The sequence below is a fragment of the Colossoma macropomum genome, unplaced genomic scaffold, assembly GCF_904425465.1.
Source record: "Colossoma macropomum unplaced genomic scaffold, Colossoma_macropomum, whole genome shotgun sequence".
NCBI classification, from domain to species: domain Eukaryota; kingdom Metazoa; phylum Chordata; class Actinopteri; order Characiformes; family Serrasalmidae; genus Colossoma; species Colossoma macropomum.
In genome coordinates, this window is record NW_023494799.1 from 14,692,522 (window position 1) to 14,836,700 (window position 144,179).

Here is a 144,179-nt window from a genome sequence, read left to right on the forward strand (position 1 = left end):
CGAGGGTGTCTGAGAGATGGAGTTCCACACTGTCGCTTGGGACAAGCCAGGTCTGGTGGGTGAAAGTGGAGGGTGGAGAGGGGTAAGAAGGAGGCTTGGAAAGTCAGTTGGTGCCTTTCCCAAGAATTTGGATATGTAAGGTGGGCAACTGCATTCAACATGAAACAAGAATGTACCTTCTTGCTGTCTACCACTATGAGGAACAAATTTATTGGGGAAAAAAAATTCTGTTATATACAGTGTATATAAACAATAAAGGTTTATTCCATGGCCTTGTAAAACTAAAGCATTAAGACGCTGTTTTTCCACCAGCCAGTGTGGTATAGCAGGGTTAACAATGCAAAATCATATATTTTGTTATCATTTCCAATGCCAAGTGTACCACACCATACCTGAGCACCCATGCTGAATTTGGTTACTAAGAAATCATACGACCACCACACAACCTCCAGAGACCCTGGCCTACTTTCATTGTTCTGTTGTGCAATGGGACATGGACACAGACAGGTACACAATCAAATCAGAGATGGGTTCTGGGTTCAGATTAGCAGCCACACTGTGCCGTACCTCACTTCCAGGTGCAAAGACATGTTAAAAGTGCTTACAATGTTGAAAACCTTGACAAGAGTGTTTCAATGACATTGTACTGTTAAAATAAGGCTAGGTACAACAGTTACTACAGCAAAATATGACAGGTATACAGTTTGATGTTTGTTAAAGCAAGTAGGCCAGTGTTAGCTTATCACTACCTAGTGACTGACCACTGTTAAAAGAAGATTTGTGCTGATTGAATTACATTAACATTTGGGCATTTTGGCAAACACTCTTACCCAGACAACTTAGCCATTTAAGAGAGGTATGGTGATGTAGCATTGGGAGTATTGCCCAAGGACTCTTACTGGTATGGTAGGTTTGCCTTTGACTACAGTGTTGATGACTACAAACATGAAATCCACTAACCAAACGTCCATGAACTAAATGTTGTTGACATTCCAGACCATCTTTCTTGTATTATTGTAACAAATCTAAAAAGCCCAATCACCGATTACAGAAAACTGCAGGAAGCATTTTCTGTTTCCAGCAGGAATTTTGATTATATGGACAGACGACTCTTTTTGGGTAGGCTATGCCCCCAACAGACAGACCCCTACATGCAAACACAGCAGGCACACCAATCCATCCTCAATGTCCAACCTCTCAGCATGTGTGTGGTCTGCTAGCAACGGGATGTCCCGGCCTAGATGTTGCTTGCCAGGCCCTTAGGGTGAAGGAGCCATTCAGCCTCTATACTTATAGCTTCTCCATTACTGTCTCCCAGAGCCCTGCGTGGCAGGACCTCCACACAGACACACACACACACACACACACACACACACACACACACACACACACACACACACACTCACACAGTGCCCTAGCCATGTCTCTGCTGTCCAGACGGCCCACTGCGAGAAGGATTGCGAGTTATAAGTGAGGTGCGGCGGGAGGCTTTCCTCGCTCATGCAGCTCCAGCGAGAGAGAGAGAGAGAAGTCCACCCAGGAGCTCTCTCTCAAACACACTGTGATGTCTGCTCTGAAAGCCACTCGGACAATTTCACACACTGAGCCGTGGCTGCCGAGGGCTACGTGTGGCCAAGCACCCTTTTCTCAGGTTAGCAATGTGTGAGTGAATGTGTTTGAGAGAGATTGTGGAAGAGAAAGAAGGAGAAACAGCTTCAGTGTGAAGAAAGCAGTTAAGTTCGTACACTAAATAAGCCATGGCTGATTGACTACATTTGGGGTTGAGAGGAAAATTGTGTACATTTATTTTTTCAACAAACCATAATTAAATATTTAAAATGTAAACATCTAGTTTTTCAGAATGGTCTCAAGATTTGTTCACAGTGGTGGTGATATGAACCAGACATCCAACGCATTTAATGCCTCAAAGAGCTTCACCACAGAAAGCAATTACATGAAATGGCTACAAATACATTTCCTGATGCCTGAGATACTGCTTCATGACAGCTTAGAGGTAAAGTTTTAGCATTAAATGCATTTTTAAAGTACATCCATGTAGGTGTATGCAAATAATACCAAAAAAACACTTATATTTGCAGATTTTACACTATTTTACAATTATCCACGTTACACATAAAAACTGTATCATTATTCTGGTCATTTTAGGTAGTAAATAAAATGGCTCTATTTATGTTGTAGACATTGTGACAGCGAGTTCATATCACCTCCACTGTAAGGAAATCTGAGACAAAGTTTCTCTGCATTGCATCATTTCACATCAAAACACTCTGAATGACTTTGTTAACATCTCAGCGATTTAATTGCGCAGAAAAAGTCTTTAATTCCCATCTCAATTATACCTGTTTGTTACAACTAACTATTTCAAAAGTATTACAACTGGATGGAAAACATACACATTAGCGGTAAACCATCAGAAAACATAGTTTGATTGATATACATATGTATATAGCAATTGTAGCAAAGGCCTGATATATCATTAATATGCACAAAATATAAAGAACAGGGTAATTTTTTTTTGCTATAAGCAGTGTAGTAACCGGTTTTTTACTCTACATACAACATCCATACAAAGTAGGATGGCACTTTGGGTCAACAAATGTTCAGGAACTGCTCCGACAAAGGAGCTTTTAAAGTTCTCTTAAGATCTTATTTTTAAAACTTCGCCACATTCAGCAGGCTGATAAGTTTTCAAAAAGGGAAATGGAAACAAAACCAAACAGGAATGGTGCTCCTACTTCTTTTCATTGTCATTCTAAAACTGTCTGAAAAAGTTCTAATCATATGTAATTGTGGAAATCATATAAAGCAATGTGCCACTATAGTGTTCTTTGTTTTATATTATTCTTCTCTTCTTCTTCTCACAGAACTCGTCCCATAGTTTTCGAGATATCACCACCGTTCCAACTGCAGATTGTCCAGTCTGATTGTGTGATCCGGGGTTGTATACAGCTTTTTGATTGGATGCATGGTTTTCCTACAATCTTCGTTAAATTCCGAATTTTTCAATAGGAATGAACGGGGTGAAAAATTGCATGACCATCTACTGTACTTCTGCTCGACCAAAAGACAATGTTTCACGTATACTATCTCAGGGCAGGCCCCCAGGCACTAATTCTATGTTGTTCTGACCCACACTCATCTGTTTGTCTTTTTTTTCCCATCCCTCGTTTCTCCTACAAAGTCCTATTCATTTTCACCCAAACCCCAGCCCTGTCTTTTCCTTTGCCCAACAGACACCAAAATGCATGTACTTACTCAAGGCAGGTCCCCAAGCTCTAATCCACAGTCATACTGAAGTGCACTCCTCTATGTGTTGTTTTTTCATTCCTCATTCCTCTCATAGACTCCCATTCATTTTGAACAACACATAGTTACCACTTGGAAACTCCCTACAAACAACTAAATAAACACTCCATACACCATAGCAACTGCCTAGCAACACCTTAGCAACCACCTGAGATACCAAAGTAACTGACTAGCAACACCCTAGCAGAAAGTGGGAACTATTTAAGCTGCACAAACATTCTGCGTTTCCTTCAGGAAATGCCTGTTTCTAGTTTTGTTCTGTTATTGTAATTTTTTAAATTTTTGTTTTTGTTTGTTTTTTTAAATTGTTGTTTTGTAATTTTCTATTTCTAAATGTGTACTAAGTTTGTTTTGTCTAGTTATTTTACATGCATATTAGCTGGCCACTAATGATGTCTTTAGATGTCTTTGTGCTGTCTAAGCGTCCCATATATGGACCCACACTTCAATTCCTTACTTTCGTAACTACATTAACTATTATTACTTTTATAATACTTACTGAACAGTCTTAGGAGAAATAACTGAATAATAAGCCTGCTGTTTTATGAAAAGGCAATGAGAGATAGACAGAGAGAATCTGAAAAGGCTATATGGCTAGAGTGAGAGAGCAGGGGGATGCAGAGCTCGAAAGAGAGATGTTATGTAAGTCATGTCTTTGAGTGGACCACCTGAATGCACTGCAGCATAATGAATGCAGCCGTGGTATTTAGCGTGAATGTGCGGAGAAACCTAAAGGGTTGTCTATCAGCCAGTGTGTCCTTTTGTTGTCCAGGGGTTGCACCAATGTCATCATGCTAGCCTTGTCCACTACCCAGACAGTGGGTAGAACGGTTTTAGTCTTTAATCCTGGACATAATCGAACCAGTTCAGAATAGTTCAGAGAAGGCAGTGCTCGTAAAGGTGCTTTAGTGAAGGTGTTTTAGTAATGAATTTTCTAGTGATTAAAAAGCCTTTATTGTCACAAGGCTGTTGACAAAAGACTTCATTTCAGTGTAGGCTGCCAAGGTCTCATCAGTCTTTCTTGACCTTGTGGCTTCAAGCTACAAAGTGGGAAAAAACATGGGCATCTCCAACAAAGTGAGTATTGTTAGCGACAAGCTAACCAGCTAATGTTAGGGATATGAGTGATAACCTTTAACTTTCATGATGGCTTTAGCTTCTCATAACAGTGAACTTGATAGTCAATGGTACAGATTTAACCAACCACTGTATCTGTTTGTTGATCTAAAGTAAATACAGCTATAATCTCAAGTAGAGAAGTGCTACTTTATTACAGTTGACGATGTTGATATGAATTCATGAGCTAAACAAGGAGTTGTGGACACCATTTTTTAAACCACTGTCTTGTCTTGTCTATAGCTATTCTACAGCAAAGGCTTTTTACATTCCTGAAGACTGACATTTAAATTATAGTAATTAATCAATTGATTAGAAAGAATCACACAAATGTCATTTAGAAATGACAGGTCTTGAACTTGCCTCTATCACAAACCTCACTGTAGTCATCTAACAGGTATAACACACCTCACACTATCGCTAGAACGTCTTCATTAATCATTTTCCAAGCTCAGTCTGCCAGCTGTATTACTTTCACCAAACTATTGTGTTGCATCTCTCATGTTCAATGTCACACCTTACTCTAATAAGGCTACCTTTACTAATGCACTGGAACACATGTGTCAGGCTCCAGTCCTCAAGGGCTAAAACACTGCAGACTTCAGACTCACACTGCCTCAATAATCGCACCTGATTCAGCTCATCAGCTAATTAGCAGGGTCTTCATGAACTGAAATCAGAGAGTTAGTTGAAGGTAAATGCTAATATCTGCAGCACTTTGGCTCAGAAGTTACCTAGTTTGACATGCCTACCCTAATTTGAATTTTTCACCAACTACAGAGTTTTTCCCCTGACCGAAAGTTTGCAATCATTGTTCATGGACTCTCCCTGGCTCCGCCCACTCTCCTCCTCTCTCACACACCTGTAGCTCAGTTCTAAGACATTAAGACTCCTATATATTCCCCTTTGTTTGTTTCAGTGGTTGTGAAGTCTCTACGTTTCCTAACTCAACACTAAGCCTTTTTCTTTGTGTTGGTTTTCCTTGTTTTTGACGCCTGATACTCTCTCTGCTTTTTCGAGTATGGACCTGCCTATTTCCCTTTCCTGTGTTTTGACCCCTGCCTGCTGTTACTATTGGACTCCCTAGTAAAGCTCCTTTGCATTTACAGCCTGCCTTCACCCCTACGTTACAAATTGAAAGAATTTTAGGGACAATGAGATTTGATAACATGGCAAAAGAAATCTGCATGTTATTACATAATAAACTGTTTAGAGGTTTAATGGTGAATGCAGTAGCTACACCACACAACACTGTGTACTTTGTCAGAGGCCGAGACTAATGTTAGTTAACAATACGCCAATAGCTGAAATTAAAATTTCTTTAAATCTAGCTGACCTGACTGTCTGTAATATATTTTTACTTATGTCATTCAAAGCATGGCAAGATCTTAGACTCTGTTTTGAGGGGACAGTAAGTATTTGCCTGATGGTTAACTGTCTAAGTTACTTAATACTATTGTTAGCTTACCTATATAACAGTGCTCCTATGGTCCACTTGCCAATAACTAACCTGATACACTTCTAGGTATTAAACCTTCAGGAAGCAATCTGTGTTCTTCAAAAAAGGCTGACAGACATGAGGTGAGAATAGCTATACTACAGGCAAGGAGTAAGACAAGAAGTGAAGCAGGGGTGCTTAGAAACACGCTGTATATATTTTTCATTAATTGCGCTTTTTACCATCGTTTCACTTGTTATGCAGAGTTCACATACACGGGGAGTTCCATAATCTTTTATAAATAAGTAAACAAACACTACCTCCCCCAAGACGTTCAACCCCACCAATGTTGAACCCAAGGTTAACCCCTTGTCATAATCATTTTTGATGATATATAGCTTTCTCAGTTATAATGGGATCATCTAAAGCTATCTTTATCTTGTATCTGCAACAAAACTGATTTCATACTATGCACTACAGTGATTCCAAACTTTTGAACTACAATGCAAATAACAATTTCTCTAATGTGAATGCAAAAGTCCTGCTGATACTATGATTGAATCTATGCTAACATCACCTTTTGTAAATTCTTTCATATTAAAACATGTACAAACGATTTACAACAATCATACTACAATGTAATCAGCAGTAATATAATGACTTTAATCAGTTTATTGCATAAATGTTCATTTTTATCCTTATTGCCACATAAATTAGTGCAAGTTAAAATATATGGAAAGCAATGTCAACGATACCAGTGTTACACACGTGACAGTAAGGGTCTTTATATAGCATTATTTCATACAAGCATTGTAGGACCGGCAGAAAATGTACACAGTAGGTAACCTATCAAAGGCCTCCAGGGAATATAAGGTGAAGTGCCTTATACGCTAGGGCATAGTGTAAATAAATAAATAAATAAATAAATAAACTCTCTGTGCCTTATGATTGTCAAGGGCCATTCAAAATAGATTGGAAGGGACAAGACTAAAGAGGGACCAGGACTGATTCTCCAGTATATTCAGCATCACAGATCAATTGAGGACAGAAAGAGAGAGAGAGAGAGAGGGAGAAAAAGAGGAAGAAGAAAAGAAGAAAAGCAGATGAAAATGTTACTGGAAAGGGCAGCTGCACTGAAAACGTCTTCTGAGAACCGGCCTTGACAAAAACAAATAAATATATAAGGTTTTTGTACAATATAAAGCATAAAAGAGACACAGGAAGAGAGAGATCGAGGAAGAGAGGGACAAAAAAAGAGCGAGTTTTTAAATAGCCTGTCCAGAGCGCAGCCGCTTGCTCAGTCTCATTACCTGAAGAAAGACTGTCGCCATTAAATTGAAATTTAATTTACGAAATTGCGTTTTAATGTGGCTATTCGCTTCCATCCGTCCAAATGTGGTTCCCGTCGCTGGTGTGTCCTAAGGATATTTAATTGGGCTAATAGAGAAACTTGTTAATAGCAGGGCTTATGGTGTGGCTTCGGCGCTATTTCATCACAACCGGACCTCCTGCAACACGTTGATGGAGCCCGAGATTCAGAGAAGAATAAAAACAGATGGTACTTCGTGGCGGGTTGTGGAAGAGAGGTCGACAGCTCTCGATCTTTACTGCATTCTTCCTCTGCCTCTCTCTGGCTTTGTCTCTAATCTTGGCCTGCTAAACATGAGCTCCATCTAAGTGTGATGACACATGTGGTGTCACTGAGGCGCAAAGACCTTTTAATTGATTAAATGATTGGTGAGAACTTGGGGTGTCTGTCACAAGGAAGTGAAGACACTGTGGCTTTATTTAATCATCATTTAGGTGTTCATTATTCAGACGCACATTTATTTAAAAAAAAAAAAATCTAAAAAACAAAGCCAAATGAAGGTTCAGTTAAAAAGCCCATGTCTTATGTTTTTCTTGAATTTTATTGCTTCCTATTAAGTCAGCTTTACATGTTTGTGCAGCTTTATTTACTAAACTAACTTCTCTTTATCCCTTTTGGGACTATTTTGCCCTACAATGCCCTGCATGTCCTTTTCTACTATGAACAGACGTTTTAAAATGTATGTTTCTGATAAGGCAGTGTATTTGTAATATCATTCCTTAAGAGAAGGCTTTTAGATGCATTAAATGAGAATTCCACAGATTTTTCTAAATTTCTCTATGATTCAGTGGTTGAGATGTAAACAAAGTCATTCAGATTGGGCTGAGGTAAAATTGGAGCATTTATGATGGTAAAATTCATTTTTCATTCTGAAAAAATAAGTTTTCTTAGGAGACTATTTTGCCTTAAAACACCCTTCATGGATCCCCCACCATGAATGGATTAAAGTAAATGGATTAAAATACATTTCAGGCCAAAACTTTACCACAAAACTACTGTAAAACAAAGTCACAGACATCAGACAGTGGATTCATAACCACTTCACGTAATAACTTTCTGTGAGGAAGCCTTTAGAGGCATTAAACTCCTCAGACGTCTGGTTCCTATCGCCACCATTGTGAACAATTCTGACTCAGTAAGTTTCTCTAGAACAGAGCATTTCACACCAAACCACCCTAAATGACCTAATTGACATTTTAACCATTTAACTATGTGGAAATTCTGAAAAATCTGTTCCCCTTTAAATGCTTTGGAAGTCTGGTTCCTATCATCACCACTGTGAACAATTCTGACTCAGTAAGTTTCTCCAGAGTGGCAAATCAAACCACTCTGAATGACTTATGAATCTTATGCAGAAATTTAGAAAAATCACTGGAATTTCCCTTGTTCTGTACTATGCCTACTTCAAAAGACTGAAGCACTCTTAGCTTAGTTCCAAAAGCTACACTCCTAAAAAAGATGGTTCTTCAAGGGTTCTTTAGTAAAGATAATGGTTCTATGAAGAACCATGAACAATCAAACGACTCTTTGCATGATTAAAGGGTTCTTTGCATCATGGAAGCGTTCTTCAGAATGTGCTGTAGATGGCTTCTTCAAAAAGGTTCTATATGGCACTTAAAAGGTTCTTCTGTTGTTACAATGTCAAGCTTACAACAAAAGAAGAACCCTTTTGGGTGTTATATAGAACCTTTTCCACAAGGTTCTATACAGAACCATCTAGAGCACATTCTTCATCAATCTGAAGATTTCATGATGCAAATGCAGCCAGAATTTTTTTGTTCTAAAATCTTCTAAAATCTTTGTTCTGAAAATATTACACACATGTTCTATTAATGTTTTCAGCAGGAAGTTTGTTTATTGTTCCCAGGATGTTCTTTTGGGAATGTTCTCTAAAATCTGTGGCCCCGATAACATCTTCAAAACATCCTCTGAAAGTTGCAGTTAAAACTCTATGTCTTAGGTAACATGTTACCATATAGGAACATTATTTGAAATGATAAACTTCCTTATAACATTCTTTAAACATTAGATTTAAAGGTTTTCTTTAAACATTATTAGAACTTGTAGGTAACGTTAGCCAAAGTTAGGGGAACGTTCCCTGCTAGCTGGGAAGAACCCTTTAATTATGCAAAGGGTTCTTTGAGTGTTTGTGGTTCTTTATAGAACCATTTTCTTTGCTAAAGAACCACTGAAGCATCTTTAAGTGAGTAGGCTGCAGCTGAGAAAGGTAGGTCTTTGGTTGCACTGTCCTATGAAGACTCCTCGTTTGTATTAAACTCGTATGACTGGTGTACCAAGGCTGCATTGTAATGTCATCAGAAAGGAGTCATCTCACAAACTTTGATGGAGAAAAAACTGCTGTTGATGTCATCATACATTAGAAATTTTAGAAAGCTGACATATATTCAACAAGTATAAGACACAGCTTACATGAACAACTCAGATTTATACATGAATTCTACAGACGCTGTAGTTTCATCTGCCAGCATTTCTCTTGAACTTTCTTCGGGTCAGACATGCGTGCAGGGGATTATAAAGGATTATAAAACTGTGAAGGATACCCCAGTAGCTTCCTAGAAAACTGTCAGAACGTAGGCTGCATTTCGCAGCTGTATTGAAAGGATCCTACTGATTGGAACATTGTATGATGACACAGTGACCAAGAAATTGCAGCCAACCTAGGCTAGAGGCCGGTTTTTGGAATGCAACTCTTACAAATCCAGCATGATAAACTGCTGAAGGCTGAATCGGCAGATATATGTAAACACAAAAATATTTGTGCCATCACAAAAACAGCTAACTAAAAACAAGCTATTGTTGCAGCTGTTTTTAAAGGAAGCTGTCAAAGCATCTAATCATGCTATTACAAAACTGATGGATAAAGAGTCCCAACCTTACATAAACAGGCCAGACAGATTTTCATTCAGGAACAGCTCTGTAGGTTTTACATTTTATTCATATTTTCAAGATTTAACTTTCAGACTGTACTGGCTAGTTTCTGGGTTTTCAATAGCATAATTGTAATTATATAAGCATAACTGGCTCTGTGTTCAGAGTAAAGCCAGGCATAGTGTCAGGCCTTTGAAAAATGTTTACTGTGAGTGGCTATCTCTTTCTAAAATGAAGTACAGAAACCCCCAACAGGGGGACCCTCAAGGCCTTCTAGGACTTCAGAGAAGCACTATTGCTTTCTGCAAGCTTAAAATGACTGTAATTTTTAGTTAATTTTTATACAATAGACGCATGCGTGTATTTAAACTCTGTATTACAGTATTACCGTACTACTCTTGTTTCATTGTTAAGGTGTGGATGGAAACAAAAGAGTTAAATTCTTGAAATGCCCAGCTAAAAACTGGCCAATAAGGAATTGTTTTTCTCTCTGCTACTTAGGTAGATCACGCTAAGCAAGATTTCTTATTGGTTAGGACTTTAAGAGCTGAACAGCAGTCCTCACCAGAACATGTGAGTAGAGTGGAGTGGCAGACATTTCCGCTCCTCACTCAAAGTGTTTCAGTAATCACTCCGCTTTGGATTTTCTATTTCTCACTCCTCAGTAGCCACGTTTACATGCAGCCTAATAATCTATTAATAATCCGACTAATAGCTCAGTCGGAATAGAACACGTCCATGTAAACACCTCAATCGGAATAGACTAGTCCGATTGAGGCCATTCGGAATACAATTTCTATCCAATTGAACGAGGTGGGTAATCCTGTAAATAATCTGTTAAATAGAAAAATAATAGCCATGTAAACACTTGTATCCGATTACGTTCCCAATCGGAACGAGTAAGTACATTCTGCGCATGTGCATTCATGTCATAACGAAATTTTAGAACGTTCAACATGGCGGGAGCAGAAACTGGTCTGCAGAGGAGACGAAGTTTATGCTTTGAGCTTTAAAAAATGGCAGTGGGACTGAAGTCCAGCTTATGTGTCTCAGAACATGCTTCCTTAATATGTGTGAAGTACATTTTACTGCCATAATTTTAAAGCAATAAAAAACACAAGCGCCAGCTGAAAACTCCTCTCACTCTGACTGGACCTCACATGATGCTCGCTGTCATGGTAATGTCTACACTAAGTGGTTCTCTATGCATGCACGTTATTTTGGATCTGATTACTTGAAGCGTGCATGTAAGTGGAAATTTTCATCAGAATGTTGAGGAGAGTGTACATATAAACACCTCAGTCTAGATCTGTAATCGGAATGTATTCAATCGGTTTGGCAAAAATCTTTGCATGTAAACACAGCTACACACGTCTGAGCAACCCCCGCTCCACGTCCGCTCCCATATGATTCATTCTTATGAAATTTATTTTGTCTTGAATGTATAGACAAGAACTGCACACTTTTTTCATTGACTATATAATTTTTAGCCATTGTTAAATTAAAAACTAGTTAAACATTCTGTGCTGCACAGGTTTTTTTCAGAATACACAGGCTAGAAGTGACGCCCCAATCAGAGGCTGGAAAATTGCTGAGCGTAAACAAATGCACATGCCTTCAACACCATTGTCTGTATCATTCATGCAGCAAAATGGGCGACACAAGACTACCTTTGCTGCAGTTGGTGAGGATTTCCAGTATGTAGGTCTGCTGAACAGCTCCGCAGCGCCAGATGCTGTGTATGAATGGCCATGTGTAAGCTGTAGCAGGACTCATGTCATGCGGATGTAGTCAGTGTAGAAAAAAAGGACTGTGTGGCTGGCAGAATGGAGTGATACTGGAACGATTTAGGAGTGAGAGAGAACATTAACGCTCCAACTTTCTGAAAAGCCGCTCGACGCTCCAAGCAAAATCACATCGCTCTGCTCCCACTCTGCACTGCTCACATGCTTTGGATCCTAACTCGTTAGATAAACTATCAGCATAATTACGAAGTGACAGAAGAATCAACCAACCACATTTTGATTTCCAAAAGGTGGGACCGATTTTGGGAGAAAAACCATCACTCTAAGCCTTTTGTAAATCCTAGTTACACCACTGACTGAAAACGCAGCTTAATCAGTGGGTTGTTACGAACGGAGAACAACAGCAGCAGCAGCTCTACACCTGGCCTCGCTACTGAGAGAGTCACTGTGACACTGCTACAAGGTAAACTAAAACTAACATGTCTGTCACAAGGTTTAAGGAAAACATATGGTGTCTTTTACAGACATTGAACGTGTTTAATATTTTCATCCCACCTTAAACGGTGCAGCAGTTATAACCTGGTGCCAACGAGTTTTCCTTTCCACCTTAAATGATGCAAAAGTTACATTCTGTTAGATTCGATACATTTAGATGAATAGGCTTCACATTTACAGGTCATGCCATGCTTTCACTTCTTCATTCACACTGTAATCCCACATTTTAAAACAAATAAGTTAAGTCTGTTGTACATAAAACCAAATACATCCCACTTGTATTACTCAACTATATTAAGTTAAGGGAATGTTTTTGATGATTTCATACACTGAAAATACATTTTTGAGTGGAATCAACTTATTACAATTTAGTTCAGTCTGTCGCCATTTCAGCTTTGAAACCACCACATTCAAAAAAAATTCCACCAAGTCTACCTTTCAAGCATACGCAGCCGCCTGACCTTGTGTCGCTGGCTAAAAGGGCGAGTTATTGCTCTCTTTGCTGCTGAGTGTGGGTCAGTGCTGATGGGTGACCATGTTCACACTAAGGCTTAACCTTTCAGTGATTGGCAAAGTGGTCAATATCACTTAATCAGAAAATGTGTCTTTATTACCTAATGAAACATAATTAAACTGGGATTTTATTTAAATGAAAATAATTAGAATTACGAGTTGCACAAACCTGCGTTTATGTTAATCTAACACAAAAATTTAAGTTAGTTTGTATCTTAAGTACATTGAACTTAAACTTGCTGTTCCGTTCACCAATGCTTAATTTTTTAGGGCAAGGGGTGACCTTAAATTTTTTTTTAAGTCTGTGAACTTATTTGGGCTTACAGTGTGTCTATTTTCCATTAATATTTCGATAAATCGATATTTAAGTTAAACTGAACAAAAAAGAAAACTTTATTTACTTCTAAATAATAAATAAACTGTATTTACTTAGTACAATTATTGGGCAGTTGCCAATTGGTCTAACAAAAAAAGTGCCTTTTAGGCATAATAACTTTACATTTTAAGTTACGTGAACTCAAGTTTTCATTACGAATTGCTTAACTTTTTGGAGGCAACCGGTTTCCTCCATCTTTTAAGTAAATTCAACCTATCCAGGCTTACAGTGCACAGCCCAAAACATCTCATACCTCGCACTCTTATACATTCTTATCAATTAATTCATTTATTTGGTGATCTGGAGCAAATGACACAACACAGTCACCTCTGTCATTCCTGCTCGTCCAGCAGAGGTCAAAGGTCAATCCACGCGTCAAGGACGCATAAGTTAAGCCCTAGCGGTAAGCATTACTGGTGAGGCACTATCAAATACGCCTCCATCTCCGCATAATCAAAGGGCATTAGAGACTAAGGAGCTTCAAACGGCCCGCATTAAAGAGACAGCCTTGTAATGATATGACAAAGGCAAAAGCGGCTGAGGAATATTAAAACGTGGTGCACAGGAATACACAATGAGCTCCGGCGCTCTTGTCCAATTCCTCCGCTGCCTGATGACTCCTCCGGTCCTCCGCTTCTTCTTCTTCAGCTACCAGGCTTGTACTGGTTCATTAGAACACAGCCGGCATCAGCGTTGTAGAGCGCTTTACTGAGACGGGCCGCAGGACCGCAGAACGGCGGCTGACAACAGATCAGCGGGGGAGGATATGATGTGTCTTTAACTGATCTCTTTGGGGTTCGAGCTTGTTTTCGCACCAGCTCGTTCAGGCTGGGGCGCTCCCCGGAGTGCTTATTCAGCAAAGACTCCACGATGAAAGAAGAAGAAGAGCGGGATCTGTGGAGAGTGTCGTTTTTAGACCACAGTTTCTCTGAGTCCAGAAGAGATATGTAATCTTACGGGTGAACGGATATATACACTTATTATTACACCTGCTAGTCTACAGCACTTTCAACACAACAGCTCCCACAGCTCGAGAGGAGCATGGCGAGTGCTGCAGACTGGGGACTGGAAAAAGTGTCCACTAGAGGGCAATGATGAGCTGAATGGATTACGCTGCCTTTGACTACTACTGCTCCAGGTCCTGGTCCATCCAGCTCAGAGGCAACAGTTGGAGCCCTTGTGCCTTCATTCAGGCTTGGACATATTTGGCCAAATGAGTGCTTGAGCACATGGACTCACATCCTGAAATGTCACATTCACCATGCACAAACTAACATGGTAGTCTTGTTTATGAATGTATGTATTTATTAGGATAAATTCATGAGATATGACATGAAAAAAGATGGGGTAATACTTAAGGGGCGTGAAGGTGTTCTGTTATGATATAATAGCAATAATATATGGCCAATAAATAAATTAATAATTCAGCCAACATTTTTTTTTACTTTATAACGCGTATAGGTGAACTACATACAACACATGCTGCTAGCAAGCTAAGTTGTAAGCTATCACTCATATTAGCAGAAAGTGTTCTGTATAGTACTGGAAAAATGTTTTATGACTTGTACCAATAGCAGAACTCTTTTTTGGTGCTATATAGAACCATTGTTTTATACGACAGGTTTTCCATCACAGAGAAGAACCATTTAACCATGCGAAGAACAATTTATTTAACTTGTCACGGTTTAAGAACCCTTGAAAATCCACTTTTTAAGAGCGTGCTGATCCCTGGACCTAATAAAAGCTGTAATTGACGTTTTCATGCAGGCTTCCATCTTGTCGTGGAAACTGCTGGAAATAAACCAAGCCTCGTTTGACTGTAATAATGAGCTACTCTCACTGAAACCCACAGACTCCAGTCTCACTCACTCGCTGGACACCACAGCAGCGGCGGTTAATACAGCGGGTGGATTCCTCTCACAGGTAAACACGCTCAGCGTCGTCCTGCCCATTTTAGGAGGCATTTTTCTGTGACATTTTTCAGAAAGCGGTCGCTGTAACGGAAACCGACGTTAGGATTTCAAACCACGCCGCGAGTTTTCGAAACTCAGATTACGTTCTGCAAACTACGCCTTTAAACGGCCGAGCGGAGGAGCCTATTGGTGGAAAACTCGCAGGCCGCGCCCCCCTCCGTCTCTCATTGGCTGGCGGCAGATCGGTAACAATGTTTAATGCACTATGAAAGAGTGAGTTAGTCAGAGAGAGACGTTGGAGAGATGGAGTGGGCAAAGGCGAGCGAGAAGGCGTGAGCGCGCGCGGTTGTCAACGGTGACTGACAAGAGAGAGAGAAGAGTGCAGTCCTTTCAGAGGCAACACTTTGTGACGGTGTCCACGAGCACAACCGGTGGCTTCCCCTTGTTTCTTCTTCATATGTTCATTTAAACATATTTCGTGTGGACGTAGCCTGTTGGGGGAGCGAGGACGCGAGTGACACGGGGATGTCTCCCCCGACATCAGCGCAGCAAGCCAGAGGACTGCTATCCTCCGTGGATCTATATTCCGTGCGCGGGGCTACGCGGCGCTCGTAAAAAAGGAGGAAGAGAGAGAGAGTGAGAGAGAGCGAGAGGGAGAGAGAGATTCGTCCAGAGGAGCCCGGTGACTCCTCGCTCTCGCTGCATGCCGCACCGAGCGGAGGCGAGTCCCCGCATTTTGATCAGCGCGACGCGGGGAAGGGCTCGTCTCCTTCGCTTCTCCGGCGGACTTTCTTTGCGGAGCACTTTACTTCCACACGCCGTGGGGCGCACCGGGGCTCGCGCCTCTCGCGCAAAGGATGTAAACCGGCTTTGACGCGGCTCTCGGCGTTTTTGGAGCGGACGGCAGGCTGCGGGGTAAGTGCCGTCTTTTTCTCATCCACCCGTCGTTCAGGCAAACGTGAGAGACGGAATGTCACAGAGAGGGGACTTGGCTGTTGAATTTTCCCCCAGCTTTCCAGCCGTTTGGCGCTGGTAGGGGTGACAGAAACATGAGTGGATTTTTTTTGGTGACTGTTTTTCGGACTCTACGTGTTGAATAGCCTAGCTGCCCGTTAATTTTTTTTTGAACTGAGGTGATTTGTTAGCCTAGCTCGTTTGAGGGACTCATTTTGTAACGCATTTGTATTCATAGTGTTACCTCAGCACGGCTAGCTATGGACGTAGCACCAGTTTAGCTGCTGTTTTAACAGGGAAAAAGGCATAATTACTCGTTACTGCTAATAAACCACTTATATCTGTAAGTAGTTGAATTATTTACGGCTGTATTGCTGTAGTTAAGTCATGCCACATGTTTTAGTCTTGACACGTTAGCTTTTTCCCCCTACATGAGAAACAGCTCTATGAAGCTGGATTTCGCCTTTCAAGGTTAGATTATTGACATGCTGTCCACGTCGTACGTCCAAGAATGAGGAATCACGGATTTGATGTGCGTTTTATTATAGAAAAAAAATCACATACGTGAAGATAGAAGGTGTCTTCTCTTATTCCATTTGGGTTCAGAAAGGTTAAAATACTCTAATTTAGATAACGCATACAGGTACTCTGTGCTTTGCTGCTAAAACGATATTTTGTCTATTTCTTTTTGTGTGTGTTTCAGACGAAAGGCCACAGAAAGGCTGTTTGGTCGTGGTTGTGTGTCCAATGCGCCCAGGCATTCAGCAGAATAGCAATTAGATGCTGAGCCGCAGCGTGTGTTGTCAAAACTCAGGATAAAAAAAGAGGAGCATCGTGGAGAGAAAAGACTGCTCGAGGGAACAGACCTCACGATGACTTTAGCCGTGTTTTCACCATGATTGGGACTGGAATTGAATGCATAAATTTTGAGATTGCTGGGCTGATCAACAGGTCTGAAGCGTAAGACGCATTGGAGACCGAGGCACCCTCACTGAAAGGGATGTATCACTCCATTTTCCCTTTCCTGCTCTTATGGGCGCAAGCCCTGACGTTGAAAAACCTGAACTACTCCATACCGGAGGAGAAGATCCAGGGCGTGATTGGGAACATTGCCAAGGATGCGGGGCTTGAGCTCGGGGAGCAGGGCAAAAAGTCCAACTTCAGGGTGCTGGAGAACTCGGCGCCGCACCTCATTGACGTGGACCCTGAGAGCGGGCTGCTTTACACCAAGCAGAGGATTGACAGGGAAACACTTTGCAAGCGGAACCCCAGGTGCCAGCTCTCGATGGAGGTGTTCGCCAATGACAAGGAAATCTGCATGATTAAGGTGGAGATACAGGACATCAATGACAACGCACCCAGCTTCCCTTCGGACCAGATTGATATTGACATTTCCGAGAATGCGGCCCCAGGCACCCGTTTCCCCCTTGCTGCCGCGTACGATCCCGACACTCGGGAAAACGGCCTTAAAACATATCAAATCACACGAGATGACTACAGCATATTTTCTTTGGATGTGAAATCCAGAGGAGATGGTACTAAATTCCCTGAGTTAGTTGTTCAGAGGTCCTTAGACAGAGAGGAACGCAGCCACCATACCCTTATCATCACTGCCACAGATGGAGGAGAATATCCCAAGTCAGGCACAATGCAGATTAATGTGAAGGTAACTGATTCAAATGACAATAGCCCCGTGTTTGAACAGCCCTCTTATGTCGTGGAGATCCCAGAGAACTCTCCACCTGGTACAGTATTGATAGATTTAAATGCGACTGACCCTGATGAGGGAAGCAATGGGCAGGTTACCTATGCTTTCAGCTGCTATGTCCCAGACAGGATCAAAGAGTTGTTCTCAATAGACCCCAGAACGGGTGTCATAAAAATTCAGGGAAAAATCGACTACGAGGAAAACCCAATTATAGAGATTGATGTGCAGGCAAAGGATCAAGGTCCAAACCCAATTCCTGGCCATTGTAAAGTCACTGTTAAGGTGCTTGATAGGAATGACAACTGGCCATCAATAGGCTTTGTGGCGGTGCGGCAGGGGGCAGTTAGTGAAGCAGCAACCCCAGGGACTGTTATTGCTCTGGTGCGAGTCACAGACAAGGACTCGGGCCGCAATGGGCAGCTTCAGTGTAGGATCTTAGGCAACGTCCCTTTCAGGCTGGAGGAGAATTCTGATAACTTTTACACAGTGGTCACAGACAGACCGCTAGATAGAGAGGTAAAGGATGAATACAACATTACCATTGTGGCCAAAGACAATGGTAACCCTCCACTAAACTCTACCAAGTCTTTCACAGTCAAGATTTTAGACGAGAATGATAACGCGCCCCGCTTCACAAAAATGGTGTACCTCCTTCAGGTGCCAGAGAACAACATCCCAGGGGAATACTTAGGATCAGTTTTGGCCCATGACCCAGATTTGGGCCAAAATGGCACTGTCTCCTATTCGCTGCTTCCTTCTAATGTGAGTGAGGAGTCCATAACCACGTACGTCAACATTAAACCAACTGACGGAGCCATTTATGCCCTGAGAAGTTTCAACTATGAGCAGACCAAATATTTTGATTTTAAAGTCCAAGCAAAGGATTCAGGTAACCCTCACCTGGAGAGCAACACCACAGTGCGTGTGAGTGTGCTGGATGTCAACGACAACATCCCTGTCATCGTCCTGCCACTGCTGCAGAATGACACGGCAGAGATCCATGTCCCACGGAACGTGGGTGTGGGCCACATCATCACCACGGTGAGAGCCGTGGACAATGACTTTGGCGAAAGCGGCCGTCTCACCTACGAGATCTCGGATGGCAATGAGGAACACCTGTTTGAGATAGACTCGGTGACCGGCGAGGTGCGGACGGCTCAGCCGCTGTGGGAGGAAGTGTCGCCTGTGGTGGAACTCATCATCAAAGTGACAGACCACGGCAAGCCCACGCTCTCTGCCATGGCCAAGCTTGTGGTGAAGGCCTACTCGGGCCCTCTGCCGGAGGGCGAGCCACGGATCAACGCTGAGCAGCGCAGCTGGGACATGTCTCTGCCGCTGATCGTCACACTCAGCATCATCTCAGTCATGCTGCTTGCCGCCATGATCGCCATTGCTGTGAAGTGCAAGAGGGAGAACAAGGAGATCCGCACCTACAACTGCCGCATTGCTGAGTATTCGCACCCACAGCTGGGCAAGAGCAAGAAGAAGAAGATCAACAAGAACGACATCATGCTGGTGCAGAGCGAGGTGGAGGAGCGCGACACCATGAACGTGATGAATGTGGTCAGCAGCCCCTCGTTGGCCACCTCGCCCATGTACTTTGACTACCAGACACGCCTTCCCCTCAGCTCACCCAGGTCTGAGGTCATGTACCTCAAACCCAGCGCCAACAACCTCAGCGTCCCTCAAGGACATGTTGGCTGTCACACCAGCTTCACGGGGCCTGTGACTAGCACTACGGAGACGCCGGTTAACAGGATGTCGATAATTCAGGTAGGGAAGACAGTTTGTGTTCCTTGTTCATGTGACCACATTTTCTTTCTCTCCTTTTTCTCTCTCTCGGTCTGTCTATTGCTCCTGGAATGTTGCTCTCTCTAGGTGAATGAGTGTGTGTATGCAGAGCAGCTGGTGTGAGAAGAAGGGAGGGTAGGGGGAGGGAGGAAGGGGTAGCACAGGCTGTGGTGATATGTAACACGAGTCACCCCCCTTCATGTATTGAAGAGCACACCTCTGTCAGTCTTTGACATCTGACTTTGCCCATATTATTTCTAGAAATGCATTTTGTGTAAATCGAGCATGGAACATTACCCTGTTATGGGGTATTGTTTGAAGGCACTCGGTGGTGGAAGTGAGGCAGTTCTGATACACAAACAGGCCTTAATCCCATACTGCCTTTGTTCATGAAGTGTGCTCCATCAGTCATGGCAAATGAATAGGGGTTGGATCAGTATTAACGTCCTGTGTTTTGTCTTTCCATAACTTGGTGGCTGATTTGACATTTTCTTTTAATACTTTAAAGTTTTGTGTTATTTTTAGCGCCGAATAGAAGTCAAACAGCTGCATGTTTACATTTTATTTTGCACCTCAAGACATTTTTTTTATTACAGTAACTGACAGCGTTCATGGATTTCTCAGAACTCGGCAGCTTAGAAGCTCGTGCCACTATTGCTGTAGTCAACAACGGCACCACAATAGTCTTCCGATTTATGCCTTTCATGGAGGCAAAGAAAGAGCTTTGCTGGATTTCTTCATTCCTTGCTAATGCGTCTTTGTGTGCAGCGATTTGGCTAAGCCACTGACAACTCCTGTGTCTCTGCTGCTGCTAAGCCAGTTTAAAGGCATTTGAAATCTGTCGTGTCAGACAAGGCTAAAGTCCCCATTTTAAACACAGCTACACCAGGTGTAGGTATGCAGCCTTGTGAGATTACAGCTAGCTAAAAGTAATTTAGCTGTCGCTCTCTGCTTTCTCTTCATTATTAATGCATGCTTCTCTGTAGCATTTGTGAGAGGTCTCACCTGAGAATCCGTTTTCTAGTGTCTTTTGTGGTGTATGAGGTTTCGTTACTGCATGTCGATGTAGCTACAGTTCATAGACACTGTATATGCAGGATATGTGTTGAGGTTTTGTTTGTGGTGGAAATATTTAAAGTTAGGCTTATTCTTCTTACACAGGCGTGCAAGTCTACATGTGTGCCTGTCTGTGGAGGAGTTATTAATGGGAGTGTGTGTTCATGAGTGTGACTGAATGGGTGATTACTGGAGTAATTCAGTGCCTTTTAATGTATGTGGGTGTTTTACCATGTCTGTTTAGAATGCTGGAAAACAGCCAAGCACACTTTAATATGTGTTGACCTTACGGCTTGCACAGTACTGTGCAAAAGCCTGAGACCACTCTTCATTTATTTAATTTACAGTCAAAATGGCCATTAAGTAGAGGTTACTCATTTTTCAGTAGCAAAAAACTTCTGCATTTTTCAACAGAGAAGTACACAGAAGCCTTAACAGCTTACCTTCAGTCTTAGAAGTTGAATTTTCTGCTTCTCCCAGTCCAAACACATCCAGTGATGTTGAGGTCTGGGCTCTGGGGTGGCCTATTCTCAGTAATGGTTCCTTGATAGCTACACATCCTTTCAGACCTATAAGGTCATCTCACAGTCTGAAGGATGGACAGAAAAGCCTGTGGATTTTTTACTCAGAAAATACTGTGTATTTTACTTCCTTTTTTAACTCCAGATTTTGTCACTTATGAAACTGATTATCTTGTGTCTAGTCTTCTAACAAAAATCTGAATATCTGAAAAATGAATAGCTTGCACTTAATGGCCGTTCTGACTAGAATTTAAATAAATAAAGGGTGGTTTCTGATTTTGCACAGTGCTGTATGTTTTTGTGTATGTGTAGTGAAAGAGGGGTGCTGTGTGTGTGTGTGTGTGTTCCACTCTATCATTGTGTTCAGTCTGCAGGTCATGGGTCAGTGTGTGAGCCGTTATGATGGGACCTATAATAAGCCAGCAGAATAAATGTGAATGCCTGAGTGAGCTTCAATACAACACTGATGAAATACCACCAACCCCCTGCATATCATCTCTCGCTCTCTCACTCTGCAAAAAACAAACAAGCTTGAAAGGTCTCTCTCTCATGCACACATACCACACTCACACACCTTCACTGTGCTGCAGAAAACAATCAACAGTCATACATGCATGCACACTTGTCATATTTGTGTGTGTGTGTGTGTGTGTGTGTGCGCACTGTACCATGGTAGAGCTTCCTCCATACATCAAACTGCCTGCCTTCTATTATTTACACCAAAATGGTGGCGAGAGGCAGAGCAAGGGATACTGTTACTGAAGCCGTAAAACAATCAGACCCTGGCAGAAAGAGAGAGAGGGTGATATGAATCCGAGCAGTGGAGTTATGGGAAAAATGTCAGAAAACAAAACCTGAACCACCCCTCCTCCTACCTGAATCGATCCGTGAGGGGGGTGCCCTCCACGCTTCTGTCATTAGTGCTGGGGGCAGAGGGAACAACTGAAATAAATAAATAAACCAAACAAATAAATAAATAAAACCCTACACACATAGTCCCTTAGCTCGCAACACAGCTGCACAAGGGCACCTTAAGCAGTTCCCATCAGCCTTGGCGGCGGCAGCGACAGCATGCCAGCAAGGGCCTGGAGGCTCTTTAATGATATTTTATAGCAGGAGGTTCAGGGTTTCGTAACAGCTGGCCATAGATAGTGGAACTCGTGTGGAATAAGTGACGTGGGAAGGGTTGTGGGGGGGACAGCAACGGTGGCAGTGGCTTTAGCTCTCAGAGGAGCCAAAATAGCATGTAATTCGTCCAGCTGAGGAGGAGCTCCAGGATAACGGGATGGAAGAGGAGTAATGATGCTTAATTGCGCCGTGGGCATCCAGGCGTATTACTTACCAGCGAATCAAGGTTAAAGAGAATCAGCCGTGCTATCCCTCCACGCCGAGAACGAGGGATTTCTCTAATTCATTCGAAAGCGTTTCGCCTTCCCCCCCTTTTCTTTTCTTCTCTTCGCCTTGAAAGTGATTGGCGATCCTCTCCCATGTGCTATTCACAGTCTGAGATGGCTCTAAAGCCTGAATTAAAGCCGAGAGGGGATTATCTATTGGGAGTTTGTTTTTTTTTTGCCATCCATTTTAAAACCACGGGTTATGAAAATGAATTACATAGTCCCACTTGGTCTTAATGGGTTGCTGTGTGTTACGTGACAAATGTAATAAACCATAGACCATGTTCTTATCATGTGCCAGCTTCCGAGCGTGGAAATGTGTCTGAGATGAGTGGAGGCAGGCCTGGGTGCTGTTGATGCAGTGGTTAGGAGAACGCGGCAATAAAAGTCTCCTCTAGGTGGCGACAGTCTGCCTTGAGTCTGAGAGAGGGTGAAGAAACAAACTAGTCTGGTTTTCTTCTGAATGCGTTTTTTTTTCCATAACTGCTTCATTTTCATCTTACGCAAAGGAAGAACAAGCACTCCTTTTTAGTCACGTTCTGGAATTGCATTAATCTGGCTATGGATGGATCTAATCCTGTTGTACTATAAGCAGACAACATTTACTTCTTATCCTGACAAAATCTGCTTTCTCTACCCCGTCTCTAATGTTTATTGGTTTGTCCGGTCAGGAGAGGTCAGTGGCCACGCTGAAGGTCAAAACAAGCGGACAAGACCAGTAATTCACTTAGTTGGGTGTGTGGGGGGGGTGAAGTGGGGAGGGGGTGTCAGGAATATGGGGGGAAGGGAAGAGTCTGAATGCAGTGGGTTTTTTTATTATAAAGGTCAGCTGCAGGAGTGAGTTAGGCAGGGTCCCCTAAGGACACCCGTGATTCAGCTCGGTCTTTTTTTTTTAACTCATGGAGTATTTCTCTCAATTCAGCCTTCCTTGAAGAGAGAGAAAATAAAAGGGGAGATGAAACTGAGCTGTGTGATATATCATCTTTTCTGGTATACTGGTACTGGTGTCACAAAACAATATTGATTTTTAGCTTAGGGCGGAGTTAACAGATAAAAAACAAACTGAAATGTATGTCATTTGAACAGAATGTAAATGAACAGAAATGATGTCAGATTTTAAGACATTTTAGCATAGAAAAGGAAGCATGATAGGGATGATGATACTGATACTGTGATACTATAAAATATTTTGAAAATACCATGATACTGTCTTTAATCAGTACCAGCCAGCACTGCGATTGAAAGCGAAAGATGACAACTGAAGACAGCGTTTGGTCGCTTTTTCCATGGAAATGAAGTGGCTCTCAGTGAGAGCACCTTTGATTTTGTTTGTAGGCTAATGTTATTTTGGCGTAAGGCATGGCAGCACTGTGTTTCATAGAGATTGGGTTCCTGTCACCTTGTTTTTGCAGCATTGAGCAATAAAACGCGTTGTCAGGTAATCAGAGTGGCGCGTGGGCTCTCAGTGCATTGCTTTGGGAACTGAAGCGAAATACTGACAAACGGCTAGTGCTTGGAGAGTCAATATGTGACAGTCCTCTTAGTGCCTGCCCACCTCTCTCTCTCTCTGTCCCCCCTTGCCATCTCTCTCTCCCTGTCTGTGTGTTAGTGTGTTCTCTATATAATCCTGTGAGCAAGAGAAGGAGCGTGAGTGCAGCCATGCATGTTAATAGATACGTCCTTGCATAGGGACTGGAGGCAGAGGGAAGGCTGCAGAACGGGGATGCTGAAGGGGTGGGGTGCGGGGGGGGCTTATTTTCTGATGGAAGAGGCTGTTGTGTATTCAAAGCATGCTGGCAGATTTAGTCACAGCACTTCCTTTATGTGTGTACTACAGCCAACTATTTGTCCTTAGTATTCGGAGTCTTCTCTGCTTCTCTCTCCCCTCTCCTCTACTTTGCTGCATGCCCCTCATTTTTTAGAAACGTTTTCTATACCCAGGCCTGGAAATTTATCAGCGACTTGAAATAATATTGAAATTGCTGCTGAACTCCGGGGGGGGCAGTCACTGTTAAAAGGGCCCTATGTGTTTTTCATGCAAGAGGCCTAATCTGAGTAACGGAGCCTTGTGTTTGGAGTTTGGAAGAAAGAAAGAATGATGGGGAAGTATTGAAAGTTAGAGTACAGAAGGTAAAAGTGTGTTGTGTGCTTGCTATCTCTCTTTCTGTTGCTATCTCTCTTTCTGTCTCTCTCTCTCACTCACTCTCTTTGCTTTTCGTCCTCCCATTTGTCTGTGTATTAAACCAGCTCGTTGTTCTGCCCTTGGTGCATTGTTCTTATTTTCAGACGCTGTGTTGCAGTGAATTATTGATGCTAGGTTTTTGATACATATGTGCGAGATCAATGCATTTTGCAGGGTACAAGAGAAATATATCTGGAGCTGTAAGTATCTGCATGGGTTACAGCGTGTGCCTGGGCTTTGTTTATTTGGTTCTTTCTGGATTTTCATCCTGCTGAACCACTGTTTTATTCTCCGTCTGGTTAGCACTGTGTTGGTTACAAGTATATATGTGACTATGGCATGCATGAAAAACTTATATGATCTCAGGCCATATTTACTTGTTCATCAGTTAATCATCAGGTTTTGCAAACCAGACGCAAGCACAGAATGTCACAATAAACATCTGAAATCCCTCTTTACGTGATGTGTGAGCGGAGGAGGAAAAGGTGTGCGGGGGGAGGCGAAAACCACAAAACCTGTAATTTTCATTTTGTTGGCTAGAACAGTGAATAAGCATTTCTAATTCCATTTTAGATTGAATTTTCCTTATATCAATGTCCTCACTCTCCACCCACCCTAGACACGCATACACACAGTTTCATACTCTTCCCCCAACTTCCGTAGGCCTTTTATTTATGCTGAAAGAGCCAGAGTGACTCAAGTGATGATTTAGTTACAAATTAGAGATGGATTGAGATTAGCCCAGTTTTTGCAAAGATGAAAATCAATCCTGGATAACGGGGAGAATATAAAAAGAAAAATCCCCCCTTCCCTCCCTCCATTTCTCTTCCATGGATGCACTGAAGTGTGTCAAAAGCTCAGCATGAAAAATGTTGCACGGAGGCTGGAAAGAAAAAAAAATCTCAGCACTTTTGGAGCACATTTAGACGATTAATTAGCGCACTGCAGAAGTGTATGGCTCTGTGTTTAATACAGAGGACATTTGTTGAACTGCATGTATTATGTATGGCGATTCTGGAAATCCAAGTCACTCTGATGAATTATTTAGTGAGTTGTATAGCACCATAATCCAACTCACCCCAGTCTGCTGGAGTTTGAGCTTTGGTGGAAATCGGCAGGCTGGAGGTCATTAATAACTCATAACCTGATTCATAAATTCACTCCTCTCTGTATCTCGGCTCAAACGATAGAATCAATCTTGAGCCGTCCGTTGTGCCTGAGGGTTTGCAGCAGACAGTAGACAATGTTCTTTGAATGAATGAGTGGACGAAACAATGCATGAATGAATGATCACGTTACTGGGCTAATAGGCAAGTCTGTGTGGTGTGTGATTTTATGTTGGTTACAGTATTGCTCTTTTTTATTTCCATTATTAATAAGAGCATGTAGCTCTCAGTGACCTCCTACAATAAGGGGAGATTCTAAAACTACACTGAACTGTATGTGGAGGACTATATCATGGTGTTTGGGTGTGTTTTTCTGTGTGTGGGTGTTTAAGGTCGAAAGTCACACTTCTTGAAAAGCAGCAAATATTGCTTACATAGTGTTATGTGGTCAAGATATTTAATTACTTAAGCAACAAAAGCCATTAGTATAGGCTGTGAAAATGAGAAAGAGATGTTCCAGCAAGCAAAAGAGATACAGGACCACAACACCTGACTCTGCAAGTAGAAAAAGAAAACCACTCAATTTGCCTGGCCAGTAGAAGTCAAGCCAGAGGAAGACGTTGTAGGCTTCTGCAGATTCTGTTTTAGGGATCTAGGTTTTTCATGTGGTTTCACTGGGGCTTTTAAAGCTTCTTGGATACATCAAATAGTCAGGATGCAGGATTTAGGATGTGGAGCTTGGTGTTTTGCTTTTTCATCTCATGGCTTAAAATTGGTCTCCAGCAACCTCGTTGTTTTTCACTGGTTTTCAAGACGTGCTCTTCCATCGATCTTACAGTAAACAGTGAGCTTCTTCTCTTCTCGAACAAGAGGGACAGCGAACAGGGGGGTGTTTGGGGAAACAAGTCACAGTTAGTCCCCGTCAATATTTGCTCGGGCTCCTCCGCTTAGCGCGCTACAACATTAACAGCTAACACTAGCCTTGGCCAGTGCTGGAAGGCTCTGTCATTGGAGTTGTTGTAGATTGCATGCTATTTTGTGTTGATGTTTTACATGGAGAGAGAAGCCTACTATGATGATTCTGGTTCTGGCCTTGTGACAATTATAAGAACTTTAAAGAACCTACTCCTTATATGGCTTCTCGTATAGGGCTCCTTTTTCTGTAATGCATCACTGGAGGAGTGTGTCCTCATGCATTCTTACATCCAGATGGAAACCAGCTTCAAGTAATTGTCCTTGTACTGCATGCTCACTGGCAATGAAAAATTCACTCAGCTATCATGCTGTGATCTGACTTTATTTACATGTTTTAAAGATTCATGTACACTGGCCTTTGCTAGGTCACACATCTCAAATGGTGACCCTCTGCCCTTGTTACAAGAGTAGATACTCAATAATTACACAGTTTTTAGTCGCTGGACCAATATGCTGGACAGATGTGAGCAGTCAAGTCAGATTAGTGTGTTTTGCATTTAGTTAAAGACTTAGTAGCCTCAGTAGCCTAGTAAGTGAACAACTGTGAGTGAAATGTAAGTTTGTCTGTAGCTTAATGAATGAATGAACTAGCACTATGATTGCTAAGCTTGCAAACAGTAGAACAGCCCCTGGAAGTATGTTCTCAGCCAGAGGTGAACAACTTGTTCACTCCATGCTGTGACCCTGTAATGCACACAAAGGCATGTATTGTGGTGCACTTGGCCCTGAGGGAATGAATAGTGGCAGGATGTTGCTAAGCCTGGGTGGGAACTTGCAAGATCGTCCAACCACCAGCTGCGTTTTCAAGCACAGTCTCGCTTTTTTATTATCTCCAAATTATGTTGGCAACCCAGCAGGGCCACTATGAACCCCCTAGGGCTCTTGGAAGGACTCCCATGGGCCTGCTTGTGTTTAATTGTCTAAGTGGCAGGATTCACTCAAGGGCTCATTTTGTTTGGTTGTGTTTTAGTTACCCCTTCCTAACTCTCCATAAACTCCTTGAAACTGAAAGATTAACATTGTGGGCATTCAGTAAGAGACATATCACTTAAATAAAGGTAGCCGGGGCATCTTAATGTAGATTTTGAGGAAAGTTAGAAAAAAAAACATAAAGGGCAAAAAACACTGTCGTGTTCCAATGTTAAACCAAGTGGAACTCGTTTTGTTGAGGGCTGGCAGTCACCCAACCAGCAAGTCCCTCCTCCCCTCTTCGAGTGCCCTCAGGTAAGTTCCCATGCCAGGGAATGAGGGTCTTTCTTGTGGAAAACCTAGAGAGAGATCCACTTTTCACCCTGAGCTCATTTGCATTGCAGAACTGTCCTGTCCTCCTCTTTGTCTCTCCTTTAACTGTAATGAAACGTTTATTTGAGGAACTGTCATTGCCCATCATTTCCTAACAAACAGGTTGAGGTCTGCAGTTGTGAGCATCTCTCTCGACATGTAAAATGCTAAAAAGGTGAATAAATAATCAGAACTTGGCAATTGTGCCAGCCTGTTGAGCTGTTCTGTTAAAATAGATGCTTTATGTAATTTCTAGATGCCTTGGGGTAACAGTCTGTCACGCTCTTCGTGGCTATCCTGACATTGGTTTGTGTGGGGATATCAGCAGTCAGCGGGAATTTTCAACCAAACCATTTGACCTCCCCAATCAGCTGTGATCACTCATCAGGATTATAGTGAGAAGTTCCTTGTGTAGTTGTGGTTGAATTGGTGGCTGGTGTGAATATGGAACGTGGTGTGATTTTTCCACTGAGGTGCAGTGTGCAATAATTTCTCTCTGTGTTCTCAGGTTGCTGAGTGGCAGGGCATGAAGTAATATGAACCTTGCGACTGTGGCCTTGTCAGTTCTACTGACTAGACTTGTCAGCATCTGTGTTTTGTACACACTCTTATCTGTTTATGATAAACCCCATTCCCACTCCACCCTCCCCACTACTGATTGCTCCAAATCTCACCATAAATAAAAGGAGCTCAGTTGTCAAAAAACCCCAGAGTGACAGAAGTGTAGTTATAACTGTTGTTGCTATACTTCTTAAATGTATATATTAAACTGCTATAATATTTAAATATTTAGAAACATATTTATGCAGAATTTTTACATTTACATTTGATTTCCCATCCCTTGTTTCAATGGTGTATGTTTATTTTGATGTCCTGAAAAAATAAATCACAAAAGGATGGTTTATCTTTTCACAAAACAAGACCGATCACACTACCAATTTTTCATCAAATTCTAATCATAATAAAACACTTATGAACAAAAATTCTGAAATCTAATTTAAAAAAAAAGTTAAAAACTGCACTTTTGATAGACTTTCTCCACTTTTTCAATAAGCTACATACAAAAAATAATTCATAGGAAATAACAATGTGCTTTTGTTAGCACCGGTTGTTATTGTGAGGTTAAAGCAAAACCTAGCAGTTAGGAAGTGGGACCTGGTACTGGGATTTAAGTTTGATTTCCAGCAGTGCCATGTGCTACCAGTTGGGTTTGGTTATGAGGAAGCTATGAGAAATATGGCCATAGATAAATGGGAAACCATTGAAAAAAAAAATCTTTCTGTGCTTGACACATTTTCTCTTTCTCTCTCTCTTTAGAAGTGCTGTCCATACTGGCACAATGGTAACAGACTCCCATCCTCTGACTTCACGTCTTTGAGTGAGGGATCACTGGCGCCCTTTTAGAGTTAGATTCATCCGTAGTGTCTTACGATTGACCCAGAGAAGGAGAGGTTCATAACTTGCTTGATGTAGTTAAGGATGTTGTTTTTTTTTAAATACTGCTAACACGCTTCTACCTGATAATTGCAGTCTGTCTGTCTCTCTCCTCTCCTGTCTATTTATGTGCTCTTTTCATTTTAGATAAGCTGTGCAATGGCTCATGTGACAGACGACCCAAGCCAGATTCCTGATGATGAGATTATCTTGTCACCAGTGTGAGCATTGTGCCTTTTCTCCAATCGATCCACATATGCTGTTAATAAATGAAGTGCCGTAGCCCTTACAACAATGGAGAACAAGCTGGGGCATCTGAATATAAATATGATCGTTCTTTGTTTGAATAATCACAACAGCAGTGACCGTTACACAAGTGTATATGTTCATAACAAACACACTATGCAACGTTGAGCACATAGAGGCCAGATTCCGCCCTACTGCTGCTTTTTTATTCGCCTCTGTTAACCAGACAGGCAAGAGGACGAGTCCGTCACTGATCTGCCATTGAAAAAATGGAGGGAGGGAAAGAGAGAGAGCTTCTGAGGCTCAGCCCTGCTTGTTCTGTGGGTTTTCTCGTTTGAAGAGGAACTCAGTGGCGCATTTGGAGGGAAGGTCAAGCGGGTTTATAGCTGTAGATTATGCGCAATTGTTTCTTCTGGGGTTTGCTGATTAATTCTATAGCCCGGCTGACAGTTTCTTAATGCGCAGCCGACAGACTTAAAAGAGTTCGCAGGGTGTTGCTGTGGCACGTTTTGACAATGCAGTATTAAGCAAAGCACTCCTCCTCTGGAGTGTAAGAACGCTTTCTCTCTCACACACACTAACATGCACACATCCTCCGAACGGGAGACAGCAGAGCTGACCCCGAGAGAGATGGAAATAGAAAAAGACAGAGAGAGAAAGATAGAGAGAGTCACCTTGGAATAAAACACAATTGTCCTGAATTCTTCTGTGTCTCTGCAGCGCGTTTACTGCATGTGTGGCTTCGTGTGCTTGCGCGCGTGGCATTTCTTCCCATTGCTGTTATGGGAATAGACCAAAAGCTTCGATTATTTTTTTCCCCCCAACATTGTGCTCTTTCATAACTAAATTGAATCGTATTATTTATTTAATTTTCTACTTTGCTTATGAATTGTTTATCCCCTTACTGTGACCCAAATAAGAGGCACTGTTGCACAGTCAGTTTGCTGTATTCTAATTCTCATCAAAGGCAAGTGCAGCTCAAACTGGAGGGTATTGGTGCCTGAGTGATGCACAGCTTTATTCTAAGCTGTACGCTTTCTCACAGCTGTGTTTTGCGCTCAGCTCTTGGGAACTGGACCGTGATTCACTGCTTAATGTAACTTATGTCACTCATGGAGCCAAAAAAAGCCTGTTTGTCACACTGAAGTGGGAAGCCACTGGCTAATTTAGAAAGTGGAAGTCTGAAATTAAGAACAAACCATAATTGTTTTGCTAAATAGCCTATGGGCTTCTTTAACCACTGACCCGACTTTGTCCAAGAGTGCTGGTGTCAAGTTGTGTCTTTCTGAACAGTGTACGAATAAATCATTGATTATTTTAGCCATGTGGCCAACATGGTGGTACAGCCTATACTGACTACAGTAAAACAGCAGGAACCGGTGCCTCTATGCTTTCTTAAGGCTTTGTAAATTTTCATAGAGAGTGAAGTCTTTGTGTTTGCTACAGATACCGGAACAACAGCTGACGCAGCAGTTCTGTGCAGACTTCATATTCTGGGACACTGCAATCTGTTGCTGCGTACGTGGGTGGTAAGGGTGAGATTGGGATGCAGGGGGGCCAATCTCAGATTCACACCTCACAGCTTCCTGTACACTGTAGCTGAAATAATATTATTATCCAGTTTATTTCTTAGCATTTTCCTTTGGGGCTGTCATATTCATTCAGTTTTAAAAAAAGATTAAAATTGACATTCTTGCTGAATGTGCAGTAATTGTTTGGTAGTTTGCAGGATGATAATGCTGAGGTTTAAATTATAGGGATGCACAATGGTGTCAGAATCATGTATCAGCATCGGACAGATGTTTAGATTTGACTGATGTTTCAAACCAATATTAATGGTGCATTTACAGTACCCTGAAAGAGCAGAATATGTAAGTGACACTGGGCTACTGTGCTAAAACATCTGCATTTTAGTCAATTTACTATATAAGGAAATGGTAAAATTAAGGAAGCTTCTTTAAGGCTTACTAGTTTATCTTTTTTCAGGGCTATACATAGTTTGTTGTTCTTCAGTCACATCCAGTTTTATTGTTTGCCCATTTTTTAAAAGGTTTTGATTACTCAAATAATCATGAAAATAAATAGCAGATTTTGTTGTCACTAAAATGATGTATAGTGACAGCTTCTGTTATATTTCTCTTTTGCTTTGGAAATGCATGCATGATTTGTCTTTTACACTAATAGTCTATAGTGTCTGAGTACCTGCTTGATGCCCCCCTCCCTTAAAGTGGTTGGGTAGGTCATTGTGTGATGGAAAAAAGTGGTTTGGTGTAAACACAAAGTAAACACTTCAACACACACTTCACACACTTCAACAAAGCATGTGAAATGCAGAGTTAAGCATTTCTTGGAGAAGGTGGAGTAAAAAAGAAGTGACAGATTTGTTGCTTTTTTGCCATTCTAAGTCCTCAAGGAGGGCTATGTGGTAGATTTATTGGGGCCATACCACTAGTATCGTTACTGAATGTTGCCCTTTTGTTTTCTTTGTTTGAGGGAACTGTCCAGCAATTTATCAGATATATTATCTGTCCATTTTTCTATGTCCAATGCCCAGACAAAGTCTCTCTCTCTCTTTCTCTCTGCTTGGGTTAGAATTTTGGCTGAAGGGTCTAAAGGTGCTTCCTCAGGTAATTGCTGTTAAATAGGCATCCTGTCTTCTGCACCATCCTATTCACTCATGTATGTTAAGCCTGCCAAGGCAGTGACACTCTGGGGGGGCTTTCACAGATCTACCAAGCCCCCAAATCTCCACCAGGTGGTCCAGGGCTACATCCGACACCATCTCTGTGGTCTCACACGCGTTTTGGTGGATGTTAAACATAAGGGAGGATTGTGGAGTCTTTGACCTGTTGCACACTCATGTAACACCCTGTAAGTACAGTAACCCTCTTGGCAGAAGCTCTAATGCCATTGGCAGCAGGGTTAACACGCTTAAGTAGAGTTAAACTGGATGGAATATTTCTAAACCCCCATACTTAAAGAAGGCCTGAGTGTCATTACCTTAACTGAACTCTCATTCCAAACTCTTACACTCTAGTGAAATACTCAGTTCTTCAGTTTGGTTTGGCTTAAGTTTCCAAACCAGATTGTTTTGCTGAATAGAATATGAACCAAGAAAAAACTACACCTTGGACCTTTTTGTCTTCTGTTGCATAGCATGTGTTGAATGGTTCATGTAGTTTAAATGCCACAAAATAGAGACTTTGAACAGTTTGTTAACACAATGCAAATACTATATTTCAAACAATTATGGTTTTGCATTCCAATACTTACATCCACTTGAGGACATTATAGTCCTCTATCCCCTCTCTTTCTCTCTCTCTCTCTCTCTCTCTCTCTCATTCTTTCTTTCAGCAGCAAGCTAAATTCTCATCTCTCATTCTCTGTAATGAAAAGGTATGTTGGCGATGAGTCACGTTGCTGTAGCTGGCTGTTAAGAGTCCAGGCCAGAGTCAGGAGTATTGATTTTGTGTTCTTGCCATGTCATCTCCACCTCACATTCACAAAGCCTCTCTCTCTCTCTCTCTCTCTCTCTCTCTCTCCCTTCCATGTCAATAAACCTACCTCTCCGTAGCAATGCATGCTAACCAGATAAGCCCTTTCCGGGCTAGCCCACCACATGGAGGGCGTAAGACGGATTATTGGACCATTTCCAATCTTCTCCCCTCTAATTTTCACTCCCTCACAGTTGTGTCCATCTACAGTGGAGGAGATGATGGATCATGTAGAGACTGTGGCCCCATTACTGGCTAAGCTGAAGTGTGCGGTTATGTGTGTGGAGGGTACATTGTATTTACACAGAAACTAAACTTTAATATGTTAATATGTAATATTAATAGAATATATATATATATATTCTAATAAGCTGTAGACAAAGCTTCTGTCCAACTGCATGTCATTGTCTGTTAGCAGTGATCGCGTTCGAAGGACAGCATATGAGTAATAATAGGCAAGGCCTTTTAGACCGGCTCAGTTCTTTATTTGCATGTGTATGTGTGTGAAGTGGTTTAAAAGCATTATTTGTGCTCATTGTGCAAGTCCTCCTCAGGGAGCTCTGGCCTGCTACCAGAAAGGATGCATAGGGAATCCAGCAGCTGCACTAGAGTCAGGGCCCTCAATAGAAACCTCAGCCCATTTATAAATCAATTACATACTGCAGAGTTTTACAGGCACAAATACAGAAGCGTGTGCTGGGGCTAGAGTAACAGTGCCAGGAGCTTTCACTCGTCTGTTTGTTTAAGTCCCACTGCTCGCTGGTCTGCTTTGTACTGCAGACTGGGAGCTCAATGAACAGCTGAACGTATTCGGTAGAAAGCAGGGATATTATTGTGTGTTTAAGTATTCAATAAGCTTATAAGCTTGACTTCCTTCTACTCTGTCCCATCTAGGTTATACCCTCATGTCCTCCTAGATAATCAAGAGTAGCCCTTTGCTACCACAGACTGTGATAATATCAGAAATATTTCCTGTTAGATTTCTAGAGTCTTATTTTCTGCTTTATTAGAGCAAACTGTACATGAATTATCCAGGGGCCCCGGTAAAAAAAAACAGACCACTGTCATGTTGCACCATGCAGTCTTCTTCATCTGCTTTTTCACAATTTTTTATGTTGTTGTTTTTAAATTATAATTAGTCCTGCTCTTTCCCCAGCAAAAACCTAAACATCCCAAATCTAAACTAAAGCATGCAGCGTAGCACAGATGTCAAGTTGTCTGTGAAAAAAGGATCACGTTCAGGCTCAAGCGTGATGTTCGCTACTTGAAAAAGAATTATACTGGAATGAGAATTGCACGTTTTAAGCAAATTAAAACAGCCTCTTCCTTTCTTCCTCTCTTTCATTCACATCTTATGAGTTTTCTTACTTCCATTCTTTCTCTCTGGGTTTTGTCATCCCAATTTGTGCCTCTTCTGCTCTCTGTCTCTGCCCTCAGATGCCTTTTATCACGAACAACTTCTGTTTCACTTTGTTGAAATATAAGGCCGACACATTTACGTATATCTGGCTATTCAGCCTAGAGATGTTTAGCCTCTCCCATTAATGTTGAAGTTACAAGGAGCGTTTCTGCCTAGGCTGCTTTTTAAGGCAGTCCTTTTTTTTGAGGCACGATACAAAGTAATCAATCAGAGGTTATCAGGCTTAGTTATTTGCCACTTTTAATTATAAGAGACAAAGCAAGGTCAGAAAACAGTCATATAAAAATGAATTATGGCTGTTTTTGTTATATGAAACCTTACAAATATCATGAGCAGCTTTCAGGAAAAATAAAGTACAAGGAAAGTGTAGGATATGGGCCTTTTAAACACACATACACAAACCCAGACTCACTTTACATGCCACACTCACTGTAGACTCACTATGCATGGCTCATTTTAATACATCTCTATTGAAGGGAAGATGCTTCCATACGAAGAAGCCTCCATGTTTGGCACCTTTCTCTCGCATTCTCCTTCATCCTCAGCTTTCCAGCTCCTAATGCCCTCCCTTTCCCAGTTCCTCTCTTGTCTTCCCTCATTTTGGCTCTCTCTTACTTGTCCAAAATGCCTTCCATGCCCCTTCACTTTATTTAGCACTTCCTGTCCTTACAGGGGTTAAGATATATACAGTAAGTCACCTCTGTGGGCTGTCTCAGGTCAGGCATGCATCACAACTCTAATATGCTTAGCTGGAAAACCATCTCTGTAGCTCCTGGCTCTCCCTTTGGACATAGGTCAGTAGGATAAAAGCTTTATGTATGTATATACTTCATTAAGTACACCTAGCTTGTATCTAGACTCTTCATTTTATCAGATACATTTGCCATATAAGTTTTACAATTACAGACTCTAGTCCATCTGTTTCTCTGCATACTTTGTTTGCCCACTTTTACCCTTTAATGGTCAGGACCCCCACAGAACCACCACAGAGCAGGTATTATTAGTAGTTCATTCTCAGCACTGCAGTGACACTGACATGGTAGTGGTGTGTTAATATTTTGGAGTTTTTAAACACTGTGTACACTTACACACCTGTCTCTGTTGGTCCACCTTGTAGATGTAAAGTCAGAGACGATAGCTCATCTGTTGCTGCATAGTTTGTGTTAGTCATCCTCTAGTCCTTAATCAGTGGTCACAGGACGCTGTCCACAGGACGCTGTTGGCAGGGTATGTTTGGTTGGTAGGCTATTGTCTGTCCAGAAGTAACACTGAGGTGTTTAAAACTCCAGCAGCACTGCTGTGTCTGATCCACTCAGACCAGCACAACACACACTAACATGCCACCACCACATCAGTGTCACTGCAGTACTAAGAATGATCCACCACCCAAATAATACCTGCTCTGTGGTGGTCCTGACCTTTGAAGAACAGGGTAAAAGAGTATGCAGAGAAACAGATGGACTACAGTCTGTAAATGTAGAACTACAAGTGCACCTATATGATAAGTGGAACTGATAAAATGGACAATAAGAACAGAAGCAAGGAGATGAACTTAATGAAGTGGCCGGTTGTATCATTCTACCGAATTGCTTTAAAGTCCGGGTTTAACACTAAAACATTTCAGACTAAAATTCTTTTACTTTAAGTGACTTTATTCTTAAGTTTTGTTTATTTTATGACAATAAATGATCGAAAATTCAATTTTGTCATTATCAAAACAAGATTAGCACCACCTAAAGTTTACCACATGTTCCAGTAGTGACTGTTTTGAGCGTAACTCAAAAACACTAGCCAGTACAGGACTAGCAAACACAACTTTGAACAGCTGTACACACATAAAACCGAAATATGCTTCATTAAAACAAAAAAGTTCAGATTTTTTTTTTTAAGTTTTCTGACTTTGGGACACTGACTTCAAAACAGTGGGATCTGATTGCTCAGTTGTCTATAAGGGACAAGGATAAAGTCTTCCTGCTCTAAAATTTGTTGTCCATAATGTGATGGGATGTAATGATGCACAGAATTCAGTTCAAGACAAAACAGTAGTGTCTCAATTCAGTACTTTTTTAAATACAGCAAAGTAAGGAGTGTTGTAAAATGTGACATATTAAAACGTTAACGTTTTCATTTTCAGTTTATTTGACTACAAAACGTAAGTACAATATTTGAAACTGTAGTATGTCACAGTGAAGTTTTGCCTAATCCAATTAGTCTGGTTTCTTAGCAGCATATAAACACTGAACAAAATCTGTCCTCTACAGTGCCATGAGCTAATATGTTGGCCATTAGCTGAGAAACTAATATAGTATTGTTATACACCTTATTACGAATTTGAAGGGTGAAATTACTGTGATTAAGAAATGCATGCATTTTCTCATTACTCTATTTGAAAAACAAGGATCGGCTGTATAAGGATGAAGTGAAAATTGGAGAATGCTTATGGTCCGCTCTCTGTCTACCCACACACCCTTCATAGTGCTAGCGCCCTCTCTCAGATACTTTAACACTCATTACTGTCCACTTTTCTCCTCTGTGTGTCCACATATAAACAAAAAACCATCCCCTTGTTCATGTTTACATGCTGGCAGTTGATGGGATTATATTCTGTTGTTGAGGAAGTGGAAACTGGAGCTTATCCAATATATATGGCAGTTGCCAACAGCCGTATCTCTGTCTACTGATCAGAGGCGCTTTTGGGCATACTGTACAGGCGGGACTGCTCCAAAGCACTTTTAATCCAGCCCCAGGATTATGTTAATCTTGCTCTGTTCATTTTTGAAATTAGGATTTGGAATAGAAATTGTGGCTAGATATGAATATACAGAGACTCATCACTGTAAAAAAAAAGGCATGCAAGCTGAGCTCTCCCTGTGACGGTGGGTTCTTTGAAATTACTCAGATTGTTCTGAGAAAGTACAGCATGAAGTTTAGATATTTAAGAACATTCTAAAGTGGTTTAAGAGAATTAGTTCTGCAGCAAGATTGTCTAAAATAATCTGTTATATGTTGCTTCAATTCCAGAGCATCATGCACAGTCCACAGACACGACATTGTGAAGAATTAGGACTTGCATAGTGAGGGGCTTTTTCCTGTCCTAGAGCTAAATAATGCAGATAAGATTTGTGGTGTCTATCCTCCTTTCCATAATTAATCTTGATGAATATGGCTCCTGACCACAAATGTCTGGAGTCGCGCGGCATTCATTTCAGAGGAACCAATTAATTTTTGAAAACTTTTAACTCGTCTGGGACTGGGAGCAGGAAATGAATGGCAATGGCATTTAGTTCGTTAAAGCTAGACGATTGATTGGCTTGGTAGCCACAGGAAAACATACAACTGGCTAATTAAATTTGATCACTTCGAAATGCACCAGAGAAATGGCCTGATCAATGCCATTGCCACTGAGCATCCCAGTCTCCTCTTCTCTTCTTTTTCCCTCTCATTCTCTATCTCTCTGTGTGTCTCCAGAGCACGGAAAACGAGATGCGGTTGTTGTTCGTTTGAATCAGCACAGAGGTCACTGCGGGTCCCGTGCTGACCTACTCAGGTCCTGTCTGTAATGTTCCTGTACACATTGATCGCTCTTTGTTTATGAAGCTTTATAGCGCACATTCATGGATGCTCTCCTCTCCGGGGACCTCATTTCTAAACTGCAACTCCAACAGTTTGCTCTTCACCTTTTTCCATCCCCTGCTGTAAAAATGCATCCGCACCACAGCGTGCCCTATTCAGATTCACTTAGCTCTCTGTTTGGAAGAGCCCGTGTTAAATCTCGCCAGCGTTACTCCTGTGTGCAGGCTGAAGGAGGCAGAGGGCCATGCCAAATTAAAGTCACCTCTGTGGAAATGGGAGACAGTGAGTCTGAATAAAGAGATACATCAGCGTCCACTTGGCAGAGGTACAAGGTGAGGGAGAGGGAGCTTCAGTGTATATACACACACACAGTCACATACACACTGTAGCTCCTCCTTCACCTCTAGCGTGTGAGTCATGCATTAGCCCGGTCGGACAGCAGAGGATATATCTGCGGCACGCTTGGCTGGAGTACCGGCAAGCTCCAATGGCCTATGAAAGGTAGACAGATATCAATAAGTATTCATCCATCTCCCACTTAAACTTGTTCACCGCCTTTCTTTCTTTCCTTCCTTTCTTCTGTCTTTCCTTCTTTCCTTCCTTAATTTTCTTATTTATTTCCTTCCTTTCTTCAACCGTTCCTTTTTTGTTCCTTGATTTCCTTATTTATTTCCTTCCTTCCTTCATTGATTCATCCATTCCTTTTTTCTTCCTTCATTTCCTTCATTTCCTTTTTTCCTTCATGCATTCATCCATTCCTTCCTTTCTTCCTTGATTTTCTTAATTCCCCTTCTTCATGCATTCATTCATCCATTCCTTCTTTTCTTCCTTGATTTCCATATGTATTTCCTTTCCTCCTTCCTTGTTTTTCCCAATCTCTGCCTCCTCTGCGTGTTTTCTCTGTCTCTCTTTTTCTCTCTGCCTCTGTCCCTTGTTGTTTAAACACACATACACAAACACAGGCTCACGCTCTATAGGTCTCGTGTTCATTTATCTCCATTGAGAGGGAGGTGTCTGCCTGGTCACTTCTAGAAAACTCCGGAGAGACTGCTGAGGAGGCACTGAAATAGACCAGCAATTTTATTCCACAGGAGAGAGAGAGAGAGAGAGAGCTACACATACCAACTTCCTCGCTTGAGGCTCACATGAGGCTTGTTTCTTTCATCCCTAAGGTGGACCCCAATATATCCCCTCGAAGAAATACACACACACCACACAAAAGCACATTTATCATCCGAAATCTAGCCATGTGAAGTAGCAGCTGATTGTCCATGTTTTTGGAGAAAATCAGTATTTCTGAGAGAACAGTGCAGAATGTTGGTAAACACTACCTTCTCAGCATGGGGGTCATTATCATCATCTCATAACCTCTGGTTCTGAATCCATACAGACAGAGTTAGACTGGCTTATTGGCAAAGTAGCCAAGTACATGTGTCCCAGTATGTCAGAGTTCTGGGGCCATAAATAACAGCAGTTCTCTAATGGGCAAGAAAAAGTTGGATATTTGGCCTTGTAATACATTTTTATTGGCTGCTGCACCTATGCTAAGTGTATATACTGTCTACTGTAGTGTAGGAGAGATATATTGTATAAATTAGATGGACAGTTGCTGTAAGTTGTAGTTGCTACATTGTTTTTATTATGTTTTTGTATTTGTTTGTGCTTTAGCCAAAGGTTATGGCTCTCGTGAAGCCAAAGTTATGCAGTTCTTTTTTAATAAAGTGCTGCAGAATAGATGTACATAATAAATGCAATAAACAAGTAAATAAGGCTTCGCTGCACAGCATTATGTGGAGCCATCCTTGTTCTAATGCTTGAGAAAACATCTCCTTAATAATACTCAGTATAGACCAGATTTACAGTCTCTCTTTCTCTCTCTCTCTCTCTCTTGGGATGGTTTGCATACAGGCAGGCTATTGTAAAACACTTCCCAGGAAAGTGCTCTTATCGCTCTTTTAAAGTGCTACAGGGTGGGTCATGGCCATGTGATAGCGTGTGCTTCCTGGGGCTGCCCGGAACAAGCTGTTAGTGCTATGAAAAGAAATTAACTGGCAGTCTCCCCTGTTTGCCTCTGCACTGACCTGAGACCCTTGCTCCATTTTGCTCTTTCAGTGCGTAATGTTAGGACTTGGGTTGGGGCACCTGCTCTTGGATCAGCCCATAAAAAGCTCTCAAACATCTAATGATCTTCCGATCACCCATGCTTCTAATCACTTTTCAGAGATTGTAATACAGCCCTGCTCCAGGCCAGGTAATCAGAGGTCCACCGGAAAAGAAAAGAAGAAAAAAAAAGTTGTAAAAAAGAAAATGTTTTCTGTGCGAAAGCAAGATTAAAGAGATTTAATGAAGCAGAAGTTGCCAGTTTCGTTCATATTTCAAAAGACATGGAGCAATTATTATTTCAATGCCAAACATTCTCAGTCATCTCAGAGTCTGATCTACCCTTTGATACTGCTTTGCTCCTGCACTTTTTTTTTTATCTCCTGCGAGGTTGAATGTCGAGCTTTTTGCCGCGATAGAAAGCATCGACAAAGGCGGAAAAGGTCGGCAGGGTTGAGGGAGGCCCGTTTGACCTTCCCCACAATCTCCTTCCTGCCGAGCTCCTGCCTTTTTTTCCCCTTTTTTTTCCATTTCATCTGTCAATGTCATTACAGGGCTATTCAAACCTTTCTTTTGAAGTCCAACAGTGCATTTCAAATAAGCCTTACCTATATGCAGGAAGGGGGATTTCAATGGCTTATCATTAAAATAGATTTGAGGGAAGAAAGTTGAAGGGGAAGTGATAAACGGCATGTGATTAAACTGCGTAACTTTGTTGAAAGATAGGAATCGCTTTTGCGAGGATTAGTCTGTTTTCTTCTCATTTTATCGTCAAATAGAATCCCTCACAAAATGTTATGCAGGTGTGATAATTCTGATTTCACATCATCAGTATTCATTGTAATTACGTCTATAAAGCGGTTATATATCTGTATTAAATTATTTCTGCTTTGTGCAGCCACAGTAGTAAGCCATCTTTGATTAGTGCCATTTTGCTGCAATGGCAAAAGCCTCTTTTAAGAGAGAGACAGGTAAAGTAAATTGGTGATAATACTGATTTCATATGATCCATATTCATTGTAATTACTTCTGTAAAGCATGCATATATCTATAATAAATTATTTCAGCTTTGTGCAGCCACAGTACGAAGCTATTTTTGACTGGATGCCATATTGCAGCTGGGCAAAAGCCTCTCTTAAGACAGAGGCAGGTGAAGTAGAGTGGTGTGAGATGGAGACATGCGCGCAGTGCATTAGTCTTCCTTCAGGCTTGTATTTAGCCATGTCAATATTGTCTGGACCACGTCTCAGGCCGCCTTCTTCCTCCTTTCCACTCGGTATTGACTCTGGGCTGCAGAGCAAACACGCTGTGGTAACATTGATGTAACGTTGAGAGTTGAGTAATTGAGAGCCGCATTATGGGGAGGGGGGTCGGGAAGGGGTTATCGGCTTTTCTAAAGTCGTCAGACTTGAAGAAATGTGGAAAGACAGAGCAGTGAGAGAGAGAGAGTTAGAGGCAGAACTTTGGCTAGATGGATGATTGTTGAAGTTTATTCAATAATGCACTCTCCCCTACTCGTGGTTCAGGAGTTGTTAGCTACATCTGATAGTTAGATCGGATGCTCTCTGTTGACACACAGTAACGTTGATAGTTATACTCAGTCGACAAGCCTGAGCGGAGCTTGTTTACCGTATCACAATACAGGCACTGTGCGTGTGTACATACTTCACTGAGCAGGTATATGACACACTCTGCAACTGTATCTCTTTGCGCCTGACGGGTACCACCTTTCTTTATCTACACACATACGCACAGCCATATGTTCTCTTTTTAACTCAAACGTTCTCATCTTCTCTGGTATTTCTTCTCCTTTCTATTTATATCCATCAGGTCATTGAAAGTGCGACTGAATGTTTTGAATGTTTAATTAGTGTGTTTCCTTAACTAATTAAAATGTACAAATGTAAGGATTAAAGACCCCCCCTCTCTCCCCCTTTTCCTCCTCACTCCCACCCCCTTTTCTGAATAATTAATCAACCTCTTTCACCAGGAGATCTTGTTGCACACCAGGACGCACTTCAGTGTCGCCCAACACCTAAATTTCTCTCCCTTCTCCTTCACAGACCGACAGTTTCCCCGCTGAGCCCAATTACATGGGGAGCAGGCAGCAGTTTGTTCAAAGGTAAGGCCTATTAAATGACTCACTCAAGCGCCGCATTTGCCTAGACCCCCTTACCTTACTAGCACAAGTGGCACAAGCCCCCCTCATAGGAACTAAAGTTGTTCTCAAACATGGTTCCTTATGGTGTTTACTTATTTCCTGCTGCTACTATTTTCTCATTTTTCATAGCAGTTCCACGTTTAAGGACCCGGAGAGGGCGAGCCTGAGGGACAGTGGGCATGGGGACAGCGACCAGGCGGACAGCGATCAGGACACCAATAAAGGCTCCTGCTGTGACATGTCCGCCAAGGAGGCGCTCAAGATGAAAGCAACTGGGCTCAAGCCCCAGCCTCTTGAACAGGGTGAGTAGGGATGTGTATGGTTAGAAGTATATGCTTCTATTGCTTGGTGCTTTACCACACTTTGTGTAACACTGCCAAAACAATCAGCATTGCATTATTATTCCATATAACAAAAATATTCTCTCTTCAGCAGCAGCAGCAGTGTCGTTTTTATTGTTGGCGTCAACTTGACTAAAATGGAACCACACTTTAGATGTTTTGTTCTCTCTGCCATTAGTGACTCTTTTGTGTAGATCAACACTTTTCAAGATATTGTGCCAGACAGCACAGCTCCACCTCTCCGACAAAGACAGGCGTTGAGAGAGACTGCAAGATTGCCATGAATTCCACTTTCTCAAGTGCTGATAGCAGAACCGTTTACGCCAGATCTTACTGCCTCGAACTGGGTATCGAGCTCTAGCTAACTTCTCTAGACACTGAATCTCAAAGTCATCACAGTCACCCCCACATTGCTGAAGCCTACAGAAATACTGCACTAGGTGGTTTTCAGCCTCTCCTCCTCACCTTCTCATTTTTCCCCCATGCATTCTTCCCCTCTAACCTCTTCTGTTCTTGCTCAATATTTACTGCCCCCTTGTTGGTCAGCATTATTTTTCTTATTTGGCAGTTCTTCCTATGAACATTAGGAGCCTTCTGTTTGCTTCCTTTATTTTTTCTTATATATTTTTTTTACCCACTTTTGTTGACCTCCCTGTTCTCATTTTCAAAGTGCCTCCTCCCTCCTTCTCTCTATCTCTTCCTCCTTCTCAGTCTTTTTTCTCTCACCCCCCCCAACCAATCCCCTTCCCTCGTGTCTCACTCTCTCTCCCTCTCTCTCTCTCTTGCACTTGTATTCCAGCCACGTTCTCAGTTTATCAAACCAGACAAGCCCATTATGATTTTATAAGCCAAACCACTTTAGCCTCTCCATTTAGTCCTTGCTGGGGAGGCGCTGGGAGCGTGCTTCTTTAAAACTTTCATAATGGAACATGGAAAATGACTTATCATGCAGCAGGCGATGTTACGTGCTCGGCCTGATTAAATATGAATAATTATTCGATGTCTCTGTTGGTAGGACAAATTACTAGTGACATGTGTAGAACAATAACTCCGCAGATAGATACAGTAGAAACCTGCATGTTCCGTGTGAGGAGGCTGGAGAATTCTTTGCACTTGTTCGTTTGTGGAAGAGAGATGTAGGAGGTTTGTATCCATTCATCCTGGGGGGCTTACTGGGTTATGTCTAAGGCCATTATACCCAGGGCTACATCTCTCAAAAGAGAATTTCAGAAAAACGGAAAGGCAGAAAGTTTATTAGTGCATGTGTGTCTGTGTGTTGGAGATTACAATAAATGGCCTCTGGAAAGCTGTAAATCAAATATAATGTTTTGTTCTACTAATCAGTAGAACAAAAGGAATCTTCTGTTACCTGGGTTGAGACAGTGGAGGACTATACTAGCGATGTCTGCCTGGACTTGACTGTGTCTGTGTGTGTTTGTTTCAGAGCAGTTCAGGAATAGAGTGAATGTACTGGCAAGAGAAATTGGCCAATTAAAGAAGCCCATATGTTTCTTATTTTGTGACTGTAGTCATTTAATGGTGCATGGGAGTAGTTGGAGAATGGCTGAATTTTGCTATTTTAACTGTGACATGCACACACATACAGCAGAGCACTGTTGTGTCAAACACTCAGCATAATGACCTAAGCCAAGAACAATGAAATCTTGTTGCAGAAGAACAGTTCTGTGTGTGCGTATGTGTGTGTGCGCAATGCCAGATACCAGTGTGAAACAGTATGTCAGCTTATCCCTTCTCATATTAGAAACTCAATGAAAGCCTTACCCTCTCTCCTCCTTTTTTCTTTTCCTGCTCTCCTCACTCTCATCTTTCTTTTCCACTCCTCCCCCTCTTTTTCTAAAATCAATGGTCATGTTATAAGGCAGTTAACTGGGAGCAGATGCTTCTGTTTTGGCAATAACACATAACTGGACTCTCTCTGGCCTCTCTCTCTCTCAAACCCCTATGAAAATGAAATATGTTATATGGTGCCAATATATAAATAGAGTACGTTGGAATATACAGTGTGGTTGAAAAGTCTGACGGCCCATTGAAAATATGGGACTTTAAACCTGAAAATAAACAACAAGAAAAAAAATTCTGAAAAAGAAAGAAATATTTTGACAAGTAAAATGCTGAAGGAAATGAACATTCTGATTTCAAGACTACTATTCAAATTTAAGCAAATTTGTGACACTGATCATGCTAGTACCTTTTTAAATCTTATCCCTTTCATTGAAGCACAGCTTCAGACGACTCTCAGATGGATTTGTTCAACTCATCAGAGGCTTTTGCACAAACTTTAGCAAAAATACTGTGAAATTCTGAAATTCCTACAAATATTTCAGAGATTCTACTTTTCACTCAGATTGTTACGCTGAAAATATTGTTTGTGATGAAAAAATGTGTGTTACATTTAAAAAAAATGCAAAATAGTAGCATTTTCACTAGTGGTCTCAGACCTTTGGACCCTGTATTAACAAAATAATACTGTTTTTATATGGGAACACACACACATAGCGGAACAGACCACCTAGTTGTGAGTGCAGGTGAACAATGGAAAACTCTCCTGTGTCCTGATGTGGGCATTACTGCTTCTGATGCTTGAAAGTCTACTTATAGGCCTCTGATTCTGTTTTTAAAAGGATCAAGTCTTCCAAATGGAGCTTCTGCTATTGTTACAAGGCAGTGAGAGAGCAGTAAACCAGTCATATAGCAAGTGATGTGATACATAATGCATTATGCTGCATTATAGCTGTGTGTTTTAAAGTGGAGTCTTATGGTGGCATTTAGCAGGCAGTAAGCAGGGGAGAGTGTGTGTGTGTGTGTGTGTGTGTGTGTGTGTGTATGTGGGTCCACAGTGCTGGCTCTTGTACTGATTGTATTCTCCTCATGGCTGGAATGTATTATTTAGAGAGGAAGAGAGGCAGCAGGCTTTGGCTACAGCAGCTCATAGAGGAGATACTACAACGTGTGCCGATGGGCATCTTTTCACTCCTCTAGTTCCCTTCTTTCTCCTTATTTTCCCTTTTCCTTCCTCCTTCTTCTTCCCATCCCTATTACGTATTTCTCTTCCCTCCTCTCCTCTTTTTTCCCCCTTGCCTCTTTGCTCCTCTCATCTCTCATCCCTCCCTCCACTCCTTTCTCTCTCTCAGAGTGCAGACCAAGCAGTTGAACGCCTCTAGACCTTTCTTTGAACAGGTATTCCTGTTCGATATGTCTTTTCTTTTTCCCGCTCGTACCTAACGCATTAATATTGCATTCAGATTACTGCCAGCACTCAACCCTTCCAGGGGAGCAAGGGGTTCACGGAGTCGCCATGAAAGCAAAAAGGAGAAAAACGCTCAAACCGTCTGCTTTAACTGTCAGTAAACCACACAAGCATATTGTCTCTAGCTGTCTGACTCATAATCTGGACGGTTCACCCCGTCCTGTGTGTCGTCCGTGCCCACTCCTTGGGCAATGTTTATTAGGTGGTAATTCAGTCAGAGACACAGAAAGAGAGAGCAGGCTACAGGCTCCGTTGCACATAAACAGGCAAGACAGTCCAGTCTCTCTCGCTCTCTCTCTTTGTCTCTTTCTGACTCTCTCTAGCTCTGTGCCTGCTGGCCTCTCCACACCATCCACTCCAATTAGGGTGTTCCCTCCAGCATGGCTTCATTTATTGGAGTCAGAAGTGGACAGAAACATGTAGCATGAATGGAGTGCAGGTCCCGCATGAATTCATCAGCACGTTCATATAGCCCTCTAGGCCTGTAGAGTTACTGTCTTCTCTAGTACATTTCTCTCTGTCCCTTTTTCCATCCTTCTCTCTCTCTCTCTCTTTTTCACCACACCATAATTGCATAATTGGATTAAAACCAAATAGCTCTTTGAACAAACACTCGTTATCCCCTATCCTCATTGTCCTCCACATTGGAGACATTGTGGGCTTTTTACATTTGGTGGTGCAAGGGGGCTATTCTAAAATTGATTAATTAAGCTCCCCAAATTGGGAGCTGTGTATTAATTAAGCAGAAGTGTATCAGAGTGTATCTCTTATTAATTGGTGATTAATTGATGCGAAGATTCGCCTGCAGCGGAGTCTAATCCTGGAATGTGTTCATCAGTGGCCTTCACACGGTTCAGTTCACTTCCTGCCTATCTCACGCAGGCGTCGAGATGTGCGCGCATGATAAAGTGTGAGTGTGAGTGTGAGTGTGTCTGGGGGGGGGTGGGAGTGAGAGAGGGGGTGGATAGTGTCTTTGGATTGCTGGGTGAGTGTTTTGGATGACCTCCTCTAATTGCATTGGATTGAAGCGCGATAATCAAATTGTTTCACTTTTTACTGTCTGTTTTTCTTCTCTTTCTGATTCGCCATACCCTCAGCTTATTAGAACAGAGAGGTAGAGAAGGAGTTTGCAGAGAAGGTAGCATGAGAGTAGCACAGTGCAGTGAAAGAGAGAAAACGGAGAGAGAAAGACATCATGCAGCAAGGTTGCTATGACACCTCTGACCCCCCCCGCTACCACCCCCATAGTATTTGTGGCAGAGTAATCGGAATCCCTGTAACCCATATCAGCGATTGGTACAAGAAGCAGGGAGATGTCACGCTCTATCACACACACACACACACACACACACACACACACACACACTGCAAGACTATTGTGGTGAGACTACCTGGGTGTGCAGGCTGATTGATTTGCCATGGCTATAGCAATAGATTGAATAGATTAAATATGCTGGTGGGTGTTGGATTTTAAAGAAGTCTACCTAGACACCAGTGCTGTCTAGGTACCAGTCAGTGCTGTCTAGCTGCCAGTACTGTGCCTTACTTTACACAGCACCACAAAAAAATCCAGCTCTGTGTTTTGCTTGACATATTGACAAATATTAGACTATTCTATTTCTTTACAGCTAGATTGGCCAGTGGCCAACTTTTGTGGCAAATTATTATGTTTAACTGTGTATAATTATTATGTTCCTCCCCCCCCCCCACAATAGTTCACACTGTGTACATTAAATACACTAGCACAGGATTGCTCGATCCTGGTCCTGGAGATCTACCACCCTGCACAGATGCCCCCGAAGGCCATGATTACCTGGATCAGGTGTGTTAGATTAGGCTAAACTCTGCAGAGTGGTAGATCTCCAGGATTGGGCATATTCCTTTTAAATCTCTTTTCTTGTTACAAAGGTGCGTTCGTCAGCCTCAAGAAAAGTTGGGCGACATGGCAAAAAGGAAATATCATAATACTTCAAGAAGTGTTCGCAACAATATTTCACAATATTTATTTTTCTGACATCTCAAGTTGGAACAGATAAAGTAGGGCCAGATTAAACTATAGATAAAAACTATGATATGTATTCAACATTTCACATACTGTACTGCACTAAATTCAGTTAACCAGGACTAATTAAGCTCTGCTTGTAATCAAACATGCAGTTGGTCAGTGCTTTTTAAGTATTGACAATATCCACAGTATGCTCAGAAAAGCATAGTGATGTAGTGTGATGTAATTATCACAATAACGATAAATATTGATTGATCTTCGCATCAGTCCTTATAGATTAATGGGTTAAGCTGCCATTTTACATTCTTAAGTGGAAAATGAGTTGCCAACTTATATAATATGAAGCAAATAAAGTGTCTGATACCAATTTTAGGGAGGTAACCTTCCGATAACTGTTAAATATAATTTAATATAGTCAAAAATGAGAAGAGACTACAGCACTCCTTAAACCATAGTTAATTTATTGAATTTATGCCATACACTGATAAAGTCTTTTTTTAAAAAGAACAGCTCTTCTTCAGGAAGCTGCAGCGAGCATGGTTATTTTAAGAATGTGAATTCAACACCTTTATTCACACTCACCCACTACTTTTTATCCCTAAACAGGAGTTAGTGCAGTGAGTTCACTTTCCTGTGCAGGTATGTGTTAGCTATCCAATTAAGAGTGTTACCCAAGAGGCAATGGGGTAGTCACAGTGCATTGAGATCACAGTGGCAGAAAAAAACCTGTTCATACCTCCCTCCCAGACTCCTGAAGCATGTCCACTTCAAGGGAGCTGGACAATTAATTAGCAGTTTCTATCCTGATGCCCTTTTTTGCGTGCGTGTTACTGAGGAGATGGCTTTCCACTCCACTCCCAGGATTCAGTTAAATCCATATTGACTGGAATGTTTGTTCTTTTTTGTTCTCTTCTTTTTATCCCTTTTTCATAAAGGTCATTTCCCATCAATCATATTTTAAGAGGCTGTAACACAGCCCATGTTGGGAAGGCAGTGTGCATGCAGCAGCTAATTTGTTTTGAAAAGCCTCTCCGCTTCTTCCGAAGAGCTCATCCTCTCACGCTAAGTGACGGAATAAATTATCACTTTTGACTCTCCTCTTAGATGTGTTTTTAGTATTTTCATTCCAAAACATGTAATGCCGCTTGTTCCTTGGTAAGTTATGCATCTTTTTTTTTCTCCCCTCTCTTCACCAGCGTAAGTGGAGCGGTATGCAAATGCTGTAAGAAGTGGAGGTAGTGCGTTAGTATAAGTGGCTGTGATTTTCCATGGCAGTAATGGGGGTCCATGGGAAAGCATTAGTAGTGGGAATGTAATGTCTTTTGAGATCCAGAGCTAAAGTATTTCAAGATCTCAGGCAATTGAGCGTTAAAGCTCCTTCCTTTTCTTAATAGAATGCAAACTGTTGTCAGTAATGGGGTAGATCAAGGGAGTGTGCGCCCATCTTCAGTTTTTCTCGCAAAATCTCTTCTGATTATTATGAGTTAATCCAACACTTCTGGCCACCTTTATATTCTGACCTCTGACAGTTAACACTTGGCACTTGGTTTTTACTTTTAACAGCTTGTCAGAAGCACTTAAAGGTGAAAGAGTATAAAGAGTGGTTGTAAGCATTTTGTGAAGAGAAACCGATAAGTTAGCATTTGTTTAAAGGTGCTGAGTATACAACTAACTCCACAGGCCCTAAAAATTTATCTCAGTAAAGCCAATATTGAGCAAATACGCAAGCCGGGGCCAACTGAATTTACTGGAACCATCTCGTAGCCCTTTCATCAATGCTTTTGGGTTGCCTACTGCCAGCAAGAGTAATCGCCATCATCATCCCTCGATGCAGCAGCTCAAATATGAATTAATATCACATAAATCTTCCATTTTTCGAGCATCAGTGTATTATTTATATCAAGCAACTGATTCTTCTTTTTTATTGCAAGGCGTAGCTGTCACTTGGAGTGTAATTTGGCTGTAGTCTCTAAAATTTGTTCTATAGCAAGTCTGACAATAACAAATACATTGCAATAACACTGCATTGATTTGCCGTCCAGTGAAATAACTAGAAATGCTCCACGGATAAATTGAAGGATCAACAAATCAAAGCTATTTATTTTCGTGCTTTTTACTCTCTTTTTTAAAACCTCGCTACATCTTGGTGGTGCTACAGCGATTCATCAAAAACCGCTCAGCAGTTTTTCTGAAACAAAATCTGTGGACAAATAGGCTCTTTAGAACTGAATGTAGTTGAATAATGATCATAAGACATTTTGAACTCTGAGGCCAAATCTGCAGGCCGTGGCTCAAGACAGTATTGGCACACAAGCTGCTGGTGGCAGGAACGTACACACACACAAAGCAAGGGCCAGAGTTGCCCTTTCAGATATATAGCCAGTGATGGCATGCAAGTCTGACCGTCTGAGTCCCATGGGAAGGAGGCTTTCCCCTGTAACGATTACAAATGGCTAACTCTGCAATTATCAGAGCTCCGGTGCTTACTCCCCTCTCTTACACAATGATATCTGGGCTCTGAGAGCATCTTTCAGCAGCAAACTAAAACAAGAGATTTGTTACGGCTTGAAAACCCAATAAGACGCCCACGTGAAGATGAGAAGGATCTAAACGTTTATCGTACTTGATGTTGCTTGAAGCTGATGGATGACACTGTGCCCTACCAATATGCTTTGGAAATGTTTCAAGAGCATTTCCATTTAGCTGGGATGAGTCAACTAAACCGCCTTTACTGCCTTTCTTTGATGTTTTGATAAACTTGCCCCTTTCGACAGATGTTATGCAAATCGCTTTCATGCCATTGTGTTCCATGTTGTTTGGCTTTTAAGTCTCCTGTATTTGTTCAGCTTAGTTTTCCTGATTTGTTTATTTTGTTGTGAAGTAAACCTTACCTTAGTGCTGCTACCGTGTTAATGACAGAACAGCTGGTGTGGCTGCCCTCCACGGGAACGTTTTAATTACAGTATTTGCACACATAGGGCCTAAACAGGTAGCATATGGGGGATTGGTGTTACTTACTTCTGTCTCACATCTGTCTGGGACTGTGATTAATTGAACTTTTATGGGGAGCCTTTCAATTCTTTGTTGACGGGAAGTCACATTGCGGGAGACGTCTTCATCTATCAAATGCATTTTTTATCCTTGACTAGGAGTGTAATCAAATTAACTTGTAAAGAAGCTCAGCCTCCCTTTTGAACGCAGGAGTCTGAAGAAGTTCTGGTACACTAGTGCTGTAAGCGACGTGTGACTTTTAGTGGTTTAGTACCCACTTAGCTCAAAGGAGACGTGTTCTTTTTCAAAGCCTAAAGTTAATTCTGGTTCTTCACCTTCTCATTTTTCTTGAGCACCACATTCCTTGAAACAAAGAGTGGTTGATTCATGTGAACGTCAGACGAACATTCGGAGAAGGAAATTAGAAGCCTGGAGAGCTGATAGTCTTATCACTCAAAGTCGAACACGATTTCAGCACCCTTGTTTTTGTTGACGTCTCTCGCTCTTGGGCGCAAGCCTGCGTGGGAAAAGCGTTTTGGACCACTAAGCCACTGCAATCCCACAGAAAGGCAGGAAATCTTTTTAAGGGTAATATCGCCATCTTAAGCTTTCCTCCCCTTCGTTATGGGGGATTTAAGGGATTAGTTTTTATTCTTTTTAATGCACAAACTTTCATTCTGTTGTTTGAATGAATTGTTTCGGTTTATCCCTGCGGTACTGAGGAGATGATCACTCCAATGTCACACACACACTCACTTTCTCTTAATCTGCGTCTCTCCAGCCAGAGATTCGCACCCTCGTTAGCGTTAGCCCCCTGGTATGTTCTGTGCGATATTTGGGGGTAATAACGCGACTGTGTCCTCTGCTTTCCCAGGGAGCTCGCCATAAATCTGTGACATTAGCCCACTGCCCTTGTCACTGTGGTGACTAATTACGGTCTGTTGGTGTAAGTAATGGCTTGTTCCTCACGTGACACTGTTAGCACCTCCACTTGTGCCGTGATTAAGCAGAGGCTGGCCGATTGGAGGGTTAATTTTCCGGCCCTCTCATTGGCTGTTCCTCTCTCCTCCTCCTCCTCCTGTCCTCAGTTATTTGGCAGGTTCTAAATGCTATTTGAGCCACTCTTTCACCCGCTGCTGTAATGGAGAAATTAGGAGGCATTAATCCAAGCACGAGCTAATTCATACTTCACACAGCAAACGCACACAGCCTCATTTCCAGCAGGCCCGAGCCGTTCAGAGCCATAATTGGTGCAGGCGGACAGAAAGCTTTGATTGTCTCTAGCCCTCCTCGTGTGGTTGTTCTTTATGATCTTCAGCATTTGACCTTATCACTTGCATCAGCCAGTTTGACTTAAAGGTTGGAAAAAATGTTTTTACTTAAAAAGGCCAGTCCACTCCGAGACGTTTGGTTCATCGCGAAAGTTCTTCCACAGTTTGTTGTTGCCAATTACTAAAGACTGTATTATGAACAGAATGCCTCACCTTCTAGAACTTTTTATAACAATCATAAATGTTTGGACAAGTGTTGGATTAGTAATTGTACAGCTTTTTTGTTGTAAAACAGAAACGACAAGGTGTGTGATGCTCAGGTTTTACTGTTTTAAATACCAATAAAGAATTATTCATTAAAAAGAAACTGAACTAATTATATACATCATTTAATCATTAACACGGCCATTTCTTTCATGTACACAGACATGTCCTTTCTAAGCCTGTCTGTTTTTGCAAACACAAAAGGACAGACATATTTGGCCTATCTAATGCACCAGGATTAATCGTTTTTCTTTAGTTTCATTTAACAGCTTTGGCAGAGACCATTTGCTTGTTGCGGAAGCATCCACACTGTCTTTCCCTCTCTGTCTCTATCTCTCTCTCTCTCCCACTCCTTCACTCCCTCCTGCTCTCTTTGGGTTCATGTCAGTTTAAACTGATGAATATCTTCATAAGTGTGATAAGCACACATATGCTGGATTAATTAATGCCGTGTATCTCCCCCGGGCGATAGCAGCCCACATTTCAGTTTTAACCTTTTCTTTTAAGGCATTGTTGGGTGTATAATTACGCTCTGCTTAATTAGCGAGCTATTAAGGCTACTGATGAGATGAACAGAGTCAGGGTTTCTCCGCACACAAAAGAAAATAACTGCTGATGGGAGGGGGCTGTAGGGTTACTAAACTTTGGTTGCCATGCAGTTTGTAAAACAAACAACATGATTAGGATGAAAACAGCACTTGAGGACTATTAAATAACCCCATCCCTAGTTTGTTTGGTATCCCTTTAATATTACAGGATTCAAAGCACTTCCTGTACATTGTGGGTTTTCATCTGTGGTGTCTGGCTTGGCTCGGCTCACTGTGCCATATTGGCATGGACAGAGCCGGGCTTGAGGATACTCATCCCTCCCCCTTATGCAAACACATTCTGTGAAAAGGGAAATTGATTGGGCTTATCGAACAATAATCAGCCGCCGTTATTTGTATCCTTGGCTTCCGCTCACAGCCACAGGCTTTTGTTAGGACTCGGACAGCCAAGCTCAAATTAAGAGCCTGGTCATTTACGGAGAAAACATATGAAATTATCTAAATATTTCCATTCATTCTCCACATAGCTCATCGACTGATCGTGTGTTGTCCCTCTTTGGCCCATTGCTCAACCCTTCTGCTTAAGCAGCTCACTTTAAATGCAGTTGCATGCTCACCCCAAGGCACAAGGACCTTGTTCTCCAGGACTTGTGCTGAAGAGTCACCTATCTATATGCTGCTGCATGTCCATGTCAGATTGGGAGCAAGCAAGCAAGCAGCAATTTGAGTCTATGTCCACTGTCCTATGGGAGAGCCAAGCATGCACAAAAGATTCTTTACTAGAAACCTGGCTATATGCAGTGCATTCACAAACGGCAAGAATCTACAGAGAGGCGTTATCTAGCATCTAATTGGTGATACATCCAGAGACTTCTGGCGACGCTTTCTTTGCGCTACCACATTTTCTATCACTGCATGAAAGTAGAACAATGTGGTTTCTGAGTGAAAGCATTCAGAAAACTATTCAGATTGCTAAGCACTTATTTTGTTTAATCAGAGTAAGATTAGGTGACTGAAATGTAAAGTACATTCCTGTGTACTTGTTTGCTTGTGACAGACAAAATGAAAATTTTTTGACATTGTTCTTTACACATCAAAGGAAGTGTGACAACAGCATTGAAAAAAATCATATTGTTAAAAGAGAAGAGTAGATTAAAAGGCAGAAATAAACACTTTTCTGCCTCAGCAGTGCAATCAGAATGGCTGCCAGCAGCAGTGGCTTAAAGAAAACTTCCTACAGTAGCATCCGAATTCATGCAGCTGTATGGACAGTGAGGGTGTCATGTAGGCAGTGGGTCTGCCATGACTTTGGCTGAGTAGATGCCAATGCAGGCTAGCTGCTGATGGCTGTGGAAGAGAGCGGAGGTAAGGAGAGGAACTAAGCCTTCAGGATTGCAGAATGCCTCTATATACTCTTTTGGCATACTGCTCTGATTCAGAGAGTGTGTGTGGAGGTCTGTCTCCCATCCACAAACACAGTGGGGGAAACATGTTGTCCAGCATCGCCATGACGATGATGCCCCAGAAGGAGATTATGATGATGCGTCCTCTCTTCTTGGCTCCCTGCCACTCCTTCCCATCTGTCCTCTGTCTTCATTACAGTGTGTGTGTGTGTGTGTGTGTGTGTGTGTGTGTGTGTATGATAGTTTAGCTGTGACAGTCTTAGAAAGAACTGCCATAGGAGACTTAAGCTAGTGTTCTATTTTCACCCTTACTGAACTCCTCAGGGTGAGTTCTATTTTATCTATATATTAGTCTTGTTTCTCACATTACAAGTTTATATCACAACATGATGAACTATAAACATTTTTACATTTTATAGTTTTTATTTACTCACATAAAGCAAGGATCTCATAACATCTACAATTGTATGCAAATTTGAGAGTCCCTGATTCCATGTTGTGTTGATTTTCTAAGCGAATAAGAACATTTATCTAAGCAATAACAAAAGCATGGAGTAATTTAATTTTAATTATTTCTCACTTAGAGCTATAAGCTTTCAGTCAATACCACATTTGTGTTTGCAAGTATAAGAGATACGCCTGTATCGTATCTGCTGCTATGTAGTCACTTATAGTCTGAGTTAATGTTAGTTCAGATTGTTGTTGAGGGAGTGGACAGAACCACTGGGCTGTCGGCATAATGATAGTACTTAGCCTTTAGAATAAGAGACCACTAGCCGGGCCTGTGTATCCACTAGCCCTGCCTGCGGTGCGACTCCGATGGTCAGTTGTATAAGTCAGTAGCGGGGTCTCACGGCCCTATGTTTCAACCGACCCGGAAAAAAGCTGAAAGTCACTGCTACTGACACCATAAATGACGGTGATATTTACTGAACTCTGGAGTCTGACGCTTGGAGATGTAGTGCAAGTGAACAAGATGCACGTATAAGATGAATGACCTGAGAAATTTGGAAATTAAAACATTCAGCATGTTTTTGCTTATGTGTACACACCACAGATTTATCTATATACATTTATGTTTAGTCTGTTTTTAACTATTTTGCACATTAAAGATATTTTACATTTACCTAAGTTGTTAACCATAGTTCATATTACTAAATATATAATAGTAAATGCTAAACATATAGTAACTAAACAAAAATAGATGTTCTTCAGCATCTAATAAATATAATCCAACAGGTAAATATACTGCCTATACTGTAATGATGACTTGCTGTTCTTACAGCATTGTGGTTCTCTGCCATGTTTGCTCTCTTAATTGCATCACCTTTCCTTCAACTCTGTGACTCTTCTTTCTTAACTGCTTTTTAGAGTGAGCAGCCCAGAAAGGCCCTTTTTTCCTGTAGGCACTGAAGCATGGACTCTACACACTTCTCTTATGTAATTGCTCACAATTACAGTGCATTAGAGGAAGGCGTTTTTGATCATTCTAAAGAGTGTTTATCAAATGCGCAACTAAACAGATCGAAGCTGTTTGTACGTGTCAGATTTCATAGCACATTAAGCTATACAAATATTTCTCCCTGTGTGAAGTGCTTTCCTCACTTTAGTCATGTTTCGTATTCTTCCCTAGGGCGCATACTCTAAAAAACAACTTGCTGATTTTCCTCTTTGACTCTGTTTTGATGTCACTTGTTGTGGCCTGACTGTCTCCTGCAGAGGGCAAGTGAATAGATTCATTGGAAGAGAATACAGCCATGTGGAACCAAGACAGGTGTAGACAGGGAGAGAAAGAGATGTATCAATTAGTAACTGTACAAATGCAGACATTTGTAAATAATACTCATTAATTTACCTAACCCTGTATGAATGTACATGTTACACCTGCATTCTGTGCTTTCTTTAGCTTACATGCTTTTTAAATATTAACCCATTTAATAAAAATCACATATTAAATAATATAATACTCAGTATCTTTTGGTAATTAACTATTTCTTCTCAATTTGAAAGTTTTAACTGTATGCATATGTATTCTTGAACTCCCTTTGATGTGGGTACATGGCTGTTTCTTTTCTTTCAGTGATGCACACAAAAGCGACTTGTGTACTAAACTTCACACTGCCACACGTGTGTGATTGCCTTAGTAGCAGTGTCATTGGATTACTTGTTAATCATTGCCGATATCTGATAATGTCACCCTGTTGCACAGGCCTAGTATATACTCAAATATTGATGTCCTTTTAGCTTCTTTTAGAACTATTATTGATCTTATTTTTTTTATTTTACCTTTTTCTTATATGTCATAATTTCTCTTGGATATTTGTTAGTCTTGCATACTATATAATATAATGAAGTCTTGCGTACCAGTATCAGAATGTTAAACACGTTAAATGTGTGCACTCATCATTGCCTCGTATGTGTGACATACAAACCGATTCTGAATCTGATTTCTATTCTGAAGGAGAGAGACATAGAGAGAGAGTGAGACAGAGAGGAAAGAGAGATGGTTGGAAGTGCCAGAAGAAACGCTGGGAGGGACAAAGAGGGAAAAAATTGAGAGATGAAAGGCCAGCACGATGGACACAAGAGGGGACAGTACTTCACAGAGTACTAGAGAGCCATGGAGGGAGGGATGGAGGAGGTGAGCAAGAGAAGAGGGAGAGATAAATGAGGAGAAGGAAGGATGGGACAGCAGGCTCTGTCTCCATAGGACGCAGGCTTTAAGTAGCGCACTTCCCCTGCTTCCTGTGGGCTATAAGCCACCTACAGTTCAAATAATAATCAAAAGGAAAGCTGTCGACAGAACGGCGCAGTGTGGCGCGCCAGGCAGGGGTATGGACACACTCACACATACATAGAGAAGATCTGTGGGGTTTGGAATACTTAGAGATGAGTTTTAGATGATCTCTCAGTCTGGCTTTCTCCCTCTGTGTCTGTTGGATGGGATATTTTAAATATTTCAGAATATTTTGAACAAAGTAAACACTATATAAATATTTCAAGAATAGTGTCTGCCAAGGGCAATGGCACAAATGTTGCAGGAGGCTATCAGGCGCATTTGGCACCTACTTGGCAAATCACAAATGGATTTATTAATAGTTTTGAAATGCTAGAATTGTGAATTTTGTTCAATTTATACTTGGTCTGTTGAGTACCATTTGGTTCTTGAATTAGATTTTAGTTCAAATAAAAAGAGCAACCTAAAAAAATAGATTATTTTAGTAAAAAGAAGTCATATTTGTTAAGTGCAGTGGCACAAATGGTGCAGTGGGTTTTCAGGGTCATTTGGCATCTCCTTGGCCACTCATTAACAGGTTTATTAGTTTTGGATTATTGTATTATTGTGAATTTAAATTATTCTTAGTCTTTTGAGCTCCGTTTTTTTCTACAAGGTGGAGCTAGAAGTTATCTCAAATAAACAAGAGTAGCCTTCTGCAAGGTCCATTCTGATACTGAAAAGTTGTAAAGAGTCTATAGGTACGTATATGTGTGTGAGTGCTTGCGTCTGTGCGTTTGGGAATGTTTTTCTCCGATAACCCCTGCTTGCCACGTTTTTTTCTTCTGCTGCCGAATTAAGATAAGAGCTCTATTTAATTAAACTGTCACATGGCAGTACCTTGAGGAATAGCTGAGGAAAAGCTACTTTAATTGGGAAGCTATTGTCTGAGTACATAGCCCCGCCTTATCCATCCACAATCGTGTTGGAGGGACATAGAACAAATGTCAGGCCAGCTCGGCAGAAGGAAAAAAAAACAGAAGGGAGAGGATGTAAGATGGAGAAGACTGGAGGAATGGGTATCATTTGTACTGTCACATCATAGTTCACTGATGGATGTGAAAAGGTGCTCACTTTCAGTGTTTACCTCTTTTGTCCTTTTTCTTCCCTTCCTCAGCTCTGTGGGCCAGGGAGTGTGATTAGGGGATCAGGCTGGGTAGGTGCTGAGCAGTCCCGTATGAGCTCAGTCTTCAGCTGTAAATACCTCCAGCAATTAACACTGATCAGAGAGAGAGAGAGCAATTTAGCATCAGAGTCCTGCACGGAGGATCAATTATGGAGATTCTCCATCTCTGAAATTTACACCCCCTGGTGCTCAATTACTCTGTGCTATGTGTGTCTGTGTGTGTGTCTGCTTATGTATGTGTAATAGCATTACAAGCCCTCTGTTTTCAAGTTGTTTTGATGATGTTTGAATTTTTGGAGGAGCAAGTGGGGGGGCGCCGAGGTTAGAGTGGTTTTTGAGCTCTAGATTGGCAGTAGCCGGCTCATGCGAGTAGTCTGGGAGAATCTGGCTGGCCATCTGTGCCGAAGGTGCTTGAAATCCGCCTTGATTAAAAAGTGCAAATCTGGAGATCAGAGCCCCCTCCGGATCTTCTACATTTCCCTCCCCAGTGGAGACTGGACTGGATGAGGAAGTGACCCCCCTACATAATCTAGTCAGGAACTTGTGATAATGCCTCTTCAGCTTAGGGTGTCTCACACAGACACACGGAGAGAGGAAAAACATACCGCCGCAGTATCTAGGCAACACAGTGAATGATTTCTTAACAGGTAGAACTGATGTCCCTTCTGCTCTGCTTTACCATTATTTCCTGTGAGTGGACTCTTTGAACAGTCTTGCTGACTGCTGTTCATTTTGGAAGTGAAGGATTTCTGTTTAGTACAAAGCGAGAAATGCAGATTGTGTCCACATCAATAAACATGCACATGTTTAATTTGAGCTGCTATTCTGCTAGTTACCAATCAAAGACCTGTTCTCTGAAAATCATTTTTAGTCAGATCAGCATGCGGATGACTGCCCAGCTTGCCTCTGAACCTCGGTTCACATCAAGCCCTGTGGAAATGCTTCACCCCACCCCATTATGGAAAGCGGCGCATGTCGTGCAGCTGCTACATCGACAAGTATTTTCTGAATATTCTTCATTGTTCACTGACCAGTTATTGTTAGCGTGCTCTGCCTTGACACTGCATGTTTTATTCTGCCGTCAGGCTCTAGAGGGCAGGCACCTGGAAGGAAGGGGGGTCAGGGGGTGGGAGGGTGTCACTGTGAAACTGGCTGATTCACCCCAATTTTACCCGAGGCTTTTTTTTTCTCCATACAAAAAAGAACAAGGCCAAGTCATTGTTATTTGCATTTTGTTTGTTTTGATCAAGCTCACTGGGTTCAGATCCTCAGACTGCCTGGCACAGCAGGACTGTCTATTTAATTAGCTTGAACTGAGGTAGGACTAAAGTGTTCATGGCCTTGTTCAGAATGTGACCAAAGAGTGAGATCCTATCACTTTATACGTGGTACATGCCCTGGGTGCGAGGTGAGTCCAGAGAGGATATGGCTATGTTATCAGCTGCCTGGACAGTGCTTCAGGGCTTTGTGTCATTAATCCAGAGGGAATGGCTGTAGGGAATGGCCACAGCCTGTGCTTTTGAGGAAAAACAGACCACCACATGGCCCTGCTTTTACCCCATTACCACAGCGACAGTTGTTTGTTGTTTTTCAGGTATGGATCTATGTTGTCCGGGGGTTGGATGAGACGTGTAACATGAGTGTTTACAGGCCAGGTGTTTTTTTATCAACTTGCATATCTGTGTTTGAACATTGCTGAGCTCATATAATCCTGTTCTTATCCTGTGTAAGCCTAGTAATCTTTGACCCTAATCTTAAAGCACTACAGTGTTTTTTTTATCCCCCTGGCCTCTATGTGAGCTCACTTTTTGGAGATTCCTCCAGCATGGTAATTTGGTTTACAAGACTTAATATGGTTTAATCCTTGGTCCTTCATGGGATGTTTTTTTTCCTCCTTTTTGTATATGTGTGTGTGTGTGTTTATTGCAGTGACATCTTTTTGAGCCTCTATGAGGAGATACCAATCTTCATCGAATGCCATCCTCTGATACAGAAAAATAAAATAAAGCAGCTGAAATTTAATATTAAAGAAAGAACTCCAAACGATTATCCCTCGACAACACGGAGTCTAATAGTCTCTTATTGCATTGCAGTCAAACATCTCGTTCTAATTTGATCATATTTATGAAACGAAGAGCAAATATATATTTATATGGAGGCTACATTGCTGTGGGGGTCTAGACGGCAAGCAGCACTATGCTCAGTGGAGAAGGAAACGTCAATGCTAACTCGATGAGTTGAAACGGAAAGCTGCTAGCGCGCTAGCTAGCTGAGGCAGGATATGGGTGGAGGAGATGGAAGATGAGAGTGGACTGGACCGTGGCAAGAGTGTGTCAGTTAGCTTTTTAACTGTGTTAGGACAGAGCCTTTGGAAACCAATACTTCGGAGCAGGACCCCCGTCTCAAGCCATATTCGTCTGGGACTCTAGATTAGCTTAGCTGTTGGGCTCATGTAACAGTCGATACATGATTAGTTTTATTTGTTGGGTCTTGTAAACTTGTTTACTTTCTGTGGCTTGAGAGAACAGATAAGTACTGTACTTTGTGTCACTATTCCGTTCCTGTCTGCCGGAAGTTAAACGATGGGCCTGGCTAATGTCAGCCATGCACTGCTCATTGTCTTGACATGTCTTTTGTGTTAGATCCCTTATCTTTTAACAAGATGCTTCAGTGACCCATGTGTGTATATAGTGGTGCTTTGCTCAGTAGCCATGGGTTAAGTGTCCAGCAGCTGTTGCTAGGGCAGCATGGCTGATAACGAATAAACCTATGTTTTCCGATTTGAGCTGTTGATGTATATTCGTTTTACTTTAGCGTATTTCATTTGTCACATTCGGCTTTCTCTCTCTGAGCGGTCATTTAGAAGTGTCCAAAGTAGGAGACAGAGAAAGGGATTTGGGATGGTGTGAGAGTAGTAGGGACAGAAGAGGAGGCTCTGTGTCAGGCTGTGCGTAAGAGAGAGCAGATTAGTGTTCAGTAATGTTGGCACAGTTCTCCTTCTGCCCTACTGATATCCACTCAGGAGGCTGAGCAGCTTGCTCTCAATGACCCACAATCATCAAACGGGAAAGGGCCAGCTTCAATAGATCAATTACCACCATGATTACATTCATCAAATGCTTGATTGAAATTCACACTTCCTGTAGAATGGACGTTTTTATCTATTACTCCCTTTCTCCCTCAGATTAGAGAGGACAGTTCTGCCTTTCAGTCTCCAACTCCTTTATCTCCAGTATTCTCTCTCTCTCTTCTTGCACACACACTCTTTTTTTTTCTCTCTCATATATTTTCATTAAATCATTAAAAGGTCACACCTTATCTCTTCAGTAAGTTCTCTTATGTGTCTCCATGGCTGGGTCTAGGACGACAAGGTGTACACAAAGTAGGGGAGCAGGGTCAGAATTGGCCAGTATTCGCTCTCAGCATATGACTGGCAGTAGGCCTGCTTGTTTTTATTTTGCCCAACCTGTGTAATGTTTTTTTTTTATAAATAATGTGAGCCAGCTAAGTACATTCCTGCATTTGAATGCTGCTAATATACCTTTGAACACTTCGTCTGAAGTAGTGCTACTTACAGCCTATGCGTCAGTGCAAGAACACATTTCACTAATCAGCTGTTTTTTAGGACTTTTTTTACCTGCTCGGTTCAAAATTAAACAAGTTGGTTAAACTGGTACGTTATATTTACTGAGCACATTTTCCCTGTGAATCAGGGGTGGCCAGTCCTGGTCCTGGAGATCTACCACACTGTAGAGTTAAGTTCCAAGTCTAATCTAGACACAGCCAATCTGGATAATGAAGGCTTTCAGGGGTGTCTGAATAATATATATATTATAGCCAGGTGCATTGTATCTGAACTGGTTGGTAGGATTGGGCACCCGTAATGTAAATCAAAACTGAAGAAAGAAAGGATAAAGAATCATAATTGTTCATAAAAGTACCTTAAAACAAACCTACCCAATAGCACCTCTGTTACTGAGAGATCAGATGCAGTAGAGCGCGTTTAGCCAGTTCAATGCTTAGCCAAGATCTTGGCGTGTCCCGGTGACTGCAGGATAATTGACAGATGTATAATCCTCTTCCTCTACACTGGACTCCAGGGAGCGATCGCGGTGACAAAGTGATGACACGCACAAAAGTATTAAATCCAATTGTGGGAAAACAGAGGAAGAAGAAAGACAAAGAGTGACATTTATATGGTGGAAGCTGATTTTGAGGGAGAACAACTCTGGTTACTTTAGTTGGATAAGAAGTAGAAGAAGACGTGAGTGTGGTTCAGTTATCTTCATGTAAATAGTATGTACTATTATTCTAATTACCTCCTCATTATACTAACAAGTGGAATTTATCTGAAAGGCCTCATAGGATTCTGAGACATGTATGTATGCAGGCACTTGTGCACCTTTGTACCACCTCTGCCTCTGTACTGCAGGAACCTGTTCCAATTTCAGGGCGTTTCCAAGAACGTTACTGCAGGCAACAGACATTCAGACACAGGCAATCAACAGGACACACACACACACACACACACACACACACACACACCTAAAAGAAATCCCTGACACAACAGTGTGTCTCTGATCCCCTATGTCCTAATTACAAAGGCTTAAATGAAATGGAGGATTACTTTTCAATTCGCTGCTGTTTCTCCTTTTCTCTTGGCCTTGTCTGTATTAAGCTGGAGCCCTCCGAGCACACACGTACACGAGCACACGCGCAGTTACGCAGGTGAAAAGCACCTGTGCTTCTCCCCAGCCACCACTGCCTCTTGAATATTTATCTCTCACATAAAAGACATGGCACTGAGCATGTTTGTGTGCATATGTGTGTTTGGCCAGAGCAATCTTCTCACTGTTGTAGTTTCCTGCAGTATTTCAGTCTTGCTGTTTTCTTTTCGTCTCCTCCTTCATGTTAACAGATAGAGGCCACAAAAAGCATGTTTGTTGTGTGCTTTCACATGCTCCACCCACCCTTCATCAAATACTCTTCCTCCCATTCCGCGCTAGCCGACAGCCCAGTCATTACACCCCGCTACCCCGCATTTCAGTTCAATGTGTTTAGGTACAGCAGACTCCAGTGGAAGCTTTCTTCCCCTGTTGTAAACATTTCAGCTTCTTGAACTTCTCTTGAACTTGAAGACAGGTGATGCAGTTCATAAATCTGAGCCTGAAAATTAAGCCTCTGTGGAAGACGAGAAGGAAAAATTTATTTTGGGGTGATTTACCAGCTAAATCTGACGTGGACGTACTGTGTTGTTCTTCTGACTGAATTGGTTTTACAGCCCTCAACCAATTCTACCACAAAAAACATCCTAGTTGGAGCTTTTTTTTGTATTATTTTCAATTTCTTTTCCTGTCATTATGCTATTTTGCTGCTTTGAGGTGGCTGTCATGGCGTATTCCCATAATTATCACAGAGCAAATAATCAAAAAGCAAAAGATCAAAAGGAATAGAAAGAGAGTTGACATAGATTAACTAATGTCACGCTAACAATATCGCCTTTTATCCTGAATCTGTCTGAAGCCCAAAGCCATCTCGAATCAGTCAGCGGATCTCATGATAGTATCAGTGTTAGTGCATTCACCTATGGTAGCGCACATGCAGAGGTGGTTATCAGTAGGAGTCCAAGCCTATGTTAAAGCTACAGAGAAGAATTATTTGGCTGGAAATGTGCGCATAGAATATGTAGAAACATATTGTTGCTATTTTATCAAAAGCTCCCAAATCAGTTGCCTTTTATACTGTGTAAACATTTTCATGACAAATAGACCAACAGAAATGTCCCAGAACTAAATAGAATAAAATATTGTTATTAAAGTGCATTCTCCTATAAAGTTACCGTTTCCAAGATTTTTTTTTTTGAGTTTTTTTTTCCAGAGAGGTTTTCTTACAACAGCTATGATATATGCACACATATCCACATATCATGTAATACTCTAGTACCATTCCTGCTCTCTTAACCACATTTGAATACACTCACTATGCACACACACCCACTCGCACACAGACTTCAGTGCCGAACCGCAACCCAGTCAGCGATCCATGAAAGTACCCTCAACCCTCCGCCTCCACCTCGTCTTTAATGTCTGTGTGTTGAAGGTTAGCACGCAGTCTTCCAAAGGCCACAGCACTCTTTCCCCCTGCAGGTGAAGGCTCAGGCTCCTAAGCCTGTTTTGGCTCCCACTGAGAGAGGAGAATAGCAGCCCCCCTCCAACCCTCCATCTCCCCAGCCTCCCTGCCACCCTTAGCTTTTGTCTAATTCTTCCATTTTCAGCTTCAAGGAGGGTCCTGCATGTGAATGACCATTGATTTAGTTTTTTTGTGCCTGTGTTTTGGCGTGTTCTCCCGCCGTCTCTCTCACTCACTCTCTCTCTCTGCCCTCTCGAGACGGGCTACCCCGAGGACTCGGCTTTGAACAGTTTAACCAGGCATTAGAGCCCTGTCGGTGGGCCGAGAGAGCAGGATGAAAGGAAAGGGGCTGGATCGAAAGGCGTTTGTCCTTGACTGAGTTAAGGCGACTCTACCTTTCCAAGGCTGCTGCTTGCCGCTCGTCGATGGGCCTCCCCAGAGTGTATCGGTATTTGCCCCCCCCCCGCCCCGCGCCCCCCCGCAGAGATAAAAGTTCCGTCGCCATGGCATTTTCCTGCCCTGCACCATTGTAGGGTTCACCTGTGAACAGATATGTGTCTGCATGAGCGTGGATCTATAGGGGGCACGACCTATGGCTCTTTGAAGTAGAACAGTGTGTTGCTCATCAAATATTTAGCCTCTATGATTGATTGACGAGGATACTCTTCTGACAGGATAGGTATGGAGAGAGGAGATGCAGCAGGTTTAATAGTTTGATCAAATTATATTCACGTACACTTATTTTTGTACAGTGTCAGGACATGAAGTTTAACGCTGTCGTTCAAAAGTTTGGAATCACTTGTCATATTGATAAATATTATTCAACAATAACTAAAATAATACAGTGTTGACTGAAATATTGTACACACCAAAACATACGCAGATGTTTTATTTACAATTGAAAGTATTTTGGGAACAATACAGTCATTACATGGTTAAAAAAAGCAAATGTGTTAAATAATAAACTGTAACTATCTGTTTATAGTAATATCTTGGCATAAAATAACTACAAATAGCTATTTGATCAGCGAAATGTGGTCACCACTTTTAAAATATGAGGAATTTTGGAGATTCATTTAATTATAACTTCAGTCTCGATGCTGTACAGCTTTATCAGAATCGTCTACAGTTCCGATCACAATCAAAAATGTCAAAGTATGAAAAAATGAAAAGTATGTTGTCAGTCTTGACTTTGTGGGTTAGCCCTATTTTTCTCTGGCTTTTCTTTCCTTTTTGTTCTGAAAATGCAGAAAAACAAGTACACACATTCACACAGTGCAGCTCTTCCCACCTCAGGTGGGCAGGTGCATTGCAAGTCTGTCACCGTGGCCTAGAGGTCTGTTCCAACTGCCTTCTGTAGCACCCCCAGAGGGGACCATCTCTTCTTTTTTTCACTCCCCCCATCAACTCCCATTCTCCTCCCCGCCATTGGACCCCCCCCAACATGCCTCAGCCCCCACCACCTCTTACACACACTCCAACCAACTGTGCCCCAGCCTGCCAGGACACAGGTGCTAGCGCTCTGATGCTACGCTAGTCATGCTGTGCCTAGCCACAAGACAGAACACAGATACTCAGCTAGCGGTCTCCAACCTGCAGTGCTGCCATGCTGCAACACACTTCATTCTTCTACTCTAACTCTACCAATCTACTGCAGGCTGTTACATTGCCAAACTGCATTTACAAAGTCATCGGTAGTGCACAATTGTTCTAATCTACACCGTCCAGCCTGACCCATAGTACTGTGCTGCTCAGCAATTGGAACGGCTATGTCGCCTTGAGCATTTGCATGGGGTCTGAGCATTCTGTTTGAATATGTTGTATGCCTCTGAGCAAAGCTGCCTTTACACTGTAAACACGCAGCTTTCCCCCATCCTCTCTCCCCCTGTGTTGATATTAGGTCATAAATCTTATTGTGCTGTAATAAAGTGTGCGAGTGCTGGGGCTACTGCACAGGGCGAGAGGGCAACACGCCTGGCATGTGGGTGACATTTAGGGAAATCAAGCTGTCCCTCATCTGGGAAACCTATTCAATGTGAATATATTTTGCACATTACACTTGTTTTGTATGTGTGTAAAAAGAAAAGTGTTGTTTTTCGACTTCTGAATAAGATAAACTCAATGTTCCTTTGTTGTGATTGATAAAATACATGGTTTTACCCCATCTTTCTTTTCTCAGACGAGCTTTTAAAACTGTTGTGAAAGCCTTAGATTGTTGTCAAGTCTGCCGGGGGAAGGACGCTCTGAAAGCTTCTGCATCTTCTGAGAAGTGCCGATCATTTTATGACACATTTGAAATTTGCACATTGCTGCATATCTCCCAAAGATGTTTTTCAGAAGAGATTTTGGACAGCCATCTAGGAATAGGATTCTGGAATTAGGTTGTATTCACCAACTGGAAAAATATGGTGTAATATTGTATTGTGAGCAGTTTGTTCAGGTTAACATGTTAAAAGTTGATCCACATTTCTCTCAAAGATTGTGAGCAAGTGAGCAAGGTTTATTATGAAAGGTATGACTGTGCAAAGTTTTTGAGGACCTTAGATTTAAATTTAAAACACTATCTGGGTAGGGAGCATCTAATATTACAACACTAATATTACAGTTAAATATGTAACATTAATTCCATAAGTAGTGGTTTAGTGTATATCAGTGTGTTCGTTTAACCAACTCCAAACCTCTCCTTATGGCAGCCAATATCAATTATAGTTACCATCTAGTCATCCAGTGGCTGGGGGCATCAGGGAGACATCTGGAACCAAACTTTGTTCTTCAAACTAGCTTAAAGGATATCAATTACTTTTTTGGAAAATATTTTTTGCTTCTTTTTGTTACTATATTTATGTTTATTTCTATTTATTTTAATGATATATAGTGTTCTTACAAACAAAGTCACACTTGCTCCCAGTGGTTTTAAATGATGTGCTTAGGTACCTAAAACTTACGCTTAGTGGTGCAACTTCATTACTTAATTTTGGAGATACAGTATAGCCAAACGAACACCACATCTTCCATCCACTTTGGCTGTTGGTCGAGAAGCCAGAAAGGGAGGGAGAGAGAAACTAAGAGAAAGGAAATTGCCGGCGGCTGGTCGAGCTTGCGGGCTAGACAAGGCAGGAAGCCGGTAGCGTTGCTGTGGGATCAGCTTGGCGAGAGAGAGAGCACGGAGAAAGAGTACACAGCGGGGCTGAAAAATGAGATGCTAATAAAAGATTTGGCAAGATCCCTTAATGCACCCAGACTGAGCATTAGGTATACACCAGAGCCTCAACTACTCCTCTGCTCTTCCTCCCACTTTCACTCTCTCTCTCTGTCTCTCCTCCCACTGTCCGTGCTGGAGAAATCGAATAAAGTTATAGAGAGAGAGAGTGAGTGAGAGTGAGAGAGAGAGAGAGAGAGAGAGAGAAGAAGGGAAAACTGGCTCCGGAAAGCCTCCTCTTCATTCTACAGCATGAGGTGAGGGCACTAGCGCCTGCTTGTTTACTATTAAGTGTCCTGGATTCTTCCTCACCAACGCCCCCCCCCAACCACCACCCCACCACACTGTCTCACGTTCTTACTCTCTGTAGAGTATAACAAGTTTCTCAGAGTACAAAACAAAACAAAAAAAAAACTGAGCTCAGAGCGGAGGATGTGATTTGGGATTGTGTTCACAGTGCTGTTGGCATAGCTCACACAAACAAACCTGCATTACTTCTTTGCTTATGCATATTTACATTAGGTGCACGTAGCTGAAGACAGATGCATAGCATTCCAATTGCATTTAGGGCTTTCTGTTAACAACAAACATTATTACAACTAACATTACACTATTAACGTTACAATGATATGACATTCTGTTATTGCAAGTCATATAAACTCATGGCCTTTTCACATCACTCGCTGGGCCTGCAGGCAAACTCGGGCACAAGGCAAGATGAGATTTGCCATACACACATCATTAGCTTGATAAGTGGCCAGGGGTGAATCCTAGCATGCACTTATGCTCCAGTATAAGAGCAGGATTTTCAATAAGAGACCATTGTACGCCTTGACAGTGAACCACTTTTTTCTGGATGGTAGTAATTGCAGAGTTGATAGGAAATTCTTGCCCTGCAGCTGAGGGAGATAATGCATGTTGATCCCACTGGTCATATATAGTGTCACCGAAATGAAGGCTCTTCATCCAGTCAATATATAGATCTGTGTGTGGATAGTCAGGAAAGCACGGGAATAGCAGCTTTACAGCTTTAATTAAGTGCGGCCAAAAAAAAGTCAATAACCATTTGTATGTGTATGTGTGTGTGGAAGCATTACATCACACCCGGTTTCCTGTTTTGTATCTGGCAGCGAATGAATGGCCTCCGTCAGTGTCACATGCCATATTGTTAGTCATGGCTACCCTCAGTCAGAGACTCAAGGTCACCTGCTCCACGAAGGCATGAATAATCTATAGAAGGTTCAGTTCCTCCTGACTGGCTGCAGAGAGATGTGTTGGGCATGGATTATTTATGCCTTAATATGCCCTTGCTGAATGAGCAATCAGTCCTGAGAAATGGCAGCAAGAGGAGTCACATTCATTCTCCCAGTCCAGACTAATGATATGTTGTACTTTTGCAGCGCTGGATCTAGTGTCACTTTATTTGCGCACTTCATTTGGTTAAGCTGTTCTTGCCAGAACAGTTGATATTAGAGTGAATTACACATGAATGGTCACACGGATATATACATAGACATACGTATAGAGCACATAATGCAGTTTATTGAGCAGGGATGGGCATAGTTATTCAAATATATAGCTATCAGATCTCATTATTTGTTTACTTAATCAAATTTTTAAATAAGCTGTGTGCAGTTTGGAATGAAATATGAAATAAATTGTCTGGAATCTGGTAACGTTAAACTAGGTTTAGTGAGCATGCAATGAAGAAAGGCGGAAAATGTTAGACACACAGCCCGTATTGTGATTCACATTAAGGGAAATGGCAACATCTAAGCAGAGCTATGAAGGCCTGTAGCTGCATTGTAAGCAAAAAGATGACACGTTAAATGGAAAACACTGATTTTTATCCCATTTTCAAGCTTGATTTGGATCCCGGCAACTAAACTTCAGGATCGCTTCATCGTCCACTGAAGGGGACACCGATGTCTGATTAGTCTCACAAGCCAGACTTCTGCCTATAGGTACATATCACTGTGTAATGTTTCCAAGAACTGCCTACTTTGCGAGGAAGATGCCTTTTTTACTGATATGCTAAAAGACCAATCACAGCCTTCTGTTTTGCACGGCGTGTAGAGGGAGATGATCGTGAAAATCCCATGGATTCATGCTCTGAAAGGCTCATATTTCATCAGTGTCCAGTGCAGGCAGATTTTGCTATTGCAGACTAGAATTTAGCTGGAGAAACAACTTTATTTCCCCTCTGAATGATAAAACACACTGCACGGAGGGGTGTATACATGGATGTTGCCGATATGCAACTGACAAAATCCTGAGAGTTGTAGCCAGCTTTGTGTGCCAAAGATATCAGATGCTCAATCAGAGATGGATCAGCGACCCATAATTGAGTGGTTGGATGATCTGATTTCTGACATCAGAACCTAGAGTTTGAGCAGTTTCACAGACCGATTTCTCGAAGCAAAAAGCAAACCACACACGACCACAACCACTGCCACTGCACAATTGAAGAGTAGGCAAAAAGTTTTATTCAGTAACAAAGTTTGTATATGCCAACTCTGCTCTGTTCTACTGAAGGAAATTGTTTATTCTAGACTGTAGAAAGACTTGGTGCACTTGTGAGACTTGCTTTCTCAGCATTTTTGTTTGGTATTCAGGTGTATAGCTTGTTATTTTGAATAAAACAGGTTTATTGGAAACTGTCCATACAGAGAGCTTTCTATAGGGGTTGCCATTAATATCTAACACGAGCACTTATCGCAGCATGTCAATCGGACAGGGCATTTTCGTACCGTGTGAGCATGTAGGCCGTACGCCATACATGATGGCCAATTCAAACATGCAGTGTGAGTTGTCAACAAAGAAGATTTTCAAAATTTCAAAATTTCCAATTCCCAAAAATTTGTTATTCAAAACAATATATATTTTTTCTAATTGGGATAGTTGAACACTATTTGTGTAAAAATACAGATGTTTGGAGAAAAATTATTAAAACGATTCAAATGCCCATACATATTAGTATATTTAGTGAAAAACAACAGGACGAGGGGAAATTGCGATGTATCCAAGGAAATCCTGTTCTGTTTCTTTATCTGCTCTGCAAAGTTCAGCCTTATGTGTATTTTTGTGTGTTTGTGTGCATGTGGTCACACAGGACACCATCTTTTCCTCACTAAAGTGCACTGTGGTTCAAATGTCAAGCTCTCTTATCTACCACCTCCACCAACCAGCTCCTCTAACTTGCACTCGTCTCCTGGCCTAGGAAAGCTCTTCCCTGGGCTCAAACTGAGCCTGCTGACCCTCAGCGCCCCACAAGGCCTTCACGCAGAGCAGTGACCCGTAACCACTCAGACACGGGGCAAAAACAATCCTACTACTCCAGGTTAACAAGTTCATGCACCATGTCAGTCACCTGAGTCCTGCATGTGCGCTTTGACACCATACACTCTGACGTTGGTATAAGTAGGTACACTCTGCCATTAACTTTTTCCATGCTCCATCGAGAAGGGAGGGTTTGGTGAATTTAAAAATGCTTCAAGGTTAGCTGCAAACCCCACACACCCAAAGCAGACTGCAGGCAACTGCAGGGAAAGGCTTTTGTTGGCCAGACACACAGTGGAATCAAGAACAATGGAGAGTCAGGAGTGGGAGAGGGACGATCATTTTTCATTGCACCATTTGGCCTTTTCCACAGACGATGTGAAGGAGCAATTTAAAGTATGATTAATGATGATAATAAGGTCAAATGTTGATCATTTATTCTCACTACACATCCTTTGTAGAATTTTTCAATAGAAAATAACAGAGCGTATGCTTTGGAGAAGGTAAACACTGTTATCATTGCATCAGTAGGTGCTATACAGCGCATTGTCATATATAATAGAGTGAGACATATAGTAGCCAGAAGAAAAGACACAATGTTCAATCTTTTTGGAAGGGACATAAAACACTGATATGGATTTCAGCACACTTAACCGTTCTAAGCTTTTCTGCTACAGGGTGTCTTGCCATTACATTGTTGCTCAATTGCAGGAGCACTCTTCTATATTGCTTCTGTTGTCCTTGCAAATCCCCAAGCTGCCACCCCCTTTGTTTGAGCTTTTTTCCCTGTTAAACATTATTTGCAGGGCTTATCATGCTGCTGAAACTCAGTTACCATCTGATGAGGGAACACAAAGTGTTGTTAGCCAGGTGCAAATAGCAAAAGCATTGACACTGTGACCTAAGTGCGAGAGAGAAATCCCCCATACTAAATGAATATAAATATGTGGAAAAGCCTACAGAGAAAAAATGTTATATTTAAGAGAAACCTGTGGGAATACCAGGAGCAAATGTAGAGCTGTGTGGCAACAGACACTGTGCAAGGAAAATGGTCATTAGTATCAGTAGATACTTTCTTTGGAGCTTCTCTCTTGGTGCTTCCAGCAAAATTGAGGCAAAAAAGAGAACATAAAAGTTTCCCTTACATTCAGTGAGTACATCATTTGTGCATATAAAGTGAAACGTCCAGAGTTTTCAGCATGGAACGTGCAATAGTGTGAGCACTGAAAGAAGTGGGATTGGTTTAGTACTAGATTATTGAAAATGTTGCTTTTCATAAATTCATGAGCTCTTTTGTTTGTGTTTCCACCTTGCTTACCTCCCGAAAGAGAGAAATCCTGAGAATATAAAATATAGATGAAGTAGCATTTGTACTGCATAAATCACTGCACCTCCATCCACACGCACTTAGAGCCGTTGGCACTGGTCGCTTACGCAGGGTGGGTTGTATTTTTTATCTATTTTTTTGTGTGTTTTCACTCTTGCCCAGTCTTACGCACACACACAAACAGAGGCCTGTGTCTGAGGCACGGCTTTACCTCAGCCTTTTGAACATTCATATTCACAAAAATAGCAGCTGCTCGTCTCCCTCTCTTCTCTCTTTATTTGCTTTCACTTATTTATTCATTTCTCTTTTAGTTAGCGTTTTTCGGTTAAAAATGTCATTTTTCTCCTCCTGTCGCAATTTGTGGACCCATTTGACACGCCATCAAAAAAACAGCCCAATAATAATCTAGAACGGTTTCCTTAGGAGATGAAAGGGGTGGAGACAAACACACACATACACACAAGCAAGCATGCGCACGAGCACACGCACACACAGACACACACTTGCGGAGTGTGGCACTAGGCGAGCTTGGCTGAAAGATATGGCAGGGCTGCCTTGGGACAGCTTCAAAGCCCAGTGACATAAATTTATGATAGCAGCACCACACTTTTTTGCCAAAACGGAGATGCTGTTGTTTTGTGTGTGTGCTGGGGGAAGAAGAGGGGGAGGATGGGTGGCTGGAGTTTTCACTGCCATCTCCTTGATCATGCTCATGGAAAACGCTCCCTCACTCAGCCAGCTGGTACCCCTCGCTCCCCTGAAAGCAGGAAGACCTCCTTTATATAATTAGACTGTTTGTGAATGCCCGTGTGTGTGTGGATGTGTGCCATCACAAGAGTACTATATAAAGAACGTATACTTTGGCACTAGTGAATGTTTTTCCGCTTCCCTGTTCATTTTCAGGTTTAACCCTTAGAAGGCAATTTATTACGGTTGTTTTGCTGTACTATTAAAAAGTAATTTCAGATTACACAGTCGGGTTCCCACAAATCCTGGAAGACCTGGAGATGTGTAGACTAGTTTTCCATTAACCTGCTAAAGAAGAAAGTGATCAAATATCCTGGAAATATTAGTGCAGTCCTGGAAACATGTAAAACTGGGCCTTTAAGCCACTGAGATAGTATATTTTAGCATATTCTTTTTTTGCATACTTTTGAATATTTTAACTTTTAATGCCCAGTTTGACCATCCATTCACACCTATTGTACTTCCGAATGCTACAGTGCCACATGTGGACAGATTTATGGATGCTGTGTCTGAACGCCTGGTAGAGCGAGGCTACGATAACACGCTTACTGAATCAAGTAGTGTTAACTTCTAATATTTTAGTAGAACTTGTGTGCACATAATTGGTTGAGAAATGGTTTGTGTGAGTGTTTCAGTGGGTCACTTTATCAGTAAGGGGTTGTTAGGGTTATATTGTCAATATTAATGTCAGTGTTGTCTCATTTTAAGATGAGCTTTCATGAGCAACAGCTGTCATGTATGTAAGTCATAAAAATTGTCCTCATATTTGTCCTGGAAAAGGATTCCCTAAAACTCTGGCCTTTGATTACCTTTGATTTACACCAAATATAATGTATACACAACAGTAACTTTGTTAAATTTAAATCATAAAACATCTCCTCCTCTCTTAGATCTTCTTCTTCTACGTTTGTACTTGCAAACACAGATGTGGTATCGACTGAAAGTGTAGAATCTGCAATTCTGATAGAATTTCCCCAGTTGCTTTAATGAGCTATGAGTGAGAAATAATTAATATTGAAATACTTTGTGGTGTTATTATTGCCAGCTATAACTGTTGCAACTATTGTCTTTTGTATTTCTGTGAACTGTGACATGGCAGTAAATCTAATCTGCTCTCTCTTTGCAGAAGAGGACTGTGTGAACTGCACGGATGAGTGTCGGGTACTGGGTCACTCGGACCGCTGCTGGATGCCCCAGTTCCCTGCTGCGGGCGGGGGAGGGGCAGGCGTCCCCCAGGCCGAGGGCTCAGACTACCGCACCAACCTGTTTGTTCCCGCTGGCATGGAGGCCGTGGCTGTGGAGCCCGAGACTTATGAAACGGTGGGCAACCCTAATGGTAAGAAGACTTTCTGCACATTCGGCAAGGAGCGGCGAGACCACACCATCCTGGTGGCCAACGTCAAGCCTTACCTGAAGGCCAAGCGTGCCCTCAGCCCGTTGCTTCAGGAAGTGCCCTCGGCCTCATGCAGCCCTACCAAAGGCTGCAACAGCGGCTCACCATGCTCCTCAGCCAAAGGCGTGGCGGACGGAGCTGAGGGCAAGCCCAGCACCAGCCACTATGGCGTCCCCGATGGACAGTATGCCTCACCCAACAAGCAGAGCAGAGAGCAGGGCTACTCGGACCCCGTGGCTAAAGTCCTGGCGGAGGCGCGCTCGCGGATCAGCCAGGAGACAGCAGCCGAGATGCAGGACTGCACGCTGGAGCAGGGCGGGGTCGAGTTAGGCCGGAGCGGTGCCATGGACGCCGACCAAGTGGTCAGAGACATCGATAAACTGCTGCAGGACTGCAGGGGTAACGAGGCCACATCGGTGAGAAAGTGAACAGGCTGATGCTTCAGACTGCTATGAAAAGATGAAAAGGGAAAGAGGTAGGAGGGACAAGAAAGTGCGTCAGCTTCGGAAAACACTCTCTGAGAGAGTGGAGCGCACACGGGTCAGGCAGACAAGAACAAAAAAAGACGTCTGATGAACAGTCCCATTCAGAAAAAAGAAAATGCCAGGTTGTCTGGATGCCATGTTGTAATTTGGGGGAGGGGAGGGATTCTTTGGGAGTTGCAGAAGTTGCTGCTTCTGGCTTCTAGCAAGCTTTTTCTTCAAGTGCCCACCAGCTAAAAACTTTCATTCTGACACCTTTCTTGGAACAATGAACGGCGCACACCGCCCCTCTCGGCCCAGAGGGTCCTGAGAGAATGGTTTATTCTGACAATCGCAGCTAAACGAAGGGAGTGGATCAAACACCCCCAAATGCGGTTGGACCTCATCAAAACAGAACCATGCTCTTATCTTTTCAGACTTTGTATTATCAATGTATGGAGTGCAACATATCTCTGATATCTCTTAACCCGAGGGGGGGAGGGTGGTTTAAAAGGGTGGGCGAGGGGTGGTAACAGGGGTGCTTAATTAAGAAATGTAACCATTTCTTCACTGGTCATTTCTATTCACATGTGTAAGCTGTGTTTCCTCCCCCCATGTATACGTACATATGGAACATTCCAGAATGGTGAAACTGTTACTCTTTCACTCATTGGTCCTTTGTGTGAACGCTGTCTTCAACTGTCTTCAACTCGTCACTTCCTTTGTAAGTGACTTTCCACGTGTCCAACATTTAAATTAAGGCAATCACAATCGTGTATATTAGGGACGTATTTCCTCAACTGTGAAAAAATATCTATATAAATATATAGATAAATATATATAAATATATGAACTTATGTATAGCGTCCAGATATTAACAAAATATTTATACATTTTCTAAGAAAAAAAATGATGGAAAATCGGGAAAAGACAAGCGTACTGACGCTGAAAATGCAGTTGATGATATTTATTAAACTGCAAAGGACACTGCTTTGGAAAACAAATGTCAAAAAAAGGAAAAAAAAGAACAAAAAAAGGAAATGTCCCTTCACATTGTCACTTATACACAATATCATTTAATGTGCAAAATGTATCCAATTTAATGTGTTTACATCGAAATGACATATTTTTATTGATTTTTTTTCTGCAATTTCTGTGCATATGAGCCAAATTGTTACGTGTACAAGAGCTATATTGTGTATTTTATTAAATTAATATATAGTTGTGTTGCAATATACATGGGCTTATATTGTATTTGGCAACTGTTGCCTTAGTAGCCGTCAAACTCTGTGAGTTTCATTTGCTATCGGGTTTGTTTTTTCTTCGTCGTCTTCTTCTCTCTCTCTGCTCTTAATGAACTGGCTGGCTGCTGTACGTCTGGCCACGTTTTTTTATTACGATTATTTTTAACACGCGTGTTCAAACGGATGCCTTCTGCTTTCCCTTGTTCGAAGCTTGTCGAGCCAGCACATTTCTATTCAAACGAAACGACAACGTCTTACAGTCTGAGGATTTTTTTAGTTTTTTGGCAACGCAGAGACAAAATTACAAGGCAGCTATTTTTTAATTGCAACAATTTCCTGTCATTTGAGTTTTCTTTTCCCCTCTATTTTCTCATCTCAAATCTAAATCTGCCATTTGTGATGATGCAGTGTGGAGTCTCTGGCTAACATTTATACTGCCTTACTCGTTTGGAGGACTAGTTGATGACTGTAGCGCACTTGACTACAGAAAGAGGATGGGTGGGGGGGTCTTCTGGAGAAGAATGTGCTATCTTGTTTTGTATATAAGGACCAAAAAGGGTTCCTCTTTTTGAGCAGTTTATGTATTCGGTTTATGTAAGTGTGTTTTCATCATCACGAGCCCAAAACAATTCACGCTCGCTCTTTCACTTGAGTTGTATGAAACTTGACGGTCTTTTGTTTTGATGCGTTTTTCCCTCCTTTTTTCTCCTCCAAGCGGAGCATTGTTGTAGCAGTAGAGACCGCATTCAAACGACGCGTTTATTTCAGGTCTACAGTTCGTGACAGCCTTGTGCGTTCACCTCACACTACCGCTTCTCTTTCTAAACAACAGACTACAAATCTTTATTTTTGAATCGGACTCCACTCCGCGCAGTGGACACTTTTCCTAAACGTAATGGCTGAAGAGGAGGTAACCGATGGCCTGATTTTGGTTCCACGGTGGCTCTGGATCATGCCGTGCCCAGACTCAACGGGTTTCCATCTCTCCATCGCTGAAGCTCTGTGCTACCACGACCCTTCTGCATTCTGACTGTGTACTCAAGTGAACTGTTGAACATAACAGGACCTGGAAAAAAGCCCAATACTTGGGGTGGGGGATGGGGATGGGGGTGGGGGAGGTGAAAAAAAAGCCCATGATCGACTATTTATGTCATTTCACGCAGTCGCCTGAGGAGCAAGTCAAACACAGGCCGCCCTCTGCAGCTACCGCAACGTAAAAAAGACTCCTATTATCCTTCACACAGGCATATTCACATATTTATACCTTTATTTATTTATATATTTATTTATTTGCCTACCAGCGCGTCTCCTATCCTGGCTGAAAGGAGGCGCGCTCTCGTTCTCTTTTCTTCCCTTGTCTTCCTTCCCTTTTTCTCCTGGTGCAGTGGGTTTATCAATACGGAGAGATAGCGAGGAAGGAGTTCAGTGTGAGGAGCTTTGTGTTGGTTTCTAAATGAGTTTTTTTCCCGAACACACTGACGAGCCTGACATTTTTTGACACTCTCGACATAACCGCAACAAATAATGAAAGGCGCCGCGGCGGCTCGCGCCTCAGAACGTCTTAACGCACGCACGCACGCGCGCCCCGCTCCGCTCGCTCATCAGCGTATAGTGCGACGGCGCGCGCTCCCTTTCATTTAAGCGAGCAACGCCTTCAACAGACATGAAAGGTTTTAAGAGCGTTTTTAACCCAAAGCCAGACAGATGGAAATAACTTCCCTGCTTGTCGTTTGTCTCCGTTTGTTTTTCCCCCTCTCGCACTATTTTTTTTCCCAAATCTTAGTCTACTCATTCTTCATGGCTTGCAAAGGTGTGTGTGTGGTACGCTAGTGGATGCCTCTGTGTGAAGGTATCTGTGTGTGTTTGGCCTTATCTCTGAACCTTTTACCTCTATAAAATGCTTTCTGTCTTACCTTCTAAATCAGAGCGCAGCCATGTTTCCAAGTTTATTATCGATCAGACAAACTGACCCTGTTTACACCTGGTTGTTTTATGTGACATGTATGCGACTGTAACTTAGGATTTTAATCACATGCATTTACACTTGGTAATCAGTGCGCCTCCAGTTAGTCAGACTGCAATTCGATCTTATGCAAATCAGCTCATATACAACAAGTTACCTGTGATGTTCCTGCTTTTTCCTGTTCTATTCAGAGGACAGTGTCACAATTTTGCACACCGTTAATTTCCAGACACCAATGTTTACAAGAAGATGGCTGTTTAGAGTAATCAGACTCTTGTATTAGTCATCCTGATCATAGATTATGTGCATTATAAAGTATTATAGCAAGACAGGGGCCGCGTCTCAAAGCTGAGGGGGGCTGCATTTCTTGGCCGTTGTCACTGAATGTTAATCCGTTTTGTAGGATCCTTCAAATGCAGCCATAAAATGCACACTTCGTTTATCCCTCGAGAGGTTTCCATTCAAACGTTTTGCAGATGTTATGCGCATTTACAAACTTCCGGCAGGAAAAAAGTGAATTTAGATGTGTTTCCATCCACTACAGTTATGCGAAGATGCTTTAGACGACAGAGTCTACCATGATTAGAGGCTGCATCGAAACGAGCAAGATGGAGAGATTTAACTCCATTCAGCATGTGTTTATGGCTGGATTGTTTGCAGCTCGGAGACACCAGGCAAGACAAGCAGTGGCCCACCTAAGGAGGGCTGAAAGCCTTACCCACGACGTCCACCTTGCAGCTGGAAACACAAACACACCAGACAGGAGCACACTGTGCAGAGCCATTTTTCAAACCAGCTTTGGATTAGGCAATTTAGAACGTCCAAAACAACCTTCGAAAAGCTATGCGACACGACTGAACCATCTGTAGGGCCAATTGTTTCTCACAGCTTGATGCGTTATTGTATATTCGAAGTAATGAATTTTTCGCATTTCGGCTTTAGTGACATTCCTACTTTTCCACCTCATCCTAGTGCAAAACTCTTTTTGTGATGTTCGGGTGTTTTTCCAAATTTCTGTCTTTTTCCATTCAGGTTTTTTTGCATATTTTCAGATTTCCAAAAAAAACTGGTGGATGGAAAACCCACTTTAGTCACCCAAAATCCTTCATGCACAACCAATAGAGGCGAGATGCTGCAAGACCAAAGTTTGTAAAGAAAAATGTTAAATGCAAGAATAAAATGTGTGACACTGCTTACGTCACTGAACTGATGTATCAGTACAGCCTACTCACACTGTCACTGCGCAGACTGTCACAAATGAAGTTAAACTTGTATAACATCTTGTTAAAATGCACCTCACACCACCTCGCAAAGTGGTTGCAGCGATCAGATTTAAATCGGTTTAAAATGGTGCATTTATACCTGCATTTAGTGCCATCCAGATATGATCCTGATTCTCAAGACGCATTTAATGTCCAGGTGTAAACGGGGTCACTGGAAGTCAAATCAGATCAAATACTGGTAGTCAAAACTACACACTTCACCAAGTTAAGGCCTGTATATAAACACGGGTGTTCTTCCAGTGAGGTGGAATGCATGGTTTATTACACAAGCCTTGCGAGCTATTTGCTGTCTAATGGAGTATAAGTTGCTGAGGTCAACACATAGTTTGAGATCCAGCATAATGCAGTGCACCCTCATTATTGTCTAATTACACCGGGTAGGCATGGCGAGGGATTGATCGCTGCATTAGTCAGACTGGGGTATTTTTGGCCATCAAAGTCTGGCGCTTCAACGCATAATTGAATGAGGCCCATTTTAGGACGCCACTCTTTTAAAAAACACCCCCCTCCTTTCCTCCTGCTGCTCCTAATCCTCTCCTCAACATACACTCACACACACATACACACGCTCACCCAGGGGGATCCACGATGCGCTGGGCAAAACAGGCAAAAAGAACAGAGGCATACATTGTATGGATAAGCTCAACTGCTATTGTCTAAGGCTGTGTTCTATGTGATCTATCTGAGAAAAACAAGCAAAAAACAATAAAAAAGCTATTACTAATGTATATGGCTCCTGACTGTGTCTGCACTGTGCATCGACTTGCAACAATCTCAACTCCGCTTTTGTAAAAGTGTGTTTTAAAGGCTGCAGAAAAGCAACCTTATTATCAAGGCAATGCAGGACAACTGTATGATAACCTCACTCTTTATTTGCTAAAGACATTTTGTGCATCTGTGGCGTATTTTCTGCAGTGCATGTAATTAAACGCACCCCCTTCCTCCTTGTTTGCTGTTGCTCCGGCTTGAAGGAATCTGTGTTGTTTTTTTTGTTTTTTTTATCCACTGTGTATGGATGATATCTTTAAAGTTTCGCTTTAGGCTAATGATTCTTAATTTATCTCATTAGTTCACATTCCCACCACACAGGGAGATTAAAGCAGAGCACTGGCCGACAGGCACGAGGCAGCTCGGGCTGTTGAAGTGGAGCGCGCGCACAGGCTTCGGAGCGCACCGAAGGCGCTTTTGAGCGCGGCCCAGCTCCTGCGGGCTCCCAGCCAAAGCAACCTGCGGGCAGCTTTAACGCGCCAGGGCTGCTGCTGCTGCTGTTGCCTTGCCGGAATGACAGACAAGCGGCTTTACTTAAATACTAACCCCCCCTCGCCAACAAACCCCCCTCCCCCAGATGCATAAACCATCAGAATGTTTGTCTTGTTTAGCAAACAGACAGCTTTTCGGTTCCAAGTGACCCAGAAACGTAGGCAAGTAGAGTGTCATGCTAGAATTTCAGCTCTCAGCAGAAAGTGGCCATTGACAGCGGGTTATTTTCAGAACGCACATGAACCGTAGCTGAACCAATGTAAAAACCTGAACTGACGTCAAGAAATAGATGGCGGCCAATAAAACACCAGGAAAATACGCTACGAGATCCTCGTTTGTCACCAGTGGGAAAGTCATGCTTCAGCAGCACTGAGCCAGGCGAGTTCGAATAGCAAGGCCTAGGAGTTAGATAGTTTCAATTGCCAGCTTAGCTCGTCCTGCTGGCATTAAAGGAATACTGTGAATGTTTTACATTGTCTGTTTCCTGACAGAATTCAGCAGCTGCCCCTTTGACTTCTATCATAAGTGTGTTTCGAGAGAAATATTGTGGCCAGTTATTGTCCATGTTAATTGACGGTGCCATTAGGGTTGCCACCTCAGACCTGCAAAATTCCAGCACACTCAATCAGTACCTTTATCTTACTAAATTCAGGGGTAGCTATGCTGATGATGCAATCTAAAATACACACTTCAAAAAAAGATGGTTCTTCAAGGGCTCTTTGGTAAAGTAAATAGTTCTAAAACCATGAACACTCAAAGAATCCTTTCCATGATTAAAGGGTTCTTTGCAGCATGAAACAGTTCTTCAGATGGATGTAGAATGTGCTGTAGATTGTTCAATATAGAACCTTTTTTAAAAAGGGTTCTATATAGCACCAAAAAGGGTTCTTCTATTGTTACAAGCTTGACATTGTAACAATAGCAGAACCCTTTTTGGTGCTGTATAGAATGCTTTTCAAAATGGTTCTCCATCAATCTGAAGAATGCTTTTACCATGCAAAGCATCATTTAATCACGCAAAGCGTTCTTTAAATGTTCATGGGTTTATATACAACCTTTTTTTTTTTACCAAAGCACCATCCTTTTTAAGAGTGTCGATGTCAGTTCACCCTAATTTTCTCAGTTACAGCATTGCGGTGCTGTCTAGTGCTTACACGTGTTACCAACAATGCACCTTTCTGGAGCACTTGTCTCTATTTGAGGGTTCTTTGTATACCAATGGCTTGATTGGATAAAGCGAAGCATTTCATTTAGCACATGAAAGTCTAGACTATTTCCTGCTATGTTAAATCAGGATGATCCAGGGAAATCCTGAATGGGTGGCAACCTCAGGTACCCAACAAATGCAGGAGATGTAGATTTGGTCGAAGACTTTTGGATTATTTCTTTAACGGTCATCATGGTCACGGTCATTGACATTTTTGGCAGCCTTCTGAAAAAGGCAGTGCGAGGGCTACATGAACTGCTGTAGACCCTGCAAGAAAAAAAGCTTCATAATGTAACCATCTCCAGCAGGACACTATTATTGACAGCCTCCCCAAATCAAGTACATGAGCAACCATGTGCTCGCTTTTGCAAGTCCTCAGCCAATTAAGGGCTTTCACGCCGATGCATAATGCATGTTACGATATTTATTTTTCAAAATAAGATTGGCTAAAAAAATTATTTTGGTTTCTTATCTTGTACTTGCCTTCATTTGCAGGCACATTTCATATGCGTTCTCGGTATTCGTCTTGTTTGTATATATCAGTAGCCCCGAGGCAGGTATTAATTAATGAGGGAGAAGGAACAGGGGGAAATTAAGCCCAGTCTCTTGCACTCTTGCCGACTGCTCACCATGCCAAACTCATCTAGCCCAAAGCTTGCTCATTCTTTAAAAGTACGGAGACTGGACAGGCACTTAGGTGTAGCCCAGTTGCTTAAGCATTCTGTATTGACCCATACGTTATTATGGTTGGGCACTGGACTCAGTTTCTAAAATGATACGGCTGTCTAATGCTTGCTCAACCCTTGAAGGACACTTCAGCAGCGAACCCCAGTGTGATGTTCCCATATGAATGTAATGATCAGGTACACAAAGGCATTGGAAGTGCATAATGCGGCCTGAGATAGAGGCGACCACTTCAAAATCAGTGGTAATGACAACGGCCAGACAAACCGCAGCAAGCGAGTGACAGGAAATAGAGCTGTCAGCTTCAGCAAGGACAATCAGCTTGACTTTGATTTGATAGCAAAGGTGGCCACAAGGAGATGCTAACAGAGGAAGTAATCACAGTCGCAGTGGCGGAGCGGGTGCCAAAAAGCCTTGTGTCATCAAACAGCCGCAACATAAGGAGGGGGAAATGATACGGCCCGCTGTACACAGATCAAAATCTGCATGCCCGTGCCTTTGTACATATATGAGGAGCTCCACAGCGGTGTTTGAAAGCGAGGGGACGGAGGGCTTGATTAGAGAGGGGGGACGATGTTGCGTGGGTCCTTCGGGATGAGCCGCGTCTCGTTTTGAGCTATTTAATGATATCTCTGTAGGCATCAGAATTAACCGGCGCCAGCGCCGAGATGGACAACAGCGGCTTGCAAGTTCCAATTACTGATATCACTTCATCACATTGCGGCCGTGTTGTTTTTTATTGGATTAAGTGAAATGTCAGGCAGCTAATTAGAGAAACTGAGCTTTCTCCTTCTGGATGCGGAGGACTGGCGTATATATTCCCAGCGTTATGCTCAAAAAGGTTAATACTGAAATGCAGAGGACTCCCTGATGAGCCAGCTCATGAAGGTCTAGATTATTTTCTGATATGTTGAATCAGCTGTGTTTGATTAAGGAAAAATGAAGAGTGGACCAGATTTGGGAACCACTCATCTACCGCTCTGTCTGGAAAGAAATGGTTTGGAGGAGGACAGTAAATCTAGTTACGTGGCAGCCAATCAGAACAGAGTTCATTTACATATCAATCTTAATGGCACCGTAACAAAATTAGTCTGTTTATTTCTAAGGAATAAAGAGAGGTTGGAAAATGGTCATGTAAAAATAAATTATGACTGTTTTTGGTACATATTCCAAAACGAACGTCATAAGTTGACCGCAAAGACAAAATAATTTAATCCAATTAGTCATCACACACACTAACATACATACAAACAAAACGGAATGGAGAAAAAACACCTGTATTTGTTTTATACACAGGCACTTAAATGTAAAATCTTCTCTTCTCCAACAAAGCTAGAAATCTGGCATAATGAGGCCCAACAAGCCCACGGATGTGAGGAGCCGAGGCGGCAAGTCAAAGATGCTAAATGAAAAGGTCAATAAGCAGTGCGGAAACCTAATACGAAGTAGACATATGAATCCCATCAAATGGATTATCGCCAGTGGCAAAGTGCAACTCTGACTGACACTGCCAAATCAATTCATAAATATCCAATGTTGAGATTGGGCTCTCTGCGATACTGCTGCTCAGAGGGCTTTTGGTAAATGTCACCTGCACCTTCTGAACACCCCCCCCCCGCCTCTTACCCATCCTCCCAGCTCTTCTCTCTTCATCTATCTCGCTTCCTGTTGATAGCTTTTATCGCTCTCTTCCTGCCTCCAAAAGGAGATTACTGTACATTAAATAAAAGCACAGCCACAGAGCTACAGCATGTTCTGAATAATATTAGAACATATCCCACGTTGCTCCTTTTATGCCTCCTCAGTTGAGTACAGCAAAATGTCAACCACGCTGAAAAGGGGAAAGAGGAAACTGATAACATGTTTCCGGTGTGAAATGGCATTTCCTGTTTGGTGCACTTGTGTCAAGCATATAATTAAAGGATTATTAAACTCTGTAGCAGTGGCATATCCAGAATTCTCTCTTTAGCAGCGCCTAGTTACAAGTTGGGAGGGAGGCCAACTAAGAAGCATTAAGCCATGGAGACATTGCTATAGTAAGGATCACAATCACCAACTAGTTAGGGCTACCACCCATCCAAGACTTTCCTGGATCGTCTTGGTTGTCTGGAAAAATGAAATACTTTCCAGGACATAAAAACATTTTCATGGTTAGAATTTCTGAGTTTAAACGGCTTCTTCGTACAGAAGGAATGGGATTGATTGGTTCAGATTACCTTCAATGTAGGAACAACTGTGTGGGAAAGGTGCACTGTTGGTGACACGTTAAGAAACTAGGCACTAATGCAGCCTGATAACTGAAAAGACTAGGTTCTGTCGCTGCACTGACATCTATCTAGCTTACACTGTTAGAAAAAAGATACTAAACTGTCACTTGGGGTGGTCCCCTAAAGCTATCACTGGGGTGGTGCTCTCATGGGTTTCTATTCAGTACCTTTAGTCAAGGTACATATAAGGTACATGTAACAAATCCCATAGAAATTATATATATTTTTAAGTTGTATTGACAGCACACATCATGTCTTGTCTCCAAACCTTTTAGTTTATTGTTCTGCTTTAAAAAAAAAAGGGGAAAAAAACTTATTTAAGGAACACGTTTCAACCTCAAAACCCTTGCTGTATCTTTGAGGGTACACTTACATTGTTTGCACCTTGATCAATGAACAATGTACCTGCACAGTACATTTTTTCCAAATTTAGCCAAAATCAAGCCACTAATTGAGTGTCCAGGAATTTTACAGGGCTGAGGTGGCAACCAACTAGTCAACTTCATTATAGCAAAATCATTGGAAATGTGACCACCTGTTACCAAAATCAGTGGGAAACAAAACTCTTTTGAATATTAAATACAATGCACAATTCCTGTTGCTTTTTCACAGGATTGAATTTTGAATGGTTTCTTTTCCACGGTCAAGTACTAACTAATGCTCAAGCTAATGCTGTTTGCATTGTGGTGTTGGGGGGGAAATGGCAACATTTTCGTGTGACTGACAGCATGCAGCCTTGTCAATGTCACCATCGTGACAGCGCCCACAAAGAATTTATGATGGCCTAAGGCCAGAGCACACCTGACTCCGCTTTAATCATTAGGTCTCAGTCTTAAAGCTATTGATTAATTATTTTAAATGTGTTCCTGCTTGGAAGAAATGAGAAAACATTGGCATGATTTATTATTCAAGTTGGAAAAAAGTCATGAGAATGTAAGAAAACAGTGCCCTTGCTCATGATGACCTTACATGTTGCAATATCAGAAGTCTGCCCATGTGGAAAAATCTATGTGCATATATTTGCTCAATATATGTGCAATATACATGATGTTCTAAAATGTATGTCCTAAATATATTTAAATGTGCCATTTTTAAAACTTTAAATATAAATCCATGCACATACAGATAGGCATGGCTTTCAAACGGTGGGTAGCCTAGGCCCTCTCAACCCCCCCAGATATCTTTTTTGTGCATTTTGGTTTTTGCATGTTTTGCCACCAACAAGTTATCAAGTGGTGTGACTGATGAGCAAGTGGAGTTTTGGAGTTTGTGGAGCTCTGCTAATATGTAATTGGGCATACCGCCATTTCTTCACTTAGAACCACATATTAATACGCAGGGGTGGACGGCATAAACAATACATTCATAACGAATAACTAAAAGAGACTAACAGCTTCAGTTCTTATTAGAATGCTCTAACATCCTGAAAAAGAAGAATAATACTGGAAAACTGCTTTCAGAAACCTTCTCCCTTAAAGCTTCAGTGTACAGTGAGTGACATAGCAAAAACAGAACATGATACTTCAAGATATCTTCAGTAGTGCCACCCTTAAAAACCTCAAAATAAAGTGACTTTTATTCAATTATTTACATACTGCACTGCAATAAATCCAGCAAACAGCTGTGATTTTTTGATACTGAAACCTGCAGTTGTTCAGTACTGAGAATATCTATGATGTTCAGAAAAACATACTGTGATGTAACTTGATAATGATATTTCCTACCTAGTTCAATAATCTGTAAACGGGAGGAAGATTTAAACATTAGACTTCATCTGGGTGTCAGTGAAAGTACATTTGAATTTGTTTGCACTGTGCATATGAACATTATCATCCTAGAATATGGCAACATAAGGAAACAATGGTTGCACCATAAGGTAATGAAAGTTTAAATACAACTCATTACTGTTTTTACATTGCTCAGGAGTCCAGCTTCTGACCAGGTCATGTATATTTTTGTGCTGGATGCAAGCACTTTCCAAACCGCAGACCTACAATAAATGCCATAAAACTCAAGACGTACAGTGATCACAGAGGTGCTGATTCAATTCCGTGGCAGTTATTAAGGCTATAGTTTAGCAACTGTCTGATTAAGTGTCTGTGAGTTCCAACTCACAGCTATCGCTCCTATTTACTGACCCAATTTATTTGTGTTTGGCATGTGTTGTCTTGATTTTCCCCTAAAACATTAAATAACTTGGCAGTTTATATGTCTAAATCACCTGCAGTTCAGCCAACATCTTTTTTTTCCTCTTCAGAACTCTGGTATTTGCCTCATGGTGCTTTGAAAACTCATATCAAAGATCTGAGTGTCAGACCTCTTTTATAGAAAAGACATACTGTTAATTGGCTTTCAACCTAATAGGACTCAGCGTAGCTGCCTTTCTAATTACGATTTACTTACTTCAAAGTTGATGTCCTTTTTCATGTTTGCATTGTTTTGTCCACCACCTGTAAAATCTATTTGGTGGTTGTTGTTTTTTTTTGGTTTTGTTCTTTGCGGGAGCTCTTTTGTTTTAGAATTCTCTTTCTATCTTTTTACTCAAGGCAATATTGACTGTCCCTGGGCACAAAATAAAAAAGTGACTACACTTTCAACAACAAAACACCTTTCTGCAGTAGTGGAACTCCTGTTACTTGAGCAAAAAGTCCTCCCTCTTTACTTCTGCTTGATTTAAAGAACAGAAGTCTTTGCTTTATATCAAGTATAAAGGTGCTGTGAGTTATTTAGCTATTATAGTTATTACAGTAAGGGGAATGTGTATTTCACCACTTTTGTTTTTGTTATATACTTTCAGTGCATATATCTATTTCAAATTTACACACATAGCATCTTTTGACTTTGTACATATGAATATGAGTATAATATACTCATATTTGTGATATAATAAGTATGTATTTATAAGCATGAACAGAGTGAAATCGAAATATTTAGAAACCAGTTATTTTGGCTGTATGTTTGGGGTCAATGTCCTTTCTTGGCTGATGCCATTAAACTCTTCTATAATATCTCCTGGTACATCACTCCATTCATGTTTCCTTTGATGCTGTATTTTGCCCTGCTTTCAGACAAGCCGCCATGTATCATGACTCACCCAGCCATGCCTTTATGGACATTGCTTTGTGCACTGAAGCACAATCATGCTGGAGCAGAAAAAGGCCTTCACCAAACTGTTCCCATAAAGTTGGAAGCATACAGTTATCCAAAATGTCTTGGTCTACTGAAGCATTAAGATTTCCCTTCACTGGAAACTAAGGGGCCTAGGCCAACCCCTGAAAAACAACCCCATAGCATTATCCCTCCTCCACCAAACTTTTCAGTTGGCACAATGCAGTTAGGCAGGTAATGCTCTTCTGGCATTTGCCAAACCCAGACTTGTCCATCAGACTGACATATAGAGAAGCATGATTTGTTGATGATTTCTTGGCTGATGACATTAAATTGTTGATGTTCATATTGTTGATCATTTGTCGATATTTCCACTGCTCCAGGGTCCAGTGGCAGCTGACGCTGACGTTCCATCTGACGCTCTTTAGAACGACCTATTTCACAAATGTTCGCAAAGGCAGATTGCATGGCTAGGTGCTTTATTTTATACACCTGTGGCAATGGGACTGAATGAAACACCTGAATTCAGTGATAAACAGGTGTCCCAATACTTTTGCCCACATAGTGTATGTGTAAATATGTAGATATATGCCCTAGGCAAATAGAAATAACAAAACAGGAAACCTTTCCTGTTTCTTATTAGTGCCATATTTTAATAAACAAGTTTCATTTGATTCTTCAAAGTAACTGCTTTAGTTGCATACTGGTGAAGGTCAATGGTCCAGTTCACCACACATCTCTTTCCCAGCAACACAACTCAGCCACAACACAATAAAAAACACAGCTCCAGCAATGTTCCACAGTTCACACTAACATTTTTCTGTAGCTATACAGAAAAAATAGCCATTATAGTCAAGCAAATCATTCAACAGATCCCTCGCTGAGTCCCGGCACCCCTTGATTACTGCTGCTACATCTGACAAGGTATCAAGTGTACCGTGGCAACTACGGCAATGAAAAGTCTGTAGTTGAAGATTTATCCTGTGAAGTTCTTCTTGGATCAGTATATCAAAAAAATCTGAAAGCAGAGCACAAAAGGTCCCCAGTCCGCATTTAAAGGTCGATGTTGTCTTGGCAGCCTAAAAGTCCCAAAATATAAAGATAGAGGCTAAACGCACAGATAACTGTCAAAAAAGGCAGGAACTCATCATAGCAGTTAGCTAACTTAGCCACCTCCTGTACATTTGTCTGGCTTCACAAGGTGAAACTTTAAATGCAACTTTATTTGCTTTGTTGTTTATTAAGTAGCGATGATGTGAAGATGATGGAGGAGACTCTGCTGACACTGTCTTCCTTGTATAAGATGTTTATTACAAAGTAAAACGGTATCATATCAAGCACTATAAAGTACCTGAGAGGGGATCCATGCCAATTCTAAAGGGTCCCCTCCAGACCACTATAGCCAACGGCTTATATAGGCTGCTTGTTGTTGAAAAAAAGGAGACAGAACAGATGGTCCTTATTAAAATGATCTCATCTATTTGGAATCAAGAGAGAAGGGAGAAAGTGAGAGGCCTACTCCCTATGGGGCCTTTAGACCAGGGGGCCCCCTTAATTTAAACATTCCAAAACCTGCAAAAACAGGACACATGGAACTTCAGATAATACAACATCAACTTGTACTGAAAATTAAGTGTTTTTACCTTCTTTTATAAAACTACTCTTTTTAAATATATTTCAGCTTGAAATCTATTTGAAACTAAACTGCACTTGAATTGAATAATGTAAATCGTCTTGCGATTCACTTCAAACTCAGCTGCAACAGTTGCAGGTGACTCCAATTAGTGAAACAAGTATCATAAAACAGCCAATTAAAATGCCAAAAATGCATCACATGATTACATCAAACGATAAAAATGGATACTGTACTGTACTGGATAGAAATAGAGACCCCCCTGACCGACTCAAGGTTAGTATCTTTAATTCTGTCAGTTTGCTAAGCAATGACAAATGTGAGTTTCTCCAAGCTAATGTTTCTGTAACCAGCTGTGTTAACTAGCCAGCTAATGCTAACAGCTGTTTAAACAGCTATATGTGTCAACATTTGTTTATATTTAGCTGCTTAAATGGCTTATGCAAAAATGAGAAAAATGCAATATGTAAGTTACGCCTTGTGACAACTTCATAGCAAGAACAGTGTTTAAAAAATATAAGCTACTAATTTAGCCAACTAGTGGAGTAACTGAGTGTGTTTTTAAATGTTTCATTGCATGCAAATTATGTCCCGTTCATTATGACTTTTGAATAGTAAAGAGGTCTTTTACACTGTTTAATCCGCATTCTACTCCTCTCCTCCTCATCTTCGGTTTCTCCTCCAACCTCTTAGAATATCACAGAATTTGCAATGTAAAAATAACCCCCAACACAACGATACAGCATGTTGTTAAATTTTGTAAAACTTGTCAGAGATACAGTGGTCAACATTTGCTAAGTTATAATTAGACAATCAGTATTTAAGCAAGGGGTTTAATGAAAGAGGCAATGTGATTGGTTTGGATTGGACATGATTTGAACTTGCATTATAATTTTTTCAGATTTTTTAACCAGTCTTTCGCTCTCTATTCAGAGAAAAAGTACTTAAGTGCAGTAACAATGTAGCTGTACTACATCACTGTCCACCACTCCTTTTCAGCAACAAAGAGCATGAGCAGTTTCTTCATGATATGAATGTTAAATTGTCTGTACAGTATGAGTTTACATACTAAGAAATTTTGAAAATTGAGGCGTACAGAAAGGCTTGCTAATAGATCGATGTTTTAGTGCAATCACAGTCTAATTTCGTAGTATCACACATTTTGCACATCATAAAACATGTTGGAGAATGAACGTCTCCCAAATAAGAGAACATTGGTGAAAGTCAGAATTTTCGTAAAAAACTGTGTAAATCCGTTTAAAGAAATTTCTTCTTAAGAATGGTTGGTGAATAAGGCCCATTGTTGTAACCTCTTAATACTGAACATAATAGTCCTATGTCTGCTCCAGTAAGTCTGAATACAGATTCTTCTGAACTGCTCTGAGCTGCTAAATCACACATTTTCAACTGACACCTGCTAAAGATTAAGATTAAGATTAAATGACCCTTATTAGTCCCACAACAGGGAAATTTCACCTCTGCATTTAACCCTTCCGTGCAGTGAAACACCACATACCCACTAGTGAACACATTAGGTGCCTTGCTCAAGGGCACTTGTCACGTACTGTTAGCTCAGGGGATCAAACTGTCATCCTTCCGATCACAGGGCTGGTCCATGGACTGGAGGTTAGGGAACTATATGCTATTCTTGCAAGCCTGACTCTAGCCAGAAGCTACGTGCTGGTCGCAAGATCGTCATTTTAAGCTCAGCAGCAGTAACTAAGTTAAGAAAGGCCGACATTAATCAGAACACCTGTCCAATGTGACCTAAGAGTAGCGGAAGTGTTGACATGGCGGCCCCTGTCGAGGCTGGACATTGTTATGATTAGCCTGGTCTTCCTTCTGTCAGGTGCTTAGTGGGAGGCCAATGCCATTAGGCCTTTCCAGTGGTATTCACGGAGGTGATAGCACGAAGTGTTACATTTTGTAGAGCTGCACACTCTCTCAGACACTCCTGAGAAAGCAGACGTTTCAGAAAAAGAATTAGTGTCCAGTAATCCTTTTCTGTAGAAGGGAAAATCAATCAGGACTCACTATACAGCGTACCTCAGCACACGGCCTGGCCCAAATGATCTTTGGAATGTCATGAGCAACAGAGGGCCAACGTCAAGATGTCAAGTACCCCTAATGGACGTTCAAGCGTATTTGTGTGAGTAATGAACAGACGTCAATGACGATCAGGAGGGCAAGGGTAGAGTTAAAGAAAGCATTCATTGTAGAAATTCCTGATAAAACAGTGAGTGGAGAGGAAGGCCTCCCAGAAAAAGGTTAGCTCTCAACATCCGACCAGGACCAAGCAGGTGGATATCCAGACATCAGCCTGGCACGGTCTTCTCTTTTGGTAATGGTGTGGTATTGATTGACACGGGGAGATCAATTAATGAGCCTGTCATTAGCAGAGCCTAGCTATTGCAAAGTCATTCCTGTGTCAATGTTAAGTGTAAGGTAACCTCCGAGTGCATTGTACAAAGCTGTGAACTCTCTTACACACACACACACACACACACACACACTCTTATTTTCCCCCAGGTTATGAAAGCACAAATGCAAATTGGAGGCACATAATCAAATTTAAACGAATACCTGCTGCATATTTCTGCTGCCTTTTTTTTATTTTTTTAAAAACTTTGTGTTGACACATGTGGTGCTCTTCAGGAGACTTTATCCTAAGATGTCTAATTAAGTTTGCTTTGTTATGAAACACAAAGGCAACCAACAACACATGGTAATTACAGCTCACCGCAACACCCCCCCCCCTTTTGTTTTGGCCCAAGTGACCATTTATGAGGCCTTGACAGGATTTTAATTCTCTTTATCTTTGGAACGCTGGCAAGGCCGTCTCTGAACGGGCTGACACAGTGGCTGTCAGCCTCTGAGGAGACACTAGCCTGGCGTGACACTGCTGACAGTGCCACGTCTTTGGTAATTAGGAAGAGACGGCTACACGCTGCATGCAACAGCATACAGCATTCGCCACGTGTCAAACACACAGGGCGCGCTATGGCCAAAATGGTTGAAGTAAGGTGTGCGTGTGACAAAGACGGCTCACTCTCAACTGAGAGGAAGCTCTTTCTGGCACCCCAGAGAAGATGCTGGCTAGAAAATGTTACATATTAAGACATGTTTATTAACCTGCCAGTGCAGCGTTTGACATAAGCAACGGCCTGATGGCCCAAGGCCAGTAAAAAAGTATGTCAGGCAAGTTGACTGGCCAGTTGCTGGCCCGCTCGGGCCAGCAACAGTCGGTGCGGCTCATTTATATGACCGTTGCTAGGCATAACGTGTCCTTTGTAACGTCCTCAGCAGCAGCATTCTTCAGAGAAGCCTTCCTCTGCAGCTAGTGCCAAATGATCTGGCCTATCAGGATTCAGAACTCCAGCAGTGTCATAACTTCTGACCCCCAATCAGCCATGAAGCTGAGATGTTTGAACAGTGAGTGAGAGGTGAGGAGGGCAGCTATCAAGGTAAATAAAAAAGGGGGACTTAAAAAACTGATCTTAAACTAATGAAACGAGACTTGCAGCTTGCAGTATTGTTGCATTTGTTAAGAGATTCAACACAAAGCCTTATTTTTCTGTTTTCTCCTCCTAACCATGAAAAAACTGAACTTAAGTAGAACTATGAGCGCACAAATCAGCTAATGATGTCGCTGCCCCACCTGCTGCCGCTCCGCTCAGCTGTGTAGTTCAGCTCAAGATTCAGCTTTAGCTAGTAACATTAGCCTGCACTCATCTGTATTACTTTACAAAGAGCTCCATTTTGGGTTCAGCTTTAAGTTGGCTTTGCCTCCTTCGCTGTTTGCCAGCTTCGCTAAGCTAAACCTCGTTTCCCTGACAAGTTTTTTACTTGCTTTCAGTATTTTTGCCTCAGTCAGTAGTGGCTCACTCTCAACTGAAGTGCAGGAAGTGCATGAGAAGGAGCTTTCAGTGAGACATCCAGAATTCTCACCAAATGTATTAATACTGTAATAATACAGGAGAAACGACTCGAGGTTACAGTCCACAACTCGGATTCAAAAGAACAGGCTCGCACTCACTGTTTACTCCCAATGACCAAAACGTTAGCTCACTAAAAAAAACACAGCCCCTCTCAGCTAGAAGCTAAAAACACATCTATCTTTCCTCCCACCACCACTCCACCCATATCAGTGCCCTTCAAAATAAAAGTCCTTGTCTAAATGAACTTAAAACACCCCAGCATAAACATTTCTCTTTTTTTGATTAAACTACGTACAGCAGCATGGCGATGCCACAATATGAATGAAAGCAGAATTAAACTTTACATATTAATTAATATAATTTAAAAATGACTATTAAATTCTTTAAAATGTTCTAAGAAGATAATGAGTCAGTTCTTTGTTGTTTGGACATATTATTACAGTGTATATGTGATTAATAAATTAACAGGTTTATGGAAAAGTGTTTTCCCTTCTTTTTTCCCCCTAAGCCAGTAAAAATATACAAAGCGCCAGTAAAAGTCTAAGAAAAATGTTATGTTGGGCATTGCACTGGATTTGGAAAAAATATCTTATACATTGTGGCAGCAAAAACTCTTAAAGGGACATCCAGACCCTGGAAAAGAGGAATCCAGACAGCCATCTACTTTGCTAACTGTAACTTTTAGCTTATGCTTTGCATCTCGCAAGGCATTTCTGCATTCTCTTCATTGTAATGATGATTTGAAGACAGATATTACGGCTAAATGGTTTCGGCAAAACATCTACTTGCAATTTTGCTGATTACTATTAAGATTAAAAACAATTATTTTCTATAAAATGAGGCCTGTGTTTTTTGGCCAAGAACACCAGCATATACACCTTTTCTGGTAGCATTGCTAATAATGTAAGTTTCAGTATGTAATTTTAATATAAATATTATTATTATAAATATTAATATTTCAGTCCTAACACTTACTACAGTTAGGCAGCCACAATAAGACATTAAAATTCCTAGCATTAAGGTGAAGTATACATCTTCCATCTGCATTCACCAAAAAAATAAAAAACAAAAAAATAAACCATTTTAAAGGTTTGTGTCACCTTCAAGATATGTCATCAGGAGGGTTTTCTAGAAAGGGGATTTCTGGGCTGGAAAACCTTCCTCTAGAGACTACTGCAGCACCACTGTAGGCTGCGAATAGGAATATTTACAGATGTACAAATGGTTACATGTTTCACTGTGGCAGAAGTGCCCCTTTAAAAAGGTTTTTAAAAAAGGCTCTAAAATGGTTCTTTGAATCAATGCCATAGAAGAGCCGCCTTTGGTTACTTAAACTTTCAAATGGATGGTTCTTTGAAGGAACACACCTGAATTTACTTAGCAGAGAAACACACTGCCCATTAACTCCAGTTATATTTGAAATTAACACATTTTCTCTTCTTTTACTGCTTACAAGGAAAGCAACCAAAGACTACAAATGTGGCAGATGTAGATAAGGCTGAAAAACACTGGTTCTTTAAAGAACCATCTACTGAATGATTCTTTAAGGAACCGAAGGTGGTTCTTGAATGGTGCTCCAAAAATCCCTTTTGGCACCTATATTTTTAAGAAGTTCAGCTACTTCTTCACTGTAGTCCATACTACATTACAGTGTGTGCTGCTTTAGACTTTGACAGCCGTCTAGTGACAGCAGCTACATACTTTTCATGTGTGGCAATAAAAGCTGTCCAAAGGTTAATGAATGCAAATAAAAGCAATACTCGGGGTGCGGAAACATCTTCAGCGCCTGGAAAAGAAGTCATAAAACAGAGTAGGTGTGATATTAAACCTAATCAGAGAGCCATGCATTATCCTCTCCGCTTTGTCGGAAGGCAGTGGTAGCTGGGAGAGGAAAACGTCCTCCTCAGCTTTCTGCAGCTTGGCAACTACGCTAAAAATTTCTGATCCAGTTCTTTAGATCTGTTGAAAGAACAGAAAGCTAATAACCCCCTATGGTGGCATTAAAATATCCAAGAAACTGTCTGTTTGTATACATGTTCTCTGCCTTTTCTCTCCTCTTGTAGTGCATATTGCTTAGAAACATCCTGGCTGTTTGAAACTCATGGCCAAAAAAAGAAGGCTGGCTAAAGGCGAATAAGCCATGTACAATGCCCATGGACTGATTGGTGGGTTGACGCACTTTGAAAGCTCCCCCGATGATAATGAAAGGCAAAATGAGTTGATGAGAGGGGCTAGCATCAGCCTTGGCGGAAACTGCTATCAAAGCCATCAGCAGGACACAAAACCCACAAACAAAGGGATGCTAAACCAACAGGCCAAGAACACGCAGGAACTTCACCCTGTGAGCTAATAACTACACTGATCAGGCACAATATGAGCTACAAACATTCTTGTTCACAGTTTCATCCTGCAATGAAAGACGTACGTTAGGGTTGGACTGTGATTTGAAAGGTTAATTGCTTTATCTTTGAGGTACCATCACAATTTTGTGATCACGTTTTACTGATCTTTAAAATAGTAATCATGTTTACCACACAAGTATGTCTCTCAAATGTCTCTTGCATCAATTTTTCCATTTGGATGCTTTTTCTAAAGTCACTTCTTCAATGTAACCCAGCAGGCAATCTTTCATGAATAGATCAAGGATACAGCACAAATGTAATGGGTAATATTATAACATTGCAAGAAGAAGAATTGTGAGAGAAGAGCAATCATTTAAAAGGTATCAGGTGTGGGATCAACCAAAGTCACAATTTCAAGTTTTTGTGCATTGCACATATAACTGGGCAGTGTTTCCCAACTTTGTTTTTCCCTGCACCCAAAACGCCTGATCTGATAATTCAGCCCATTAACAACTCCTTACCTAGTTGAAGTGGATGGGTCAAAGCAGGGAAAGCTCTAATACTCTGGTCACCAACCCTAGTCCTGGAGAGCTACCTTCCTGCATCATCTTGTTCCAACGACGAACAGCACACCTTCTCCAGCTAATTAACTCTTTCAGAAGTCCCTGATTGGCTGGATCAGATACATCAGCTTTCAGCATTTCAGCAGTTTTGAAACAAAAATAAAAAAGAGAGATCTCCTGAATATCCCTATAGTTTCTCTTAGAGTCCAACGTTATACCTGAGAAATCATCCAGAACCCAGTCTGATATCTTGTCAAGTCCCATTGGACTTGAGTCAGGTAATGGACCTCTAAAAATTAACCATTTCAAATGGGCTGTATAGGGGCTACAATCAGGCCCGAATCATCAAGTTATGGGCCCCTGGGCACAAATGTTTGATGGGCCCCTACCAGGCTACCTTTTTTGGTCAGTCAATGATTCTTTTATCATATCACAACAAGTTAAACAAGGCCTATGAAGCACCACAATGGCAGCATACTAACAGTGTTAGCATGTCACCACTATGAACGCACATTTTTTCCCCACTAATTGAGATAAAACAGTAGCAAGATTACTTACACATTAATGAGAACACAGGTTAACATAAACCCAACAACCAGTGCAACATTTCCCTATAAAGCATGCATCCGTTCTTGAGCAGCAAAACATTAACCCCAACAAATTAAAATCAGACCACTGAAATATACATAAAGATGGAAAAAGCAGAACATTTAAAAACCCAAACCATCAACCAGTCCAGTTAAAGCATACTGCTGCAGCGGCATAGAATGTTTAGTCTTTTTTATTTCATTTATATCTTACCTCTGATGATGCGGATCACTGCTGACAAGGATGAGTCAACTTTTTAACTCAAGTGGTTGATATTTTATATTTGGCATTCAAAATGGGCATCTTCTACTCTGTCAAAGTTTCAGATCTCACTCTTACAGATCTATCAGGCACATCTTTTGAATACCTGGAGCTTCATTTTGAAGGTACATTCACAGGAACGCTAACTCAATGCTAAAAACTTGAAAGCCTGAGTGAGATAATGAAGGATAGTGTAAGAATTAGTAAGCAGTGGAGAAAAATTAGCTGATGTTTGGGAAAGAAAGACGTAGAGAGCATCAGGATTATGTTCGGCCGTAACACAAAATCACTCCATGTACTAACAGCAAGTGAGTGTTAAAATGAGGCATCACTTAGGGTCACACGACCTGCAGGATGTCTACACCGGAAATGTCAAGTGCGCATCAAGTCAAAACGTAAACAAACCACAGACCTATCAGAGTCTTTCTTCTCATCCATTTTAAGGTGGAACTGCATCGCATCGCACTCTGCCGCTCACTGCTAGTGAAGACGGCTCCATTGATTATAATGGAAGCGTTTTGGTTTTGTTGTTCTCGCTTGTGTTGCCTGCTGTTAGGACATGATGTTAGTTCATTTTTCTCACTGTACTGTTAGTAAAGTCAAAACAGCTGTTTAGATTTTGTTCTATTTGCTGGCAGGACGTGTCCAATAAAACTCATTGGATGATCCAGGCCTGGCTACTATGGCTGTGCATCAGCTGCAGTCCTCCATGTTAAAGAGACTGGGCTGAAGCTCTGCTATGGTTTCAGATTTGCAGATTTTGTCACTTACTGCATTTTGCTTTCAGAAACGTTACTCCCTCTTTATTTAACTGTAGACAGATTGAATCTCCTGCATTGTTTTGTCTGCTGTCCAGTCAGTCCATTTCTGACCTCACAGAACTGAGTGCACACTGATGTAATTGCCCATGAGGATTCAAAACTCTCAAAACAGGTCAGAGAGATGAGAGTTCAGGTATTAAACAGTCATACTGATTCTTTATGGCAGAAAGCTTGAAATAACACCATCTTAACATGTGCAACCTACTCGGAAACTGAAAATGATGTGTAGAATTTCATATAGATAGAAAGGAAGACATGGTTTTAATTATAATTAATTAGCACCTGCATACTTTCTCCTTCGGAGAGTTAGAAATCAATGAAAATCAACACGGAAGTTGAATTTCTCCTCTGACTTCCAGCCTACAAAAATGTGTTTGAACAGGGTACCCTGGAGAACCGAAGTGTTGGATTGTTCTCAAACAAATTTGTAATTCAGATTTTGTATACCTCGTCAGTTGGTGAAAATAAGACTCCCTATTAGGCCTATATCTGTTACACTTGTCTTTCCTCTCACCCTCCTTCCAATCAATAGAGGTAAAACCAGGGTGAGGCTCATGTTTCTGGCTTCAGTAAGAGGTTCCGTTTAAACGTGACCCCTTAGAAGTTGATCGAGGGCCCTTACCCAGATTCCAACGACATCTATTACAGAACTAGTGGCCAGAGCAGGCTCAGGTCAGTGTGAAAAGACTACCACTAATCTCTGGCCGGAGTGATACTGGGAGGGCTAAGCGGTGCGTTCCAGCTGGGTAGTATTTCAACTCGTGTCCAGGCTTGTTCAGGGCCGCCTGTAATCGGGCCCTGAGTGACAGATGAACAGAGGAAGCTCCTTGATTGCTGCCAAATCCAACGTGTTGTGCAGGCAGGCGCTGATGGGGTTACATGTGCTGTTGCGGTAGAGTGGATCCAGCTCCCTGTCTCTTTACCCTTTGTCAATGGGCCACACGTCAGCGGAAAACTAATTAATCAAGAGCCGTATCATAAGCCAGGACAAAAAAGTATTGTTGTTGGACGAATAAATCTGGGATGAAAGGCTATCTCCAGCCGTAGCTTCATAGCCGGCGTATTCTTTCATGGGCTCATTAATATGTTAGTGGCCTTTAATTTCATCATAGATAAATACTTTATATCCTGTTGTTACAAGTTCAATTCATTAGGATAAATAGGCCAGTCTCTCGACTTATAATGAATGAACTCAAGATGAAGTGGCCACTCATCAGTTTTTTGGTCCATTACTTGAACACCCCGATCATTAGAGAAGTCATTTCCACATTAGCGACCATGTGGTTGTCAAACATCCACCCTTTACAAGCGAGAGATGGATTTGATCATTTAGCTAAGCTTTTTTGATAATGATTTCATCCATTTCAGTGTTCCAAACCCGTCGTTAATCGGAGAAGGAGAAAAAAAACACCTCCCAACCCAGATGGTGGGCCATGTTGCATTTGAACCGTTAAATTTGCAGGGTTTTTGCCCATGCCATGGGTGGCAAGGCTGCAGCTGGTGTGCGTGTGTGTGTGTGTGCACGTTTGTGTCTGCTTCTGTGTGTGTGTGAGGTTCTGGACCACGACGAAGGCTGATGCTCAAATGCAGAAATACTGGAGCATAAAATTATCCCTTGTGCGTTAACGGGATGGCGTGGCCAGCACGGATGCTCATCCTGCTTCTTCTGCCAGACAAAGAGAATGTGAGAGACGATTAAAGATTGAACATTTCACAATGACAGACATCCACGCAGGCTCAGTTGTTTTCCATTATTCAGAGTGTGTCTCGGGGAACCAATGGAGCACGCTCAGATTGGAAAACATTCATACTACGCATTAACTCTGTTCTGTAGTGGCCGAGCACTAGAGTTCCTTGAAGGGCTGAAAGATTGGAGAAAAATATCTTTCGGTTTTCATGAAAAAAGGCCATAGTAAACAGCAACTTAATCAGTATCCAGTAGTTTGTTAATGTTGAAGCTACACTATGTAAGCTTTGGGGATTTGGAGACCTCTCTGGTGGAAATACGCATGCAAAAGAACATTTTGTATCAGTTGTTTTTCGCACCCCTTCCCCGAGCAGATGAATCTAATGATTGCGGGCATGATAGAGTATTCAAAGAGAACTCAAAACTTGGTGAAGGACGTGTCTTGTAAGGATGTGAGTGAATTATCTACTATTGTCATCATATCTTAATCAGTATAATGTTTATCAAGTCGGATCTTCTTTTTGAGTCTGTGCGTGACGTTAATAAGTAAGGATGTATGACTTGGTCTGAAAAATTTGACCCGACATCTCTGACTTCTAAATGATAATTTCAGGCTTTACAGTGTGACTCACGGCAGCGCCTGCACACCATACTTTAGTGTGCTTTTTTTCCTCCTAACTCAGTAATGTTACTCCTGTCAATTTTAACAAATAAATACAACATTTATCCTTACAGTGCAGCTTTAATAATTATAGATATATATTTATTTATAAATGGCACCATTGAATTTTTAACTATGTACTTAGTCATGGTCAATTATAGTTTGTTAATAATTATTTAGTTCTTTGATACTCGTAACTTAAACTATATAACTTGAAATATTAAGCATTTGCACAAAACCATTTCAAAATAACAATGAATGAATTGTATGTCTTAAATGATGAATGCTTAAGGTGGTATTGAGTATCTTGCCACTTTGTAATGTATAAACTTTTCCTTAATGCTTGATTAATTATAATAAAGTGGTTGATATATAGTTCTTTGAGCATTAATAATAATTAATTGGGCCTATCTAAAGTTGTGACTTTATAATGTATTTATAAAGATATTTTGTATAGTCTTACACTTACATAATTCATTAATGCATTTATGGTCATATGCAAAAGTGTGAACAACCCTAGTCAAATGACAGTTTTGTTGAAAATAAGTATACATCCTCTACGGACAGCACACTTAAATATGGCAATTTTCAGCACATTTAATGCACAATTTCTATACATTTGCTGAGGTTAACATATTGGAAACAAATACAATATAAAATAATTGTGTAATTGTGCATTAAAATATGCCTCTATTTAGAGGCTGTGCACTTATTATCACTTAGAAAATCAACAAAGCTCATCGTTTGATCAGGGCGTACCCAAACTTTTGCATATGACTGCATGAAAACGTTAGCAATGTTTCAATTATGTCACTAAGTGACATTATTGCAGTAACAATTAGATAATTATTAACTATTGTTAACAAACTATTACATAATTATTAAATTGCTAAGTAGAAGAGCCTGTTATTATAAAGAGTTTTCATTTTTCTGCCCAATATTGCAATTGCAATTTGAATGCTATTATTCTCTATAAATTAAGTTTTTTGTCACCGAAAGGCAAATCCATTATTTTCAGGCTGAAGGCTCGAACACTGAATGTAGGTTGCCAGACTGCCAGTTCACAAGCTCTTAGGTGAAATTCCCCCATATAAAACTTGTTAACACAATGTTGAATAATGCAGAATATAATTAAAACTGCAGCTGTTGCACAATTGACAGTTGCACTCTTTCAAACTGTGATTTAGATATAAAAATGATGCATCATTCAACCCCAGCTCCTTGTGCCTCAAACTACACCCTGCTGCTTGGCAAAACAGGAGCGCAGTGTGTACCGCCCGTCCACCGCCAAACAGTTTTGAGATTGAAGAGATTGTAGAACTCTCACTCTCTGTATGCTGGTCAGGGGATCTACCTCTGATGTGCCTGGCTCTGCACACCACAGTCTTAAAAATAAAAGGCTTCTTTGGAGCATTGCTGTAGAAGAAGCACTTTTGCTTCCCTAAAGAACCTTTAAATTGAGTGGTTTTGACTGAGATTTTTTCACTGAAAGGTTCTTTAGGGAGACAAAAGTGGTTCTTCCATGGCATTGTTCCAAATAACCCTTACCAGTGTCCAGGCACCTTTTCTAATCAGTGGATTCAGCTAAGACCCATTTGCTGACACAGGTGTTAAAATGCACATATGCAGTCATGTCATTCCCATAGAAAAGCACTGCCTGTACAATAGGATGCTCTGGAGCAGCCACACAAAACCCTGAGACCACCATGAACAATGTGAGAAGCTAAAGTGGTGCAAAACTCAACAGCACTGGGTCTTGGAGAAGTGAAACAGTGTTCTCTGGAGTGATGATGCACCATTTGGGATTAACATCTAGTGCTCACTAATGTGTTTGTGGATGAAATTAAAACAGCAGTTTTCCAACAAATAGTGTAAAGCTCTCCCAGAAAAGTAAAAGGGGGCACTCCTTAATATTATCCTTAATTTTGCACAGTTGTCTGGATAGTTGCCACCTATCATAATTACTGTGGACCTAAATACAACTACAAACTGAGTTGAGAGCAGTACAGCACCCAAATGATATTTGATCAGCAGTGGCCCTTTGGTGAGGACTTTTCATTGATGGAGATGAGGTGGTCTGCTCAGGTGACGCAACTACTGATGGGGCAAAGGGGTTGCAACATCTCCCTTATATTCATAATACATCTCACACATGGTATCCATTTTCAAACAAACCTTCACAACCAGCAACAATGACATTCTCATTATCATTTTAAAATCTTTAATAGATAGTCTAATGTAAACGTTTAGCTTATTGTTAGATGCTAGTGGGTGGAGTAGCATGCTTACTAAGTGCACTGGGGTCCATAACATCCTAGTTTTGCCACTGGGTGGGCTACAGTTACTAATTGTATATCTACAAAGTTTACTTGCACTATATGGTTAAAAGTATGTGGACTCCTAATTACTGAGTTCAGGTGTTTCAGCCACACCCGTTACTGACAGGTATATAAAATCAAGCAATCTCCATAGACAAACAGTCAGTAGAATGATCTGTACTGGAGCTCAGTGATTGTAAGTCCAATCACTGTGAAATGAAAGTGTCTGGAGCTACAACTGCTCAGCCACGAAGCAGTAGACCACGCAAACTCACAGAGTGAGCTGTAGCATCTAAAAATCTTCTGTCACCTTCCAAACTCTGGAAACATCAGCACAAGGACTGGCTGCCAAGAGCTTCATGGAATGGGTTTTCATGGCTGAGCAGCTGCACACTAAGATCACTATAGGCAATGCCAAGTGAATCTGGGTTTGGTGGATGTCTAGAGTACACTGCCTACTGGAATGCATAGTGCCAACAGTAAAGTTTGGTGGAGGAGATATAATGGTCTGGGCTGGTTTTCAGGATTTGGCCCTTTAGCTCCAGTCAGTTGTAATGTTAATGCTACAGCAAAAACATTTTAAACATTTACAGGCTTCCAACTTTCTGGCAACAGTTTGGGGAAGGCCCCTTCCTGTTCCAGCATGATTGTTCCACTGTGCACAGAGCAAAGTCAATAAAGACCTGGTTCGACAAGTTTAGTGTGGAGGAACTTCAGTGGCCTCCACAGAACCCTGTCCACAACCCCACTGAACACCTTTGGAATGAACCAGAACACTGATTGTGAGCCAGGCCTTCTCATTCAGCATCAGTACTTGAGTTCACAAATGCTCTTTTGACTGAATAAGCATAAATTCCCACAAACAAAAAACACTTTGATTTCGGAATGGAATGTCCATATGTTTTTGGCCATATCTAGTGTTTATTGTAGGTGCCTTTGATAAATGGACAATGAGTGCAGCTGACAACTCAGTATAGCATACCACATTATGGATGTGACCATGACTGCAGTGCTGCACTTCTCATCGACTGGTCCGGGGTTGCTGGGCTAGATTAGAGAGCCTGCTTGCTGTCTGCTCCACAACAGGCAATGCATTCCAAACAGCCCAGCGCTATGGCAGAGGGTATTTGTTCATATATAGGGCGGCCTGTGCCCACCAAAGTACAAAGAAGTGCACTCCGCTGTGGGTCTCTGAACACAAGGAGGTCATAAATACTGCAGGCTGAGGCTTTGTCATTCTGGAGCGCTGGAAGCACTCCCTCCCCTCGCCTGAGACATTGGCAGTTTGGCAATATGCCCCCCTCCATTCCAGGTCACATGCACTGACAGCGCAGTATATTGTGATGTATCATTGTAAATGTTTAAACGGCTGTGCGGCTCGAGCCAGCGCAAGCGCAAGCGCAAGCGTTAATGTGCTCTCTTACAAAGCCGCTGGAAGGAAATGGCTCTTGGGAGGGGTGGAGGGTGCACATGCAACTGCTGCAAGTGTGGAATGTGGTTGATTCGTATCTGAGCCGCAACGTGATGGATGGGCGTTGAGTCGCATTATCATGCGTAATTTAGGCCGCTTCCACGTGTTGACAGAGTAAGCTTTCAGGCGCGGGTGCAGGAGCGGAAGATGGACGTTATCTGGAGCCCACAGTTTTGCTGGAACTGTTTTGGAAGCGGCACTCCTCACAGGTGACGTGCAAGTGAAGCACACCTCACTAACAAGCTTAGCACCTTTTCAGGATAAATAACACGGCTCCGAGGGGGGGCTGACACAGACGCCGTGCACTAAACGTTCATTTTGACACTTTGTTTACAGAGCGGGTTCAAAGAAAAAAAAAGCTGGCTTAGGAGCCGCAGCTATTGCGCTTATTTGGATGATGAAGAAGAGGAAGGAGGAAGGGGGGGGTGCTTGCGCTTTAGCATAAAAGCTTTGATTTAGCACAGATGAAGGCAGAGGCGAAAGCGTGAGGCTTTGTTGAGATTAGAGAAGTTCATTTGTCACATTAGGAAGAATTACGCATGTTTGTGTCATTGAGCGGAGGAGAAGAGAGAGGGAGGGGGAGGCATGCAAGGAGCACGTTAAGGAAAAGAAAGCAAGAGCTTTAGAAAGGAAAGCTAAAGGAGGCGATGCTGGGGAAAAGGGAGGGTTGACAAGTGAGAGGAAGAAATGATAAATTAATAGAGAAGGAGGATGACTAATTAGAAGGAGAGAGAGTGAATGGATGGAATAAAAACGAGAGAAAGGTCACAGGAACCATATGCCTGCTGGCTTCTCATGTGACCTGAGTGGGCTGCTCTGCATTGGCTACATTCCGCCACCCACACGCTCACACGGACGATCGCAAGTAGAGAGGTCACTTTGCTTCAAATCCTACAACCAAACAAAACGGTGCCATGAGAATAGAGCCATTGCTGCTGCACATTGCTTGGCCGGGGGTCGGCGTATGAACACAGATTCGAAATAATTTGATGAGTTAACTCGCAGCAACTGGCTTTGTATAGCACAACAGACGCTTGAGCAGATGATCGCTATGACATTGACGAATTGAAGTCAACCGCGTTTAACATTCAAGGTTTGGCCAGATCTCTGATGCCCTTTCCTGCAGACATGAAGGGCGAGATTGTGCCCAGAATCAACCCCTGAGCCTGCAATTTCCCTCTTTTTCCTAAATTGGGATGGACTAAAAAAAAGCATTTTGTGCCAAGAAAGTCCAATTTTCTCCCTATGCTAAGCCACCACTGCGCTGTGGCCTGCAGTGGACAAAAAAGAAACTTTTGTGCACCTGGTTGGCATTTTCCTCTTTTCCGTGGTGTGGATGAAGGTCAATTGGATGGGCCTGCTGTGCTGGGACAGTTTGACATAGCTCTGACGAGTGTTCTCGCCTTCAGTGGGCTTGCTGGACAAGGCTTTTGTTGCCTTTTGCCTGTTTTTTTTTCCATCTTCCCTGGCAGAGGGAACAATGAGGAGCTCCTGACAGGAGTGGAGTCTTTGTGGAGCTGTGAACAGCTTTACTCAACAGTAGCCTTCTCTAACTGCAGTCCCAGCACCACTGTTTTCACCTGTGCAGCTCGCAAACACCTGCTTTACGGCTGCTTTTCATATGCTGTCTGGCACTTTGTGTGCAGGAAACCTGTCAGCTCTCCATGAAAAGCTTGAATGAAAAATAAATCACAGTTGTAGATGAGTGGAAAATAGACAGCCTGATATCATATCATTAACAATTAATAATTGAAAAATAGAATTAATAATTTTTCATACAAGCACGCATGAACAACAGCAAATGAGCGCAAAAGTTACAACCTACTCCACAGATGGGATTAATTAAAGGGACAGTTCACCGATCTTTCAAAATTCCTGCAGAATTAAATGGTCAAGATGTGAAGTCAGTGATGTGAAATGCTCCATTCTAGAGAAACATATTCAGAAGTTTGTCAGAATTGTTCACAGTGGTGGTGATAAGAACCAGATGTCTAAAAAGTTTAATGCTTCAATTAAAGCTTCCCTACAGGAAGTTATCACATGAAATGGTTCACATGTTTATAAATAAGCGGAATTATGCCTGAGACATTGTTATACAATAGTTTTGAGATAAAGTTTTGGCCTAAAATGTATTTTTAGTGCATACATGGAGGAGGGGTACATGCAAGGCAAAATAGTCACCAAAGAAAACTTACTATTTCAAATTTACCACTGTTGTAAAATCATACATTACATTTAAAACCCAGAAGATGTGTAGCTTCACTGATGGTTTTGCATAGTAAATAAATGGCTATATTTGGCCCCTGGTTCCTATCACCACCTCTGTAAAGAAAGCAGAGTTGGTAAGATTGTCTACAATGAAATGCTCCACATCAAACTACTATGATTGACCTTGTTTACATCACACTGATTTAATTATGCATACATTTTGAATAATCAGTACAATTCTGCTTTAACAGACTGAGGGGGTAGTTGTAACAGTCACTAAAAACAGATGCAAACACTATTCATTCAAAGCAGTTACATGATGCTAGAACTAGACAAGCTCTCCAACCTGTTTCATTCCAAAATGCTGTTTATCAGTTTGCAACAATTTTGGATAAAACAAGTTATTGAAAAAATAACAGCTGACCTGCAGCACCCTCCACAAATACTGCCACCCCTGGTAAACAAAAAGAAAGTGCCTTTTCTCAGCAACGCCTTCTTGACAGCTACACAAAGAGTGGACACACTACAAAAATTGTAGATTTAGTTGTTGAGGCTTCTGTGTAATTTTCTGTTAAATATATGTTTTCTGTTTTTTTCCATCTCGCACTTAATTGCCATTTTGTCTGAAAATTAAGTACATGAAGGATGGTCTCTGACGTCTGCACACAGTACTGTATGTAAGTGATTAAACATAGCTAGTTACTACCTACCTCACGTCTTTATGGTTATACTTGTATATGGTTCAGGATCTATCAATAAAGTCCCAGAAAAGGAAGCAACAGTATTAATCACTTAAACATTAGTAGGCCATGAAAATCCAGGCTTTGGTTCTTTCCTAGCAACTGCAGCTCTTATGTTTCCATTGCATGGAGCGACCCAGGAGAACAAAAGAATGAAAATAAAATACATATCACAAATCTGATATTGCCCGTCACTGTTATTTGTCATGGATAAATAGCTTTGCTTTTCTTGGACAGCGTCGAGTGCATCCATAGCAGCGTTCTGCAACACAATGGCAACACAAAGTCCCAAAGACAGACAAATAACTCTCAAGTACTTTAACATTTTGGTGACTTTTAGTCAAGGATGCTGCCTGAACCTAGATTTATGATAGCAACACACAGGCTTCAGGCTGCAAATTGCTTTGCCAATGTATGTTTATGAATGTGTGAAACACACTCCTTTTTCCAATTCTAATGTGTGACAGTAAAATAATGGGTTTGTCTCACCTGTTTTTTAGCCACCAGAATGCTAAGAAAGGGCAGCAGACTGCTCCTCACCTGCGCAATTTAAATGCCATCTTTTTTTATAGCTTTGCTTTTGCACAATGTTGTCTCGCATCCTGCCACATTACAACAATCTATTATTAGCTCCACCCTGACTGCGACAGGTTAATGAGTGACCGACTCTGTGGCTTCTCTTTAACCCCTTGTGCCCCTGTGTCCTGTGGGAGTGCATCCGGTCATGTGGTGTATGTGTGAAAGGTTCGGGAGTGCATGCCAGCGACGGTAGCTGAAACAGCTGGGGCAGGGTGAGAGAGGCGTTCTCTGGCTCGTCCTTGATGGAACAGCGTAATGGCAGCTGGCCTGCACCTGTAGGCTTCTTCATCTGTCTCCTGCTCCTGCAGAGACACTTGTAACAACATACAGAGGCACTTGCTGCGAGAAGAGATGATGCACTTCATGATGCTTTTACTGTGCCTGCTTTTGAACAACGATCGGCCTCTCAACAAATAGACGCAAAAAAGAACCTAAATTTACATTTCTCTTCAAATGCTCTTCATCAGTCAAGACATGTTTGGTCCCCTTTGCTCAGTAGTGGCTTCGCTTGCATAACGCGTTACCTATGTTAGCCTTAAAGCTTCAGTGCAAAACTAAAGAAGCAGACTTTTGGGGTAAAGAGAACACTGAATTTAAGTTTCATATTTAAGTTTCAGTAAAAAACACAATTTAGTGCAAATTCTTCACTTTTTTCTAGAGAGATTTCTTCTATTTCAGGAGTGCACATGCATAAGAAGGGGATAGTCAAATGCAAAAACAGAAGTTTCCCAAACTGGAGATTTTATCAATTATTAAAAGAAAAAGAGAATCTAAGGCTCCTAACAATTGCTAAGACCTGGCGGACCAGCAAAACTGTCACTGTGAACATCACCAATACAGCTTTCATCTTTGAGAGATAAAAATCTGGCTCAACACTATGAATCTAAAAGAATGTGTACCTGTCAAGAATGGACAAAAAGAAGAATATTTGCCAATAAAACAAAGAAGCTGCTGGTGTTCAATAGACTGACCACCCCAGAGTCCAGACCTCAGCATCACTGAATGTGTTTGGGATTACTTGTATTGTGAGAAGCAGAAAATACAACCAACTTCTAAGACTGAACTTTGAAGACTTCAAAAAAGTCTCCTGAAAACAATGGAAGTTGCAATAAAGGCAAAGAGTGGACACACTAAGTACTGACAAATTTGATATGGTATTTAATTGTTGAGGCATCTGTTGAATTTTCTGTTACGTTTGGTCCCTTTTGCTTTTTTCCTCACCCTGAAAAATGAATAACCTGCACTTAATGGTAGTTTTGACTGGAAATTAAATAAATGAAAGAGGCACACTCACTAGCCTCTTTATTAAAAACAACTTCCCATGTAGGTCTACCTAGCTGGTCACATTTGAGTGTAGCTCATTTGTTGCCACGTACAATGTTGCCATATGTTAGTCTTAATTAGCACTTCATCAATGATCAGTTCCTAATTACTAACCTGCTCATTTCTTAACATTTTTGGGTGGTGGACCACTTTCAACCTAGCAGTGACACTACCTTGCCACATCCATGTCAGTTGCACTGCTGTGTTGAGAATGATCCACGACCTAAACAATATCTACCCAACATCAGTCCTGTGATCGGAAACTGATCAATCATGAAGGGCTTAGAGGCAACGGAGCATGATTGTAAACCTACCCTCCAAGTGGGCCTAAAGGGTAGGAGGACCTCATAAAGAGCTCAATGAGTGAAAGTACAAGGTAAGTGTTTGTAAAAAGTTAATGATGAGCAGGGACTCAGGGGAGCTCTGGGACCTTTATTGCATCACTCACTACAGAGCTCCAAATTGCCTCTGGAAGCAACTTCAGCACAAGAACCGCACATCAGGGGCTTCAGGAAATGGGTTTCCTTGGCTGAGCAGCTGCACACAAGCCTAAGATCACTATGTGCAATGTCGATCGTTGGCTGAAGCGGTGTAAAGCATGGATATGCCAGGAGAACACTACCTACAAGAATGCATAATGCCAATAGGAAAAGTTTGGTGGAGGAGGGATAATGGTCTGGGGCTATTTTGCAGGTGTTGGGGTAGTCTCCTTAGTTCCAGTGATGATAATGTAATAAGGTAATGCTAATGCTGCAGAATACAAAGACATTATAGACAATGATATGCTTCCAACTTTTTGCGTCCTTAAAGACGTGGTTTGACGGGTTTGGTGTGGAGGAAGTCTAGTGGCCTGCACAGAGCCCTGACCTCAACCCCCCTGAACACCTCTGGGATGAACTGGAATGTCAATTGTGAGCCAGGCCTTCTCATCCACCATCAGTGTCTGACCTTACAAATGCCCTTTTGGCTGAATGGGCACAAATTCCCACAGATACACTCCAAACTCTTGTAGAAAGCCTTACCAGAGTAAGTAGAGGCTGTTATAGCCATAAAAGGGTAACTCCATATGAATTCCCATGGATTTGGAATGGGATGCCTAACAGGCTCATATAGGTGTGATGGTCAGGTGTCTGCAAACCTTTTGCCATATAGTGTCATTTTTTTTGCATGATGTTACTGTGTACCCCACATATATGCTGCCTACAATTTCAGTACCTCAACAGAAAACACCTTCCCATGTGAAAACAACTGCATATTTAGAAGATAATCTTAGCTACTAGATAAATATGGGCCTTAGGGCTTCTGTCAGCGAGTGTTAGAACTTTACAGTAGTTTTTTTTTACTGTAAGATGGCAGGCTATACAGAAAGGCTGTCAGTTATTATTCCTATATTTTAACATAGAGAAAAGCATTATTTTAGTCTCTGCCTCCACAATAAGACTTCATATGAAGTCTTATTGAAACGCTATTTCAGATTGTTACTGAGCAATTTAGTATTATAGAAGCTATTTCAGTATGCATATTACTGCACTAACCTCATAAAGTAAACTTTGCCGCAGCATGAAAAGAAAACCTAACAAAAGCGGCGTTCCAGTCAAACACACAGGTCGCCCCAAGAGTCACGTGTGCCTTGCTTGTTAGTGCACTGAGAGCTTGCTAGCTTTTCTGTTGTTTGTTCTCACCAGTCAGTATTCTTTCTGCCACTCTTAATATTGTGCTGTAGCTGCACTGCGTTTTTTCCCCCCCATCAGTTGCTGGTGAGAAGTTCAACAATAAAGCTCTGGCACTACCCGCTTTCTGTGTGAAACGTGAAAATATGATTTATAATTCTGCGCGTCTCTAACGATCTCTGGGCTTCTGTGCTATCTCAGCTTCTTCAGCAAGCATCTGCCACCGTTCGCCCGCATTCTGTGCTCAAAGTCACCGGAGACAGCTTCTGAATATCAATCCATCATGACTCGTGCATTTTATGACTTGGTAAAACATCAGACTCTCCAAGCTGAAGTCTGTGCAAGTTTCCCCTTTTGGTGAATTATACTGCTCAGCTCAAACATTATTTCCATTAAGTCATAATGAGAATAAATGGCAGGCTATTAAAAAGTGTTACCACACATCGTAAGTTTTGAAAACGAGTTTGGAGATTTGAAAACAACCATTTAAGGCATTTGTTTGTGAGGTACTACTGTTTTTCTATACTACTCAAATCTAATTACTGAATTACATGGTTACACAACTATTACACTGCATTTACATTAAGCTTGTATTCTGTATGAACAGTTTGAAACTACTTTTTACTTTTTCCTGTTTGATTTATTCACAATAACTTTTCATCATTCCACATTTTTAAAAAGCAATACTTGAGTATTTATGAAAACTTATGTTATTAATCGCAAGATGACATAAGACAAGGGACCTGAAACTAAAGTGATGGACAGTTTGTTTTATTTATAACACTGTTATAACTATGTTCTTTTCAATGATGGAGATTATACAGGGCTATGCAGAGGCCTAAATAAAAACACTACATCAACTGTACATATTTACATATGTATATATGTTTTACTTTTTTAAGAGTAAGTTTTTAAGATGTTACAAAAGGAACAAACGTCTACCACCCTTATGCTTACCCCCTTAAAATGCCAGTCTTAATACATTTACTTCATAAAGTATCCTATGTCATCTTGCGAATAATGGCATAAACTGTTCATAAATACTCAACTACTAACTTTATATGTACATAAGTACATAATTACACACTTATTCATGTATTATGAAGTCCTTATGCAAGTACACCTCAAATAAAGTGCTAACAAATTCTCCACTAAAACCTCTGAAGTGTGTATACTGAACAAAAATATAATTGCAACACTTTCATGCTCACATAAAAAAAAATCCAGCACCTAAGTATTATTTTTTTATTAAGTGAATTGCTATGCCATTATTTTGTGATACTTTGTTATTATTTTGCAATATTAAGTCATTTTTAAGTACTCATTATTCTCAGATGCTTTCTCATTATTTTGAAATGCTTTATGCTTTTGAGATGAATATTGTATGTGTGTGTATGTAGAGTTTCTCATATTAACATGAATGTCAAAGTAATGAACAGTATCACAAAAAATGACTTGGCCTCTCAAATTCATGGTCTACTGACTCAAAATTATGAGCAACTATTTCAAAATAACGACTTAGCATCTTAAAATGACACAACATCTCAAGATAATGAGATTCTCTGTTTGTTCCAATTCTCTGTTATAACTACGAGTGAGAAATAATTAACCCCTTAAAATCCCAGGCTTATTACATACTAAGGCTTATTATTCAGTAACTACAGGGACTTCAATACAAACTGGCCAATCTATTCTTAGGTTATAGCATGTGTGATAGAACTCTGGGCCTGATGGTGGGCCCTCCCTGACCATTTAAGAGGTTAATACTGAACTGAACCACACTTTTTACGTCACTGATAAGTGCAACTTCTAAGACTTAATTTGCCCATGTGCCCTTCATGACGCCTCATCAAAGAGGCAATACACTCGCCCTCTATGTGTCCCCTCTAGCCTGGCCACGGTGCTTACCCACAATGCACCGGCTGGCATAATCTAGGGGCCATCTGTGTGCGAGCAGGGAGCGGCTGCAGGCCCGCTCCAGATGTGCCATCAGCAACCCAGTCACCAGATGAAGGGCTGGAGAGAGAGAGAGGGATGGACGGGTGGCGGGGATGGAGAGGAACTAGGCAGGGCGTCCAGTGCTAGGACACTGTGGGGGAAAGGTGCAGGGCATTGAATTGAAGTGGCCACAGGGGTCTGGAAGAGCAGGTTTGGCCAGAGCAGCTGGGCCTCTGCAGAAACAGATGATGGGTGACGCATTAGCCCAACCAGTCACCCAAACAGTGACCAGGACACAGCCACACACATGCACACACACTCGCTCACTCAGGGACACCTTGTTGGATTATTGCGAAAGTAGTGGACCAAAACGAACACTCTTAAAAACGATATGCTAATTAACTTTTTGTGCTATCACTGGGTCATTCTACCATTGCAGGGGTGTGAATATGAATGTTGATATGTAATTCAGATGTTAAATGTAGTCTGTTATATTAAACGTCAGTATAGTTGTAACTTCAACTTTGAATTATTTTAGCATAGGACAGATTTTTAATTTGAAGTTTTTGATAATACTTCAGCATCTGTGAAGTGCTATTTTTCATGAACAGCATAACTAAAAATCACTATAATAAAAATTCAAACAGAAGAGTTATCATAGTTTAATGTTGGTTCATTTAGAAATAGAAGAGAAAATGTGCAGATATCAACATTTTGTTTTTTATTTTGAGCTCATTTTTATGGCTTCCACATTTTTGCCAGTGCAATGGCAAATTGACTCATCACATTTTATGTCAGAGCATAGGAGAAGTGTATCTCTCTTGTAATGCAGACTGTGTCAGGCTCAACCTATATTAGCTGGCTGATTACATCGTCCAGCTACTGAATGTCCCACCAACAAAACACAGATATTTAGCAGCTTATTTTATGTTTCTGCTGTGAGGAAAAAACATTCATTTCTGAGGATTTAATGCTTTAATGCTTGCATGCCACTCTTTATTGAGACTGCAAAGCTGACAGTCGCCACCTGCTCTCTTTTCCTACAGCAATACAGAATGATAATTCTGAACATAGAACACAATTTACCCACTGTTTCCCCCTAATTCTCACCCACTAGCTAGGGTTCCCCCCATCAGACAATACTGCCGAGCTGGAAGGCTAAGCAAGCATTCCTACAAGACATGCGCCACTGCATCTTTTCAAACTGCTGATATCACAACTCATCACGCTTGGAGGAGAATACTAATTTTGTTACATCAGCTAACAAATGCCCACCTTGGCCAGTATTGAGGTGGGATAGGGAAGGCCACCCAGAGAAAGCGAGGGCAATTGTGTTGTCTTGGACTCCCAGATATGGGTGGCTGTGGCATTGCCTGGGATCTACTTCCTGACTATAGTGGCAGTTCTTAAACAGTTGTGCCAGTTGGGAGCCCCACAGTGATGCTGTAACGATGATTCCATTTAAATTCCATTTTTAACTCTTCAATGCTTTATTTTTATTTATTTTTTTATCATTTTTCAACATAAAATGAGATCTTTCAAAAAATCTCATGCACAATGTTACTTTTTTACAAATTGCTGACCATTTTAGAGTAAGTAATAACGTTAGAGGTAACAGGGTTAAGCTGTTTAGCACAGAAATAGCAAATACACAAAATATGGTTAACCAGCATCCCTGTTAATATCATTATTACCATTAATGACAATTTGAATATGATTAATGAATAATTTCTGTATTTTCTATTAATAATTTACTTCCGATGTGTAATTTAGGTAACAGGATTAACGTTTTTAAGTGACCTTGTTAGTCAATGTCACAATATCATTGAAAAATAAAGAATAAAGAATGAGAACATTTGCTTTTCTCTTTCTCATGATCCTACAGAAATTCAGATGATACAAATTCCTTTTGTACATGTGGCTTCCACGTAATATTCCAGATATTTCATAGGTGTGAATGAGGTCAGGTAACATTGAGGGGGCACAACCAACGTATATTTTTCATGAATGATAATAAATGACCCATGAAAAAGCATGTTTCAAGCATGCGATGTTAAATGGATTCACACATTAATGCAAAAATTATGTAATTTTTGTAAATGTTTGTAAGTACTGATTTTAATACATTTTAATGATTATAAAGTGTCATTATAATGAGTTTGTCTGAAATATGTAATAAGTGATTGTGATACATAACATTGGCATTTCCATCCCATAAACATGTCAAGGTAGGTGTCATATGCTGTCATGAACTGTAATGATAGTGTCATGTTATCATTACTGTTAAGTGGCATGACAGACGGTATGATGTCTGAAGCGTAATATCAAACGTTATGATATATTTCGTGACAATTTGTAATAGTAGCATGACACTGTTATATCATTGCTCATGACAACACATGACATCTGCCATTACATGTTTATGACATGGTTATTTCACTGTTATGTAGCAGGTGTTCCCAAATATCTTTTACTTGTACTTTCCATGCATATTTGTAAATGTACCACCAGTGGGACCTGATGGGACCAAATGGCACCTCAGTCATAATAACGTGAAATCCTCCTATTTCCTGTTTTGATTGAGTGTTTTTGTGGGTTTTTGCTCTTTCTAGGAAAACAACAGTCATACGGCCAATTTCCTGGACACACTGTATCTCTGCCTGGACTTAATAATCACCCCATGAAGACCTGTCCTGCATGACTACACCTATAAATGAGAAACAGCAGGTTCATATGAAATCAGAACAAGTTGTCAGTTCAGTTCAGGTCCTTTTAAAGGAATTTGTTTTATAGCCAGGTATACTAAACATATAACACAAGCATAAAAACACACCATCAACATCCACAAAAACACACAATCATACTGGAAGTACATGACAGTACATGGAAGCATGTAGACTGGTGCACATATATTATTTTTAAGTAATACAATAATACACAACACACAATACAGCTCATTATATTATTTTTTAGTAATATAAAAAATACACGCATCACAAATTTAATAACCCTATAGTCTTGAGCATGAAGGAATTCTTTCATCTACTGTTTTTTTTAAACATTGGAAGCCTAAATCTGCATCTACAAGGAAGAAAGTGACACTCAAAGTTAAGTGGATGGTCTGGAAAACTATCAATCTCGCTTTCTGGGTGACGTGACAGATGAATGTGCCATTTAAGGGAGTTTGGACACGCCAGTTACTTTGTTTGCCACCTTAACGGTGTTGAGACAATTCTCATTCTGGACACTTAAGTTCCCAAGTCAAGCAATCATAGAAAAAGTTGTGTCAATTGTATCAAAAATGTACGTATGTAAAAGCCAGGCTAGCAAAGAGGGTAAATGTTAGCATCATCATTAAATACAGGTAGACGGCTATGCTAAATCACAGTCACTTCAAAAGACGCAATGACAACCTCACCATAAAGTGGTTTAATGCTCTACTGAGTGCCTTGGACGCGTCACATCATCTTTCTTTGCCTCTGAGCTCATACTTTATCCAAATGCTCCAACGTCTGGCAAGTTTTACTGCTGTACTTGCCTGAAAGTTCCTAAAAAATGATCAACAAAAGTGTAATATCAGTCTCGTCTGTAGAAGACAGGGCGAAGCCAAATGAGTGTCTCCGGCATGTTTCAGGAGCGAGAAAAGGAACTGCGGGCTGTAAAAAGTGACACTGTTTGAGCAGATTTTTATGATTCTTTCCTCTCTGATTTACAGCCGTGTTCTCTCTCATAAGTGGAGAGTGGCTAACATTGGAAAGATATATTGGCAGCGGAGTGCAAAAGTTTTCTCAGGTTGTTGGATTTTTATATCTCGTGCTTTGATGGACAATTACGGAGAAGGACAGCAGTTTGCGCAGTAAATCAGAGGCCAGTCAATTTAGGCAAAGCAGGATCAACGTTTATGTTTACTAATTTTCCAGGTGATGTCATAAAAAAGGGACACTCAATGTCATCAGGGGCTGTAAAATGGCAGAGGAGGATGCTCGCTCGCTCTCTCTCTTTCTCTCTGAACTCCGAGCGCTGCATATCAGAGTGCATGGACAGAAACCTGCTAAAGGGCATTTTTTATTAACCTGTAATGGCTACTGCAGCATATTGATGCAGATGAACACACAGTTGTTGCATGATTTTTATACGCTTATCCATTCCTCTCATAACTCCCTCCAGTGATGCCTCTCTGCTATTGGGCCTTAGTTTGGCTTCGCTTTATAAGAAAGAGCTAATATCATTTGCACACGGACAGTATGCATAATGCACAAGCTTTAAAATGAGGAGAGAAAGAATTCACGAAGGATCCGGTGTACCGCGCGTACCGCAAGTCTAGCGTCCATATATCTACGTCCTCCCTACTTGAAATGGCACTGAGCAAAGAGCGACACTTGAACGAGGATTAATTGGTCACATTTTATGGTTTGTTCTCATTAATCAAGCATCGATTAGCGCTTCAGTGATCCCCTTTTATAAGGTCGCATACATTTAGCATCGATTAGCATCTCCGCATTAGCTCGGGCGGTATGGGTTAACTGCTCATCTCCATATAATTAGTTCTCTCATGTGCTCAACAGTCTCTATAGAGTCGCCCTGCATGTCATCTCACCTGCTTCCAATCGACAGAAGTGGTGCGAAACGGTTAGTGATTCATAGCGGGGATATAAATGTCAGCGTCTAGCTCGAGTCACACTAGACCACTACCAGAACAAAAGCCTGGACAGTGTGAGGCATATGCTTGTTAGCTAGACGTATTGAATCTCTTTGTAACCGATATTCAGCTGCATATCTCTTCAGAGTCCTCATCTGTTTATTGGAGTATGAAGTAACACGAGAGGCCCGGTTCTCATTTTTAATGCTGCTGCTGATTGTCACTGCCATAAGAAAAGATTGCATCTCCAAACAGGAAATTTTATAGGAGAAGGAAAACACACTTAAACGTTAGTGTATGTTAACGTAAAAAAAAAAAAAAAGTATTCCAAGTGGACCATTTCTACTGGTCAGTTCACCATTAAACATTTGAAAGTTTAGAATCTGCATTCGTGGTACAATTGCTTTGCTTGTTTGAATGAGTTATGAGAGAGATATAATATCAAATGTCACCACGACTTTGTTATCGCACAGTAAAGCGATAGGCCCAGTTCTTATTTTTAGTGCTGCTGCTTATCACTGCTGTCTGAACCAAAACCTTGAATGCCTGAAAAGGTAACTTTATAGGAGAAACACTCTTATCTTATTAACATACAGTACTGTGCGAAAATCAGAAACTACCTTTGTATTTCATTTTTTTAACTTATTTAACATTTTTCAGTATTTAGGGTCTCATCCCCTTGTCTTTATTACAGCTTCCATTCTTTTCAGGAAGCTTGCTTTCAGTTTTTTAAAGAAATCTGCATGGGTATTTTTCCACACCTCTAAAGTTCAGTCTTAGAAGTTGGTTGCATTTTCTGCTTCTCACAATCTTTTGACTTTGATTATCCAATCTCCTCAGAAATATCAAGTAATAATTTGTCCTTAATGGCTGTTTTGACCATTTTGGAAATGAAACAAATGAAGGTGGTCTCTAACTTTTGCACAGTACTGTAAGTTAACATAATGAGATTTTATTCCAAATACTTTTGGGCTATTTCTATTTTTGTTGATCCATTCCTCGTCCAATGTTCACATAATGTAAAGGGCAGCTAGTGTTTTTAAATGGCCCAAAAACAAATAAGAAAAAATGGCCTTGGAGGTATTGATTGACGGCTATGTTGTGCAAAAGTTTGTTTTTATCGATTTAAGTAAACATGAGCTAACCCCTTAAACTCCCCGGCATATTACATGTCTTATTATTTAGTAACTACACAGACTTGAATGCAAACTGGCTGAGCTATTCTTAGGTTATAGGAGTGTGTAATAAAACTTTTGGCTGGTGGGCCCTGGTCAGGGGTTAACACTTTATTTTATAAATGAATATTAATTGGGCACTAAAATTTGTAGAAACATGATATTTAAGTGTGTTCCCTTGTGTGTTCATTTATTTTCATTCCAATATCAACAAAACATGAGTTTGACTGGGGGTGTTCAAACTCTTGCCTATGACTGTATGTTGTACTGTTTACACCTTCATCAGGGAAATCTTTATCCTAGACAATCAATGTCTTTGCAGCTGATGTTCACTGGCCTGACACCGGTAGTGCTACTGTCTGGCTCAGGTGTTTGGTCAGCTGAGGTCAGTCTACAGCTATGACTTCAGTGGCTGCCCTACATACCAGTGTCCTATTTGAGTCTCCACTGAGCATGCATGCCTGTGTGCTGGAACCAGGCCTAAAGATCTCAGCATACAGACTACAAGAAACCTGGCAAAAAGCAGAATGAATGAATTCACTTCAAACAATTCCAGACTTAACATATACCCTCTGCTGTTCCTTTCATCTCCAATGACTAAAACAAATATGCTGTATGTGTGCGTGCATGTGTGTAGGTGGATGTGGCTTGGAGTTCATTATTAAATTATAAAGAAGCTATTATGCTGTTGTATGTAAACACTTGTGTGCTTCTTATTGTAAGAGGCAAAAAAATGAAAGAATATTGAGATTTGATAGTTCTATAAACATGCATATGTAGAGGTGCGTGTGCGCACGGCCTCAATGGTGTATTTTCATGAGAAGAGCCCTTGAAATCAAGCCTATCAGACTTCTAGAGAGCAGAGGACACTATTAGCTGATTTGATTGCCAAGTCTTTTGTCTATGTATTCTCTCTCTTTCTCTTTCTCTCATTTTCCCTGAGTGGACATACATATGCTTACATATGTACGGTACTGTGGAAATGTCAGAGATCACCATCAATTATATTATATCCAATCAAAACAACCAAGTACAAGTTATTCATATTTTAGGAGATATTTCTAAGTAGATGAGATATAAAGTCATCCACTTGCATAATGAGATGGAGAAAGTCAAAGCAAAACAAGTGGGGAAAAAAACTGGAGTTGATTTTTTTATGAACATGTAGCATAAATGGGACTCCTAACTGAAAGCAAGTGGAAAAGGCAATTGCGAAAAGAATGGAAGCTGTAATAAAAGCAAATGGTGGACACATTAAATACTGAGTTAATATATTAAATGTAATTGTTAAGGCTTCTTTGTAACTTCCAGTGAAATATGTTTTCTGCTTTTTTGATGCTGAAAAATTAATAACTTGCACTTTTGACTGGAAATTAAAAAAGGAGGTGGTCTTTGACTTTTTTCACACTACTGTAAGTTGCCAGTTTATCAGGTAGCTTCCTATATACTTCCACTCGGTGACCATTTCATCAGGTACATCTACTATATAGGTGCACGTGGTAGGTTAACAATTACTGACTGTAGTTAATTTGTTGCTGCACATATTATCAGCCATCCTCCTCTACCAATGGAAAGGGACCACCACAGACTAGATATTATTTGGGTAGTGGATCATTCTCAGCACAGGCCTCTTTATTAGAAACACCTACCTTGTTAGTATGCCATATGCAGAATCGATCTTAGATGGTCATGCACAGTTTGTACTAACTCTTCATCAGTGGTCAGTTTCTGATCACAGGACTGATACATAATTGGTTGACAGACTATTCTCAACCTAATAGTGCCACTCAGGTGTTTCACCCCTTAAAAACCCAGACTTATTACATACTAAAGCTTATTATTCAGTAATTACAGGGACTTCAGTGCAAACTGGCTGAGCTATTCTCAGGTTACAGAAGTGTGTAATAAAACCATGTAAGTGGTTAAAACTCTAGAAACAGTACTGCAGGTACATTTGTACTTTGTACACAAGATCTAGTTAGCAGTGGTCTTCTGGTGGTCCGTTTCCATTGATGGGGTAGAGGGGATGATAAATTGTACAGCAACAACAAGCTGCAGCCAGTAATTGTGAAAATTACAAAGCACACATATGTGGTATATGTTTCTGATAAAATGGCCAATGACTGTTCAGAGATACAAGGTGAGCATTTCTAATAAACTGGCAACTCAGTGTGTGGATGTGCCTGCATGTGTTTCCTGGTGCAGCCTTGAGTTGAATCATTCATCATGGCCACATGTGATCTCCATCCCTCGTTTACTCTTCAATCAGTGGGCTTATTTGGTTCGTAGATCTGCAGTGTCTCAGTTTCAGCGGGCTTACTTCCTCCCCTAATCTCAGTCTAAAGGCACTGGGCTGTAATACGATTACTTCAGTGGAAAACGTGTGTTTCTTTGGTGGACATCCATCATGAGCCTTGGCGCTTTTAAGTTTCAGACGGCTGTTTTGTCTCTTGCCAGAATCCTGCAACGCTGTAAGTGGAAAAAAATTTACCCAAGATGAAATACATTTTTCAGACTGATGCGACTCGCCAGTGTTGCCTCATATATCTGTGCATTTGCAAACATCTAAATGTCTGGTACTATAAAGCACAGCTCTAAGCAATCACTGACAGTTCCGCTGCCATGTTTTGTCTTAACCCCAAGAGGTCTAGAGTGGTTATTGTTATTTATCTATACATTTGACTTACATTGCATGATTTTTAGCAATTGTAATGTGCAGAAGAACATTTTGTAAAGTCAGTTGTGCTGCAGTCCCCTTCCCTGAGGGGATGAATCTGATGATTGCGAATGCATTGAAAGAGTGGTCAAAGTAAACGTGGTGAAAGATGTGTCTTCTAAAGATGTAAGTAAATGATCTATTGCTTCATTAGTATAATGTTGATTTGAGACCTAAACATCGAGCCAGACTTGATTTTTGTGTGTTTTTTCCCACCGATTCACTAATGCTATTTGTTTAAGTTTTAACAAAAAAAAAAATAAGTGTACCTTTAAACAGCTCTGACCAACTGTGTGTTTTATTACAAAGAGAGCATACATCGGTCTGATTAATTGGATTTAATGCAGTATGTGAAAAGGTAAATAAAAATCATTATAAATAACTTTTTTATAGCAATCATATTACAATTGGCAGATAATTGCTTATAGAAAATGATTGACATGGGATAAATTTGACTGATATTTCAAACTGATATTTGATTATGTATTTATTGTTCTTCAGAATGTTGGAGATGCTGGGATACTGTGCTAAAAATATTGCCAGACATGTACGTTAAAAAACAAATCGAATCACTCTGTTGTTGGTTTTAATCTCGTTCATATTACTTAACAAATGCATGTACGTTATCTCAGTGAAATGCAGTGAACATTTCTTTTTTTTTTGGAGTGCATCAGACATCTGCATTGGCCCACCATTCCCAAACTGGTGCATCCCTGTATTTTTGTACATTCAAATGTAGCAATAATGGTTGGTTTTGTCTGTTCCAACTTATCAAACGTCAGAAAAACTACATATCATGATCCATATCATCGCTGGATCAACAACAAAAATACTGTATCTTTTTTCAAGAGAAGGAAAAAACATTCTTAACTTTCAACATGATATAAGTAGTAGCTGGTGTTTTCAAATTACACCAAAAAATGAAAAATACCAAAAATGGAGACACAAGGTTTTCTACCAACAGTAACAATATTGTATATTGAGAAAAAGTCTTGAAGAATCATATTGTTACATTTTTATGTTATCATCCACCCCTAATACACGTTTGACAATTTCTCCATTTCAATGAGTGACAAGTTAGAAGTAATGGATACAAAGATGCCTCACTGGCGATAACTGTGACTTCTAAGGCTTAATGAGCAACATGCAAAGTGTACATGTAATATGTTCACAGCTGCATTGCAAAGGCATGGGGAAGTCTGCTCTGAGGTCAGTTCACTCTACAGATCAATGGCCCAATCATGCAGCGAGGCTTTGTGATCACAGCTCTCAGGCCAGTGCCTTTTCATACAGTCATCTATCAGCTGTGGTGAAAAGCTTCCCCACTTCCATTTCACTTTGTCATGCAGGCCAATAGCCATGAAAGGGAAGCAGCATGTGGTATTGATCTTCTGCCAATGCTCTCAGCCACCGTGACTTCACGGCTTTTAAGGAGGGGTGCAGGTGAGCGCTCGGCCTCAAATCCAAAATGTCGTGAGCCGCTGGACTGAGCAGTGCTGTTTTTTTGGGAGCTGTATTTTTGACCAGCTGCAGGGCTGAATTGTTGCTTTAGCCAGGACAGTTGTTTTCCACGCTGAGTGCTAGTGAATGAGCTTGGTTTTATGTGCCATTTATGGCTATTATACAAATGCTACTGAGCATTTACTTTCAAGAGCATGGAGTAAGCATAAACAACTAAAAGAATCATCGCTGTTTATGGGCAAATATATGAATATGTACCACTGAATGACTGCCTTTAGTGTTCAGAGAATTATTTACAACCTGAATTTTAAGCATGACTTTAATGTTAAGGGGCCCATATCAAGGAAAACAGAACTTTCTTGAAATAAAAGTTTCATGTAGTATGTAAACACTGCTGGAGTTTGAAAACATAGCATTCACCATATTCACTATACCATCAATATGTTCTATGTATGGAAATAAAACTGCAAAAATGGTCTATTTTGTATTTTATGGTTTTTGTGACATCAGGAAAACACATTTACATATATGTGCCTATTCAGCCAACAACAGGTTAGCTACACATATGTTGAAGTTAAAAGAATAGTTGGGCAAAAAATCAAAACTGGAACTGTAACTGTGTGGCTAAAGTTGCCTACAAACACTAGAATTCAATAGTCACCCAAATGGTCTATATCATTTCTGTAAAACCACATTACCAAAAACCTCTCAACTCAATCGGACCACACCCAGATCTTCATTAATTAAGACATAGTTGATTGACTTCATCGAGGATAAGTGGAAAATGATGTGCATTTGATTTTACCCCATTAAACTGCCTGTTTTCACACAGTATCAGAAACAGGCTGTTTAATGGATTAAGAAAGATTTGAAATGGCCATTTAAAAATTAGTTATGACTATTTTTGTTTTATAAATGTTGCGAGTGCATCTCAAAAAGAAAATGTAGGATATGGCCACTTGCATATTTATCCTAAGCAGAGGGATAAATATAAGGGGAGTCCTTCTTCCACAGTGTGGCCCAATATCATTTTGTTATTATATGGAGATATCAGCACTAATATCATGGAAATGTGATTAAAATTAGTCTTTCTCTGTCTGTTTAGCTAGCTAGATATTAGTCTCGCTATGTCTATCTATCTATTTAGCTAGCTAGATACAAACATTGCAATTAAAATTGGCCTAATTTTCATTAATTATTAAAACTTTTTGGAAATAGAGTCTGATGTTCTGAAGTTCATTCAGTTCATATATGAAAACTATGCTACAAAAACAGCCTGTTTTGAATGTATTCTTTATGTGGTCATGAAAACCAATGTATTTTTGCATATCTGCCTATTCACCCTTCAGCAGTTTTGCCCCGCCCATTACGTTGACATTATAAAGACTGCTTTTTGAATGAGGCATAATACAGGGCAGCCAATCAGAACAGAGATCATTTCGTTTATCAGTCTTAACAACACAGTAACAATTCTAAGAGATAAAGAGAGAGTGGAAATGGTCATGTAACTGTTTGTAATACGTAAACACACACAAAAAGCATAAGTGAACCGCAGGAAAAGCAATGAAATTTAAACAAAAAATGTAGGATATAGGCTTTAAAGGTTGAGGCGTAAAGAGCTACTTTATGTGGCAAGAAACATCCAGGCCTATAGCTGCCTACTTAAACTCAGCTCTTTGGATTTTCATTTGTCAGCTGACCTTCACTAAGTGGTTACTATTAGTGAAAAAGACGGGTACTTCAATGTCACACATTTATAGAAGACCTATAGAGGGCTGGTACAATAAAATGGTACATTACAGGTGAGTTTAGCCAGACCTTCATGCCTCTCCCTTTTGGTTGTGATATATATAAAAGATATCCATGTTTTATGAGTCTGGAGAAGCCAGACCTCGAGCTGTCTAGCCAAAGGAACAGCTTTAATGTTTAATTCAGCAGTCTGTACCGTGTAAGCACTGTGTTACAGAGTGTAAACATTGTTAGGGGTGAAATTTTTAGTTCTCTATCAACAATTTTAGAGAGAGAAAGAATAAAAAGGAGGAAGGAGTTAAATTAATGAGACTTGCTTGTGAGCATCTCAAGTGGTTTCTTATGTAAGTTCCCACTTGTGAACTACATGCCTTTAAAGCTAATATTTTAAGCACAGTTTGGGCTACGCTATGGGCTGGTTGCTGCAGACTCAGAGAAAACTTCAAACAATCCTGTAACCTCCTGCCTCTCTGCCTCTCTTTCTTCCTCTCTCTCTCTCTCTAACTCACACATCCCATGTTCATTTGCTCAGAGCAAAAGCACAGCTAAATATTTTGTCTCCAAAAGAGCGAATTTACATACTGTTTTGGAGGTAATGGACCAAAAAGCCCCACGCACTCACACACAGACAATGACTGAAATGAACTATTAAGCGTTTTCTGTCGACGCGGCCATACCTCATTTGCGTCGCCCCGTGTAATTGTTTTTTTTCCCCCTATTCTTTTTTTTCCCCTCTTCCTTCACAGGGGCGCTCCGGTTTATATTAACGAGAAAGGCTCGGGTAAACAAACACCCTTCCACTTTTTTTTTTTTAACACTTTGCAGGGAACATTGTAGAGGAGAAGGAGGAGGCGGAGGAGTGTAGGGCCAAAAAGAAGAAAGTACATAGGAGAAGAATGGCGAATAAACCCAGGCTTAGTCCATCGCTTTAAGTGTGGGCTGCCGAGCCAAATGAACGTGCTTTAGTCGGGTGATTGAGAAGTTTATGATCTGGAGGCTAGGCAGAGTCTGCCAGACCTTGGCTCCAAAGCCTCAGTCTAATCAAAATGGGTTTGGTGGCACAGCCCTTTAGCGGTGTGCTATCTCAATAGGCACTGGCAGGCTTAAGCCATCTGGCCCCAATATTACACCCACCACATACACCACATAAACCCCCCGCTGACAATACCACACTGGAGCTCACCAAGGGAAGCAGAGGAAAAGTCCAAATCCGTACAGATTTGGCACATTTTTAATATGGAGGCCTTGATATAGCTTGCCAGTGCTCCAAGTTGAGAAAGTTGGGAAAGCACAGGGATTAAGGATTATAATAAAAAAAGAAACAAAAACCACAGAGGCTTACCTTGATATGTGGGAATAGATAGCGTTTGCATATATGTATTCATATGCATGAACTATGTGTTTTGTGTATATATGTTACTGCAAACTGACAAAGAAAGCATATATATATATATATATATATATATATTATATATAATATATATCTGCAGGTCAAAAGTTTGAGGCAACCCAGCTTCTTCAAATGTTTTCAGACAAATAAGCGTGCTTTCTCTGTCAGTTTGCAGTAACATATTAACTGTCTGGGGTCAATGAACACGTCAAATTAGATGTTTCTCTGTGTTTCTACAAATATCTTTGCACAAATACTGCACAGAAATATGGTTCAAACTGTTCTGAATCTGTAGCTTCAGCCCTTTCCATTCCACCACATTGCAAGATTGTACATGACTCACATCCAGAGTTATGAGCCAACAAAGACAAGTTGAGACACACGCCATCTGTCTCTTACTGTGTGTAACTGGTGTATTTGTGTGTCTGTCATCTGCCTCTCGCCTGTAATTGGTGGACCCGTGTGTCTGTCTATATTTTGTGTGAAACTGACCAATGAACACTCAGGAAATCACTAAGGACTGACCCATCACGTCAAAAACGCTTTGTTCGGTTGCCTCGGACACAGAGTGGTGTGTAGAAAGTTCACAGGTGCAGCAGTGGTTTTGGCAAGAGCAATGAGGAGAACATTTATCTACTATTTTATTCATACATTACACTGTAAACATTAGAACATTAGAATTTTCATCCACATGAGTAAAGCTAGGTTTTCACAAGTGATATTTAGGATTTCCAAAACCGAATTACTTCAATTTCTTTCTGAATTTTTTCAGCTTTCGGCTGAATTATTTCTTTACACAGAGCTCCAGGTCTAAAGGGCCTCATTATAGAGAGAGCTGAGATTGGTCTGAACATTTTGATATATAACATGAGAGTTTCATGTCGTATGCAAGTGCCTTTAACGGCAAATTTAAGAATATGTGCAAAAATCAAGAAAATCTCTTCGACCCCAGATGGTTAAAGACTAACCAGGTTTGTTTCAAAGAAAACAATACATGTAAATATTTGTGACTACTTTGGAAATAATGACTGTGTTGTGATGTTAGTACTTATCAGCATGTTTGGTGTCTGAAGTTTGCGTCTATAGTTTTCATAACAAGGACTGAAAGCTTTCAAAGATCAGTTCTAAACCTCTAAATACACTTCCTTTGGAAGAACTTTCTCAGTAGCATCTCAGGTTTGGAAACATTCAGCATAGCCAAAGAGAATGAATACAGCTAATATCTGTATATTGAGTGAATTAAAGTATTGCTTTAGAAATATGTTATTTAATGCTTATGCATGTGTTACTAAATAAAATAAACAGCCATGTTGATGTCTGAATTTTTTCCATACATTTGTCCAGCTGAGTTGAGGCGTAGAGTGAAACACTCCATCACTTCAAGACAAATGGGCAGAGCTAAGCTGATACAGGCTGAATAGGCAGATATGTAATTGCATTGTTTTTATTACATCAAAAAAGAATGAATTCATGTTTTGCAGCAAGTTTCCATTTATGAACTGTATGGACTGGGAGTGAAGGATGTTGAGACCATAACAACATGAACTGAACAGGCCCAGTACTGGTAATTAAGAAAAGGAGTGTTCTCTGCATTATCAAACTGAATAGAAATCTCAGAATTTTTTAACTTGTTAGATCATGTTCTTTACATAATAAATAAATGCAACAACAGCACTGAGAGATCAGTACATGAAAGACTGAATAAAAAGGTAGAAAAAGCCAATCACAAAGGGTAAGGCTGGGCAAAATGTCCAATTGTAATTTATCTGACCTATATTGTGACTGCGATTATCTTCTAGAAATTGTGGCCTCCTTTGTTGCTTGAGTAAACAGCATGTGGGGCTTTAGTCGGTTCTGATTGGTCCAAGTCATCTACAGGTGGTTCACAAACTCAGTGTTAAGTTACATTTCCCTACTTAAGACTTTTTAAGACAACACTGTTGATAAGGTAGGCTATAATAAAATTTGAAGCTCTTGCAGTTTTTCAAATTGTGATTTCAATCGTTCAGCCCTATTACTGGATTTACATACTACACCGAACAATTTAAGTTTTAAAAAAAGGACGATTTCTATGATATGGGCCCTTTAGACAAGTGATGTACCCCATAACCTGCGTGTTCCGAAGTCCGACTCCACCCATCCCTGTGGATGTCTGAATCTGCGGCTGCGCTCTGTTCTCTGGGTGGAATTCAGCAGGACAGTGAGGAGCTTGCCTCTTGGCATTGTTCCTGAGCCCAGGCCCATCACCTTCTGTACTCTCTGCCTTTCAAGTGCCAGATGTGCTGTGCTGGAGGCCCGCCAACCCGATTGTGTCGGCACGGTAGGGGTGGGCTGGGAGTGCGCACACACGCTCACACACACACATGAATACTCATACTCGCGCATATGCACATAAAGCAGGAAAAAAAGAATGGGCAGCGTGAACATTTAACAATGTGCACAGCAGAGAGCTCAGTAGTTAATATCTCATGCATTGAGCAAACACAGGCAGTTTGTAGTGCATTCAAACACATGATAAATACTGGAAACAAACATCTGTGCACGTCTTTCTTTGTCTCTGTCAGTTTGACTCTCTCTCATTCTCACACCCTCTCACACACACATACATATGGAGAAGGAAAAGACTGGGCAGTATAAACATAAACAGAGGACCTCACGTAAAGTTTCAGTCCAATACACACCAATAGATGCCAAAAGCCATTACATACAAGTTATTCATTTTTCAGGATATATTTCTGAGTATATTACACTTAGGACTTGCATAAGGAAGGAGAAAGTCAAAGGAAAATAAGTAGAAAAAGAATCTCCAAAACTGGAGTTCTAAAAATGAGCAAACTATACAGAGAAAACAGGAACAACCGTGTAAACCTGCCAGACCACCAAAACTGTCACCATCAGAAAAACTGTACTTTAGAGAAACTCAAGCTTCACTCTTGCTTCAGATCTGAAAGAATCTGCAGAATGACCACCAAAAACACTAAGGATGCACCAAAGTATCATAACAAGCAACAGGTTTGGGGATAATGAGGGGCAGAGCTGAATTGTTCCAAAGAGATCCAGGAGGAGGGTTCTGTGATTTTCAGCTACAGTGTCATAAGATCTACCCATTTGTTTCGTCTTATGTTTCTAGCCCCTTTTCCTCTGTAATGGCACTTTTTTAAAATCCTAATCTAACTTTTCATTTTCATTTGTTAACTATCCTAATTAATTTCTACTTTCTTTGAATTTAATGTTTTTTTCTTTTAAATGTATTGTTTTAATCATGTTTTTAATTTGTATTCTCGTATTTTCTAACTCTGTATTTTCTCATTTGTAAAGCACTTTGAATGACAGCAGTGTATGAAAAGTGCTATATAAATAAATGTGCCTTGCCTTAATTTGCCAAAGACATCACTAACAGACATACGATACAATACGCAATTGTAAATATCAGCCAAGCCTGATGACAAATACAGGTTAAAGAAAATAGAGGACTGTGTAAAAGATATGAAAGGTTGGATGTTGCGTAACTTCCTCTTTCTAAACAGTAACAAAATAGAGGTTCTCCTTCTGGGTCCAAAAGTGGCAAGAAATAAATTATCAGATTTAACTTTAAATCTCGCTGACTTTCCAGTTATACCTGGTTCAGCAGCAAAAAATCTTGGTGTCATACTTGATCCAGATTTATCATTCGATCAACACATAGGCAGTATCACTAGGACAGCTTTTTTACATCTTCGCAACATCGCCAGAATAAGAAATGCCTTATCGCTGCATGATGCAGAAACATTAGTACATGCCTTTATTACTTCAAGGCTAGACTATTGTAACGCAGTACTGTCAGGATGCACCAGCAGGAATTTAAGTAAACTCCAACTAGTTCAAAATGCTGCAGCCAGGGTCCTCACTAAAACTAGAAAATTTGATCGTATCAGTCCAGTTCTATCATCACTTCATTGGCTGCCTGTTAAATTCCGTATTGATTACAAAATTCTTTTATTGACGTATAAAGCCCTACATGGGCTCGCTCCTGAGTATCTGCAAGACCTTATTTCCCATTACAAGTCGACACGATTACTCAGATCACAGAGTGCTGGCTTTTTAATAGTTCCCAGAATTCAGAAGGTTTCATCTGGGGGAAGAGCCTTTTCTTATAAAGCCCCCAAACTCTGGAATGATCCTCCAGAAAATGTTCGGGACTCAGACTCAGTCGCAATCTTCAAATCTAGGCTGAAAACTCACTTGTTTAGTTTAGCTTTTGGTAGTTAATGTTTCCCCTTAGATAAAGGCAGCAGATCCAGGGGTCCATGGACACAGGGAATTATAGTAAACTGAGACACTGGTGCTGTCGTCCCGCCGCTCGCACGCGATCACTTCAGGTTTGTGGACGGTGGAGCGGAGGGATGCCAAATTGTTTCAGGGTGCTCCCGTATCTGTGTGCCCTTTTGGTTCTCTCCTTTAAGTTAAGCTGTTATAGTCATATCTGCCGGAGTCATTAGCCACACTCTGGAAATGATTTACTTATTATTATACATACACCCATACAGAACTTAACTATCTCCCTACCTTTTTCCGAGTAAACAACTGCCCACCTGTCCGGCCGGACACTGATGGATGATTGTCTGTCGAGCTCTCCTGCTACCTGCCTCAGACCAGTTGCCCACGCCCCAGTCACCGCCACTTGCCCAGCTACCGCCACCTGCCTTGGACTAGCTGCCCACCCTACACTGAAGTCGACTCCTAACTATTACTACTACTACTACTATTAATATTAGTAGTATAATAATTTTGCAGGTAGTTTGACCAGAGGAGGATGGGTCCCCCCTTGTGAGCCTTGGTTCCTCCCAAGGTTTCTTCCCCAGCTCTGAGGGAGTTTTTCCTTGCCACTGTCACCACTGGCTTGCTCACCTGGAGGATTTACATTTCATGTTAAAACTTTGTCCTTAATGGATTTCTGTGAAGCTGCTTTGTGACAACATCAGTTGTAAAAAGCGCTATACAAATAAATTTGACTTGACTTGACTTGACATCAACATTGTTGAATGTGTTTGGGATTACTTGGATCATGGGAAGCAGAAAATGCAACCAACTTCTAAGACTGAACTTTGGAGGTGTGGAAAAATATCCCTGCAGATTTAAAAAAAAACAAAAAAACATTAGGTGTCCCGAAAAATTGAGAGGCTAAACTGGCAGATGTGCATAAATATGTTGGTTTTTGTGATATCACAAATATACTGAATTCAAAATGGGCAGTTTTTGCTACTTCCATTAATGGACGGTATGGACCGGGGAGTGAATGATACGTTTTGAAACATCACATTATCTACACACTATATCAGACTTCTCCTATAAACAGTGAGGAACATTTGTTTGCCACCATGTAGCTTTAGATGCTTTAGAAAGTCTGGATCATTTTGTTAGCCTTCATTTTCTCTGGCTTTCCATCAACGTCTGGCCATTTTTCCTGAAATTGCATGAAAACATATACACACTCTTAATCCTATGCACCCATACTGTGCATATCAACTCCTGCACTTGGCAAACAGAGGCCGTTAATACTTAACACAGACACAATACTGGAAATAAAATCTGCATTAGCACTCTCTCTCTCTCTCTCTCGCGCGCTCTTTCTCTGTCCCTCTCTGTGATCTCTCTCTCTCTCATATACACACACGCACACGCTAATGCGCATATGAGTGATCCTCCACGCCGTGCCTTTGATGAAAATAATCCTTTGGTGTTGCGGTCACTGGGGACTGGAGTGGAAGTGAATGTCCTATATGATTGGCCTATTTGTACAGGAAAACAGCTTCTTTCATTGGGCGAACTCTAGCGTGGCGCTTTGTTGCTGTGTCAGTTTTAATTGGGTTCTGTAAAACTTTGTCTCTCTCTGTTAACCGAGTCTCATCTCCCAGCCCTTCATCCAGTCTTTAACACCGAGCTGCACTGTGTCCTTGCTTTGCAAGAAACTGTAATTAATTTCCAAAAGCATAAAGCTGTCTTTCTTTCAACTTCAAAACATCTCCTGAGTTTACTTGTTCATATGTATCTCACTGTTGTTTAGCTCTTTATGGTACATCAATGCATGCCAGGCCTAACCCTTGTCCAGAGTATTACTGTTAGTTTTGCTTTGCTATTTAAACGGTATTTGAAATGATTTAGACTGTGGATTGTATTTATATTCAATTTTGCACTTCTTCACATTAACATCATGTTACATCAATTACATTTGCATAATTAATTACATTTACACTTCTGACATACTTGTTTTCACTTTTATGTTATTAGTGTTCCTCTTGTACTTGAATGTCATACCTGTAATGTCCTTTTGTTACTTTTACTGTTTGTTTAATGTGTTCATGTTCCTTGATTGTATAGCATCCTTGAGCAAAAGTTTATCTTAAAATTTGAGAATTTGGAAAGAAATTTGTCTGTCATTCTCCAGCAGGAGATCTACAGTCAAGACCATTTAAAATAAAATGTGTGTTTATTAATTGTATATTAAATGAGGAGAACACAGTGATGACCTAAAAAAAAAGTAACTAAAGGTGAGGTGGGGGGAAATGTCCTTAACTTTCACTATAAGGTAATGTAACATTTGGTAAAGGTGAAGTCATTCACTGGCACTTTCAAATTATGTAAAAAAAATAAATAAATAAATAAATAAAATAAAAGCTCATTAGTTAGAAGTATATTGTTTTAATAAATACAGTGATAACGAAGTGATATCCAAGTTTATATTGCTGAGGTTGATTAACAGCTTTCACAATTCCAAAAAATATGGGACAATAAGTAAAATGCAAATAAAAACAGAAAGCATTGATCTATAGATCTACTTTCACTTGTATTTGAACAAAAATGTGCAAAGACGTGATATATCTTATTAACTTCAATATTTTTATAAATATAAAATCATTCTGATACTGAGGCCTGAAACACATACCAAAAAAGTTGAGACAGGAGGAATTTAAGACCTTTAGAGGTGAGGATGGGTCAAGGCTCACCACTTTGCCAAAAATGCATTAGCAAAAAATCTGACACTTCCTCAGCAATGAATTGCAAGGATTTTACGTATTTCACTCTCTACAGTGCAAAATATCATCAAAAGATTCAGAGAATTGGGAGAAATCTCTGTGTGTAAAGGACAAGGCCAGAACCACAAATGAATGCCTGTAACATTCGACCCCTCAGAAAGCACTGCAATAAAAACCAGCATGCTTCTGTGGTGAATATCACCACATGGGCTCAGCAACAGTTTAAAGAACCGTGAATAAACACCGTCTGTTGCTTCAACCACAAATGCAAGTTAAGACTGCACTTTGCCGACTTCTCTGGGCTAAAGCTCATCTGAAATGGACTGATACTCACTAAAATGGACTGGAAACTTGTATTGTGGTCTGACGAGTCAACCCTTCAGACTGTTTAATGAAATAATGGATGTAGTGTTCTTTAGGCCAAAGAAGTAAAAGACCATCCAGATTGTACCAGCATAAAGCCAGGGTCTGTCGTTGTATTGTTGGGGGGGTATTAGTAGGTAGCTTGCATTTCTGTGAAAGCAACATTAATGCAGCAACCACTTTAAAGCAACACATGCCGCTTTCTAGACAACGTCTTTTTCAGCGACATTCATGCTTATTTCAACATGACAAAACCAAGCTACATTCTGGATGTGTTACAACAGCATGGCTCAGAGAGTGCAAGTGCTAGACTCGCCTACCTGCACTCTCTGCTAGTAATCTCTCAGTAAAAACATACTTAAAAATGGCTAAAATAAACACACCTAGCTGCTTTTTACCTGCTAAAAATGATGCTTTCAAAACTGGATCAGTTGGTTTGTTCAGTCTCCAAATGATTATTTAATGTAGGTAAAGGAAAAGGTGATGCAACACAGTGGTAAACATGTTCCTGTCCCAACTTTTTGGAATGTGTTTCAGGCATCAAATTTGGAATGAGCTTATATTCACTAAAAATTGTGTTTCTGTACCATTTTAAATGAAATATATTCACATATTGTCCCACCTTTATTTGGAATTGGGGTTGTACAAACTTAATGTAGTTAATAAAGAAGCCAGTTACAACACTGAAGATGCTGCAGTATAATTGTAAATCTTTCTGGTGACAGGGAGACTGAAAGTTCAGCATGTTTGTTTAAATATAATTATAGTTATTTGAGTGTTCAAGGTAAGAATGTGTCGCACATTGAATAACTGTTTAACAGCACATTCCTAGTATAACATTCTTAACACTAATAAGTAGTATAAAACAAATGAGGAGTCAGGTGGTATGAGCAGTGCATCATCCCCAAAGTTTAAATGAACCTTACACTACTGACTTATATGTGAGGTGTACTGAATGCTTCAACAGAATTTCTCTGCTTGTTGGAAAAGAGCTAGGAGTGAGGAATAAATCAACAAAACACAAGAAAAGGTTTTTCAATGCTTATACATCATACTGGACCTAGAAGGGTTAGCATATACACTGAATCAAAGAGACATTACTACAGTATTATAACAGAGGTCATAGAAAAGTATTTCAGCATTGTTGGAGAAAACAGGCCCTGGCTGTATAAAGCCACTTATTTCCGCGTGGAATATTGATCGATGTGGAGAGTCTGTCACTAAGACAGTGCAAGAAGCACACATGCTGCTGACATGAAGGTCCCTTTGCAGGCCCTTATTGCCTCTTGAGTTAAGAGGAGTCTATTCAGCAGGCATGTAGTTTGAGGCCTGCAGCCACTGTTCCATTCTTACTGCTATAGATTCAGTACTGCAGCAACACCCTCCTACTCACTCCACAGCACTGCTGGAGTCAATATGGCCGACCCTCGCACACTCATAAATCACTTTGTTTTCGTCAGGGTGGACCGCAGAGTGAAGAAAAAAAAAAACATTTGCTGCCATATTTCTGTCTCACTCACACACAAGTTCGTATTCCTGTCTTTAATGGGAATCCCCACTGACTTTTCCACTACTGTAAATAAATTTTAGCTACACCTAACCCAAATCTCAATCACCAAAACCTTTTAGCTCTAACTTTTTGTTAAATTTAAGGTATATTTTGTGAAAAAACTTTTCTTCCTGAGAGCCAAACGTCCTCACAACATCCACATTATCATGTTTTCCACCATCACAGGGACATTTGATCCCCACAAAGAGCTAAATACATGCCCACACTCCCCCACCCACACACTGACACATCCTTATAAGGGTAGCTAAACACCTACACCTAAACCTAATATGAACCTCAGTTTCTAAAAAGGAACGTTTATGCTCTTTTAGACTGTCAAATCAATACTGCATGTTGTGCAGGAAAAGAAATGTTTTCCTATCATTATGGTTTCCAAAAAGAGAAAGAAACAAAGCCCTGTCCTGACATGGCACACTTTTATTATGGATTAGTGTCAGAGGAGATGGACATTGGCTGTGTTCACATTACAGGACTGAAGTGGCACAAATCTGATTGACCTAAATGTAACACAGATCTGATTTTTCAGATCTTTCTTAAATTACCATAGAAATTCTCCATTTATGTTGATGTCTATGACAACCAATGAGGATAGACAAGCAAATGTGACCACAGTCTGACCATACAAACCAAATTTCGTCAACTGTAAACCACAATGTGGATGCTCAGTCTAAACTAAAGAAATCGAATTTAAGAATCAAATCTGGTGTGCCTTGCTGTACAGGCCAAAGGCTAAATGGACCATCTGTCAACACAAATGTGAACCATAAGTTTGGACCTGAGCTAAGCCTGGTGCTGGAAAATAGGCTTTAAATTGGGGTTTGACTGAATGACATTTTATTCATTTTATTGAGTTAAAATAAGCACAAATTATAAGTCAAAGAATATTAATGTTTAGTTCTTCTATTTTTATTATTATTTTTATTTTAGCACACTTAAAAACACATAACTGATTCTTGTATGTGAAAAAGTTGATATGAATTGAATTGACCCATTGTTAAAATGTATTGCGTTGAAAGAACCTAATTATCTATGTAATTCCTTTAGTGTATTGTTCTTAATATAGAATACATCCCATATTAATGAACTATAGGGGAGCGTTTTTGATGATTTCATGTGAAGGAGACAAAATTTTGTTGCCAGCTTAAAAAACACAACATTCAAAAATACTACAGTGTCATTGTTTTTAATCATTTTAATCATTAAGCACTCTCCTGTTAATGTACTTTACTGATGAGTGGTTTCAATGAAATACTATGATGTTTACTTGATAAATGTTTATTTGGTCAGTGCATCATTGTTGAGTGAATCACACACCTTTCCCCACTGACTCCCTGTTTTACTTACCATCTCTGGGTCATCTTTCCTCCTAGGCTACCTTCCCTTGTATGTATGCTCATATTTTATATTTTGGTTAATTGTCTAACGTTTAGTAACTAATTTCAGTGAGTCAGATTAATTAGCTCAGCTCATTAATAAGAGTCGACACTTTTAGCCAAATTAGTGACAGTAACCACTTAAATGGCAAACGTTTTCTACACACTTCTATAACCTAAGAATAACTCAGCCAATTTGCATTGTAGTCCATGAAGATACTGAATAATATGCCTTAGTACATAATAAGCCTAAGATTTTAAGGGGTTACCTAGCATTTCATTTTCAATAAAACCTTTGTCTGCCTTCTAATTAACTAATGAACAAAAATAGCATTATATTGGTTATTAAAAAATAATAATTCAGATGTCACAAAAGTAAAACATCTAAAGAACTAATTGGGCAAACTTGGAAACATGGCTAAGGAATACATAAAAACTGCCAAGACAACAGAGACAAACTAACACAACAAGCAGCACCTTGAAGATACTGAAGCCAGAATGAAGCTGGAATTTTCTGACAAGATCCAGGTAAGAGGGATCAAGTTATTTTTAGCTACATCATTACAAGATCTAGCCACATCTTAACCCCCCCCCAAAAAAAACTCTCTAACGCAAGTCATTCGCTCAAAGAGTCACCTCCTCTACAAATGACGCATCGCTACTAACCTTCTTATTTATGCCTGTCCAAATGCGTTACCATATTCAATACTGCCGAGTGTGGTTCTAAACTGACCAGTTCTTACATTGACCAACATTAAACTAACTCTATTAAGATAAGTCAGGCCAACATTAAAATGGGTTAAACCAACACTGGAACATCAATCTCAATGAACTGTAATGAGTTGAGTTTGAAATATAACAGCAGATTAAGTTTAGTCAATTCTAGTAACTAATGAATCAACATTTCAAAAGAAAGCCATTTAATTGTGTAGAAATACTTTCCATAATTCAATTAAGTTTGGATAAAGAATGTTTTAAGGTGGAGTCACAGCAAAATAATACCTGAAATCTGGGGAAAGCTATGGCCCCCTTGGAACAGCGCAAAAAGGCTTATAAGGTAAAAACAGCCAAAGCATTTTGATCCCCAGTGATGCCACAGCCATCTGGGTGGGCAGGAGGGCACTACCTCTCCCACCTGTCACTTAGTGTAATTCCAGCCAGCACAGGCATCTGTTAGCTGACATAACAGAACTGGTGGTTAGCATTCTCCTCAAAGCGCATTCAGCTGTCCAACGACGTTGTGTTGGCAGCAGTTTGGAAAGATGCTGTGGCTGGCTTCACATGACTTGGAGAAGCTTGTGTTTGCCCTCATCCTCCTAGTCCACCTAGATTTAGGGGGGTCCTAACTAGTGGGTCAAATTGGATACAACTAAATTGGGGAGAGAGACACTGCCACTAGATAAAGTTACTCAAAACAAGTTCAAAATATAAAACTACATTGAACAGACTTATGATGTTCTTAGAACAATTTCAAAACGTCAACATTTAAGATGTTTTCACTTTGCTAAGATATTTTATGAACATTTCCATTTTCTTTACAGCCAAACTGGTTGATGGCTGATTTTTTTTGGCCGATTTTTATTAGCCTTATTAGGCTCACACTGTGTGGCCTAAATAAACACATGAAAAACACTAGCACGTTTCTGTTACTTTCTAATAGCCAAAGTCAGAGTTTGGAGCAAAAATCTGTCGATTCGGATCTTTCCGCACCCCTTACTGAGCGTGTCCTTGGCTAACCAGATTGATTGTCAGTCCTTGATGGGGAAATTAGCATAGGTTGTGTGTCGATGTAGCAAAAAAGGACAGTGGGCGTGTATGTGTGTGTGTTGGAGGGGGACATCTGTCATTTAGCTTGTTCAAAAAATCTTTATGAAAGCCTGTTCAGAGGAACAGGAACGCTCTGTTCAAAAATGGATGTTCCTCTTTCAAACAGAGAGTTCCGCTGGTTCTGTAGCTCAGAGACTGTAACAGTAGTGCAATACTTTGGTAGTTCACCAGCACAGTGAAATTTAATTGCAGCATCTGTTGAAAAACGTGCTACTACTACTACTCTAGCTTGCCCAGGGGACTTTACCTTAATACCATACAAGCAATGTCCTTCCCACACATACTGTTTTTAAGAGACTTAATTCTTTTACTACTACAAAGATGACAAGTATATTTTTCACCGCACTGTCCTGTCTCCCAGCGGACAGGCTTTTTCTCTTTAAAAAGCAGGTAGATGTGTTTATGTAGTCACTGGGGAAGACAATAGCCTCTCCATTAGGAGTAAAAAGTTGATTGTTCTACTTTCTTTGTTTAGTGTGCTACCTACATGCTTCAAAAAAATTTCCATTCCACCCTCTCTCTCTCTCTCTCTCTCTCTCTCTCTCTCTCTCTCTCTCTCTCTCTCTCTCTCTCATATCCTCACATTCTTTTGTTTGCATACACTGTCAAGATGTACGGTCATGCATATGTATTATATACACAGTCATAAGCAAAAGTTTGGGTGTCTCTGGTTAAATTACATGTTTTATTGATTTTCTAAGTGAAAATAAGTTACACATCCTCTACTGAGAACACACTTTTATTGCACAATTACAGCAATGTTACTCAAAAAACAGAAATTACATCCTAAAATTTGCAGAAAAATGCCACATTTAAGTCTGTTCCCTCTATGAGAATTTGTTAAATTTAGCAATTCTCATCTGGAAAATTAACAAAATATGTAAAACAAATGACCAGACATGTTCAAACGTTTGCATGCGACTGTATGCACCTACCCATATTTGTATATCTGTAGAATTAATTTGTATGGTCATAATACAAAGTCTAAACTTAAAACTAACCCTAATCTTAACCTTAGCAACCAAAAAGAAATGCTTTTGCTCTCTATTTTGTAAACAATGAAACACAGTGTTTGTAAAAAGCATTTTTCAAAGGTAAAACTACATCATCCCTGTTTTTCTATAATTTCCAACATGATCCAGATATTTCTGTTCTGAAACAGTAAGGGAACAGACATGAACACACTTCCATGGCAGACATATTCATAGCTATCCAAGTCTTATTCTTTCACCCCCTATATTTAAATCCCCCATGACTCTGCCCACACACAACACACCAGGAGCGGCTGATTCTTTCTGACACAAGGGAAACACAGTTGGCAAAAAATTTAGTACTCACAAACTGCTGTTCAAAAGTGGGGATCACTTGTTATTTTAAGTTGATGGTATTTTACATGCAATAATTAACTTGTAAAATGTAGATTTAAATATTATAAACTAGGAATTTCTAATGTTTTGGTATTTCTAGGTATTTCTAAATGTTTGACTCAAAATTTCAAGCACTTTTGGGAGTGATAAGAAATTACAAAACTTTATTACAAGTTGATAGCCCCTAGATTTGATCACCAATTCTGGCACATGAGGCATTCTGACTATTAATTTATTCTTGATGTCATGGAGATCGACAGTGAAATAAACTTTGAGATGACTTTTATATGCAAAAAGCACTCTCGGTATTCTTACCGACCCCAAATGAACCCAAAAACATTGCTTTATGTCTATTTGAATCAGCCATTATTTCGCCTCAGTAGGGTTCTATTGGCTGTGTTTCCATTCATGAAGGCTATGCTGTCTATCAGACATACGTATTTACATACATCACACTTTGTTTTCACTAAAAATCCTGAATTGCAGTATCAGTGACAAGTAATACAGATTCTTTGTTAGCCATATCAGTGCTGCGTTATGATGATATTTTAGGAGAACCTGTGCTTCCCACATAGTCTTAAAGAGGGGTACACATACCCACAACACACATAAACAAGGGTTATTACTGTTAGCGAATTACTAAATGATTTCAAAATCTAACCCTGGAAGTGTTTATATACACACATTATATATATATAGTTTTGACAGTGATACATTTTCATTCTTGGGACACAGTGCATATATACAAAATATAATGCAATGATATTCAAATCATGTAAACCATATTTTTAAAGGAAAATACTAGAAAGACAAGTTTTTTGAAAAATATATGCCCATTGTGAATTTGATGCCAACAACACGTTCCAAAAAAGTTGGGACGGGGGCATGTTTACCACTGTGTTTTATCACCTCTTCTTTAAACAACTCTCTGAGAGCGTCTGGGAACTGAGAAGACCAACTGCTGTAGTTTTGACAGTGATATGTTTTCCCATTCTTGTTTGATATAGGATTTCAGCTGCTCAACAGTTCAGGGTCTCCTTTGTTGTATTTTTCATTTCATAATGCGTCTAATGTTATCAGTGGTGACCAGGCCAGGCCAGTTTAGCACCAGGACTCTTTTAATACAGAGCAATGCTGTTGTAATACATGCAGAATGTGGTTTGTCTTGGTGAAATAATCAAGGCCTTTCCTGAAAAACATCATCTGAATGAAAGCATATGTTCACAGATGTGTATATCACCCATGCCATGTGCACTAATGCACCCCTGCATCATGAATACTGGCTTTTGAACTGTGCACTGATAACAAGCTGAGTGGTCTTCAGCCTGGAGGACACAGTGTCCTTGATTTCCAAAAAGTATTTCAAATGTTGATTTGTCGGACCACAGGACACAGGAATGTGTTGTTGGCATCAAATTCAAAATGGGCATATATTTTATAAAATTGTATAAAATTTCTCAGTTTTAACATTAGAAATGTTGTCTTTGTACCATTTTCAATTAAATATAGGGTTTAAGTGATTATTTATTTACATTCTATATTTATTTACATTTTGCACAGCGTCCTGACTTTTTTGGAAATAGGGTTGTGTATGTGTTTATATACAATATATATATATATATATATATATATATATATATAGTATATAAACACATACATACACACACACACACACACAAAACAGTTTCCAGTCACAGGCAGGAGGCCTACAGAAATTGCATTGTATTCAAGTTCATCCTGCTCGCCAGCAGAGTCATTAAAGTCCAGTGCTTTCAGCTCTGCCGTTTGTCTCTGTTGTCTCGGCCTACCTACATTTACTTCTCACGCTATCTCTCCGTGCCCTCCTCCACCTCCCTCTCTCCTTCAGCTGTGAGGTGAGCATTTTTCTCCTCCATCCGTGCTCTCCTCTCCTCCCTCCAGAGAATCGGGGGTCCAGGGTCAGTCTAATCCTGTTCCACATTTCCCATTCAGCGCGCACACTGACCCCGACTCATCCCCGGCCTCTCCTCCATTCCTGATTCAGTAAAGGCACTGATCCGCGCTCAGCCTCCACCTGATCGCCTCACCCAGCCGCCGTCATCAGCCTGCAGGAGCTTAAGAGCCTCCTCTTTCAGCTTTAAATAACACGCTTACAGAGTCCCACTGAAAGATGAATTACATACTCAAAGCCTTCTCTGCAGCTTTATTCATTCGCTACCTAGAGATACATTTTATGAAAAGTCGGCTTCTGAATAGATTGTGCTGAAGTTCTCTTTGTTTGTTCATTTATTCACATATCAATCAGCAGCTAATTAAGGGCAGACTTTAAAGTTTTATATGATCGTGTAAGAGATTTGCTGTGCAGAAATATATTCACTCTCAGTTTAATGGTTTAATGGTGAGCAGTCTGGACTTTTACACTTGTAACTATTAATTTCATCTGCTATTATACATAACACACTGATTAGAATTCCTCCCAGTGCAACACCAATGCAACTGCATTGATTGTAAAAGAAAAAAAAATACAGTATCCTTTGCATTGGTTAAAAATTTTCACAGTATGTACAGTCATATGCAAAGGTTAGGGTGCCGCGGTCAAATTACGTTTTTGTTGGGTTTTTTTTGAGAGAACACAATTCTGCATTTTAACCTCTTAACATGCCAAAGTTTTATTACACACTTTTATAACCTAAAAATAGCTTCATTAGTTTGCACTGAAGTCCCTGTAGTTACTGAATAATACACCTTTGTATGAAATAAACCTGGATTGTTAAGGGGTCAACATGCAATGACGGCTTTATTTTTGACATATTGGAACAAAAATAAAACAAAATGTGGCCTGCGCAAAAGTTATGGCATATTATTTGTTTATTTATGTTTTATTTTTCCAATACGTTAAACTCAACAATTAGACATTGTGCACTAAAAACCTGCAGAGACGTATTTTCACTTAGAAAATCAACAAAACACGCCATGGGTGTTCAAACTTTTCCATACTGTATATGCCTGCAATTTTTCTTCTGTGCCAATAGAATGCATTTGGAGGAACAGGTGTCTGATTGAGCAAACTGGAAGTGTACTGGGGTTTCATTTTTGTAGCTCAGCAAACAAGTCAACATTTACAAAATAGTTTTTTCTTCTGTTTAAATGCTACTTTTTAATTGTGGCTGTTGCACATGACGTTTTGATATGAAGAAAGCTGCAGTTGTACTGTCCATTTTGTCTCAGCACGGCTGGTTTGTGGAGAGGTGTGAATTGTTTTCACAGCATTGGGTTCTCACTCCTCCCATTTCACTCATCATTGCTCACAAGCAGCTCAACTCAGAGTCACAACATTTCACACACAGAGAGCCAACAGTTAATGTGATAACAGTGCTATGATAAAAATATAAAAATGTCCAAGATGATTTCCATTCAGCCAGTAGAATGGACTTTAAAAAGCATAATTTTTTTGTTATAATAACATTTTATTACCCTCTTACGAGCCAACACTCTACATGTGACTGCGATTTAGTGTACTTAGCTAATAATCACATTATGCATATACACAGAAGGTAGTGAATTCAGATGTTAGCAACTGCACCAGTCAGATTTATTGTTCCTATGATGGTGAAGAATGAAGGAGGAGATGCTACAGTGAACCCAAACAAAGCTCTCTATTTGGAAAAAATCACTGGTAACACTTTACATTAAGGGTCACAAATAATTAATAATTATTTGCCAATAGTTGCAATGAAATACACATTAATTATTTAGATAATAATATTTTTATTCATTATTTATTTTATTGTTTAATTTAACCACTCATTCAGTATTAGTTACTGATTAAGTACTTAGTAATTAGATATTTAGTTTGTCCTTAGTTCACAGATTATTTACTCAATACCTGTGTACTAACTGCTGCTTACTAAACTGCTAATTAAGTGTGTTTACTAATGTAAATAAGTAATATGAGAACTAACAAGTAGTTAATCTGCTGATCTGTTACCTTTTCCTCCACTGTGCAGTCTTATATGGAACATAGTCCTTGGGCTTTACTGTATACTTTCCTTCACATATTCAGCTGCTTCTCTGACCCTCAGAGCTATATTTACATTTGCACCATTAATTGCTCTTTACTTCATGTTACTTAACCACTAATTACTGCTTTTTGTGTTTCTCCAAGTAAAGTGACAATCTTCACTACAAATGTACTAATTATACTACAAACTCATGGTTAAGGGCAGCCTATACACACTTCTCTGTGAATCACAGAGGAAACTTAAGTAGACATACTGGTCAGGCCTAAAACACAGGCTGCTTATTCAAAGACTTATGCAGACAGCTGCCTTTAAAAGCATAGGAATGAAATATATATGTATGAAATGTACAAATTGACAGTATCTGTCACACTATTATCTTTTCTTAGGTTCTAAGATGCGAAAGGGAATTTTTTTAGGATGATACCATGGAAATCCAATCCTGGATCCTTAAACAACCTGTCATTGGATGAGATGTGGACGTAAGAAGGAATTAACATACTAAATTATAATTGGTAATGTAGGTACATTTTCCTCTTAACTTGAGAGGACACGAAAACAAGTAGAGAGAAATTAAGATATTAGTAACTAGTCAAGTCTTAATCATGAGTTCATAGAGTAATCAGTTACGGGAATAATCACTTTACCGGGAAGGACACAGTGGCAATTGATTAAT

At 40.7% G+C, this 144,179-nt stretch overlaps 1 protein-coding gene across 2 annotated transcripts; it reads left to right on the plus strand.

Annotated features, from left to right (window-relative positions):
* The first annotated feature begins 15,481 nt into the window (after window positions 1-15,481).
* pcdh17 (protocadherin 17) lies at window positions 15,482-75,233 on the plus strand. 2 transcript variants are annotated; one of them, XM_036586765.1, is made up of 5 exons: window positions 15,482-16,096; window positions 16,839-19,616; window positions 42,480-42,538; window positions 42,707-42,879; window positions 74,378-75,233. In XM_036586765.1, the coding sequence occupies exons 2-5, from the start codon at window positions 17,136-17,138 to the stop codon at window positions 75,070-75,072; spliced, it is 3,408 nt and encodes a 1,135-aa protein (XP_036442658.1). In that variant the 5' UTR covers window positions 15,482-16,096; window positions 16,839-17,135; the 3' UTR covers window positions 75,073-75,233. The 2 variants fall into 2 exon arrangements, with proteins under 2 accessions (XP_036442658.1, XP_036442659.1); XM_036586766.1 differs by having other exon boundaries at window positions 42,710-42,879.
* The last annotated feature ends 68,946 nt before the right edge of the window (window positions 75,234-144,179 follow it).

Bases quoted from the DNA above. Each gene is read 5' to 3' on its own strand.
- pcdh17 (XM_036586765.1), top strand. From the start codon at position 17,136: ATGTATCACTCCATTTTCCCTTTCCTGCTCTTATGGGCGCAAGCCCTG. The intron at 19,617-42,479 runs GTAGGGAAGACA...TCTCCTTCACAG, and splicing joins ACAGGATGTCGATAATTCAG to ACCGACAGTTTCCCCGCTGA. The intron at 42,539-42,706 runs GTAAGGCCTATT...CATTTTTCATAG, and splicing joins AGGCAGCAGTTTGTTCAAAG to CAGTTCCACGTTTAAGGACC.